The following is a 144,179-nucleotide window of genomic DNA, read 5'->3' on the forward strand; positions in this document are numbered from 1 at the left end:
ATGATATGTTGATCACAAGCTGATACCGCAAATCTACGAATCTGATGTAATTCAACATCATGTTGGTTGTCGAAGGCAACTTGTAAGGTGAGGCGGTTGACTGTTCAATTATCAAACACAGGCACAGGTGTCATCAACTTACCTAAAAAGCAGAGGCTCGCTGCTCTGCGGATCTACTTTGTTCCAGATGATTTCACATTATTGCAATGTTTCTTGTTGAATGACGGGGATTGGGGATAGGTGTATGTCGTCATCTTTTCAAGGATATTATGTATGCAATCTGTTGAGTGGTGGGCAAACACCTCAGCAAATTTCATGGAGTGGTGTACAGGCGTATGCATGGACATACACCATTATTTTCTTAAGAATGAGATAAAGTAGCTTCAACTAAAGAGGCAGCTTAATATCCTCAAATATTTGCTGTCATGTCTTTTTGGAAAATCAACCACCATTTAACTTCTTGCGTATTTAACAAAAAAAGAAAAGGAAATTTCTCATAACCTAAACCTGAACCTGATTCCATCAGTTTCAATCAAATTTAGATTCTGTCCATATGTTCTGGGTTCGAAGTGAAGACCAAAAGGATTGATGACTGGATAACCTTCCACAAGAAACTTCTTATCAATTAAAGAATTGGGTAAGATGTGTATAGTATCATCGCTGATAAGTTTACCATGTTATTCATAGAGGCAGCAAAATGAAATTTGAACCTTATAAGCAAACTCTAACTAACAATTAAAATAACTAAATAATGTCACATTGATATTGTTCCATCATTTTTTCCTGAGTATCAGGATGCAGTATTCAATTCCGACTGTAGTGAACATCTAGAGTAATATTTTCTTGCTAGTCATACTCAAGTTCATCAGGAGTAACAGGCCTTTTCATGGGAATGATAGACTTCTTTTCAACATCTCTTGGCAACGCCTTTCTCATATCTGCAAAACAAAACAATTAGTACAGGAAAGCATCCAAAAATAAAATCTTTGACCAATAAACCTCCCCAGTTTATGTTGGACTCTGTTGGTGTAATGCTCGCTGTAAATTTCCAAAACTTCAAATTGATTCTTAAGAACCCAGGAAGCCGATAGGTACTTTTAAGGCTCCAACTCAAGATTAATTCAGTATCCTTTATGGTAGCCTCAAACAAATTTTAATGGAGTCAAGAGGATATTCTCTCACACTTACAAAGAACATGTAGAGATTCTACCATTAATATTAATCCAACTCACCTAAGCCATCCTCTTCACCAGAGTAGTAGCGCAATACACGCCTATATATGACGTATCCCAACTGGATAAAACAGTTTCAAAGCAAGATGTTGAATGAATAGAAATTCCAACCTCATAAAAGTAGTAACAATCTAACTACTTATTTCAGAACAATTACTGGCAAAGCAAATTTGGCATAATAAATAAATGCTAAAAATTACAATGCCCGGTGATAAAAGTGGATATAAAGTAAAAACAATTTCGTCACAGATTCACTAAATGTAAGTCTTGAATTACCAAAACAAAAAAGAATTTGCTCTATCTGTAAACAGCATAAGACATGCAATGTTCAGGTTGGATCAGGGATGTTTGCTTTTCCTATAATTTAAAAAAAGGGTATTTCAGATTTTCAACATACCTTTTCATACATCTTAATTGCCGGTGAATTTGAAGCTCTCACAAAAAGATCAACAAAATATGCATTATACCTGTATAGAAATCGACAGTAGAATAGCAAAGGCACATTAGAGTGCTGCTGAACATTTTGAGAACATCCAACTTCTGCTATTAATAAACTAGATAATCGCAGGGTTACAAATTCAATAGCATTAAATATTTAGATATAATTTAAGTGTGAATTTCATATAAAAAATTTGACAAGAGCGTAAAATAAATCACAAATTTATTGACAAAGAGATCAAGTTATCAACTTGACAATAACTCTATAATGTTTTTCCGGTTTCTTAGAGGTTACATTTGGTTACCTGTTTTAGCTTGTTCAAAAAGTTGTGTCATTTGTAGTACACATTCTTTTTTTCAAATTTAAAATTACAAAATTTTGCAACTATAAATAATTAATAATGTAGCAAACAAAAATCTTAAAATTAATTCCCAAAATAAAAATGGATACTACAAGTAACACTCCTGCTTGTGAGGCTTAATGCCTCGACAACTTGTACCACAAAACAAAACAAAAAAAATCCTCACATCAAAAAATGGCACTAATAACAAAAATTAAAATTATAAACAGTTTGATAAAGTAAACTTGAATCATTCCATTTATGAAATTTAGTTTTGAATTTTATAAACGACAATAAGACATCAATTTTGTAAATATTTTGAACCGATACATGAAACTTTTGCTTATAGCTTTTTTAAAATAGTCCTTTTGGACCGCTAATGTACCAGATCATTTCGGCTATGAGGAACAGAGGTATTTTCCGATCAGAAGCTGAGGACAAGCTAATTTGGAAGGGGTTTGGAGGAAGATCGACTGTATATGTAAAGCATATCTATCTCCAGCTCCATCTCGCGGACCACGATCAACTGAATAACATCTTCCCATCCTCCTTCTGGAAAACAGGTTGCTCCCTCAAGATCATCATTTTTGCTTGGCTTGTTTTCCACAACAAGAACCTAACATGGGATAATCTCCAAAAAAGGAACTGGAGTGGGCCTGCCATTTGTCCCTTGTGCAAGTCAAACGTAGAAAGCAACCTTCATATCTTCCTACTCTGTCCTCAATCACAAAAGATATGGCAAAATTTGGCTGTCCATTTCGGCTTCAGCAGGATCTCTTTCCCCTCCATCATGGAAGCTTTTGAATGGTGGGGTAATATGAAAATTGACTGGAGACCTATTCCCTTGCTATCCTTATGGGCCATATGGAAATGGCAGAATAGGGCCCTCTTTCATTCAAAGATGGAAAATTATGTTTCCGTCTATGAATCCATTCTCTCTCAGTTCAATGCTCGTCTTTTCTCCAAAAATATTCTGAGAATGGGTGGAAAGAAGGCAATCTCTCTGGATCCCTCCGGCGTCCCTCGGGCCTATTTTGATGGGGCGGCCCAAAATGGTTGTTGTGCATGTGGAGTCTATATTATCCCTATGGAGGGTCAGCATATTGAAATTTTTTGGAACGGTGGTAAAGGGTCGAATAACAAAGCTGAGGTTATGGCGCTGGCAGGTCTTCTCACCATCTGTGACTTTCTCAACATTCAAGATCTGCAAATATTCAGGGATTCAAAGGTTATAATCGATCATGTTCGGTCTATACACGTCATAAAAAACCTCAACCTTTTGGGATGGTTGAACAGAATAGAATCAATAAGGAATTACAGAAAGGACTATTCTATCGACCATATTGATAGAGGAAAAAACAAAGTTGCTGATTCGCTATCAAAAAAAGGCCTTGCTTCTCAATTTGAAGTCTGGATGATGAATATAACTGTGGGGGACAAAATTCACCATATTCAGGAATTCACTATGCCGGGTACATAACTCTCTCACTCCTCTCCTCCTATCTGGTATGTATCATGCCCCCTGTTCTATGATTTCTCTATTCTGCTTGGTTCTCCAAATTTTCTGGCCCTGTTTATCTGCTGATGACTCATATATTGCCTTCTTTTGATTCTGAACATTTTGATGGGGATTTGTAGTCTTGGGCTATGATTTTGCCTACCTCTATTAAGTTTTGGTTAGTCAAAATTCGGCATAACTATGTGATTATCATAATAGTTTTATGATGTACTGTTTTTTCTCATAATAAATTAATAGCAATCTGGCTTTTTTCGTGCTGAAAAAAATATTTTATTATAGAAAATTAGTTTTTCATTTTGGAAATAAAAAAAAATAACTTCAAATAACCTTGAAAAATTAACATTGAAATCATAATGGGGTGAACTTAAAATTGCAATTAACATTGAAATCACAATGGAGTGAACTTAAAATTGCACAGAAAAAATTATTAAATAAAAAGCAAACATTTTAAATTAAAAAATAAAAATAAAAGCCATTTCTTTTTTACAACTTGAACCATCGTGACAAAAACGATAAAATAAATACTCCAAATCAAAATATGGCACTGCTAGTAGCACTCAAAATAGGACTGCTAGTAGCACTTTTTTTGGTTAAAATTATAAAAGCTTCGATAAAGTAGCCTTGCATAACATGCTATTGCAATCACAACTTTGAAATTAAAATAGTAGTGAGTTTAAAATTGCAAAACCAATTAAAAAATTGTTTAAAAAATAATTAAAATTAAAATAAAAACAAAAACAATTTTTTTTAAATAAATGAAAAAGTTGTCGGTATTATCTCAGGTGGTTAGGTGGAATAGTTGTTATCTTCTCCACTCCAATTCAAATCCTCGCTAGTGATATGATGAACTATAATGCTTTGATAAATACTATTGTAATGGCTTCATGCCTATAAATATTGATATATTGACTTTGAGCCTTGTGAATGTTTACTTGGTACCAGCAATCTCACTTATAAAAACCAAACAAATAAATAAATAAGTAAATAAAACTTATAAAAAACATTATAAGTTATAACTAAAAATAAAGAATTATATATATATATATATAAGCTTGGTAGGACTACATCTTCATCATGTCCACCTTCTCACCCTGATCGGGGGATAGCACAAGATTTGAACCCAAGATATCTAGGTTCAGTCAACTTCTCACCCTGATCAGGGGATAGCACAAGATTTGAACCCAAGACATCTAGGTTCGGTCAGACTTCATTTCCACAGCTCTTGCCATTTGAGCTATCCCAAGCAGACAAAAAAAATTAAATATTTAGAAACTATACTTATTTTAATGAAAAATTAAATATTAAAAAATAAAATCAAAACCCTATTTTACAAGAAAAAAAAACAATAATATATATATATATATATATATACACACACCTTGGGATAAGCTACTTTTGGTTAAACATTTGGTTTTAATAATGATACAATTGTGTTCGAATTCCTCATTATGCTACTTGGAAAGTCTAAGTAATACTATAGTTACAAGAGAAATTTGCAATTGAGGTGAGAGGTTCATTCTACAACCTAGTGTGAGAGTGATGTGTAATTTCATTCATGCTCAACTTGGAGTTGACTCGTGTCCATTTTAAAATAAAAATAAAATATTCTTTAAATAAAAAATAAAGTTGACAATAATCATAACAAAAAACAAATATACATATTTAACCCAAGATATCTAGGTTCAGTCAACTTCTCACCCTGATCAGGGGATAGCACAAGATTTGAACCCAAGACATCTAGGTTCGGTCAGACTTCATTTCCACAGCTCTTGCCATTTGAGCTATGCCAAGCAGACAAAAAAAATTAAATATTTAGAAACTATACTTATTTTAATGAAAAATTAAATATTAAAAAATAAAATCAAAACCCTATTTTACAAGATCAAAAAACAATAACATATATATATATATATACACACACCTTGGGATAAGCTACTTTTGGTTAAACATTTGGTTTTAATAATGATACAATTGTGTTCGAATTCCTCATTATGCTACTTGGAAAGTCTAAGTAATACTATAGTTACAAGAGAAATTTGCAATTGAGGTGAGAGGTTCATTCTACAACCTAGTGTGAGAGTGATGTGTAATTTCATTCATGCTCAACTTGGAGTTGACTCGTGTCCATTTTAAAATAAAAATAAAATATTCTTTAAATAAAAAATAAAGTTGACAATAATCATAATAAAAAACAAATATACATATTTAATTAGTTTTGCTTAGAAGTATTATAAAACATAGTTCTACTCTAACTATGCTTGCTTTATTGGTGTTATATTACAACCCAATACAAAAAGACATGTTAAAAATATTTCACTCTCACTCTCAAGTTATGAATAAAATATTTCCATGTCCATATGAAATAACATAATTTTACATCAACTTTTAAAATTCTTTTAAAGTAATTAAAAGAAATAAAGTTGATATTATTTATATTTTCATATTTCAATTGGGTACGTAAATAAACTATTTTAATATCCACTTTAACTAATTTATTTAATATCAACTTTAGTAAAAACAAAAACAAATATATATATATATATATATCAAATATTTCAATGCGCAAAAAAAAGTACTTGAAAGTAAAAGATTCAATTTCTTCTTTATAAGAGTAACTTTAGGAAGATGTGTAGTTAATTGAATTTTTAAAATAAAATAAATATCTAACATTTAAAAAATATTAATAGCAATTAAAAACTTCAATGTGTATCATAAATATAAAATCCTAATATACAAAATTAAATAATATTGAAATGTATTTAAAAATATATTAATAGACAAAAAAGCTTTAAAATATTTCAATGTCCATATTAACTAATTTATTTCCATGTCAACCATTTACATATTATATATGGTTTAAAATAATAATAATAATAAGTCTATAAACTATATAAAGAAATAATTGAAAAATTAAATTATTATTGTCATAGCATTTCAAGTATCATTATTTACTTTTTGACTCCTTTATTAAGCATTAATTTTGAAGGGAGAAAATCTTTCTTGGAATTGTTGGAAAATCAGAAAGGCAGAAAGATTTTCTTATACTTGAAAATTACTTGTGAGATTCTTGTGTTCTTATTAACTTTCTTATGTTCTTCTTTTATCTTAGTTCATCAAGCAATTACCAAAACAATAGCATGAAGATCAGGGAGAATTTTTCTTGGAATTGTTCGAAAATCGGAAAGGCAAAAAGATTTTCTTATACTTGAAAATTACTTGTGAGATTCTTATGTTCTTATTAACTTTCTTATGTTCTTCTTTTATCTTAGTTCATCAAGCAATTACCAAAACAATAGCATGAAGATCAAGGACACCAGATGTAGGCAGACAACGAGGACAAAACCCGAATTTTGGAGAAAATTAGTCAACAACTCTTCCTTCAATAATTTTCCTAAGATAATCCAAAACCCTTGACATAGACAGAGTTCCTCCACACCAAGTCAACCCTTTCCTTTTTCAGCGGATGATCACTTTCTAGTATTGTCTTCGACCTAGATGCAGCAGTAGCAGCACTTTGATACAGTAGTCTCTTTGACCTAGCAACTTCGATCTTAATGCAACAGCTTCGACCTTGAAGCAACGTTTCTACCTTGGAGCAGCACTTTGAGCTTGATGTCGTATTTCGACCTTGATGCCGTAACAGAACTTCTTGATGTTGTAACAAAACTTCAACCTTGATGTCGTAGCCAAGAAAATCACACGTTTGAGAGAGAGAGATAACCCAAAACCTTTGATCCTTCAATTCTCCTTCTTCCATTGCAACTTTGCACTTTTTCATAGCTTCTTCTAGGAGATCGAACTTGTGTGAGTGATTGTCCTCCAAATGAATCGAACTACTTCAATATATAGGCTTCTAGTGAGGTCGAATTACCTTTCTTGAGACCGACTTGGTGTGCAAGTGACAATTCATTTTTGACTCAAAAATAATTCCTTTTATATCATTCAAAAGCCCAAGAAGGGTCTCAAAAAATATACAATTACTCTAATAACTCAATATTAATCCTGGGAGTCCACAATGGGGACTTTGACTAATAAAATGATGACCCAAGCATGAAACCTATGATTTAATAAGTCATTGTAACAATAACAAAAATTCTTTTGATAAATACATTTATGAAAACCGAACCTAGTTACATTTTTTCGACAGGAATTGCATGTTCGAGCTATTTTATTTCATGTATTCAAGGGGTTTTCATGGGGTTGAATCCATTTATGCATTTATAAATGCAATTTAAAAATGAATACGAATATATAGAGAGAGAGAGATTCATCTTAACCATCATTTATCAGTCCCTAGAGGGATGAAATATTTGAATGTTCAATTTGTTATAGTTTTGCACTAAAAAAAGGGTTTGCACCTCAAGAGATTTGATCCCTCTCCGCTCTCGCTAGATCTGTGCTTAAGATGGACCGTTGTTATAAACAATTGATACTTGTAATTATAATTAGTCTAAATCCATCTTAATTCCAGATTTACTAAGTGTCGAGAAGGATCAAATCTCTCTTTAGGTGCAAACCTCTTTTCCAATGAAAAGATATTTGTTCTCTCGGCCCTTGATAGATCCAGAATTAAAATGGATCTAAGTTGGTTTGATAATTAACCTTTAAATAAGTAACATTAAAAAAATACCAAAAAAATATTAAATTAGAAAAACTATAGGAAAAACACTAAAAAAAAATATATATATATATATATGTGTTTTTTATTTTATTTTATTTATTTTAACAGAGTGACTCGAAGATTCCAACATCTCCGCGTACTAATCAGGACATCACCTCTCAGACACAACAAACAAACAAACAAGCAATTGAACAAATATGTTGTTAGATATCATTTTGGCAGAGAATTTGTAGTTAATATCAAGAAAGGTACAGGCCAAGATTGTTATAGATCTAGCCGAAGCCCAAATGGGGCCTCTGCCGCAGATCATGTTTTCCCTTTCTCAGATCCGACGTAAGCAACCTCGGTTACTTTCTCACAAATTCCACAAATCGCAAAACTGTTTTGGTGAGGCTTGCGAGGTCATCTGCATACAAAGAAGCCTTATAAGGTCATCTGCATACAAAGAAGCCTTATAACAAACTTGCACAAATAGATACCATCATCCACTTGCGAATTTAACCACTCCTCAAGCTTGTCGATATATAAACCAAAAAGGGTAGGAGACAGCGGGCAACCTTGCTTGACCCTGATATCGCTTCTAAAACTTTCAAAAATGCCCACTGAAGTTCTAATTTTGACTTTCACCTCTTCATACAGTGTATGCACAACTGCTCTCAAATGTTTAGGAACCCCAAGTTCCTCCATTCTTTGCCAAAGTTTATCCCTAGGAACCGAGTCAAACGCTTTTCTGAAATCAACAAAGCAACAAAAGACTTCTTCCTTTTTCTCCCAAACTTTTTCAATGATGTGCCTTAAAGTTATGCAATGATCAATTGTGGAATGCTTAGGTCTAAAACCTGCTTGCCCTTTAGCACGCTTATCTCTTTCTTCTGCCCACTTGCTAATTTTGTTTTCTAGCATGCTTCCAAATAGCTTTGCAAACAAAGGGTTTATCATGATGGTCCTATAATTGGATGGATTATTGACGTCGCCGCTCTCGAAAAGAGGTATTGCCAGACTAGTTGTCCAATCTGTGGGGAGCCCTTGTTGTATGATGTTGTTGAAGATTTTTGTAATGTGAGGTGCAAGAATCTTTGAGCCCCACTTTAGATATTCTGCTTGGAGTTCAGCTAAGTCTTTTGCTTTTCCAACACCCAACTTCTTGATACCCATCTCTACCTCTTGTACTGTGAAGAGTTTAGTATCAGTGTTGACCAAGGGGGAAGGGTCAACCTTGGGAACCTGCTCATAGAGTTGTCTTGCATAGTCAAACCATTTAGAAGCTGTAATATTATTTCCAATTTGTATCTTTTTCGGTTGGAGCTCCTTCCAAAATAATTTGGGATTATTTTTCCCAAGGAAGATTAGTTCTTCCCTTCTTGAAACCATGAAATCAGCCTTTTTCTTGCTTAATAAATGCTTGTAAGATTTGAGCTTTATGTTATCCTTGTTTGACTCTTTCCACATTCTCCTTGCCTTTTTGCATTCCTCGTCAAACCAAGCATTAACCGGAAAGCAATTTGTTTCAGACTTCTTAATTTTTGTTCTTTTGCACTTTGCAAGTGCGCATTGAATTAAATGTGTTAATTCATGACTATGAAGGTTGTGAATTGTAATTTTCTCCTTCTCAAAGAGCCTCTCTAGCGTCATTTTGAAGGTATTACAATTTTCTGGGGTCAAAAGAATTCTGCCCTGTGGGAGATTTTATTGGACATGTTGAATTTTTGACTCGAGGATTTTGTTGATTTTCACAGTGGCTCATTCATTCTTCCCAGTGCCCCAACTCTGAGGTTCGTTAGACCCACATGGGCTAAAACTCCTAAACCAGGGCAACTTTTATTAAAACCCCGAGGTCTGTTCGCTTGCCCTTCGTTGATGCCTCGAGGTCCTAGGAAGAGTGCATCAGGGACTTCACAAAAAGAGAATTGCAGAGGCTCGACGTAGCTTTCCCTTTCAATGCCCTAAGGTATACGTCAAATAAAGTCCATCAAGGTCTTCATAAATGAATTCCACAGAGCTAAGCACAACTACATACTTCAATCGCAGACCAGCAGTGGGGAGTGGATTAAATAAGAGAGGACCTATAGAGACTGAACTGGGTGGATGACATTCTTCAGTGGCCTATAGGGTAATACCTATCGCCCTAGAATTTGCACAAAATTTGATGAAAATATTTCCATAGTTAAATGCATTGAGGTAGAAATCACTGAGGAGTCAATGCTGAGGGTTGAGGGCTTGGCACTAGGAAAACAGTGAGTCAAAAACCGATAGAGGAACATGAAGCCATGAAAAAATTTATGCACTTTGGGGAATCAATAGAAGATACAAGAAAAGGAGTGAAACGTAGTTTACCTACACCATGGGATCAAGTAGCATTGCATGTCATGAGATATTTCACATGCAATGGAAGGCACAATGCGGTGTGGACATACCACTTTAAACTGCTAGTACATCTGTGCCACAATCCACTCACCAGCATTCCCTATTTCTTGCTCCAATCCATAAAAGAATGTATATTGAAGTTCGAAATTGTAAAGTTAGTGCCCTTGCACAAATGGGTTGATTAAATTGTTGGTAAGTGATCCTTTATTGAGGAAACATCTTGAGGTGATGGGAATAGCTTACAGGTTTGTACATACAAGTTGAGACTATGCACAATGAGAAGTAAGAGGCAAACTAAACTTGAAACACTTGCTAAGGAAGTCCCTGAATCAAGCAAATGAACTCTGGCAAACTAGTACAATGAAGCGCAGAATAACTCAGCGTGAGGAGTAAACAATGGCTGAGGTATCACGAATTGATTAAGATTGACACTCATTTTCACAAGTTGTGGAGTTTCCAATCCAAATTGTGGAGTCCTCTGATATGGTAGAACCTGAATCATTGTCAAGATTTGGTGTGCCCATAGTTGAGGAAAGATGTCGGAATGTTGCTGCAGCGGTGCCAACACCCATAAGAACACAAGCACATTCACTGAAGAGAATAAAGAGAATAAGAGGCTCTATTCCACACCCTGGAGGAGCTAGGAGAAGTACTGAGTCCATCGTTTCGAATATTGTTGCACTAGCTGGGGGACGAGTTTCCGGGATAGCTAGAGCGCACCCCCAAATTTTTAGGGGGCACGTGCAACAACTACTCTTTATTTTTATTAAAAAAAAAAATAGTAATTCAGCATAAACATGAATGATAAATTAAAATATAAAAAATAGAACTATTACTAATTTTGAAATTCAAATTAGAAAATAAAACGCTAATACTAATACTATCTATTCATCATTGTGCATCACAAAAACAAATCTCGTCATCATTGTCCATTCCCATTGTCAAGAACTTAAGAAGTACTATTAGTATGCTACAATCTACAATTTATTATTCTCTACATAATCATTATATGATGCATGATGGATCATTTTAAAATTAAATAGCATCTAAAGCCTAAAAGTAAAATTTAATAAAACTGTAAACATGAACAAGTCATTAAAATTTAATTACAAATCCGAAATTACCAGTCTAGAAAACCATGGATTATAAATTTATAAATTATAGAGTATAGTCCAAAATAGCAAAATAATAGAGTCACTAGTGTAGGGGTCAAATGGAAAAATCATAATGTCTCAAGACAACAAAAAAGGAAGTATGAGTCAAAATCCATAGTAGCATGAACGCTGAAGCCCTACTTAGAAATGCATATCTTCTGCATCAAGCCTATCTGAAAATGCTTGAGCCTCACTTTCTTCTTTCCCATCATCATCAATGCCTTGCAACTACAGCTCAATGTCATTGAATGGTACATTAACCAATCCAGTATGGATAGATGGCCCATCATCATCATCATCACCAATCTGTGAAGCATCCTTAAGATCCACATCCCACTGTGCTGCAAGTCCCTATAAATATTCTAGTGTCTTCCTTGTAATAAGGCAAAGATTGTTGTGCACATAAACTAGTTTCTCCACTCTTTTAGAGGTAAGCTTATTACTCTTAATAGAGTGGATAAAACTAAATGTAGACCAATTCCTTTCTACAGCTGAAGAACTAGCAACCTGAGATAATAAACGCATAGCAAAGAATGCGTATTTTCGATGCATTGTCCCTATACATCCTCCACCATCCACTTGGACTTTTGTGCCATACCCAACAAATCTTCCTTTGTAGCTTTAGAGAAAGTGGTGGTAATGAACAAAGCAAAATCAAAAAAAATGTTCTCAAAATATGGTTGCTTGCTCTAGTGTATACATCTTTTCTATGGGATCAATAAAGCCTTGTTTCACTTCAGGGTCATCTATTGGTGAAACTTTGTCTTTCCTCTTCACATCACTTTGGATTAAATGCATAAGCAGCCATATGAAGAGGTGTGTTTAACTTGTTCTATCTCTTTTCTATCAACTTTTGGAGTTCATTAAATAACCCCAAAGAGGGCTCCCTTGAAAAATGATGGACTTGATCTTTCCAATCATGCTATCAATTGACTCATATATTTCCCCAAGGCAAGACAAATTTGAATCTGCATACTTGATTAGCTCCACTATTAGAACAGTGAAAGAAACAATGTTTTTCACATCAACCCACCACATTCAACACCCCCTATCTTACCTTCTTTTCCTGATCTGTTTTGGATTCCTCCCATGCAGACCACTCAAAACTTATAACATTGGCCTTTAGGGAATGTTGCACCTCTAACATATAGTCAAGAAGGATATAATAGGTGGCATACCTTGTATCTGTTGGTTTCAAGAACTCCTTTTATACATAAATTCTATAAATAGCTAGAGAGGTATGGTGGTTGCAAATGAACATTTGCAGCTCTCTTGCATCCAAAATAATGTGGGTGATCCAAGAAATTTTGCCAATGTCTTTGAGTGCATTATTTAAAGCATGGACACAAGACGGAGTCCAACTTTGAATCATCAACTTTGCAGACCTACAAACTGGTGTAGCATTTGTGATAACTTGAACTACATTTGTATGACCAATCTCCTCAATTGCATCCTTTAATATCTCATATTGAAAAGCTGCATCCTTCATCTTTCCAGTACAATCAATTGCCCTTAAGAAATATGGTCCATTTGGAGAGGTGACAATGATGTTCAACAAAGGCCTTCGTTGAATATTTGTCCAACCATCCATGATGATCGAACATCCATATTCAACCCATGATTTTTTAAGGCCTTCTATCACCCTTTGCATCTTTGTGACCCCTCGATCTAACAATGTTGTCCTCAATATATTGTAACAAGGGGGTTGAAATGATGGACCAGCGGCAATGACTTTCTTCATCATCTCATTAAATGATATTCCATTGGCAAAGAAGAATTTGGCTACTGCATCCTCTGCCTCATTCTTGCATTGCACATTGAACCACTCTATCACAACAGCTTTACTTGAACTAGATTTACTAGCACCAGAACCCCCAAATAAATTAGTTGAATCTCTTTCAATGATTTCTCTTTGAGGGTACTCTTTTGTGCTTAAAACTTTTGGCTTTTTGAAGACAGTAGGATTGTCCTCCTCCATCTCTACAATGCCACCTATGGCAGCCATGTGAAGATTAGAAAGTTTAATTCTCTTTTCCAATGGACAAGTGCATGCCTTTACCCCATCTCCAAGAATAACCAAAAGTGATGGTAAACCCTAGTGTAGCTGCCCTTAAAATTATGACCACAAAGGTTGCATACCCAATCCTTTGAACCACCACTGTTTTTCTTCTTATTCTTGATGATTTTTTGACAAATTGAAGGACTTCTTTGTGTTGATTAAAACAAAATTTTATGTTGCCACTACTAATGTTTCACCCTCGGGTTGAGCAATTGTTGAAGTATTGTTGTCCATTTGATTTTTTTTAGAGATGAGGTATCAAATTAAAAAAAAAATGCATTTAAAAATTTTAAAATGCAAAAGATTGCTTTAAAATTGTAAGAAAAAAAGTAAAATTAAAAATCTGAGACAATAGACTAAAAAATCTGAATCTAAACAATAAACATCCTCAGTTGGATGAATCAATGAACTTGGTACTTGTTTCAAGTTGCTTTCCTTTCACTAAAGTGGCAGCGTTTCCCTTCCTCACTCCACTACTACACGCACTTCCTCCCTTCACCGTTAATCTAGCTGAGCTAAGCAGCTTTAGTCTTTTACCACTAGTTAAAACTTAAAACATAACTACAACTTGTGTCCTGGTTAGACCAAGCTAATTTTTAACTGGATTTCCGCCACAGGTCTCACCTGTGACTTTCGCCCACCATCTTGAATTCGCCCTATAACCTTCACTCCACTGTAACCTCACCTGTAACTTTTGTTGTTCATTGTTTGTTGTAACCTTTGTCACCGTGAATGCAGTTTAACTTCGCCACCATGTAGTATGCGATAGGTTTAGGTTAGTTTAGGTTATGTGATAGTGTTTAGGTTAATTTTTTCATTTTTTGACTTCAGATTTTAGTTTTTATTTTTTTAATTTCATTTTTTTTTTTTAATTAAATTTGCATGATATCGGGGGACGTCCTAACGTCCCCAATTTATCGAGGGACAATTGGGACATCCCCTAAAAGTCCTCACTTTTTTTAGGGATGCCTGAGGAAGGCTTGGAAGTCCCCACATCCCTGATGGCATCTCCAGTAAATTGGGGACGTTTCCGACAAGTTTCAAAGTACTTAGATTGTCGAGATGAAGGAAACACCATGAATTTTGGTGGGGACAGATCCTCGTGCAACATAGGTTTTGACTAAGGAGGTTGAGGTTGATCAAAAACTGCAAAGTGGAAGAACATTCAAGGGTCACATGACAAATGAGTCATTCCACTATAACATCATTAGGTAGTTTCCTTGTTACAAGAAAATCTACTATTTATTCACTTAAATACTTAGGGGCAAAAAAATTCAGTTTAAGAAAAGAGTTGCAGAAACAAGAAGCACTAGAAGAGATGGCCATGGTGATTTCTATTGCTAAGAGGTCCTACTGTCAGCATAGTGATCCTCTTTTCTTATTGATCTGGCAGAGAGCAAGTGGTCATTTGTATGGAATATGATGATCTGGTGGACTCTCACTTGATAAGCCTTGTTTCTGCTTCTATTTTTGTAAGTTTTCCAGAATTCCTAACTTCAAGGAGATGTAGGGGAAAGATTATCGGGAAGATCAAATGGGAGTCCGACCACTCTATGATACTAGCTTCAGACGAGGATCAGGCACTGTGCATGGTTTGGATATTAGTTTCTCTGCCCTAGACGAGGATCAAGCACTGTGCATGGGTTTGGATATTGGTTTCTCTGCCCCAATTCTGGGCTTTCCCCTGTTGAAAAATGTAACTAGGTTCAATGTTCATAATTATCATTGTACTTGTATCATTGTATTTTTCATGTAAAATCAAAAAGAAGAAAAAGAATTCATTATTATTATTTCATTAGTCAAGCATGTTCTTCATGCTTCTAGGGTTTATTGAATCAAAAGAGAATATTTGTCATGAGTCAATTCATTTTTCTAGAGTCAAGTTCCATTTGGACTTTTGAAAGAACGTGGAAAAAGAATTTTATTTGAGTCAAAATAGTCAATTTTGTTCCCACAAGATCAAGTCGACCCTACCTAGACAAATTGGCCATTGAAAGGACCCATTCGACCTCCTGGATGTGTATATATATAGTGCAGTTCGACCTCATTTGAGGACAAGTAAGCAACTTCGATTTTTGTGCCAAAAAGTGAGAAAACCAACGAAAAAGTCGAGGGAAAAGAGCTAAAGTCGAGAGAGAGAGAAAGAGAGAGAGAGCAAACTTCAAGGAGGATGAAGAATTCGCCACGTGCGAAAGTTTATGCTAGAATCTGCCACACATGCGAAATTTCAGAGAGATGAGGGGGTCAAAAATTGCAAACCTATTGCAAGGGCCGAAAATCAGAGTTTGACTAAGATTTGAAGAGGTTTGACTATCGTTGACTTCGATGGATTTGACTTGGTTGAGGAAGGTTTGAAGGAGGGCTAACTTGGGTATTGTGGGAAGTTTTGGTCTTGGATTTCTCAATTTGATCTGATTCTATTAGAAGAGGAGTTGATTGGGTTTTCCCCCTTGTGGAGTTTTTCCCTAGGCTTGGAGCCTATATCCTATGTTCATTGTCTTCTTGTGATCTTCATGTTTATGTTTTGATAATTATTTGATGAAGAGAACATAATAAAAGTAATAAGAAGCTAACATATATTCACAAGCAATTATCAAGTAAGAGAAATCAACCTTAAATGGTTGCCCTGGTGATTTCTCAACATCCCCAATGCTAAACCCTATCATCTCAGGATCAGGAATGTTCAACCTCGTAGGGTTTGTGGGGTTTCTCCCTGGTCTCTTCCCTAGTTTCAATCGACTGCATGCATGTTCCATTGGGTTTAGATTTGGTTGTCTCATCAGGGTTAGGGTTTCCTTTGTACTCAGGAGCACTTTGTACTCCCTTGGATCAAATAGAATATCATTACAACCACAAAACTCCTTGGAGGATGGGTTCTAAAAAACATCTTCAAGTTTTCTGAAGCGTTGGTAGCAAAATGTGGTTAGTGTTTGCTATTAGCTCATAGTCTCTGGTCCACTGTGGTCTATCAGAAATATATTACACCAAGCTCTATTGAAGAGTGGATCAGATTGCAGGAAAAACCTCAAGTTAATATTTGTGTTATCTGGAGAGTTGTTTTAAATTCTTTTGATCTAATTGACTCTGGCCTAGCATGGAAAGTGGGCAATCGCCATAAAGTTTGAATCAACGCAGATCCATGGCCAAGAAGCAGTGACAAACACAAGTTGTCACAACCTTTAATAGACTATCTATGGGAGAGAGAACTCTAGATTGTCTCATATAGATAACCTAGCACAATCTTCTATTTGGAGGCAAGGATGGAAATCAACGAGAGATAGCTAGATGACGGCTTCCATGAGGAATGGAACAGGTATTTGGAAGCACTGACGAAGGCCCATATAAGGCTATCTGAAAGAGAGGATGAACTAGTCTGGGCACATTCTCCCTATGGAACCTACACTCCTAAACTTGGGTACATTCACCTAAATGTAGTGGAACGAAACGCTGAACAGAAATGGTGGTGGAAAGTGGTCTGGAAATCAAAATGCTTGTCAAAGGCCCACATTTTTATGTGGTGTATCTTGGAGAAAAAAGCCCCAACCTGGGAGGTTATGCAAAAGTGCAATAAAATTGGGCCAAGATGGTATTCTTTATGCAAAATGAATGCAAAAACCACTGAGCACTTGTTTTTAGAATGTCCTTTCATTGTACAAGTATGGAATACATGTCACTCTATTCTGGGAGAGGCATGTGTTTGGATAGGTCAATTTATTGATGAGGTGTGACGGGAATAGATACAGAATATGGCAACAAAATCCTTCAGAGCAATTCCTCTCATTATATGTTGGGGAATTTGGTTAGCCAAGAATAAGGCCATTTTTCAGGACCTTTCCTCCTCCCCTGATAGGGTAGCAGTTGAGGGTCTCTCTATTCTTGTTTTTTTTCCACAATCAAAAGACTCAGAAAACCTTTGGCATATAGTAGCAGAAGAGCTAGATACTTCTATTCCGTGGGCCTATTTTCATGGTGCCTAACAAGGAGGCGACCATTCTTTGCGGTGGGGGTTTTGTTTGAAACCTTTCCTCAACGTATTATTTTCATGTTCAAATGGGTTTCGAGAGAGGGACAAACAACTATGCAAAACTTTTGGCTTGCAAGTCCCTTTTGGCTTTTGCAAGGGAAAAAGAATGTGACCAATTACAAGTTTTTGGAGATTCCATGCTAATCATTAATTGGATAAAAGAGGTTCAACCATGTAGGAACATCCTCCTTTCCTATCTAATATAGGACTTATTGAGGTTAAAGCAAACATTTTAGCTTTTTTTCTTACCTCCACATCTACAGGGGAAGGAATGTCATTGTGGATCAACTTTCTAAAGTGGGTTGTGCGTTGGATAGGGGGCTTTGGTTGATCGTTGAACACTATTAAATTTCCATGAAACTCTGCAACTTCTTAGATGAATAACTGAAAACTGAAACCTAATTTAATTTCACCAAGATACAGAGTCTCTTAACAATTTAGAAGTAGTGGAATAAAAACACCAGAGATATAAAAACACATGCACACAAATTGACACACTTGTTTTCTCAAGAAACCCAACAGGGAAAACCTGCTTCTTTGATGTGGAATTTTATTGATTGTTCTTGAGCAATTGGATCTATTACAAAGCAATATGTCTCTCTAAGAAAGAGTTTTGCTTCTTCTCACAAATCTCAATTGATACAATTGATATTGGGTTGCCTTGATCACTGATTGATCTTAGATCTCTAGCTCGCAATTGTTCCTTTGCTGCCTCCTTGACTTGCCCTGCAAAATCTGCTCTCTTCTCCTTGGTCTTTGCACACTAGAAACCTCCTAAATCCTTGCACACTAGGTCCTTATTTCCTAGCGCACATGAGGCTCCTAAATCCTAGCGCAATTCCTCCTATTTCGTTGCGCACTTCCTGCCTCCTATTTCTTAGGATACCAGCTCCTCAACCCTGCGTACAATCAATCTCCTAAATTCTAACGCATTTGTGATCGCATATTTCTTAGGACACAAGATCTGCGCTCTCCACAATCAAAGATTCTCTCACAAACTCATGAATTGTCATGTCTCACAAACCTTGTGCACAAAACTTATGATTTTTTGTGCCTTCGTCCTCCTCTTTATAGACCCAATTCGAGGATACAAGGGTCCTAGCTCAATTTAGAAACTCAAGTTTTGATTAACAAGTTGACTAAGAGTCCAAGTGATTCTCTCTCCACTCTACACGAGGTATTAACTCGTTTTTCCTTTAGTCAAGACTGAACACTAACTCACTCTAACAAAACTTGTAACCACCACTTTGTTTTGTAATCAAACTGATGGAGAATCCACTTAACTAAAGCTCTAACTCTCCACATGCCATCTTGATGATTATTCTAGTAAACTAGAAATAAACTCATCCTAACTGAATTCTAACTCATGAGCTCATACTGAGAGAAAGATAAATTGAGATCATCACTGGCTAAGGCACAAACCAAAAGACCTTTACTCACTACATTTTCAACACTCCCTCTTAACGAGGAAGGTACTTCTAGAAGAACCTCCTCCACCTGGATTCGTCTCCAACACCACCATGTTATCTGTTGTTGTAGCTGCTCCCTACAAACTAGAAAACTTCCTTGTCTCCTACTGTAAAATCTAGTCTGAAGACCTCTTCCTTCCAACTATGCTCCTATGATCCACCTTGTACACCCCATCTGAGCCTACTACTGATTTTCCCTCTAGCTTCAAGTCTATCAACTTAATCATCAGTTCCATATACCTAGTGTACCTCTATGGTTGCTTACTCTACCTGAACATAGAGCTAGGAGTCTCAACTCGCTCCTAGGCCTCCTGATTGGCCCACTTGGCTCTCCTCCTCCCTGTGTTGGGAGTCGTCGGTTGAGTCACTGCCTCCACTCATCTTGGTCTCTTCTCCTCATCATCCTACTGGTCGACCAACCTGCTAACTAGCCGAGACTCACACTGTGATATTGGTTGAGGCTCCTTCTTGGGAGCTCTAACCTACTCTCACTCTAAGGACTCCCTCAAAGCTTTGCTCTCCTCAACCCTCATGTCTCTACTTTGCGCACTTCCTGTCTTGCTGCTCAAGGTTGCGCCTGTCTCAACCTGTAGCAGGTACAGATTCTTCATCCTCACACCTATTTACTTCTTACATTCAGAAGCCAAGTGCTTGAGGTAAGCCTTACCTCTGCTAAAGATGACATCATAACCCTTGTCCTCTAGGGTAGCCATTGAAACAAGATTCTCCTTCGGCCTTGGAACATAGAGGACATCTCTAAGATGGAGAGAGCTACTTGACTCCCACTTAAAATAGACAGTGTCAACTCCCCTGGTTGCATACTCGCCATCATCTCCTAACTCAATGTCAAAATGCATGTCCTTCTCCTTCAATTGGCTGAAATATTCCTTGTTCTCAATCATATGGAAGGGATGCTCTTGAATCTATATACCATACAGTGTTGCCTGTTGAGCTTGCCATGCAAGCTATCAATGAGAAATATTTCTCGAACTGAGAAGAAAATGCATCTACCTCAACTAATGGAGCCACATCATTCTTACTGGACTCCTCCTTCGGATTAGGACACTTAATGGCATAGTGCCCAAACTCATGGCAATGGAAGCATTTGATATTGCTCAGATCCTTCTTCTTCTCACCCTTCTGACCAGACTCAACCTCTCCTTGGCCCTTCTTGCCCTTGGTTTGGCTACCTTTTCCTACCAAGGCAAAGTTCTCCTTGTCCTCTATCGAAGCTAATCTCCTAGCTCTCATCCCTCTTTGTATGTCTTCTTGAACAAAAATCTAAGCATAACCTTTCCCAACCGAGAAGATTCTCTTTGCCACTAACTGCATCTTGGAAATTCTCCCAAGACTTGTGAAGTCCCAAAAGCGCAAGACTCACAAGGTCACTATCTGCTACAATAACACCCACTCTAACTAGCTCATCATGTACCTGGGTGAACTTGGAAAGATACGTAATGATGGGCTCTCCTTTTCTCATGTGGATACTTCTTAGCTTCTCCTTCAATGCAAGCTTCCTAACATCACTGGAACCCTGATACAGAAGATGACTTTCAACATCTAATATGTTGTCTTCTTCCCATGGAGATAAGGGACAATATGGTCTTTGACACCCTCAAGAATGATCCTCCTCACCTTGGTATCATTCTTGTCGTGTTGGATCAATTGTTGGACATCTTGAGGCGGCACTATTAGCTACTTTACAAACTCGAGCAACCCATTATCTTCCAACACTACTGAGATCTATTGCTTCCATGAGCAAAAGTTCGAGACTCCCACTAAACTGTGTTTTGATCTTAGTCCTTGGAACGCCATACTGTTATCAAAAGAACTGCTCTACTCTTCAAACTCTAGCGCAAGCCTTCTGATTGATCTGTGCTCTTCATTGATTGATCAATTTGGTGTTGGTCTTTATACTGATCTCTACTCTGATACTTTGTTAGATTTCCACGAAACTCTGCAAATACTTAGATGAATAACTGAAAACAAGGCAACTAAAAAATGAAACGTAATTTACTTTCACTAAGGTATAGAGTCTCTTAACCATTTAGAAACAGCAAAATAAAAACACCTGAGAGGTAAAAACACATGCACACAAATTAACACACTTGTTTTCTCAAGAAACCCAACAGGGACAACATGCTTCCTTGATGTGTAATTTTATTGATTGTTCTTGAGCAATTGGATCTATTACAAAGCAATTTGTCCCTCTAAGAAAGCATTTAGCTTCTTCTCACAGATCTCAGTTGATACAATTGATCTCGGCTTGCCTTGATCATTGCTTGATCTCGACTCTCTAGCTCGCAATTGGTCCTTTGCTGCCTCCTTGACTTGCCCTACAAAAATTGCTCTCCTCCTTGGTCTTTGCGCACTAGGTCCCTATTTCCTAGTGCACATGAGGTTCCTAGATCCTAGCGCAATTCCTCCTATTTCATTGTGTACTTCCTACCTCCTTTTCTTAGGACACCAACTCCTCAACCCTGCGCACAATCAATCTCCTAAATTCTAGTGCACTTGTGATCTCCTATTTCTTAGGACACAAGATTTGCGCTCTCCATAATCTAAAGACTCTCTCACAAACTCATGAATTGTCTTGTCTCAGAAACCTTGTGCACAAAACTTATAATTTTTCATGCCTTCATCCTCCTCTTTATAGACCCAATTCCAGCATGCAAGGGGCCTAGCTCTATTTAGAAACTCAAGTTCTAATTGACGAGTCAACTGAGAGTCCAACTGATTCTCTCTCCACTCAACACTTAGAGTATTAACTCGTTCTCCCTTCAATCAAGACTAAAGACTAACTCGCTTTAACTGAACTTGTAACTGCCACCTTGTTCTCTAGTCAAACTGACGGAAACTCCACTTTACTGAAGCTCCAACTCTATGCATGCCATCTTGATGATTATTCCAGTAAACTGGAAATAAACTCATCCTAACTGAAGTTTAACTCATGAGCTTACACTCATACTGAAAGAGACAAATCGAGCTCTTCACTAGCTAAGGCACAAGCCAGAAGACCTTTACTTGCTACATTTTCAACAAATACAAGGATGTTGATTATTTCCAATACCATGGGCCCTATATGGAAGAATATCAACCTGTTGTAGTAAATTGATTCAGCCTCTCTATTAATAATTATTTTGATGTACAGGACAACTCTATATCTAGGGGCGTTTTTTCGCCTTTTTATGACAGAAACTCATGTATCTTTGTATAAAAATTCAGATATGTAAAAATTGAGTCCTAACGGGACAACTCTGCTCTATGAACATTTTTTGCCATGCTATGGATCTAGGCAAATCCAAGCAAATACACATCACTAGATGTGTATATACAAAATGTAATTTTGTTTCATGTTTTTGATGAAATGAAACTATGATTTTTTTTTTGAGGAAAAAAACAAGCACTAGAAGAGAAAGTTGAAGGTATCATCGTGTTGAAATACTTGAATGAGAAAATTGTAGAGTATGCAACTGAAATGTTGGATGTTCTATTATTGCTCCCTCTTGAAATATGTCGTGTATGCTCTAACTGGGCACTTGTAATGTCCCCAACCGCTTATGAGGCATAAAAAAGGGTTCTGCTAGCCTAATAATGTTCCCGTAGGCTAAGGCGGGGAAAAATTTAATAAGGGAACATGATTTGCCTAGCAAAAATATTATAAGTGTTTAAGGGGTGAAAAGGGGGACATATCCTAGGCTAATGAAAAGTCACTTTCATTTTATAAAGTGAAAATTTCCTAAAGTGACTTTATAATGTTTAAAAAGGTAAAATGGCGACAAAAGTGGCCACTAAATTATAAAAGGGGAAAAGTGAGAACCTTCTCCTCATTCTATCACTTGCATTTTGAGAAAATAAGCTTTGGAGAGCTTTCGGAGAGAAGCTTGGGTTTGGGAAACCCTAGACGCCATTGCTAGCTTCAGTGTTGAAACTATACACCCTAGTTGGTTTAGAGAGTGTAATCGCTCAGATTTCACCATTGCACTACCAAAGAGAAGAAGATTTGCATAAGATATTGAGGTAAAAGTGTCATCAGTTCACTTTATTTATAATATTGAGCTTATCATTCAGTTTGACAAACTGAAAAATCCCACAATGTTGACAAGCTTCCACGCCATAACAATGGGTCGCATTTCCCTTGAAGTGAAGTCGAGTTTCCTTCCTCAATCTTGTTGGTCGAGTTCTCTTTCAGACTGGACAATCTTTGTTAGCAGAAGGACGAATCAACTAGTGTTTTGGAGCTGAGTTGTCACTATCATTGTTGAGCTAAGTTATAGTGCTTAAAAGGACCGAATTTCTTATCAAAACAGAAGTCGAGGTTTCTTGGTTTGTTGAGCGACTTTGTGGCTGAATCTAGGGTTAAGTTGCCTCTGTCCTTGATTGCGTGTAACCATTTTTGCTATTGTGCGTGGAGTATACTATGGAGGTCAAGTTATGAAACTATTTGTGGGCAGCATATTCCTCTTCCAATCATCCCTCGGTCCTATACATTGGTTTGGCACTCTCTATAACTATATCTTGTATCTTGTGAATGGGAAGGACGAATTTCTTTATTCCAGCACTTGGTACAACTTGCTGAAGAAAAATTTGGGCGTTATATCAGACTTCTAGACCGCTGCTACAACTATACTAAAGCTTGTATCTCTAAGCATATATTGTTGGTTACATTACATCCTTGTGACTTGTATTTTTGGAGGTTAATTGTTGAACTAAGTCCCAGGTTTTTCTATTCCTATCATTCACTATGTGTTTTATATTAAATCTAAAAGGGTTGCTCATGCTTGAATTTATTATGATATTGACTTTGTATCAACAATATATATATTTCTAAGCATAATAGAAATCAGTCTATGATATTTGGATGCTTCATTATGGCATGTACGGTTTTTTGCATGATTATTTGAGAGTAAATATCTAAAAATTCACCTATAGCACTTCACATACAAATTGTTTGTTAAAATACCACAGTGAACCAAGCTTAATAAACTCAGAACTTTTGTGGGTTTTCCAAGAGATGTCAAGGTAGGTATCTTACAGTGATATAAGAGCATGTCCTTGGACAATTGTGAGGTCTAAGGGGCAGCGTATAACCACAATTAATGAGTTTTGAAGATCGCTTGTATGTCACTTACAAAAGACAATACAAGGTCAAAGAGCCTATGCCCATTTCTAAGGAAGAGGAAACTCCTTAAAGGAGAAGAGAGGAAGAAGAAACTCGTAGAAAGGGAAAGGGGATAGAAGAAACACTTGAAAGGGAAGAACCAGACATGGGGGACAAAGAAAATGAAGTATTCAACAATTTGCTCAGTGCACTAAATGATTTGGCTAAAGGCCAAATGGAGATGGTGGATCTGATGAGCAAGATAGCAAATAAAGGGACTACCACTAAGAAGGAACATGCCTATGGAGAAGGGTCTAACAGTGCAGAGGGCATCCATGCCTGCACTACCAGGTAGGGCCATTCACACTTATACAACAAAACGCTTAGACCCAACATGCATTAGTAGCCACTAAAGATAGTATCATCTAACAGCATGGAAGCAATCTTGCAGAAGGGCGACTTTGAGTGAGCAATGGAGTGCTTCATCACAGACAGCAGACAGCAAAAATAGTCGCAACAGCATTCAAACGACATTCAGGTATTGCTTCGTAAACACCAAAAGGTTTTTGCTAACATTCCTCCAAGTAGACCACCAGACAGAGGCTTTGAGCACGTTATAGAGTTGGAGGAGGGTGGGAAGGCAGTCATAAACTGCCCCTACTGACATCCTAGGGTTTACAAAGATGGAATTAATAAGACCATTTAGGAGTTGTTGAGGTTGGGTCACATTCAGCCTAGTTTGAGTCCTTTCGCTTCTTCAGTAGTGATGGCTAAGAAGAAGGACCTTGCAGATGTGTATTGACTATCGAGCCCTTAACAAGAGGACAATAAAAAACCAGTATCCTATCCCTAAGACAGAGGAATTGTTGGATGAGTTGAGGGGAGCCAAGTATCTTTTGAAGATAGATCTTCGTTCAGGCTACCATCATATTCGAGTTCAGGAGCAGGTTATCCTGAAGACAGCTTTCAGGTGCCATTATGGGCACTATGAGTTCCTGGTTATGCCATTTGGGCTAACCAACGCCCCTGCAACTTTTCAGTCATGCATGAACCACGTGTTCAACAAACAGTTGTGGAAGTACTTGTTGGTTTTCTTTGATGATATACTTGTCTACAACAAGACTTGGGAGGACCATCTGGTGCACTTGGACGAGGTATTGGGGATTCTAGAAGAACGGGAACAATATGCAAAGGAATCCAAGTCTGAATTCGGCATGACAGAGATGATCTACTTAGGTCATGTGATTGGGAATGACAAGGCTCAGGTTCATGGGGAGAAGATTAGGGCAATCATCGAATGTCCCACCCTAAAAAATGTAACTGAACTAAAAAGCTTCCTTGGCCTCTACACATACTATAGAAAGTTTTTTAAGGGGTTCTCGTAGTTGACAACACCTCTTATAGACCTCACCAAAAAGGGGGCTTTCAATTGGATCGATAAAGCACAGGAAACATTTGAGAAGATGAAGCAGGTGATGAGTTTGTGCCTTGTGCTTGCACTACCAGATTTCACCCAGCCATTCGTGCTGGAATGTGATGCTTCGAGGACAAGGATAGGAGCAGTTTTGATGCAGGATCACCACCCCATAACATTTGAGAGCCACAAACTCAGAGATTACAATCGGCATTATTCAATTTATGACAAAGAGATGTTGACCATTATGCATGCCTTGGCCAAGTTCAAACAATATCTCATAGGGAACATGTTCAAAGTAAAGACAGATCATAATAACCTGAGGTTCCTAATGGAATAGAAGGAGCTGAGTGAGAGACAACAAAAGCGGATTAGCAAATTGCAGGCCTATGATTTTGAGATCATGTATGTCAAGGGAAAAAACAATGTAGTACCAAAAGCCCTTTCGAGAATGCCACCCACTCTCTCACTCATGAAGATAAAAGATGATTGGAAGTCGTCGTTGCTTGTAGAATAATCTAAGAACAAATTCACTTGTGAAGTCCTGGAAGGATTGATATAGGATGACAGATAGTGAGTCGTGGGTGATGTCATTTACTACAAGAATCAGATCTATATGGTATCAAAATCACAGCTCACCTTTGGCAGGACACCCGGATTACTTAAAAACCTTCAGGGAAATCGGGAAGAGGTTCATTTGGAAGGGCCTCAAGATGGATGTGTTGAGATTTGTGAATGAATGCAACAAAACTGGACATACTCATCTGACAGTGTTGTTGCAGCGACTCCCTATCTCTGAGAAGAAATGGGAGAGCATCTCCATGGACTTTATCACCGGGCTACCTCAAGTGCAGGGTAAAGACGGCATATATGAAGTGGTGGATAGGCTTATGAAGTTCACACACTTCTTTTCCATACCATCCAAGTATTCAGCAGCACAAGCGGCCGAGCTATTCCTTAGGGAGGTTTTTTTATTGCATGGGTTGCCAAAGGCCATTATGTTAGAAAATCAAAAAGGCGGAAAGATTTTCTTATACTTGATAATTACTTGTGATGTTCTTGACTTCTTATTAGGTTTCTTTTATATCTTCTTTCTTTTAGTTCATCAAGCAATTACCAAAGCAATAGCACATAAACAATGGACACCAGATGTAGGCTCACAGCTAGGGCAAAACCCCTCTCTAGGGGAAAACTCAGTGAGTAATTCTTCCTTCAATAGTTTTCCAAAGATATTCCAAGACTCTTGACCTTGACACAAATTATCCTCCACACCAAATCAGCCTTCTTCCTTACTTGCAGATGATCCTTCTTGACATAGCAACACCAGTAGCACTTTCCTCGACCTAGCAACTTCGACCTTGCCTTAGAGACTTTGATCTTCACTCAGAACCTTCGATCTTGGCCCAATACAACTTCTTGAGGTGGCAACTTCCAGCACTAGCAACTTCGACCTCTACTAGTAGCAGCATCACACGGCAACTGGCTACAGCATCAACAAGAGAACTTCGATCTTCCAAACTAGGGCACGAGAGAGAGAGATAGTTGCACCAAAGGTTCAATTTTCCCTTTTTCCTTCTCCTAGACCAAACTCGCACTTCCTTCTCCTCCTTCTACTTCACACTTCTTTCGGCTTCAAGAGATATCAAACTTGCTTGTGAGAGAGTGTGTTTCAAATGGAATTCAAACTGCTCTATTTATAGTCCTTTGGTGAGGTCAAATAGCCCTCCTTGAGGCCGACTTGATGTGGAGACAACATAATTCATATTTGACTCAATACTTAACCTTTTTACATGATTCAAAAGCCCAAGAAGGGTCTCTTTAAAATTACAATGACTCTATTGACTCATAATAAATCCTAGAAGTCCTCAATGGGGACTTTGACCTAAAACATGGTGACCCAAGCATGAAACCCATGCTTTAATAAGTCACAATAATAATAATTATTGTTATTTTCTTTATTCGTTTGACAAGTATATTACAAGATTACTCAGATACATTTAAGGAAGAACGAACCTAGTTACATTTTCCAAAGCTCCCTCTTAACTAGCGAGGTATTCATCATATACAAGTACAAGGAAGATCTCAACTATATGAACCATGAAGAACTTTAGGAACCACAATGCCATGGACTAGATTCCTGACCAAGGCAATCTATCCATTGGTCTCTCAACAATTTAGGCATTGTGATGCCATGGACTAGATCCTTGACCAAGGCAATCTATCTGGGTGGGACTAAAGTTGGACTCAAGCTTTCAGCCTCTCTAGGTACCATCAGGCTTACTCGCTAACCATCAACACAAAGGTGTGTATCCAAAAACAGAGCTCTATAATCAACAACATCTTTTCCAACTTCAGGACCTAGACATCAACACAAAGTGTTGGCCAGATGTCCTCCCAGGCAATGCTTCACTCACAAAGCCTCAACACTTCTTGAACCAGCAGATCAAGGATAACCAATCTCTCCCAATCAAACTGATTGGTAACCAGCATGCTATCAAAAACCTTCGAGAGATTCACCTGTACAAACACAACCCCAATCAATAATATACTTTCATATGTACATAATCAAATACAAACCTTCGAGGTCTTTCAGACAACAGATGTTGCTTCTTATCATAGTAGGACTATCAACCGAATCTTTGACAGAAGATTCCTCAATCATACACTTTCCTTTCCTACTTTATATCCAGCAACATATCTTCCAAAATGCATTCTCCAATCAAAACTATGTTATGCCCTCCCTCTCAACCAGGGAGCTTCCCTTTATCTAGGCTCCCTCTTAATCTCAAGGAGATCTCTCTTATTCAGGCTCCCTCTTAACCCAGGGAGATCAACTTCTTTTCTTCGATATCAGAGAATCTTATGTGGCTTCCAATCATTTCATCAGAGTTATCATCATCCACATCATGCTTATCATATCAACGAACATCTTCACCATATTGAAGATTGTGTACCTGCACAACTTAAATAGAAAGTACAACCAAATCTATAGAAGCATGAAGTTAGTCATATCAAAATTACAGAAGCATTTCAACCTTATACATATCAGATATCCAAACTTAATTACAAGCAAGAGACATATACTCTTCAACATCTTGCTAGGGACTTTGTCATAAACCCTAGACTACTTCATAACAACTTTTGTAACATCTGGGGTTTCAACGTTTCTTCCAGAGGTATGACATACCCTACCACAACATGTAGCAAACCATAGAAACAATTCAAACAAATATGGATCTACAAGGCATCTAACAACTTTCAAAATTCATATGTTAGACTTTCCACTAGGATTTTATACCAATCCTAGATTTCATACAAGAGTATTAATCAATCAAAACCAATCACAGCTTAGTCATCAACATGACCAGCTTCCACAAGGGTTAGTTGCAAACCCCAAATTTTAAATCAACCATCAATCATAACTAAAACTCAGATTTCAACAATCTTGCACAAATCTTAAATTATCACATTGTCATCATACATCAGAGATTTTCACTTCTACTAAGGTTTAACTCCAAAACCCTAGAATTTCATTTTCACAATCTCAACAATCATTATATAAATAGATCTCAAATTGTTATATCACACATACTAGAGAATTTAACTACTACTAGGGTTTAGCTGCAAAACCCTAGATTTCCAAATATCATCATCCTAGAATCTCAGACAAGGACTTATATTAAATCCTAAGACTTATGACCATCAATAATTAGGTCAACACACATATCTAGGAATTCATTATCATGCATAAGCATATCATATGTCAAACAACATTAATATATTAGACATATACTAGCCTAGACCAAGCTAGGGTTTCGACCAAACGGACACATAAATATACCTAGGGTTTCATTCCTAGGATCTTGCTTTCAAATACGTAACAAAGGTTTTGCTTATAGGCCCAACCAAACCCTAAAGTTCTAGGGTTTGATAACATAGCAAAGCAAACCCCGCAATACCAAAATTTCAAAAGTTCGGGATTTTAGACATCATTTCAACCCCCTAAAAATTAGGGTTTTCATGATCATACCAAAATCCTAAACATGACATCATCAACAAGAACTTCAAATAGCATTTCACAATAACCCTAAGCAAGGTAGGGTTTCACACATTGTCAGCATACCCTTAGTTTAGGGTTTTCCAAAGAACTTGTCTAGGGTTCTATAAAATCAATTAAGAATATAAGTGGGGTAGATTTATCAATTGATGAATTACCCAAATCAAGAATCAATATGATTCAATATAGATAGACACAAGAATGTTAGTAATAAATTGTCAAGTGAATAAGCATTTACTATAAAGAAATCAATGTTTTGCAGTTTAAGGCATACCTTTGTTTCTTGACAAACCTCATCTTGGGTGGCTTTCTTCCATACACCTTAAGGATATAGCAGATGTCTTCCTAATCAAGACAATAGAGGGAGAATGGTGATTAGTATTTAATATAATCAAAATTAAATGAGTACATGAAACCAAAAACTGAAAGGAAATGAGATACTTATCTTTGCGAGTTGTTGGGGGCTCCCTCCAAAGCTTGAGGAATACCTTTAAACTTATAAAACAAAAAAAAATGACTTTTCAAAAAAAATATGTTAAAACCTATAAATTCTAAACATCAGAAATACAAAATAGAATATCTAAGACTAAAAGAAAAGGACTTAATAGTGTAAGTCCCTTATATCAGATTCTTCGGGATTGACTTTCTTTAGGTCTTCTTCTTCAGCAATGTTAGCATGATCTCTATCTCTCTTCTTATTAATTGGATTGTCGGGACAGTCACTTATGTAGTGACCCTTCTTATGACATTGATACCATTCTATCTTGGACATGTCTACTTTCTTTCTTGGTCCTTTCAATTTCTTTCCTTTGTGTTGAGCAATGTAAGCATTTGATACTCCTTCAGGATTGGCAACTAGAGAGATCCTTAATTCTTATTGACTGCAGACAGTCCATAGTTCTTCAAAAGTGGGAGCTTCCTTCCAATTGTTAAGTCTTGTAGCAAATGCACCCCAAGTAGGTGGCAATCGTAATAGAGAAGTGATCACAAGTTCTTTGTTTGGAACAATTTCATCAATGGCCAAAAGATCATCTTTGATTCTTGCTATCTTCACAAAGAAGGAGGCCACTGTATCTTCTTTAGTCATATTTTTGGTCCTTAGTTCATTCTCCAAGCTTGCCACTTGACCAATGTTTTTAATAGTGTATAACTTTGACAAGGCTTCATACATTTCCCGAGTATGATTGATGTTGGCTATGAATAGGACAGGATTGTCCTTTATTCCTTCTACCATTAGAGTCATAGCCACCAGTTTTAATTCTCTGAATTTTACTCTGTCAGCATCATTGGAGTTATCTGTTGGCTTCTTTACTTTCCTTTGACCAAGTCTAGTACCTTGTTCCTTTCAAGGGCAAGGTCAATCCTCTTCTTCCAAGACCTGTAGTTTGAGGCTCCTTCAAGCTTGTTCTCTCCCTTGATTGTGTTAGACATCTTCCTTGAATATAGTGGACTTCTTCCTTGAAATAACCCTTTTGAATGGTTCCTTGATCAAGTGCTTGAGACTGTCTTTTTCTTCTTTCTTCACCAAAGCTCTAATACCATGTTAGAAAATCAAAAAGGCAGAAAGATTTTCTTATACTTGATAATTAGTTGTGATATTATTGACTTCTTATTAGGTTTCTTTTATATCTTCTTTCTTTTAGTTCATCAAGCAATTACCAAAGCAATAGCACATAAACAATGGACACCAGATGTAGGCTCACAGCCAGGGCAAAACCCCTCTCTAGGGGAAAACTCGGTCATTCTTCCTTCAATAGTTTTCCAGAGATGTTCCAAGACTCTTGACCTTGACACAAATTATCCTCCACACCAAGTCAGCCTTCTTCCTTACTTGAAGATGATCCTTCTTGACCTAGCAACAGCATCAGCACTTTCTTCGACCCAGCAACTTTGACCTTGCCTTAGAGACTTCGATCTTCACTCAGAACCTTCAATCTTGGCCCAATATAGCTTCTTGATGTGGCAACTTCCAACACTAGTAACTTTGACCTCTACTACTAGCAGCATCACACAGCAAATGGCTACGACATCAACAAGAGAACTTTGATCTTCCAAACTGGGGCACGAGAGAGAGAGATAGTTGCACCAAAGGTTCGATTTTCCATTTTTCCTTCTCCTAAACCAAACTCGCACTTCCTTCTCCTCCTCCTACTTCGCACTTCTTCCGGCTTTAAGAGATATTGAAGTTGGAATTCGAATTGCTCTATTTATAGTCCTTTGGCGAGGTCGAATAGCTCTCCTGAGACCGACTTGATCATCTTAAGGCCGACTTGATGTGGAGACAACATAATTCATATTTGACTCAATACTTAACCTTTTTACATGATTCAAAAGCCCAAGAAGGGTCTCTTTAAAAGTACAATGACTCTATTGACTCAGAATAAATCCTAGAAGTCCTCAATGGGGATTTTGACCTAAAACATGGTGACCCAAGCATGAAACCCATGCTTTAATAAGTCACAATAATAATAATAATAATTATTTTCTTTATTCTTTTGACAAGTACATTACAACATGACTCAAATACATTTAATGAAGACTCAACCTACTTACATTTTCCAACACGTTATGAGCAATGGAGACAGTAGATCTATGGGCGGCTTTTGGAAGGAATTATTCAGACTTGTGGGTACTAAGCGAACATTGAGCACTAGTTACCACCATTGTTTTACAAAACGGCCGAATCGACTCCGACTCGGCCGAGTCGAACCGAGTCAAAGGCCTGGGGAGTGACTCGGCCAGCTACCCGGTTCGGTTGACCGAGTCATATGTGACTCGGTCAACCCGGCCGGGTAGCTGGCCGAGTCACTCCCCAAATCACAATATAAGTGTTATTACTGAAGGTGAAGATTTGCTGAAGGTGTATAGTGTTATTACTGTTGCCAAAGTTTCACGGTCATAGTCACATATCAAAGTAAAGGTTGTCTCGTTGTCAATACTAGTAGGTCACTGTCTCACAATATAGAAGTCACTGGTGTCAATAGGGTGACTGCTAGTGCTAATGCTGTCACATACCAAGGGCATTGTGATGTCATGTAGATCAATGGTATTGTCTAAAGGTAATGTAATGCATCTATATCATGTCAACTTTATTATATACTACCATACTATTGATAGTGTCATTGTCACTGTACTCAGAACTTACTCCTGTAGAGTTGTAGTGACTGTGAAACCAGGGTATTGATAGTGACTACGGTAGAGTCAATATTTAGACCTAAACCTTCACATGTGATGGATCAAAAGTTACAGAAGAGAAGGCTGCATCTTCTGTCTATCACAGTATGGACAATAATGTTTATGAAAATACTCATATCAACAATACAAACCCTTTCAGAAATTCTGATCAAGGATCCAAAGATCAATGCACATGTATGTGCTCCACCACCATACTGTTACCAAGACTTCTTCAATCACCTTAATGCTGCAAACAATAGGACTGGTTAATTGTGTAACTTTTACATGCTGCTGTAGGATGAAGAGTCACCAACAAAACTGTTAATGCAAACATTGTCATAACCTCAACAGAACTCATACTTAGCATGTGCAATGAACATGGAGATTCAAGCATTTTATGTGACTGCTCAAGATTATAGTTCCAGGTAGCTTCAATGGAGCCACAGATACTTCATAATAGTATAATACATATGTGGTCTAGAAGAAAGGGCCAAGCACCTTCAATAAATTCCAAAACTGTCTTCACCCACTGTGTGTTTGGAAACATGAATGAAAATCTTTAAAATTATGTTTAAAATATTTAAAATTATGTTTTTTAATAAAAAAATAAATATTTAATGTATTTTTTACAACGACCGAGTCATTGAAATCGAGCCGGCCGAGTCATTACCGAGTCAGAGTCGGAGTCGGAGTCGATCCTCGGCCGAGTCCGAGTCAGAGTCGGAGCCGTAAAACATTGGTTACCACCCATAAACTGATGGATAGACCAAGATAGTCAACAAATGACCGGAGGGCTGTCTCCGAAACTTTGTAGCTAGCCAACAAAAGACATTGGTAAAGTGGTTGCATTTGGGGGAGCACTGCTACAACACCACTTTCCACATGTCCATTGGTATGACACCCTTCAAAACGTTGTATGGATATGATGCCCCAACATTTGCAGATCGGATATTTGGGGATAGTCGTGCCCCTTTGGCTAAAGATTGGATTCAGGAGAGCTATCTTATGAGTCCTCAAGGACAACTTGCAGATGGCTCAGAACCAGCAAAAGGTGTATGCAGACAGGCACAGGATAGAGCACATCTTTGAAGTGGGAGACATGGTATACCTTCGTCTTCAACCCCATCAATAGTCATCACTCAGAGAAAAGGGGCAGAAAAACTGAAACCCAGGTTTTTTGGGCCATACAAGATCGTGAGACAAGATGGGGAAGTAGCCTATGAGCTTGAGCTTCCTGGAGGATGCAAAATTCACAACTTTGTCCACATTTCGTGCCTCATAAAGGCCTTGGGGAAGCATATAGTCACCTCCATTGAGCTCTCTCCATTAGATGAGGAAGGAGAGCTATTTTTGGTCCCAAAGGAGATTCTGGAGACAAGGGAGCAAAAGCTAAGGAATAGAACTATGAAGGAGTACCTAAAGTGGAAATATTTCCCTGTAGAGAATGCCACTTGGGAAGATGAACAAGTGCTAAACATCCAGAACCAAAGTTGCTTGATGGCAAGCAATCTTGGGCGGGGAGGACTGTAATGTCCCCAAGTGATTAGGAGGTATAAGACGGGGTTCCACAAGCGTAATAATGTTCCTGTACGCTAGGGGGGAGGGCGGATTTTAATAAGGAACATTATTCGCCTAGGAAAAACATTATAAGTGCTTAAGGGGTGAAAAGGGGGACATATCTTAGGCTAATGAAAAGTCACTTTCATTTTATAAAGTGAAAAGTTCCTAAAGTGATTTTATAAAATTAAAAAGTTAAAATGGAGGCAAAAGTAGCCACTAAATTATAAAAAGGGAAAAATGAGGACTTTCTACTCATTCTATCACTTGCAATTCGAGAAAGGAAGCTTTGTAGAGTTTTTGGAGAAAAACTTAGGGTTTGGAAAACCTTAACTGCCATTGCTAGCTTTGGTGTTGAAACTATACGCCTTAGTTGGTTTAGAGAGTGGAATGACTCATATTTCACCATTGCACTACCAAAGAGAAGAAGATTTGCAGTAAAGGTGTCATCAGCTGATTTTATTTCTAATATTGAGTTTATCAATCTCTTTGACAGGCTGAGAAATCCCACAAAGTTGTCAAGCTTCCAAGCCATAACAGTGGGTCAAGTTTCCCTTGAAGTGAGGCCGAGTTTCCTTCCTCAATCCTGCTGGCCGAGTTCTCTTTCAGACTGGACAATTCCTTTGCTAGCAGAAGGACAAATGAAAACTGCTGTTTTGGAGCTAAGTTGTCATTGTCATTGTTGAGCTGAGTTATAGTGCTGAAAAGGGCCGAGTTTCTTATCAGGACAGAATTCAAGGTTTCTTGGTTTGCTGAGCAAGTTTGTGGCTGAATCTAGGACAAAGCTGCCTCTGTCCCTGACTGTGTGTGACCATCTCTGCCGCTGTGCATGGAGTATACTATGGAGGCTGAGTTCTGAAACTATCTGTGGGCAGCGTATTCCTCTTCCAGTCATCCCTCAGTCCTATTCGTTGGTTTGGCATTCTCTACAACTATATCTTGTATATTGTAAATGGGAAGGACGAGTTTCTTTACTCCAGCACTTGTATGACTTGCTGAAGAAAATTCTGGGCATTGTATCAAACTTCTAGACCGCTGCTACAGCTACACTGAAGCTTGTATATCTGAGCATTTACTGCTGGTTACATTACATCCTTGTGACTGATATTTTTGGAGATTAATTGCTGAACTAAGTCCTAGGTTCTTCAACTCCTATTAGGTTCTTCTATTCCTATCATTCACTGTGTGTTTTATATTAAAGCTGAAAGGGCTGCTCGTGCTTGAATTTATTATAATAATTGACTTCGTATCGGCAATATATACATTCTGAGCATAATAGAAATCATTTTATGATATTTGGATGCTTCATTATGGTGTGTATGGCTTCTGTGCATGCTTATTTGAGAATAAATATCTAAAAAGTCACCTACAGCACTTCACACACAAACTGTTCGTTAAAATACTACAGTGAACCAGACTTGATAAACTCAGAACTTTCATGGGTTTTCCAAGAGATATCCAGGTGGGTTTCTTACAGCACTTTAGCAGTTCTCGGTTATAGATTACCCAGAGAACCATGGTAACCATCACAAAGAAACACAGGAAATGCACATAGTTTTTGGGTAGGCATTAAAGGTTCATCAATAGTAATACGACATCCATATTCTTGGTAACAACTAAGGTCTGTGAAAATGAGCACTAAAGCATTTTTCAACATGCAATGATTATGGAAAACCTCCTGCAACAAAAAAGGCAAACTCAGGGGTTGAAGCAACGTCCAATGCTGAGGAATATGGTCTGCAATCTTAATAAGGGCTCTCAATCTGCTTCTAATTTTAGAATTTCAATGAATTGTGTTCCTGATGAACCCGGAGAAGAGGAAACAGTCCATCAAATGCTAGAAGACATCGACTTGGGCAATCAATCGCAGCCTAGTAATGCTGGCCAAGATGAGGTGCATAGCAAGCATGCCTTTTACTAGTATCAGGTCTTCTTATCTTATGTACAACAGTTCTGATTTTAGGAGTCTTTTTCCTCCTGCAACAAAAAGGAAAAATTCAGGTGTTGAAGAAAAATATTCAACGAGGAACATGTTCTGCAATCTGCTTCTAATTTTACAATGTCAATGAATTCTGTTCCTGATGAACCCAAAGAAGAGGAAACAGTCCATCAAATGCTAGAAGACATGGACTTGGATAATCAGGAACCACAGCCTGCTAATGCAGATGAGATGTGCAGCAAGCATGTCTTTTATTAGTATCAGGTCTTCTTATGTTAGGTATAACAGTTCTGAATTTAGGTGTCTTCTTTCGAGTTTACACCAGTAGAAGCTTTTTGAAATCCTCTGTGAAGGATGATATAGACTTTTCTATTCCACACTACTCAATGGTTATCCTGATTTTGTTTTAAGAGACAACATCCCTTTTGTATTACCATGCTCACCAGCTCAGCTGCAGCCTATTTTTAATACAAAATACTATATGCTTCTGTTTAAAAAAAAAAGTGAGAGGAAATGAATGGCAACACCAAAGCAATCACAGCCATGTAGAAAAGCTTAACGTAGGCTCACTCAACAAGGATGATGCTCCCTGACAAACGTCCAGATCGAAGTGCTGGAGCATAGAAGATATGCTAAGTTTCTTGTTTATTTGGAGTTGTTCCAACTTCCAAACCAATTTTTCTTTGACTACAGCTCATGTTGACAGTAGTCAACAAAATGAAAGATACTAGTCAAACTCATTAGTAGTTGATGGTAGTTAGTTGGGTCAGTGATGTACATGGTTCAGTAGTTATAGGGATGGAGTTTCCATCCAATTAATAATTAGAATTTATAATAAAGTTTAAACAAATTGTTAATTTTGCAGTTCAAAAATATATTTATCTATAAACAAAATTGCCAGCTGTTATAAGAATTCTTTGAGTATTTCTTTATTGCCATACAAGCCAGAACAATGAGAAGAGTGTCCATAAAGACAGAAGAACACAAAATTCAGCCATAGTAACTGGGCAGAAAGATACAAGAGAACATCAATATAACTGTAAAATATGTAATGAGCAACCTGTAGAAAGTAGTATGAGATAAACACAATAAGCAATTATTCCTTCTTAATTCTGTTCTCATTATTGTTTTTAGATTTCTATATCTTCTTTTCATGAAGACTTTTATAAATTACAAATAAATTGGTACAATATCCTCATATCTTACCATTGCAATTATACTTATTAGTAAAGTATAAAAAGAAGCAACTGTATCACTCATTGCCGCTTATGATGTTTTCTCTTTTATTTCACTATCCACATTTCAACAAATATTTTATTGCATCTTATAATCAGAAAGAGGAAGTTCAAAGAGGAAATGTTTTAGCCACCATTCTTACGTTTTGTCACTTATTTCTTCCAATAAGTGCATGAGTTTTTTGGCTAGCTGCTGCCTCCGGTATTCAGGGGCTACAGTCACCGCTGTAACATGGCCATGCCAAGATTCACCCTGTCCTTCAACTTTTCCCATGACTGCAAACAACTCCAAAAGAATTAAATAACACCACAGATGAGACAGTGCCATTTAACATAATATACAATATGGTGATAATACAACACAATAAAATGCTGGCAACTATACAAGACAATGCATTAATATCATAAATCTCTTTACAAGTGCGTCATCATAGGGAAACGAAAGATAGCATGCTTGTTTAGAAACAATTTGTGTAATTGCAACAAAATATATAACCAAAAAGAATGTCTGTCAAACATCTGCGTTAGAGTGGTTTTGGTTTGGCTCTTCTGAAAACAGCTAATTTATAGGACCATCTATTCCAGATAATGTAAAGATGAAAATAGTCATAAGGTGTGATCATGCAGTGAAAACCATTAATTATGAAACACTGGAAAAGGTTCAACTCTTACAGGAAGATGATGCAACTGGAAACCCATATTTTAAAAATCCTAGAAACAATAGTAAGTTTCAATGTAAAATTTGCCTCTAGGTGCCAAACAAAGGTGATCAGAGCAGTGTGCCTTCACAGGTGTAAATTGAGGTGGTGGGATAAAGCAGATGGCCCTTACAGGCAGGGCTATCAGCATGTCAGTAGGCTTCAGATGATGCTCCCAGCCATTCTCAAACTTTCGCTCATCTCATCAACTCAGCAGGCCATGTTTCTGTCAATGGTGCCCCTTCCATGATTATTCATGTTCAAACCTCCTTTGCAGTCCTCAAGCAGAGACTTGAATTGAGCTGCCCATGAGGCAGAAATGTTTGGCCTTGAATGTCAGGGGCATCTGGCAATGATCAACATGCCAATGTCCTGGGTGTCATGGCTAGTTTGCACGCTGATATGACCTTCCTTCAAGAGGCCAAGGTCCTTGATTTCAAGCTCCACTTGCTCATGAATAACTAGAATGGGGAGTATGTTGCTACCAACCATGTGGAAGCTAAATATGGAGGGTTTGTGTTGTTGATTCTTGGTTAGCCCTCATATTATAACTCAAGTGGAACACATCATGGCCCACTGTCCTGTTGAGAAATCAATGCTAGTAGTAATAAGGGTTTGATTCTTCTTCTTTGATAATTGTGAATTATGTTGGCTTCTTTTACTTCTTTATTATATTATGTTTCATCAAGCAATTACCAATTTATGTGTATATGAAGATCACAAGAACAAGAGACACAAGATGTATGTGGACAGCTAGGGCAAAACCCCTATAAGGGGAAAACCCAGTCAAAACTCTTCCTTCAATAGATTCAAAGACAAGATGAGATAGTCCAAGATTTCTCTGACCTAGACACAAGCTTCCTCCGATCACCAAGTCAGTCTTTCCTTCTTCTCTAAATGATAGCTTCCCAGCAACAACTTCGACCTTGCAGCAGCAGAATTTCGGCCTCCCCAGCAACAAAACTTCAACCTGCAGTAGAGTTCAGAATTTCGGCCCCAACAAATGCCCAGTAACTTCACGTGTCTGAGGAATTGATAGCCCAAAACATCAAATATGTTTCTTCCAGCAAACTTCTTCCTTCCTTGGGAATTTCGCATTTTTCTGCCTCTCTTTCTTGACTATCGAACTTGTTGGTGGTGTAGCAAATGAATCGAACTGCCTCTTATATATAGCCTTCTTGTGGGTCGAATTGCCCTAATGTAGGCCGACTTCATCAAGATAGGGCTGACTTGGTGTGGAGGTGTCAAATGACTTATTTGACTCAAAAATAATTCTTTTTACATGATACAAAAGCCCAAGAAGGGTCTAATAAAATTGACAATGACTCTATTGACTCAATATAAAACCTAGAAGCCTACAATGGAGGCTTTGACCTATAAACATGATGACCCAAGCATGAAACCCATGCTTTAATAAGTCATTATAAAATTTCTTTTGACAAATAAATTATATTATACAATTATGAAGACCAAACCTAGTTACATTCTTCAACACTCCCTCTTAACTAGGGAGGTATTCATATATGCATATATAAGTGCATGGAAGATCTCAAAAACACATGAACTACGAAGAGTTCAGGCACACTCAATGCCATGGACTAGATACCTGACCAGGGTTATCTATCCGGGTGGGACTAAGATTGACTAAAGTTTTCAACCACTCTAGGTACCATCAGGCTAACTAAGTAACCATCAACCTAGGGATCTAGGTGTGTATCCAAGGTCGAAGCTCCAAGACCAACGCCACCCTCCCTCTTCAGGATCAAGACAGCAAACACACATAAGTCGGCCAAATATCCTCCCAAGCATCCACCATTAGATGCTACATCCCTCTTTATCAACCAAACCTGCAATGTCAACCAAACCAGGCATGCTTCTAAAATACTCAAACTAGATATATCCATTTGTCCAAGCATGCTTCCAGAGTGTTCAATCTTCTTGTGGAGAGATTTTACCTGTACAAACACAAACCCCAATCAATAATAAACTTTCAAATATACAAGTAAGCACAAACCTTCGGGGTCCTCAATTATTCAGATGTTGCTAATATCATCATCAAATTATCCATATTCAATTTGTCGAAAGATTTCTTCTTCTTTCATTTCTTCAGTAGCACCAATTCATTCTCCAATTTCTTCTTCAAGGTATCTATCATGACTATCATAATATGCCCTCCCTCTCAACTGGGGAGATGTACTCTTTCTTCTATCCAGGCTCCCTCTTAACTTAGGGAGATCAACAACTTCCTTCTTTTATAACATCGAAGAACCTTTCATGGCTTCATTCCTTGATCATCATCATTCATATGCTTCCTTCATCATGCTTATATGAACATCTTTATTATCTTGAAGATTATGTACCTGCAAAACTTTAATAGCAGGTACAACAAAAAACAAATATACAGAAGCATGAAGTTAGCTATATCAAAATCATGTCAATGGAAGCATGAAGCTTTGGATATTAAACAGCTAAGCCTAGTTAGGTTCATGAGATGCATCTTTTTATATGCTAGACATCAACTTCTTGCTAGGGTTTTGTCATAAACCCTAGACTTTATCATCAAGACTTCGAGCAACTCAACCAAGATATCAGTCTCATTATATCTAGGGCCTCAATATTACTTTTGGAGATATATGACAGATTCTACCATGACTTAATGTAAATCAAGGATAGAAGCCATGTACTCTTTCTTCTATCCAGCCTCCCTCTTAAGTTAGGGAGATCAACAACTTCTTTCTTTTATAACATCGAAGAACCTTTCATGGCTTCATTCCTTGATCATCATCATTCATATGCTTCCTTCATCATGCTTATATGAACATCTTTATTATGTGTCCCTGCAAAACTTTAATAGCATGTACAACAAAAAACAAATATACAGAAGCATGAAGTTAGCTATATCAAAATCATGTCAATGGAAGCATTAGACTTTGGATATTAAACAGCTAAACCTAGTTAGGTTCATGAGATACATCTTTTTATATGCTAGACATCAACTTCTTGCTAGGGTTTTGTCATAAACCCTAGACTTTATCATCAAGACTTCGAGCAACTCAACCAAGATATCAGTCTCATTATATCTAGGGCCTCAATATTACTTTTAGAGATATATGACAGATTCTACCATGACTTAATGTAAACCCTAGATTCCATCTTCGAGACACAAAGCCTTAGATCTCAGTGATCCAATAACAATCCAATCATAGTACTATCTAAGGTTTCAACAATATGCTTTTACATGACAGACTTTTACTAGGGTTTGTTGCAAACCCTAGGCTAAATCATATTGAAAACAATATCATATCCTAGAATATCAATCTCTAATAGGGCTTTGTTATAAACCCTAGAATTTACATGAGCAACAACAATTAGGTTAGCATACTCGAATATACATATCTAGGATGCATTTCTCATCAATATTTACTAGGTAAACCTAGGATACAAATGTCAATACATCAAAGTTAGATATACAACAATTTATTCAAACTAGGGTTTTTGGTCATACAAACAAATATACACTTAGGATTTTATCCTGAATTCTTACTATTATAAAGATTTTGGTCATAAACCCTAATTTACCAAACCCTAAAGGTCTAGGGCTTCATTTTAAACATTAACAGCAAACCCTAAAGGACTAGGGTTTTTATTATAACAATACCAAGACTCTAAACAAGAGAATAGGATTTCTAGACTTCATCATTAACCCTAAGTAGACTAGGGTTTCATAACTATAGACATACCCTTAGGTTAGGGTTTTATAGAGAACCTTTTAGGGTTCCATACGAATGATCAAAATATAATGAGGGTAGATTCAATCTAATGATTAATCACCCAAACAAGAATCTCTTACGATTCAAAACCCTAGACATAACAATGTTAGTAATGTAGAGCAAAATTTAAAAGAAGAATGATCGTACTTTTATATAAAGAGATCTTTGTAACAAAGCTTATAGGCTAAGACATACCTTGGGTTGTTTCTTAACAAACCTTGTAGGACATTAATGCTTGAAGGGTTTCAATAGAACTTCTTTCATACTTCAAGTCTATCCTTTGAAGTCTTCTCCATGACCCTTGAGTATTCAACAAGATTTCCTAACACAGAAAATATAAAAGGTTATTAGCATATAATTCAAACAAGTCTTGATATAAGAGGGAAACCAAACATAACAAAGAAAACAAGGAACAAGATACTTATCTTTTGATAAAATGGTGGAGGTTCCCTCCTTATGCATTCTTCAATGGTTCTATTCTTCCTTTTTGCAACTCCATTCTGCTCGGGGTTGTAGGGAACAATGAGCTCCCTCTTACTACCTGCTTCTTTACAATATGCAATCAATTCTTTTGAAGTGTATTCTCTTCCATTGTCGGATCTCAAAGTTTTTATCTTTCTTTCGGTTAAGGTCTCCACTTCGGATCTAAATTCCTTGAACTTTTTAAATACTTCATCCTTTGTCTTGAGAAGATAGAGCCATGTTTTCTAGAGTGATCATCAATGAAGGTCACATAAAGATGGCCTCCAAGAGATTTGATAGACATTGACCCACACATTGGAATGAATGAGGTCTAATATTTCTTTAGACCTTGTGTCACTGCTTGTAAAAGGCTTCCTTGTAATCTTTCCCAGAGCACATCCCTTACATACTCCTTCACGATCTTCTTTGATATTTACCATTTGACTAAGTGAGGGAATTATCTTGTAGTGTATATGCCCATAACTTCTATGCCATAATTCGATAGGATTGATCTCCATGTGAACTAGGGCTTGAGGAGATGGTGTTATAACTCTATATAGTCTTCCTTCACGAACTCCAATAACTTTTGCCTTATTAATGCTTGAATCTTTTCCCCAAACCAAAACTTTACCATCTACAAAGGCAACCATACCCCCTTTATCTTAAAAGTAAATGCGTTTTCAAACCTGGAACATAGAGTATATTGTTGAGGTGTAGCTTTGCTCCATTTTCCAGTTTCAATGATGTAGATACGAGGCCCTTGATTGCATAATTGTTGTTGTCTCCTAGCTCCACTGCATGAGATGATTTGTTCCTTTGATAGAGTATGGAATTGTCCACTTTCAACTGTCATATGTCTTGATGTTCCACTATCAATGATCCATGCATTGTTATCATCAAGAGTACCTGTAAGTACAGCCAAGAATTCTTCGCTTTTGATTTTCTTAGGTAAGATGTAGATGATCATTCCAATCCAGCTTCCTGCAATTCTTATGATATTCAATCCCATCTTCAAGTAACTTGTCATAGAGGGAGTAACCTTTTCTTTCAAGCCAACGAAGTGATCTACAACCTTCTTCGTCCTTAGCTTTGAAACCATGTTGAGAAATCAATGCTAGTAGTAATAAGGATTTGATCTCTCTTCTTTGATAATTACTTGTGAACTATGTAGGCTTCTTTTACTTCTTTATTATATTATGTTTCATCAAGCAATTACCAATTTATGTGTATATGAAGATCACAAGAACAAGAGACACAAGATGTAGGCAGACAGCCAGGGCAAAACCCCTATAAGGGGAAAACCCAGTCAAAATTCTTCCTTCAGTAAATTCAAAGACAAGATGAGATAGTCCAAGACTTCTTTGACCTAGACACAGACTTCCTCCAATCACCAAGTCAACCCTTCCTTCTTCTCCAAATGATAGCTTCCCAGCAACAACTTCGACCTAGAACTTTGACCTTGCAGCAGCAGAACTTCAACCTGCAGTAGAGTTCAGAATTTCAGCCCCAGCAAATGCCCAATAACTTCGCACGTGTGAGGAATTGATAGCCCAAAACATCAAATATGTTCCTTCCAACAAACTTCTTCCTTCCTTAGGAATTTCGCACTTTTTCTGCCTCTCTTTCTTGACTATCAAACTTGTTGGTGGTGTAGAAAATGAATCGAAATGCCTCTTATATATAGCCTTCTTGTGGGTCGAATTGCCCTAATGTAGGTCGAATTCATCAAGATAGGGTCGACTTGGTGTGGAGGTGTCAAATGACTTATTTGACTCAAAAATAATTCTTTTTATGTGATACAAAAGCCCAAGAAGGGTCTAATAAAATTAGCAATGACTCTATTGACTCGATATAAAACCTATAAGCCTACAATGGAGGCTTTGACCTATAAACATGATGACCCAAGCATGAAACACATGCTTTAATAAGTCATTATAAAATTTATTTTGACGGATAAATTATATTATACAATTATGAAGACAGAACCTAGTTACATTCTTCAACATGTCCTACTAGCCAGCAAGGACCAGCGTTTTATTTGTTTGTGTATGCTCCCAGTGATTATATTGGCCATAAGCGACTTTGGCATTGGTTGGCCAATGCACTACCCATTGCGAAATGGGTCATCAAAGGAGATTTTGACATGGCTATGTGGGATGGAGATCATGTTGGAGGGTGGAAAACCATGCTCCTATTTGATGAGAGACAAGCCTAGAATGACTGCAATTGGCTACTTGGCATGTCAAACATTGTGCAGGGCCGGAAACTAGACTTGACCAATTTTATGCAAATTCCCATGTGAATAAATTCTCTTCTATTGGGGAGTGCTCTATTCATGCAAATTTGCATATTACTGGTTCTAAATCATTCCCTTATATCCATTTGTGTTCTCATAGACATCAATAGTCAGTTTGAGGCCTCCCCTCCCTTCACATTGAATACCTCCGTACTTGAATCTACAAATTGACAAAGCATTGTTACAAGGGTGTGGAATTTGGCAACCCTCATACAAGATAGTTGATGCCTTCTTTGACCACCAAGTTCCTTTAGGGATGGAACAAAATGGTTATGAGAGGTTAGGAATATCAACATTGAACGACATGTCAATTTTGTTGCAATTTCCGCTTTATGACTTTTATTGGATATTTAGAAATTTCATCACACCATAGGTTTCCTGAACCTAATCCCTATGAAGTTCAATATTTGGGTTGATTTGAAATATTAATTTTCACTAGCAAACAACAGAAAAATATTTCATCTCACTGTTGAAATTTGGCAGCTAAGGGATGAATTTCCTTGAATAAAAATCTCATTTCTAACTATTCTAGAGTGACTTTTTAAAAATAGAAAGTCATGTCTATCATTCCAAGCATGACTTTCAAAAAATAGTAAATCACCTTGTTTCATTTGGTAATCAAGTATAGATGATGGAAAATCACTTAACTTAATCTCAATTGTTCAATTTTTATTTAATCATCAATATTATCATTACTATTATTATTATCCTTATGATACTATAATCTTATTATTAAAATAGAAATACATGTCACCTCTCCTACTTGGCACTCAATCATGCCACTTCGTACCTCTCTCTCTCCTTGATGGCACGCGTACTCCTCTCTCTCTCTCACTTAATGGATTCGTTGCACTCCTCTTACACTCTCTTACGCGCATTAAAGACTCGACATAGCTCTCCTCTTACACGCATTAAAGTCTTGTCATAAAAGATTCCTCTTATGCACTCTTCAATGCATAAGTTACACTCTGTCCTTCAAGGCACGCGTACTATTGGAAAATCCATAAAGATGGCAGTTAAAACGATTTTCCATTATTATGACATTAACTTGTGATGTTTTTCATTATTAGAATTAGATCTCTTAATTATCTTTTCTTATCATAAAGATTAATGCCAAGCAACAAAAGAAGAGAATGCAAGATATAGGTACACTGCCAGGGCAAAACCCCCCTTGAGGGGAAAACCCAGTCACAAATTCTTTCTTCAGTAGATTCAAGATGAGATGACCAAGACCCTTACAAACTAGACTCGAGACTACCTCCATCAAGTCATCCTTCTTCCTTTCATTTGTCACTGCATTATCACCGAATTCTTGTCACTATAATATCACTGAGACTTTCTCATTGTAAGAGCATAGAGACCTTCTCACTATGAGAATATCGAACCCTTCTTACTGTGAAGACATCAAATCCACATCACTATAGTTATATTAAACCTTTCTCTATGGAGGTATAAAGACCTTCTCACTGTGATAATTGTGGTAACGAAACTGTTAGACCTCCAATCCCTCCTCGCTGTGGTAGCTCTGTGGTAACATCAAGTCTGAAGCAGTACCAAACTGAGAGAGCAACGAGTCTGTAATAAAACCGAACTGTGATCACTGAAAACCTATCTGTAATGCAAGCTCTGTTATAGCACCGAAATTTCTTGTCTAAAGTCCGAACTTTCTGAGTTGATGAAATGTGAAGAACTCAACTTGGTATATATAGTGGTTTGCCATCTTGAAATGAGCCGACATAAGAATATGAAGAGGTGTGTCGCTATAATTAGGCCGACATGATATTCATTTGATAATTATTCCTTTGAGGCCGACTAGAAGAGAATTCTTTCAACAGTAAGGAGACTTGACTTGATGGAGGAGTCTTCAACTTAACTTTGACAATAACCTAAAGCCTACAATGGAGGCTTGACCTATGGATTTGACCCAAGCATGAAACCCGTGCTTTAACAAATCAAATAAAATAATATTAAAATTCTTTTCACTTTCTTTTAACAAATATATTACATTTTGACTTCAAGTACAATAATTAAGACCGAACCTAGTTACATTTTCCAACACATGCTCTGCTTTATCGTATCAGTTACAAAGGCAAATGTACCTCCTTTATGGCATGAGTTATAAAGGCAAGCGTACCTCTTTAATGGCATGAGTTACAAAGGCATGTATTCCTCCCTAAATGGCATATGTAACTCCCCCTCAAGGCATGCAAGTTACTCCTCTCCTTCATGGCTCGAACTCCTTGCTCTTATATGTGTCTATCATCTTACTCTTACTCACTTGCGCATTGTGAAAGGAGATTTTGAACTTTGTTGGAGAGACTAGCGAAGGATTGAGAGAGTGAGAGATAGACTTGGAGAGTAGGAGCAGATCTTGGTGACACAACGTGATTCAGTGTTTGCATCAGCTACAGTTATCAAAGATCTTCAAATTTGGGTGAACATCTTTATTCTCTCATTGTATTATGTTTCTCTGCTAAACAATTGATTTCTAATAGAAGAAGAATCTAGTTGGGTTTTGCCTTGGTCATTGGACCTAAATTTTTGTCTCTCTTTGTGTTCTTGGTTGTCTTCTATCTTGTATATGGTTTATATGGTGTATATTCTATTACAATTGTTTAACTGAATTTGTAGTTGGAAGAAGCTTTAAATTAAGTAATTGTTTCAGCATAGAACAATCAGTTTTCAACATGGTATCAGAGCTTTGGTGAAGACAAGTCCAAGAAGTTAAGAACTTCTCCCAGCTCATTTTCTGCTGAAATATTTCTTGTTGTCCCTTCTATCTTTCCTCATTTTCTGCTGAAATATTACTTCTTGTCCCTCCCTATTTGTTGCTGAAATATCTCTTCTCATTTGCTGCTGAAATATCTCTTGTTGTCCCTTCCTATTTCCTGTTGAAATATCTCTTGTTGTCCCTTCCTATTTCCTGCTGAAATATTACCTGTTGCTCCTACTTGTTGCTGAAATTTGTTGAGCGGATCAGGATGTCTTCCTCTTACTTTAAGAATGAAGAGAAGTTGGTTGATGCTTTGAATTTCTTCTCTTGGAAGGCCAGATTGGATATCACTCTTGAGGACCATGATGTACTGGAGTATGTTAAAGGAGAAGTGGCAGAACCTGTAGATAACTCTAATGTTGTAAAGGCCAGATACAAGAAAGGAGAAGTCAAGGCTAAAAAAATTATCCTTGACTCTTGGAGACCATCTCATCGCCTATGTCTCCAACTTGAAGAAATCCAAAGAAATGTATGATAAGTTGATTGGAATGTATCAAGTTAATAACTTGAGCCAAATTCTTGCTTTGAAGAATCAACTCAAGGATATGAAGATGAACAGAGGAGAGACCATTCAAGCATACTTTCTAAGGATCTTTAAAATTAAAGATCAGTTGTCTACAGTTGGTGAAAATATATCTAATAAGAAGCTTGTGTTGATTACACTTGGAGGAGAACTTTGAGGAATCAGCTCAAGGATATGAAGATGAACAGAGGAGAGACCATTCAAGCAGACTTTCTGCGGATCTCTAAAATTAAAGATCAGTTTTCTACAGTTGGTGAAATTGTGTTTGATAAGAAGTTTGTGTTGATTACACTTGGAAGTCTTTCTCCATCTTGGGAAACTTTTATTACCACCATCGACGACAATGACAAGTTTCCTACATTTGATGAGCTCTTGGGAAAGTGTAGTCAAGAAGAGGCCAGAATGATTTCCAAAGGAAGAATCCCCAAGCATGAGGAGGGAGAACCTACTGCTTTTGTTGTCCAAGGCAAGAAGCATAAAGGAAGAAGAAACCTTCACTGTTCAAGAAAGCCTGCTCCCAGATCCAATAGTTCCTTCAAATGGAACAAAGACTTGTCAAAAGTCCAAGGCTACAATTGCCATAAGCATGGTCACTACGCCTGTGACTGTCCAGAAAGCAGAAGAACACCAAGATTTAACTACAACAATCGTACCAACAAATTTGATTATAGAAGAAAGCTATCGTTTTTCAAGGAACCCAAGGTATGACAACAATGTCGTTGAAACACAATCTGATACTTTCTTGTTTATGCTCTTTCTAGTTCTTCTCCTGCAGATTATTGTGAACGTTGGTTGGTTGATAGTGGTGCCTCAAGGCACTTTACTGGTTATAAAGTACTCTCAAATCTTATTGAGAGGGAGACAGATTTGAAAATCATTATTGGTGATAATTCTACATATCCTATAAAGGGATCTAGTTTTGTTTCTTTCCATCTAGATCAAGGTAAAACTATGACACTTCAAGAAGTTTTATATGTACCTGGTTTGATAAAGAATCGTGTATTCATATATGTTTTAGAAGATAAAGGAATAAAAGTTGTTGTTATAAATGGTAAAGTTCTCAATTGGTCTATGAGATCTAACATAAGAGATGCCTTCACTCTGGAATCAAGATGTGAAGGTTTGTATAAAGTCAATGGAAGACCAATTTATGCACTGATCCATGATAGCAATCATCAAGGTGAACTTTGGCACTGAAGGTTAGTTCATATGCACTATAAAGCATTACCTCATGTGAGAAAGATGGTTTCCAGAATGCCAGGGATTAGAGCAGATAATGATGGAGTTTGCCAAGGATCAATTTAAGAGATGCCTTCACTCTGGAATCAAGATGTGAAGATCTATATAAAGTCAATGGAAGACCAATTCATGCACTGATCCATGACAGCAATCATCAAAGTTAACTTTGGCACCGAAGGTTCATTCATCTGCACTATAAAGCATTACCTCGTGTGAGAAAGATGGTTTCTAAAATGTTAGGTCCCTATAGTACTAGTGTAGCCCCCTTATTGTTATTATTAGTGTAGCCTTCCTATTGTTATTGTTCTGTCCATGTAGCCCCCATATTGTTATTGTTGTGTCCCATAGAAGCCCGTTATTACTATTGTTGTGCCCTTACATTATTATTGTTATGTAGGGTCTGATTATATTGTGACCCCTTAGACTCTTATATATACAAAGGAGGCCTTGTCATTTGCATCATCCAAGAATTGTTCATTTATGTGATGTAAAAGAGGTTGCCGCCTCGAAGAGGCTATTTTTCAAGTTGTTGATCCATCTTCTCTTCTGTTTTGTGAACAGGTTGCATAACATTTGGTATTAGAACTTTGGATTCTAGGGTTTCTCTGCTTCAAGTAGGTCATCTTGGCATTTTTGCTATAACTATTTTTCTACGAAGCTTCAGAAGCTGAAATTTCGACCACACGGAGTTGATATCGTGGTTAACGTCGTGTAGAAATTTCAAATTTTGGTTGCCATATTTTTGAGATGTGATCTGAAGAAGTTAGGGTTTCTACATGCTCTAGAATTCAGTCTCAAACAGGTGACCTAGTGAAATCCGCCATAACTTTCATTTCAAGAATCGGATTTGAATTTCGTAAGAAGTGACTAAAAGTGCACGGACTGTAGTTTCTTTGGTATGAATTTCAAGGTCGAAGGTTGAAACAGTGACACGTAGCTTCCTGTAGAAGTTCGCTCTATGAACCAGTCCATAATCAGGCCATCATGGGAGATTTGGCATAACTTTATATTGAAGAATCCAATCTTGGTCTGACTTGTAGCGTTGGAAATAAGACTTCGAGTGCTACTACAAAATCGAATTTCGGACCTTGGGAGGCCAAAATTTCAGAGATACAACAATTTTAATATCAAGCTCCAAAAAGCAAGAAGAAAATGTGTGTATTTTTTTAAATTTGCATAAGTTTTGTTTGAAAAATCAGTCTGAAGTAATTCAAAGGGCATAGTAAAGCATAGATATCATTATTTGGTTCCAATATGACTCGAAACAAAAAATGGATATTCCCAGTAAGCAATTAGAAAGCTCTATTATGACACATGAAGAAGAGGAAGAAATGTAATATGATATATCAAAATTACGTGACCAAGTGCAACAAATTTCGCCCTCGTAAAGAGTAACCAAAAATGAAATGGAAGTTACGATGGATGGTTTGAAGAATGGTTTAAAAGTAGACATGGAAGGTTTAAAGGATGGACTAAAAGCAGACATGGAAGCTAAGATGGATGGTTTGAAAGAAAACATGGAAGGTTTGAAAGAAGGTTTGACAAAGTTGCTACAAGTTATGCTTCCTAATGGTGAAAAGTTATTCCATGAAACAAATGATGAGAACAAAAAGAATGTTAATCATGATTTTAGAGACTCTAACTTTGGATTGAAGACTAACCACACTCCAAATATCGATATGAGGAAGTTTGATGGCAAGGATATGATAACATGGATACTACAGATCAAGCAATATTTTGATCTACATGATGTGCAACACACACAAAAGGTACGCATTGCATCTTTATATTTAGAACCCAATCAGTTTGTAAGCTATAAATGGTTTTATTCTCATAAACCACTTGTCACTTGGTCAATTTTTACAGAAGAAATGATAGCACATTATGAGGATAAAAAGAGCAACACCTTCTTTAGCCAATTGATAAATCTCAAACAAAAGGGTTCAATGGTGGAGCACATTGAGGACTTCCAAAAATTGAATACTAGGGTAACTGATATTCCAAAGGAACATAAGATTGATTTCTTCATAGGGACTTTGAAGGATAACATCCAACATGAGGTTCGCCTTTGGGAACCTGATTCATTGGAGAAGGCATTCAAGGTGGCAAGAAAAGTTGAAAGCAAAATTATGGCAACAAGGAAGTCTACCACTCACAATTATAAAGATGGAAGTGTTGTTGCTCCTAGCCTTCCACAACCTACAAGGTTGACACCACAACAATTGGAGGAAAAAAGAGCAAAAGGGCTTTGTTACAGTTGTGATAGAAAATACACTAAAGGTCATAAGTGTGCTGAGAATAAATTATTTTATATAGATTGTGAAGAGGAGGAAGAAAATGAACAAGAGACATCAAAAGAAGAGGATATACACCAAGAACCAACCCCAAAGAAAGAATAAATGAATCCGACCATATCTTGTAATGCATTGGTGAGAATTACAATATAGAAGGATATATCAATAATAAAAAGGTAATAGTGCTTATTGATTCTAGTAGTAACCATAATTTTATTCATTATAAAATAGCCAAGGAATTGAATTGCTTTCTATATCCAGCACCAGAGTGTCAAGCGATGGTTGTGAATGGAGGAACTATAAATTGCTCTGGAAAGTGCCATAATATCAAGCTAACCATGGGGGAATATGTATTGAATAGTCCGATGCTTTCCATTCCAAAGGGTGGTGTTTGTTAGTCCTGAGGGTCAGTACTATAGTTTTAAGGCAGGGCCTTCAGCAGTGGTAGCAGTGAGTGCATCTGGGTTGTTGCAGCTGGCTGATCAACGGCCTAGATCCAAAGGCCAAGCCATATGCTACAGTACCTGAACCCGACGGGATTTGTGACGAAAGCTGCATAACTTTTGGAATCTGGCGAGAGCCTTTTTCCCGCGGCAACGTGCACAATCGCCCTCAACCGTTGATCCGCCCCACCCAGATCGACGGCGATCATACATATCAGGCGAGCAAAAAGTACAAGGAATACCCGCCCAATGAGGGCGGTTTCCTCTCTCTCCTCCGCCGCTACGTGTCAATCGTTGAGTGGCATCGGGGGGTTCTGACAGTTCTCGCTTACCGCCTGATCCCCGCCCGATGGAAACCGCTTCCGCCTCCAAAACCACCCACGGCTGTTAACCACCACGTATCTCCTCTGCCCGATGACCGTCCGATCTGCCCATAGGCGATCCAATGGCCCTGATCTAGTCCGCCCCTCGCCACAACTTCATGCCTCCGGAGATCAATCGCCACCATTGATTCCACCAATCCGATGACCCTCGTCCATAGCCACCCTAACTTGTCCTCCGCCACCCTGCCATTACTTTTTTCGTCCGATTTGGTACACCCAACGACCCATACACCCCTGCTCGCCACTTCCCATCAGCCACTCCCTGTTAGTTGCTCGAGCAGGAGAGCCATTGTATTTGCCAGCCTTTATGACAGTGGGACAGTTAAGCCAAATAAAGGAATGCAGGGCCGAGAAGAGGAAAAGACACCAGCACGAGGCCGCCAACTACTAGAAACAGTTATAGACATTATCCACACGAGCCAGCAACCTGACAGTGCAGCGCAGTACCAGAAATGGTTACTGTTTTGGTTATGAAAGGAGACCTGTGTCCTCATTGTCTGTTGAGATATGTAATCAGGCAGTTAAAGCCAGAGGTGATAGGTTAGGACAGCTGGAGGTCTCAGAAAGCCCCAGAGCATTGTAAATGGCCTATAAATGACCCAAACTAGGAAAAAACAAGGGTTCAACTTCTATAGACTGTAGATATTTTGTTCTTTGCAAGTGTCTCATCTTCATTCTCAGTAATACAAGCTTCTTTTGCTGTTACATGTTCAATGTCCATTCCCCTCCTGTTCTAAACTTGCACCTGGATAAGTTTATTCATATTTTCTCCTATATGTAATGCTAGATAACTGTCATCTTATCTCTGCATTGGTAAATTGGATTTGCTATTGAATGGGTCATCCATGTTTCTTCTGTATCTAACACTAGATAACTGTCATCTTATCTCTGCGTTGATAGATTAGATTTGCAAGCTTCATTTACTGGCTGCAGTCGGCCATCATATGTCATGTATGTATTTGTTGGTGTGGTTAGTATTCTCCATTCATTCACTTAATCTGCAAACTATTGAACATTAGTGGTCTAAAGCCTTGTAGGTTGAGGGTGTTCATGCATGTCTGGAGTGAAAACAGAGTTGAAGTGGTTATCTGGCTTGAACCAAACTATCATCCATTCCAATAGTTCCTAGAACAATATTGAAGATTATATGTTACCAAGCATCTCCGAGCTACAACCTAGGAGAGTTTCCTGGAGTGTTAACATAATTGGCGCCATTTCCGAGGAGAAGAGACTGAAGCTCAGCTTCCTTGGGAGACGACACAGACCCAGCTTTGATGATAGACAAAGTCTAGACACTATTTTGGTTGTAATCATCTATCTGGCGACTCTACTGGAGGCCGAACCTCTTGGCGACTCCACTTCATAGTTCTGGCTCAGTTTGGGAGGCATACTCGGAGAAATCCTCAGAAGCCACAAGCTGATCCAGTGCCTGACCCTAAAAAAATCATCAAAGAAAGAAAGGTATTGCAGAAAGGAGCATCAGGTTCAGGTAAATCTAAACAATCTTCTATATCTCTTCAAGAAAGGCCTGTAATAGAACAAATACATGTTGAGAGTATAGCATCTAACACTAGCAGTGAAGAAAAAATCTCAAAGATTCATAAAGCTCCTTATTCCTTAGGTTCTCCTTTTGTTGTAAGCCCAAAGGAAACCTCACCCCTTATCCATCACACCCATTTAGTCCTATCAGTCACTCCTCAGCCTTCTGTCATTCAGACTTCCAATACTCCTATAGCCACCACAGTTATGGCAAGCCCACAAGCACCTACCAAATTGGAAAGAATCATAGCTGCTAGGTACAGACCTTTAGTACTGCCCACCCCTTTGAATGCCATGCCTACTGGAGAATATCATAAGTATATGCCTAAGTTCACTGGGACTGAAGATGTTACAGTTGAAGAACATCTTGAGTCATTCTATAGCTATGCTGATAACCTGGACATTAGTGAAGATGACGTCTGGATGAGAGTCTTTGTCCAAAGCCTAGATGGAGAGGCTAGAAAATGGTTCAGAGAACTGACCCCAAGGTCTATGGCAGATATTGATGCTTTAAATGATGCATTTATAAAGCATTGAGGGGATACGAAGGATCTACTCTATTACCACACTGAGTTTGGTAACTTAAAGAGGGAAAATGGTGAGTTGTCTGATTTTAATAAGAAATTTAACTGAATGTACAGAGAGATACCAGCTGAAGTAAAACCCACCACTACCTCTGCTAAACTCACCTATGCCAATGCTTTTGACTCTGACTTCTACCTACTATTGAGGGAGAGGCGATGTGCTACTTTGGCTGATATGTAGGATGCAACCTTGGAAGTAGAATCAAACATCATGGCTGCAGAGAAGCTCAGAGGTAGTGTTGATAGAAGGAGACATAGGGGTGAATCTTCATCATCTTCAGAGCCCAAGATAGATAAAATGACCAAGATGATAGAGTCACTAGCCTATGAAATCTCAAAATGAAAGGTTGAGCAGCACCCTAGGAAAGGAAGAGTCCCTGATATACCTTTGCTCCTAGAAATCCAAATCCATATAGAAGGGCTAATGAGCAATTGCAGATTCTACAAAGAAGCAAAGATGCCAATGAAGACCAAAGGGTGAAAACCCCTTTCCAGAATGTAGTCATGGAAGACGAGCAGTTTGAAGAAGATGATGAGATGCATTGTATGGAAGACAAAGGCGGCGCCTCCTTTTTGACCTTAGCAGCCTATGAAAAGTCATTAGTCAATGACCAAATCAGCCAAGAGTGGGATGGTGAGGCCGTTCTACAAACTGAAGATCAGCAAAGATATAACCTGAGGTCGAAGATGAATAACGCGAAGGAAACCCCTTGTGCAAAGAGATGTTGTCCCTGCAGAACAACAAGCTAATAAGCAGAAAGGAGCATCAGGTTCAGGGAAATCTAAACAATCTTCTATATCTCTTCAAGAAAGGCCTGTAATAGAACAAATACATGTTGAGAGTATAGCATCTAACACTAGCAGTGAAGAAAAAATCTCAGAGATTCATAAAGCTCCTTATTCCTTAGGTTCTCCTTTTGTTGTAAGCCCAAAGGAAACCTCACCCCTTATCCATCACACCCCTTTAGTCCTATCAGTCACTCCTCAGCCTTCTGTCATTCAGACTTCCAGTACTCCTATAGCCACCACAGCTATGGCAAGCCCACAAGCACCTACCAAAATGGAAAGAATCATAGCTGCTAGGTATGGACCTTTAGTACTGCCCACCCCTTTGAATGCCATGCCTATTGGAGAATATCATAAGTATATGCCTAAGTTCACTGGGACTGAAGGTGTTACAGTTGAAGAACATCTTGAGTCATTCTATAGCTATGCTGATAACCTGGACATTAGTGAAGATGACGTCTGGATGAGAGTCTTTGTCCAAAGCCTAGATGGAGAGGCTAGAAAATGGTTCAGAGAACTGACCCCAAGGTCTATGGCAGATATTGATGCTTTAGATGATGCATTTATAAAGCATTGAGGGGATACGAAGGATCTACTCTATTACCACACTGAGTTTGGTAACTTAAAGAGGGAAAATGGTGAGTTGTCTGATTTTAATAAGAAATTTAACTGAATGTACAGAGAGATACCAGCTGAAGTAAAACCCACCACTACCTCTGCTAAACTCACCTATGCCAATGCTTTTGACTCTGACTTCTACCTACTATTGAGGGAGAGGCGATGTGCTAGTTTGGCTGATATGTAGGATGCAACCTTGGAAGTAGAATCAAACATCATGGCTGCAGAGAAGCTCAGAGGTAGTGTTGATAGAAGGAGACATAGGGGTGAATCTTCATCATCTTCAGAGCCCAAGATAGATAAAATGACCAAGATGATAGAGTCACTAGCCTCTGAAATCTCAAAATGAAAGGTTGAGCAGCACCCTAGGAAAGGAAGAGTCCCTGATATACCTTTGCTCCTAGAAATCCAAATCCATATAGAAGGGCCAATGAGCAATTGCAGATTCTACAAAGAAGCAAAGATGCCAATGAAGACCAAAGGGTGAAAACCCCTTTCCAGAATGTAGTCATAGAAGACGCGCAGTTTGAAGAAGATGATGAGATCCATTGTATGGAAGACAAAGGCGGCGCCTCCTTTTTTACCTTAGCAGCCTATGAAAAGTCATTAGTCAATGACCAAATCAGCCAAGAGTGGGATGGTGAGGTTGTTCTACAAACTGAAGATCAGCAAAGATATAACCTGAGGTCGAAGATGAATAATGCCAAGGAAACCCCTGTGCAAAGAGTTGTTGTCCCTGCAGAACAACAAGCTAATAAGCAGAAGCGACCAGCAGCTGATCCTATCATCCTAAAAGCTCCAGCTCACGAGGTAAGAGGCCTTGACAAGTCTCCTTCTCCTTTCAGTTTTCAATCAGAAATTCAGAAGCTAAGGATACCTATACCTCTGGTTGAACTAGTGAAGAATGAGTCCTTCAAGAGATCTATCCTAGAGGCCCTTAAGCCCAATGCCATCCAAGCCTCCACTGACTACGTAAACCTGCAAGATGACAAAACCATTGTTGTTCTCTGCCCAATGATTGAAAATTATGATGATAGCTCCCCATCATTCTATGTCTCTTTAACTATTCATGACAAAATCCTTCACAAATGCCTTCTGGACACAAGAGCGAGCCACAATCTAATGCCCAAGGCTATCATGGATGAGTTGGGTCTTGATAGTACCAAGCCTTATCATGACCTGTTTTCTTTTGACTCTAGAAAAGTGAAATGTTTGGAATTAATCGAAGACCTAGCCATCACCTTGTTTCAGTTGCCTATGAAGAGCATGATGATGGATATTGTGGTAGCAGATGTGCCCCCCAAGTTTGGCATGTTGCTTTCCAGAGGTTGGATCAAGAGATTAGGTGGAACATTGCAAAATGATCTGTGCTATGCTACTGTCCCAGTTTTTGGAGGTGAGAGCAGGAGATTATACAGAGAAGCTCAATTGGCTTATATCATCAGTGACAAGAAGAATCCCACTAATCATCCTATCTATGTTGTTGACACTGATTTTGGAGCCTATATTCTTCAAATTGAAGAATCCCAGTTGACCTCCATGCAACTTAGGGAACCAGTTTGTCGGATCACAGAAGAAGAAGGCCCACAAATTTGGGACATGTTCTTTGATGGAGCTTGCTCTAAGGAAACCGCAGGGGCAGGCGTAGTCCTTGTATCCCCCACACAAGAACGCATTCATTTATCTTTCAAGTTAACTTTTCAGGGCACCAATAACATAGCAGAGTACGAGGCTTTGATATTGAGCTTAAACGTTGCTAAAGAAAAGGGTATCAAAGGTCTAAAGGTGTTTGGAGATGCAAACCTTATCATTTAGCAGGTGAACAAGACTTTCCAAGCAAAGCATACAGAGACGAGGTATGGAAGCTCAAGTGTTCTTTTAGTAGTTTCAGTATTTCTTACATCCCTAGAATGAAGAACCAACTTGTTGATTCCCTTGTTGTGTCTGCTAGCACGTTTATCCCTCTTTTGCCTCCTAAATTGACTTATGAAGTTCAGGTGAAATATAGACCATTTCTGCCTGACAATGTCAAATACTGGAAAGTTTTTGAAGATGATGATGAGATCAATAAGTTTTTACAAGTCATTGATGAATTTTCTAAAATGCACATTGACCAAGAAAATGAAACCATTGAAGAATGCAACCAGTCCGAGCTAAAGAACAAGATTGGCCAGGATAACATTGTCCAGTTACCTAGTAACCATATACCCAAAGGATTGGTGCCCCTAGAAAAGTTGTTTGATCATAATGATGTACCTTATAAGCCTGCCAAAAAAGAAAATGAGTCTGCAGTTCACAGACATAATATAGGGAGCCCAGATCATCCAAAATACATAAATCTGTCCACCCACTTGTCTACTGCCCAAAGTTCTGAGTATTGCACCCTGATGAAGCAATTTGTTGATGTCTTTGCTTGGGAGTACAGTGATCTTAAGACCTATGACACAAACATCATTCAGCATAAGATCCCACTGGAGAAGGACACTATCCCTTTTAAGCAGAAGTTAAGACCTATCAGCCCTCTCTTACTGCCTTTGATTGAAAAGGAAATTAAGAAACTGTTGGATGCCAAGATCATAGTTCCCCTAAGGTATTCAAAGTTAATAGCTAATCTAGTGGTAGTCAAAAAAAAGAATGGGGAAATCAGGTTGTGCATTGACTTCAAGAATCTGAACAAATGCTCTAGAAAGACAACTACCCCCTGCCTAAGATGGAACACTTGCTGCAAAAAGTTTCAGGGGCTAGAGTCATGTCTTTCTTAGATGGATTTTCAGGTTACAATCAGATTGTTGTACACCTAGAAGATCAGGAAAAGACCGCCTTCACTACTCCTTGGGGCACTTTCATGTACTCCAAGATGCCTTTTGGACTGATGAATGTTGGGGCTACTTTTCAGAGGGCCAAGGACATAGCCTTTGTGGAAGAGAAGGACAAGTTTGTCCTTATTTACCTTGACAACATAAGAGTTTTTTCCAACGGTCACAAAGACCATTTGCAGCACTTGAAGAAAGTGTTTCTAAAGTGCAAACAGTTTGGAATTTCTGTGAACCCAAAGAAATCACAGTTTGCTCTAGAAGAAGGCAAACTTCTGGGACATATTGTTTCTACTGAAGGCGTGAAGATTGATCCAGCCAGAGTTCAAGCAATTCAGACATTGTCCATCCCAAGGTCAAAAAAGGATATTCAATCTTTCCTAGGTAAGATTAACTTTGTCAGAAAGTTCATTCCAAACTTTGCAGAGTTAGTGAAGCACATCACTTCCATGCTGAAGAAAGGATCAAAAATAAAATGGACAGATGTTGCAAGAAGCTCTTTTGAGGCCATTAAGCAAGCTATCATGGAAGCTCCCACTCTAATCAGTCCAAATTACACCAAGGAGTTTTATATCTTCTCTTTTGCCTCTTATGATACACTTGCAGCAATTCTATTGCAGAAAAATGATGAAGGTATAGAGCACCCTGTGGCATTTTTTAGCAAAACTCTAAGGGATGTTGAACTAAGGTACGACCTTATTGAAAAACAAGCTTATGCTCTCATAAAATCTTTGAAGGCCTTCAAAATTTATATTCTACATTCCAAGGTGATTGCATATGTGCCTTCAGCCTCAATAAAAGATGTCCTAACTCAGCCAGATGTTGATGGAAAGAGAGCTAAATGGATTGCAAAGTTCATAGAGTTTAACATAGAGGTGAAGCCCACCAAGCTGGTCAAAGGCCAAGGCTTGGCTAAGCTCATGGCTAAGGAAAATTGCAGTTTGCTGGACATAAATTGCATGGGTTCAATTTCAGATGGTGAGCAGACAGAGGAAGCAGCAGAAGAGCAAGAGCAGAACCAGTCTTTGGCTGAAAATCTAGCCACCTATGAATGGTATTCCAGCATAGTTTATTTTTTGCAGAAGCTAGAGGTCCCTCCAGGGCTTAGCTTAAGTCAAGCCCAAGCCATTAAGCTCAGATCAGCCAAATTCTGCATTAATAAAAATATGCTTTATTGGAAAGACCCATCAAGAATCCTCTTGAGATGTCTAGATAAGGGACAATCTGTGGAAGTCATGCACCAGTTCCATTCTAGCATCTGTGGAGGGCATCATTATTGGAAAACCACAGCCCACAAGATCCTGAGGGCTGGGTATTATTGGCCCACTCTGTTCTCTGATGTGCTTTCTTTCGTGAGGTCTTGTGACAAATGTCAAAAGTTTGCAAGAAGACAACAGCTAAAATCTTTGCCCTTGAAGCCAGTACATGTCAATGGTCCCTTCCAGCAGTGGGGCTTGGACTTCATAGGTGAGATTAATCCACATTCCAGTGGTCAGCATAAATGGATCTTGGTAGCCACTGATTATTTCACCAAATGGATTGAGGCTATACCCACTAAGAATGCTAATCACCAGGTTGTCATAAAGTTTTTGAATGAGAATATTTTCACTAGATTTGGTTGCCCAACCAAACTAGTCACCGATAATGCAGCAGCTTTCAGGGCAAAAGAATTGGTGGACATGTGTGAATTCATGGGCATTCAGTTGGTGCATTCTACCTCATATTATCCTCAAGGCAATGGCCTAGCAGAATCATCTAACAAGAGTCTTGTGAGGATAATCAAAAAGCTATTGGAAGACAACAAAAAGAGTTGGGATTCCAAGTTGAAGTTTGCACTATGGGCTGACAGGGTTACCAACAAGAAGTCCATAGGAAATTCTCCATTCAAGCTGGTTTATGGCACTGATGCTATTTTTCCTATCCAGCTGATTCTCCTTGTGGCCAAATTCCTGCAAGAAGACCAAGATGAAGAGAATGACATGGTAAGGAGGATGAATAACCTGGTTGAACTATAGCAGATCAGAGAGCAGCTGGGTGAGAAGTCAAAAGCTCATTAGAAGAAAATCAAAGAAACCTTTGACAGAAACGCAAAAGTGGACAATTTCCAGGTTGGTGACTGGGTTCTCAAATGGGATGCATTTAAGGAAAAGAAAGGTAATCATGGTAAGTTTGACTCCTTATGGACAGGTCCGTTTATCATTGCTCAGGACCAGAGGAACAATACTTTCATTCTGCACAATCTGGAGGGGGAAGATGTGTTTGGTAGCCCAGTCAATGGGCGGTTTTTGAAACTTTATTTCATTTAAGGCTTTAAAGCCCGAGTATTGTAAATATGTTTTTTCAGTTTTTATTTTTGCAAACTAGATTCCATGCCCAATGGAACACTAGGAGGAAGATTTGATTTTGGTTTTACAGGAAAGGCATTGTTCTGTAGTTCTTGAAACCTCACAGGGAGGCTTTCATCCCCAGAAGGAGCCAGTGTTAGTCCTGAGGGTCAGTGCTATAGTTTTAAGGCAGGGCCTTCAGCGGTGGTAACAGTGAGTGCATCTGAGCCGTTGCAATTGGCTGATCAACAGCCCAGATCCATAGGCCAAGCCATATGCTACAGTACCCGGACCCGACGGGATTTGTGACGAAAGCTGCATAACTTTTGAAATCCGGCGGGAGCCTTTTTCCCGCGGCAACGTGCACGATTGCCCTCAACCGTTGATCCGCCCCACCCAGATCGACGGTTATCATACATATCGGGCGAGCAAAAAGTACGAGGAATACCCGCCCGATGAGGGCGGTTTCCTCTCTCTCCTCCGCCACTACGTGTTAATCGTTGAGTGGCATCGGGGGGGTTCTGACAATTCCCGCTTACCGCCTGATCCCCGCCCGATGGAAACCACTTCCGCCTCCAAAACCGCCCACGGCTGTTAACCACCACGTATCTCCTCCGCCCGATGACCGTCTGATCTGCCCATAGGCGATCCAACGGCCCTGATCTGGTCCACCCCTCGCCACAACTCCATGCCTCCGGTGATCAATCGCCACTGTTGATTCCACCAATCCGACGACCCTCGTCCACAGCCACCCTAACTTGTCCTCCGCCACCCTGCCATTACTCTGTTCGTCCGATTTGGTACACCCAACGGCCCATACACCCCTGCTCGCCACTTCCCATCAGCCACTCCCTGTCAGTTGCCCGAGGAGGAGAGCCATTGTATCTGCCAGCCTTTATGACAGTGGGACAGTTAAGCCAAATAAAGGAATGCAGGGCCGAGAAGAGGAAAAGACACCAGCACGAGGCCGCCAACTACCAGAAACAGTTATAGACATTATCCACACGAGCCAACAACCTGACAGTGCAGCGCGGTACCAGAAATGGTTACTGTTTTGGTTATGAAAGGAGACCTATGTCCTCATTGTCTGTTGAGATATGTAATCAGGCAGTTAAAGCTAGAGGTGATAGGTTAGGACAGTTGGAGGTCTCAGAAAGCCCCAGAGCATTATAAATGGCATATAAATGACCCAAACTAGGAAAAAACAAGGGTTCAACTTCTGGAGACTGTAGATATTTTGTTCCTTGCAAGTGTCTCATCTTCATTCTCAGTAATACAAGATTCTTTTGCTGTTACATCTTCAATGTCCATTCCACTCCTGTTCTAAACTTGCACCTGGATAAGTTTATTCATGTTTTCTCCTATATCTAATGCTAGATAACTGTCATCTTATCTCTGCATTGGTAAATTGGATTTGCTATTGAATGGGTCATCCATGTTTCTTCTGTATCTAACACTAGATAATTGTCATCTTATCTCTGCGTTGATAGATTAGATTTGCAAGTTTCATTTACTGGCTGCAGCCGGCCATCATATGTCATGTATGTATCTGCTGGTGTGGTTAGTATTCTCCATTCATTTACTTAATCTGCAAACTATTGAGCATTAGTGGTCTAAAGCCTTGTAGGCTGAGGGTGTTCATGCATGTCTGGAGTGAAAACAGAGTTGAAGTGGTTATCTGGCTTGAACCAAACCATCATCCATTCCAATAGTTCCTAGAACAATATTGAAGATTATATGTTACCAGGCATCTCCGAGCTACAACTTAAGAGAGTTTCCTAGAGTGTTAACAGTGTTGATGTTGTACTAGGAGTCCAATGGTTCCAGTCTTTGGGTACGATAGCTTTTAATTTTCAAGAACTCTTCTTCAAATTTTTTTGGGAAGGAAATGAAATTGAATTAAGGGGTATCGCAGGAAAACCAAGGAAGATAATCAGTTCTAATGACATGGCAAAGCTTTTGAAAAACGAACAATGAAGTATAATTGCACAATTATGCTCACTAGAGATTCAAACATCGAAATCATCTATTTCTCCAGATCTCCAAAAAGTCTTGGACAATCATTCCAAGGTATTTGAAACTCCCAAAGGCCTCCACCTATTGGTGATTATGATCATGCCATTCACTTGATTCCAAGAAGTATTCCTCCAAATATCAGGCCCTACATCCCTATGCCCGAAAGAGTGAAATTGAATGTATGGTTGCAGAAATGCGAGAGGTTGGTATAATTCAACCTAGTCAAATTTCTTTCTCTACTCCGGTAGTATTGGTGCATACGAAGGATGGATCATGGCATATGTGTCTAAATTATAGGAAGCTCAACAAAATCACTATTAAAGATAAATTTCTCATTCTTGTCATTGATGAATTGTTGGATGAATTACATGGAGCAATTTACTTCACCAAGTTGGATCTTCGTTCAGGATATCATCAAATTAGAATGAAGACTGAAGACATTCTGAAAACAACATTCAGAACTCATGAAGGTCATTATGAATTTTTGGTCATGCCTTTTGGCCTTACTAATGCACCTTCCACATTTCAAGGTTTGATGAATTCCATTTTCAAACCCTTCCTTAGAAAATTTGTGTTAGTATTTTTTGATGATATACTAATCTACAGCAAGTCTTGGAAGGATTATGTTCAACATGTTGACAGGGTGCTCGAACTATTGGAGGAGAAACAATTATATGCAAAAACTTCCAAATGTTTCTTTAGAGTAAAGGAGATGGAATATTTGAGTCATATTGTATCTCATGAGGGTATTAAGGTAGACCCTAACAAATTATAGCCATTAAGGAATGGAAAATCCCCACAACCCTAAAGCGTCTTCAAGGATTTCTCGAGTTGACAAAGTATTATCGCAAGAAAGATGCATTTTTTTTGGACTCAAGAAGCAACTAAGGCCTTTGGACATCTTAAAGAGGTGATGTGCCAAGCACCGATCGTACCTACATCAGACTTCACAAAAACCTTTATTGTGGAATGTGATGCCTCAAGAAATGGAATTAATGTTGCTTTAATGCAAGAAGGAAGACCAAATGCTTTTAAAAGCCGCCCAATCAAGGAAAGGTATTTACACAAACCTATTTATGAGAAGGAAATACATGCACTACAGCAATTGCGACCTTACCTAATGGGAAGACACTTCAAGGTAAAAAGTTAAAACAGATCATGATAGTCTTAAATACTTTTTGGAACAAAGATTATGCTTAGAGAGCAACAAAAATGGGTCACAAAGATGTTGGGTTATGACTTTGAAATCATCTACAAAAAAGGGAAGCAAATTGTTGTTGCATATGCACTCTCAAGAAAGGATGATGATGTGGAAGCATTGATTTGTGTCATTTGAATTTCTATTATCCAACCTGATTGGATAACTGAAGCAAGGGGTGAATGGAAGAATGACGAAAAGGTGTCAACACTCATTCAAAAGTTGCAGCAAAATCCCAGTACATGTGATACATTTATTTGGAAAAAAAGATTCATTATGGTAAAAAGATCACTTATATCTTTGTAAGAATTCCCAACTCAAACAAAAGATTCTTTTGGTAATGCACAGCTCCCCCTTAGGTGGGCACTCAGGATTTTTAAAAAATTACCACAGGATCAAAAATGAATTTTTTTGGGATGGCCTTAAATCTGATATTCAAAAGTTTGTGGCAGAATGTTTGGTTTGCCAACAAAATAAAGTTGAAACAATTAAGACCCCAGGGTTGTTGCAACCTTTAGCTATTCCAAGTTAGCATTGGGGGGAGGTATCAATGGATTTTATCACAAGTTTACCAAATTCTGAAGGAAAGAGTGTCATCATGGTGGTAGTTGATAGACTTACCAAGTATGCACACTTTTGTGCATTATCTCATCCTTTTAAAGCCAGTACAATTGCTACTACATTTATGGAAACAATTCAAAAGCTACATGGGAACCCAAAAATTATTGTAAGTGATAGAGATCCTATTTTCACTGGAGATTTTTGGATGGAATTATTTTCTTGTCTTGGTACTCAATTACCTCAAAGCTCATCTTATCATCCTCATTCTGAGAGGAAAACTGAGATGGTGAATAAATGTTTGGAACGATAGATTCATTGCTTTGTATCAGATAAACAAACACAATGGGTCAAGTGGTTACCTCTGGCTTAATGGTGGTATAACACTTACTTCGACAAAAATGACCCCATTTATGGCACTTTATGGATATCATCCACCGTCCATCACATCATCTTTAAGAGAAAATTCCAAGGTTCAAGTTGTGGCAGATCACGTCGAGCATTAACAAGAAGTTTTCCAACTCTTAAAGGATAACCTCACTCTGGCGCAAAATCGAATGAAACAACAAGTAGATCAACACCGCAGTGAAAGAACTTTTGATGTATGCAACTGGGTATTTTTAAGGCTACAACCATACAAACAACTATCCCTCAAGCAAGCTAAGAAGGATAACAAATTATCACCCAAGTATTATGTCCTTACAAAGTATTACAAAAGATTGGTACTATGGCATACAAATTGGAGCTTCCTGCATCTTCCCAAGTACACCCAATTTTCCATGTTTCATGCTTAAAGAAGGTTATAGGTGACAAGCTCTCGATTCAAACCGTATTGTCAGAACTTGACGAAGAAGGAAACTCATATTGGAGCCTGAAGCAGTCACGGAAACAAGAACCCGACAGCTACGAAATTGATCAATTTCAAAGTATCTCTTAAGTGGAAGAACTTACCCGTTGAAAATTCCACATGGGAGAATGAGAATTTTATAAAGAAGCATCTAGAACTACTCAAGCGTTGAGAACAACACTTTTTTTATGGAGAGGGGCATGTTAGGTCCCTATAGGACTAGTGTAGCCCCCTTATTGTTATTATTAGTGTAGCCCTCCTATTGTTATTGTTGTGCCCATGTAGCCCTCATATTGTTATTGTTGTGCCCATAGAAGCCCACTATTGTTATTGTTGTGCCCTTACATTATTATTGTTATGTAGGCTCTGATTATATTATGACCCCTTAGGCTCTTATATATGCAAAGGAGGTCTTCTCATTTGTATCATCCAAGAATTGTTCATTTATGTGATGTAAAGGAGGTGGCCACTCAAAGAGGCTATTTTTCAAGTCGTTGATCTATCTTTCCTTTCGTTTTGTGAGTTGGTTACATAACAGATGTGAAGGTTTGTATAATGTCAACAGAAGACCAATTTATGCACTGATCCATGACAACAATCATCAAAGTGAGCTTTGGCACCAAAGGTTCGTTCATTTGCACTATAAAGCATTACCTCATGTGACAAAGATGGTTTCCGGAATGCCAAAGATTAGAGCAGATCATGATGGAGTTTGCCAATGATGTGCTAGTCAAAAGCAAGTCAAAGGACCATTTTCTCCAAGCAAAAGCAGAGCCTGTCACGTACTTCATCTTGTACATTACGATTCATGTGAACCTATGCCTATAACTTCTTTTGGTGGCTACTTGTATTATATAATCTTTGTGGATGATTTTTCCCGCAAGACATGGATTTATTTTTTGAAAAATAAAAGTCAAGCATTTAACATGTTTAAAGACTACAAAGCTCTGGCAGAAAAACAAACTAGAAAGCAGCTCAAAATCTTCAGATTTGACAAGGAGGAGAGTTCACTTCCAATGACTTCATTGACTTCTGCAAAGAAGTTGGAATCAGGAAAGAGACCACCTTGCCATATAACCCATAACAAAATGGTGTGGTCGAAAGGAAGAATAGAATTATCATAGAAGCAGTCAAAGCTATGTTAAATGATCAGAAATTACCAAAGTTCCTATGGGGAGAAGTTGTTAACATAGTTGTCTATGTCCAAAATAGATCCCCTCATCGTGCCCTAAACAACAAGACTCCTGAAGAAGTCTTTGTTGAAGAATCTAGGGCAATTAGGTGTAGTGTGATTCTTCGTTACTTGATAACAATTTGTGGAGTCTTTTTACTATTCCTTGTTAGCTTAATCTTCTTCTTTTTCCTATTAATGGATGTGTGTGTACTTCACAAACTGCTACCAAAAGCATAAGAACACGAACACAAGATGTTGGCTCTCTGCCAGGGCCAAAACCTCTCTTCTCTTGAGAGGAAAAACCTTTGATAAGTTTTCTTTTATTGAAGCTTCTTTCTTGATCAATGTTAAACCCTAGACCTTTGACTAGAAGATCCTCCAAGCACAAGTCAATTCCTTCCTTTTCTCTGCACTGTTTTTTCCAGGTACTTTGTTCACCTCCTTTCAGCACTTTGTTCCTCGACACTTCATCCTTCTTCCGGCACTTCATTCTTCCTTAGTGTGACAACACTGCAGCCCTAATTCTTGCACGTGTGAGAGGTACCCTAGAGAATTAAGGTCCTTTTCCTTCACTAGAGAGATATGCTTCTTTGGTTGTCTTGGGAGGCCTTGTAGGCCTAATTTCAAACCCAATCAATACTAATTTATGGATTGTTTGTCCCTGCTGTCATATCCACAAACTTAACCACCCTTTCTTCACACGTGAGACTATTTCTAGCCCTAGAAACAGTCATCTTCACTTCGGCTTTTCTCCTCCTTCCTTCGTTGCCCAAGGAGACCTCTTCTTCGTCCTTCGTTACCCTTTCTCTAGCCTCTTCTCTTTGCAGATTTCATAACACCTTGTTTGACGTTGTAATGGAGTGGACAGCCTCTATTTATAGAGGATTGTCCCTCCTTTTAGGCCGACTTGTAGACAGTTTGCAAGCTGACTTGTTATGCTTACTTTGGATGGTTTCTTTGGTGGTGTCACATGCTTGAAGGAGACTCTTTGATGGTGCCTTTGCATAGGAGGGGACTTGACTTTGCTTGGAGGTTACTTCTTTGACTCTTATACAATGTAACATACCCTTAAGGTCTTTAACATAATTCTTTTGACCTTTTGATTTACCTATAGCACTTTAACATGTGTTAGACCTACTTCAATGAGCAAGAAACTCATTGACATATATTATAAAAATAATATTTCTTTTCTTGAATAAATACAAATATCAAAAGTACATTTATGAAGACCGAACCTAGTTACATTTCCTTCAACAGTCTTCACTGGTGAAAAGCCCGAGGTGGGGCACTTGAGGATCTTTGGTTGTCCTGTCTACTTCCATGTGCCAAAAGAAAAGAGGAGCAAGTTGGACACTTCATGTAATAAAGGTTTGTTTGTTGGTTATTGTGAAAATTTTGAAGTTTACAAAATATACATACCTAGTCAAAGAAATATAGAGTTGCATGGCTTCCTCAAGGAAGAAGTATTTACGGAGTAACCACAAGGCTTTGAAGTACATGGCCAGAAAACTCATGTGTGTAATCTAAAGAAAGCCCTCTATGGTTTGAAGCAAGCTCCAAGAGCTTGGTATGCTTGCATTGATAGCTTCTTGATGAAGCTTGGCTTTACTAGAAGCAATGTTGATCCCAATATTTACTTCAAAACAATCCAAGGTATGCCTTTGACTTTGGTATTATATGTTGATGATTTATTTTTGACTGGCGGTGAACCTCTTATCCTCCAATGTAAGAGGGAGTTAGATTCTAAATTTGAAATGATAGATCTTCATTTGATGCACTACTTTCTGGGTCTATAAGTATGGCAAAGACCTAGTGAGATTTTCCTTTCTCAAAGAAAATATGTTGTTAAACTACTAGAAAGATTTGGCATGACAGAATGTAAGTCCATGAATACTCCAATAGAGATGAATGTTAATAAGCTATGAGGTGAAGTTGCAGGACTTGATTTTGCTAATCTGTATTGTCAACTAATTGGAGCACGGATGTTCTTAATGAACACTAGACCAGACATATGATTTGCAGTCAATACTCTGAGCCAATATATGATTAAGCCATCACATGCACACTGGATTGTTGCAAAGCATGTGCTGAGATACTTGCATGGGACCATCAATCTTGGATTGAAATATATTGTCGGAGATGTAAGACTACATGGGTACTCTAATGTTGATTGGGCTAGTAACTCTACTGATAGAAAAAGCACATATGGGTGTTGCTTCAGCTTGGGATCTACTAGGATATCTTGGATTAGCAGAAAGCAAAAGTATATAGCCCTTAGCATGGCTGAAGTCGAGTACATTGTTGCTAGCATGGCTAGCAATGAGGCAGTATGGCTAACAAAGCTCTTTGGAGAGTGGTTTGAGCATGCATTGGATACGACAGTAATTTACTGTGACAATAAGAGTGGGATTTGACTTGCTGAAAATCTTGTGTTCCATGACAAGTCCAGGCACATTGAGATCAAATACCATTATATCCAGGATGTGTTGCAAAGAGGAGCAGTGAGACTCCATCATTTTGCAACTGATGATCAAACAGTTGACATACTTACCAAGCCTTTTCCTAAAGGAAAGTTCTTGGTTTTTAGAGAGCGGCTTGGATTGAAGGATGTGACTCTTCCTAGAGGAGGTGGTCATGGATGACAAAGATATGACTTGGTTGTGCGTGATCCTTGTCAAGTGGTAATCCCCCCAAGCAAAGACTTGGTTGTGTGTGATCGTTGACAAGTGGTAACCCCCCTAAGCAAAGATAAGACTTGGATGTGTGTGCTTCTTGTCAAGTGGGAATCCCCCCAAGCAGAGACTTGGGTGTGTGATCCTTGTCAAGTGGTAATCCCCCCAAGCAAAGACTTGGTTGTGTGTGATCCTTGACAAGTAGTAATCCTCCCAAGCAGAGATAAGACTTGGCTATGTGTGATCCTTGTCATGTGGGAATCCCCCCAAGCAGAAACTTGGTTGTGTATGATCCTTGTCAAGTGGTAATCCCCCTGAGTAGAGATAAGACTTGGTTGTGCGTGATCCTTGTCAAGTGGTAATCCCCCCAAGCAGAGACTTGGTTGAGCAGATCCTTGACAAGTGGTAATCCCCCCAAGTAAAGATCAAACTTGGTTGTGCAAGATCCTTACCGTGTGTTGGAAAGTGGTAATCCCCCCAAGTGAATATAGGGTAATGGATGAATCTCCCCTATGATGATTCTTCTTCATTAGATTGTAACATCATTGTTGCAAAGCAAAGTTCCTTGCTTCAGAAAGAAATTCCTCCCTAGATGAGAGGGAGTGTTGAAATTTGGCAGCTAAGGGATGAATTTCCTTGAATAAAATCTCATTTTTGACTATTCTAAAGTGACTTTCTAAAAATAGAAAGGCATCTCTATCATTCTAGGCATGACTTTCCAAAATTAGTAAGTCACCTTCCTTCAATTTGTAATCAAGTATAGATGATGGAAAATCACTTAACTTATCCTTAATCAATCTCAATTGTTCAATTTTTATTTAATCATCAATATTATCATTAATATTATTATTATCCTTATGATACTATAATATTATTATTAAAATAGAAATACGTGTCACCTCTCCTACTTGGCACTCAATCATGCCACTTCGTACCTTTCTCTCTCCTTGATGGCAGTCATACTCCTCTCTCTCTCTCACTTAATGGATTCATTGCACTCCTCTTACACTCTCTTATGTGCATTAGAGACTTGTCATAGCACTACTCTTACATGCATTAAAGTCTCGTCCTAAAAGATTCCTCTTAAGTACTCTTCAATGCATAAGTTACACTCTCTCCAAGGCATGTGTGCCCTCTTTATGGCCTGAGTTACAAAGGCAAACATACCTCCTTTATGGCATGAGTTACAAAGGCAAGCATACCTCCTTAATAGCGTGTGTTCCTCCCTAAATGGCATATGCAACTCCCCCTCAAGGCATGCGAGTTACTCCTCTCCTTCATGGCTCAAACTCCTTGCTCCTCCTATATATATGTGCCTCTCATCTTCACTCTTACTCACTTTTGCATTGAGAAATAAAGAGTTGGAGAGACTAGCAAAGGATTGAGAGAGTGAGAGAGAGACTTAGAGTAAAAGCAGATCAAGCCAAAGTGATTCAGTGTTTGCATGAACTGCAGTTATCAAAGATCTTCTTCAAATTTGGGTGAACTTCATCATTCCCTCATTGTATTTTGTTTCTCTGCTGAATAATTGATTTCTAATAGAAGCAGAATCTAGTTAGGTTTTACCATTGTGGATTTTCCCTTGGTCATTGGACCTAAATTTCTGTCTCTCTTTGTGTTCTTGGTTGCCTTCTATCTTGTATATTGCTTATATGGTGTATATTTTATCTACAATTGCTTAACTGAATTTGCAACTAGAAGAAGTTTTATTTTTAAGTAATTGTTTCAGCATAGAACATCCAATTTTCAACACTCACTTCAACCAAAATATTAGGTCGTCGGCTGTAGCTAGGGTTTGGGGCTACAACTTTGAGTACGGCAAGAATCCATTAGAGCATCCGTCAGAATGGCAAGCATACATGGAGGGTGGTATGTCTTACCTTTGTTTCTAAGCAGCAAATCTCCTTCACCGCATCGTCTTCCTTGAACTATTCAGACGAAGAAAACATTTTTCATAGAGACCGGAGAGGGAAAGGTGGAGAACAGTGTAAAAACGGGCTTTTTTACAATAGTGGAAAGTTTTTACTGAAGAGTAATGGTAAAAGAAGAAGGGCGAGTCGAGTTGGAGCCAGATCCACTGGACATTCTAGCAGTTTGGGGGTTGGAAGTTGGAACCCAATAAACAAAACCTAGCAAATATCCCTCCTCCAGCTAAGCCTCCAATTGTTCCAATGGTCAGCTTTATGCATTTTACAGCGTCAGGAGACTGTATGGTGAAGGAAGTAGTCAGAAAAGGGGTAGGGGAAGAACTGGAACAAAGGAGGGAGAACCCTGCCAGGAAAGTCGATGTCTTGTCATCGAATCTCGGAAGCGGCTAACTCTTCAGCCCGACAGAAACAGTGGTAAGTAGGCCCTTCCCTAAATCACAAGCCTTAAATGTTTCGTATGCACAAACTTTTGTTTTCACGGGGAGCTTAGAGGACCTTGTAAAAAGCTGCAGGTTGAGAATTACAAGGGGACTTTAGATCCTAGATTCTCGGAGGAGGGGTTATGGCCAACCAAAAGAGAAAGGGGTTATGGGTAAGGAAGGGAATGCTCATGCAGTTCATAAGCCTAACAAAGAGTTGACAAGACCCTCAAGTCAGAAAGGAACCCACACCGCCAGAAAAGGTCTGGGGGATTTCTCTGAAGGCACCCTTGGAGAAAAAACCTTAGTGCACCCTGCGATTTCTGGACTGGTAGTGGAATCAGAAAAGATCACTCCAGAGGCTCTACCCTCCATTGGCAATGGGAGTGGTCAAAAAGCAGGAAATGAGACCATCCCACAGCCAGGGTTTGGGGTTTCTGGTATCTAAGGACTCGCTACTCTTGAGCCATGCAAGCAAGGATCTTTTCAAGGTGTTTTTCAAGAACCAGTAAGAGCGGGCCCAAAAGGGAATGCTTTAACCAGAAATGTAATCAATGGAAAGGACCAAGGCAAGGGTGGTCTTCCCAGTGGCTAGATCTAAGTAGAGGTAGAATCTGGATTGGAGAGAGAGGATAACCGTAGGAGTGGGTCAAAAAGAAAAAGACCAAAGGTATTCACAGAAGAGAAGAAGATAATAACCTCATCCTCGGTAAGGAAGTCCAATTTGATTCAGCCATGATGGCGTCCAAGCACATTTTGGTGGGCAAGGCGAAAGTGATGTACTTCACGACAAAAGAAAATGGAGAATGGGTAAAGCATACATGGAAGGACTCTCCAGTGGAGGAGGCAGAGGTAACAATGTTGGTGAGGGGTCGGTTTATGTTGCAATTCAAAAAAGAGGAAGATGCGGCATGGGTGCTTGGAAAAAACTGGAGCATAGGATCATCTTTGGTTCTATTGAAGAAGTGGAGTCCTCTGTTTGACTCAGACAGGGAAAAACTAGAAGTATCCATGAGGGTTAGATTGTCAGCGTTACCACCTCAAATGTGGACAAATGATGTCTTCAAGGTTGTTGGCAACAAATTGGTGAATTTCTGGAAACAGACATGTCCTTTATTACTTTGAGGACCAGAAGGGTGGCCAAGATCCTTGTCAAGCTTGATCCTTGTGAAGGGTTGTTTGAAAATCTCAAATTGTCTTACGAAGGGGGCTCTCATCTCCAACAGTTGGACTATGAAGAAATGTCGTTTAGGTGCAACCGGTGTCACCAACGCGGGCACATGACAAGGGATTGCCCATTGGGTTTCAAAGGGAAGAGAAGGCAGAATTTGGGCATGACAAGCTACAAAGGCTTGTGGGGTTCGCAGGACAAAGACAACCCGCAGGAGGGAGGCATGGGTATAAGCCCCTCTCCTCTAGGGCCAATACATCCATTGCCAGGTCAATTTAGTGGAATGGATATGAACGAGGGGAGGCGGTAGGAGATCAACCCAGATCACGCAGCCACTGGAGACTCAAGACCAATCGTCACCCCTCAGCAGACTCTCTTCCCCTCAGGTACTATTCCTTTTCTTCCTACCAGCTCTATTTCAAATGTTGATGCCTCTATTTCAACTTGGATGGAGCTTGGAACTTCCAAGCCCTTTTTGAATACTATTAATTCTGATTTGAGTAGACCCTGTGAACCATTGGACAGTATTGTAACTGCCATTCCCCCTCTGCAACACCCTCTTGAGTCTCGATCAACATCTGACTCCTCGCAGAAAACCTCTAATCCATATAATCTTTGACTAGAGGGCCGAAAGAATTTTCCTCAGGGCAGTCGGGGGGCGTGGGGAACTCCTTTCACAACTAATGGCAGCCAAATCCCAAGGTAGGAAATTCAATATCTCAAAGGCCTAGTTGAAAGCTAGACTTGACATTGCAAATGGAAAACAAAGATCTTTGGAAGGGGCGCTTAGAGCAGCGCAAGTCCCAAGCTTGGTTCCCCAATGATTGCTCTCTCTTTTAACTGTAGGGGTTTAGCTAGCACCTGCAAGAAACTAGCATTGAAGAGACTTGTTTCGTCCTCATGTCTTGATATCATCATGCTCCAAGAAACCCTAGGCTCGGGGGAAAATATCTCTAAAATTCTCTGTAAGATGTTTCCTGGATGGTCTTTTCTCTCCCTAAATGCGAGAAGGCGCTCAAGAGGCTTATCGACGGGATTCAATTTGAGCAAGATTAGAGTTCTAAATACATGGAGTTATGAGCAAGTTCTTGGTGCAGTAATCTACTCTGTTGATCTTTGTATGGAATCTAGCTTTCATAAATATCAATGGTCCATGCCAAGAGAGAGATCAATTTTGGCTTTCCCTTTTTGCAAAATCATTTATGAAGACAAATAATTTGGTGGTAGGAAGAGACCTGAATTTCTCCCTCGGTGCCTCTGAGACCTAGGGCCCTCATGCTCAAGAAGATCCTATGGCAGTGTTTTTAACAAGAAAATTGACTGAGCACAGGTTTATTGATCCAAATTTAATCCAATTCAAACCCACTTGGAGGAACAGGCGTAACAGAAGCGCAATGGTGACAAAAAGGCTAGATCGATTCTTGATGGTCGAGGACCTGGTGAACAAAGTACAACTTTTTTGGTAGTGGGTCGGGTCTGGAGGAAACTCAGATCACCGCCCAATCTTCCTTGAAATTAAGAATAGCAATCCAAAGCCAAGAAGCCCCTTCAAGTTTAACTCCTCATGGCTACAAGAAGAGAGTTACATTCAGCTAGTACATGAGACTTGGATCCCTTACAGAAATGATGAGCCTCGAACAGCAGCTCAGCAATTCATGGACAACCTCAAAAGAGTCAAACAGGCCATGATACAATGGGCAAAGCTCAAGAGATTAAGGGACGAGGAGGACCTCAAGTCAATTGAGGCAGAACTTGAAAGAATGGAGGACGTGGCAGAAGGTGGATACGAGTCAGAAGAAGCCAAGAATAGGCTTATAGAGCTAGAAAAAAGAAAAAGAAGGATTCTTCTGGACCGGGAAGAACAGTGGAGACTTAAGAACGGGGATGTTTGGTTAAAAAGTGGAGATGAAAATTCTAAATTTTTCCACAATTATGCCAGGGCAAGAAAAAATATAAATACGATTTGGGAAATGAAGAAAACAGATGGGAATACAGCAAAATCTTTTGAGGAAATTGCTTCCCTAGGCAAGAATTTTTTCAAAAGCCTCTATCGAGCTTCGGAAGAAGCTTCCCTAGCAGAAGTAATTAGAGTCGCCCAACTCTTTCCTCGGTTCACAGAGGAAGAAGATAACCAGATGTTGATGGCTCTAATCACAAGAAGGGAGTGTCTTCAAAGACACTTTTAAGTCCATGCAGAGGGACAAGAGTCCAGGCCTGAATCGCTGGAGTGTGGAATTCTTCCAGGGATTAATTGATTTGATAGGAGATGAATTATTAAGGGTTGCTGAAGACTCCAAGATTAATGGAAGGATCCATGAACCATTCAACTCCACCTTCCTAGCCTTAATTCTGAAGGTAGATAACCCTTTGTCCTTTGAAGATTATAGGCCAATTTCCTTATGTAACTGCTTATATAAGATTATTGCTAAGATCATTGAAGTTTGCCTTAAACCCATTTTCTCGAAGAACATCTCAAGAGAACAGTTTGGTTTTTGGATGGGAGACAAATACATGAAGCCATTGGAGTGGCCCAAGAAGGCTTACACAGCATCAAAACTAGGAAGCTGAAAGGAGTCATAGCAAAAATTGATCTCTCCAAAGCCTATGACAGAATAAGTTGGATCTATTTAAGAATGTTGTTGACTCAATTAGGATTTGACATTCTGCTTATAAACTGGATCATGGGGTGTATAACAAATGTATCCTTTGTGTTCCTAATCAATGGGCCAACTTCCCCTTTCTTTCACTCTCAAAGAGGTCTTAGACAAGGGTGCCATTTGGCATTTATCCCCCCTTCTTTTCATTTTGGCAGACGAAGGGCTTAGCAGAATTCTCTTAGATGACAAACGAAGGGGGGTTTTGCATGAAATCGAAGTGGCACCTAATATGTTCATCACCCATCTTCTTTTTGTCGATGATATCTTATTGTTCACTAATGGTTCCATACAGGATATTGATTTTTTAAAACAGGCCTTGGTGTTATTTCAGAAAGCTACAGGAATGGTTCTCAATCACAGAAAATCAGTTATGTCATACTCGGGCTTGTCTTAGCCAGAAATTCTAGAAGTCCAATGTGTACTTCCATTTGAGGAAAAGCCAATCAGGGAAAGTTTCAAATATTTGGGGTTTCACCTAAAAGCAAATGACTACAAGAACGAGGACTGGAGGTGGTTAGTGGCAAAGGTTGAAAAAAGAATAAATCACTAGAGCCTCAAATGGTTGTCGAGAGTAGGGTGCCTAGTGATGATAAAGTCAGTTCTGGAAGATATTCTGGTATATTGGACAGCTCTGACGTGGGTACCAAAGGAATTTTGCATACCATTAGAAGGAGATGTGGCAGATTTCTATGGGTAGGAAATAAAGAAGAAAATACCCTCCCATGGGTGGCATGAAAAGATTGCAATGCCAAAAGCTTGGGGTTGTTGGGGACTGAAAGACATCCCATCCTTTGCCAAATCGCTATCAGCAAAATCTAGTTGGAGGCTAACTGTTGTTGAAAATCTCTGGACACCTGTTGTGCATAGGAAATATATCTTCTCCCAAACAATAGAATATTGGATACGAAACCTCGTCAAATGTACCCCCAATTGCTCTGTCATTTGGAAGGCAACTATAGCAGCGTTTAACATTGTGGGTTCCTATCTGGCCTAGGAGGTAAGAAACGAGGAAAAGCTCTGGATTGGTCTGGACCCCTGGATTTGAGGCTTGGACAATTACAGGTTGCCACATGAAATGGTGCAAAGCCTGATCAGCCAAGGAATAACTTTTCTAAGTCAGGTGGTGGACGATCAAAGAACTACTCTCTGGGGCCAAGGGTAAGGGCGGATCAGTTACAGTTGAACGAGGATTATGCTCCTATCTGGCAGGAGTATGTAAATGAGCTAAAAAGATCACATGTCAAAATCAGAAATAGAGAGATGATGAAATAAAATGGATCTATGCACCTTCAGGCTCCTATGCTCCTAAATATGGGTATCTTTGTCAATTTGAGAGACAGCTCCAGAATGCTCAAGTGTGGTGGTGGAAATGTATATGGAAATTATCTTGTCACGCCAAAGCATGGCTATTTATTTGTTGTGTTCTTCGGAATAGAGTACCAACATGGAACAATTAACAACGAAGAGGCAAAGAGGGACCAATGTAGTCAATTGGTTCAATGTTGTCTAGAAATGCCACAATATAACTCTGTTGCCTATTTATGAAGAAATTGTTCAGTTAAAATCATCATTTGATATTGTTACTTGTTGTCATATATACAGGGAGCGAAATGTAGAAGCAGACATGCTATCTAAAGCAGGTGTTGGACAGGATCAAGGCATATGGCAGGTCAGCAACTCAGCAGAGGGGTCGGACCTCTTCCATCAGCACCAGTTCTTCCTGGCACTCTAAAACCCTTCCTTCTATGCTCCTTGTCCTTTTTTGATGGATCACAATGTATAGTTTTTAGTTGATGGCGGATCTTGCAGTCCCCTGTACTATAGGAGTAGACATATGACTATTTTGCAAGAACTGTTTGATGTCTTTTTTTGTTATGGGATGATCACTTTTTATACTATGGGCTGAACTGTTCCTATAAAGCCCAGTTTTTTATTATTCTCATGCTATATAACAAACTTATGCTGAATGCCTCAGGCATGTACTTATGTAACTTTTTATAAATCTTAATAAAAGGTTACATTTTTTCTATGGACAAAGAAAAAAAACATACTAGGCAGCCCAAGAGAAAAAAATACCAAACATATGCCAACAAGTTCCAACCCTTAAGGCACACTTTTCCAAGCATAAACCAGATCTCAAATCACTGCAGATTGCTGTATATCTGCACTCTATTACCTTCAAGATATGTGTTAAATCACTTAACATTTTCATCCCTATAATATGTCAAATTGGCATGAATATCAAGTGCTTTAAATTACCCAATCAAGAAGACAATTGCAAGCTAAAAATCAAATCTGCAATTACATAATCATTGGACTGTTGAAACATCATATATATATATATATATGAGGCTTGTCGGTGTTGATGCTAGCTTATTGTGGATCTTTGTTGGATGACAGAGAAGTACATGTTCATATTCACAGCGTATCACAAGCCAATAGAGTTCTTCAAGCTCTCCAAAACCCTACCTACAGAAAATAGTCACCAATAAAGATTCCAAATAAGAGCATCGACACAAATAACTCCTCCTTGGCTTCAACAGGAAACTTGCATCTCATAAGCTCTCCCCACTAGAATAGGTGTCTTCCTTCAGGTCTGCAAACCCTAGCAATGTTGCATCACATGAGTACATGGCCGAACAACGCTATTGCTAGCCACCAAATTTATAGATCCATCCTAGGGTTTGAGTTCTCAAACACTAGGTCTTCAACTTTTGTATCAACACAAGCACCAAGACCTCCATGTAGCATCAAGAATACAAAAACCAAATCTCCTTCCAAGCAATGCTTCACACCAAGCACAAGATTCATCAAGGTTATCTCTCCATGATCTTGCCCTACATCAAAAAAGGGCAAGGCTCCAAAATCATGCAAGGGAATTAGATCTACTATCCATGTCTTCTACTAGGGTAGAAACCTTAGTGCTACAATAAGAGCCATGAGAACCATCATCACCTCTAATGTGATGTTCTTCTCTAGGGTTTGTACGCATAGCTCAAACTCTAAAATCCAAGAGCAAGCCCTAGCATATCACAAGATTGATCTCCTCACGAACATCGAAGATCTCTCTCTCTCTCCTCATCTTCTCTTAGGGTTTCCTCATGAACCCTAACCATAACCCAAAAACCTTCTACTAAAATGATAGTTGCTTCATATATTCAGTAGGAGAAACACAGTCTAATCTCTTGTAATGAAGTAAAATTACCCATTTAAAGTAGCCCTTAAAGCAGACTTTGTAAGCAATTTCCTGCAATAGTATTTAGCAATATGTAAAAGTAAAATACAACTCATACTACAAGATGGAACCCTGAATTTCCTTGCCTCCAAAGATCTTCAATAATATCCCAGTATGAGTTCCTTAAACTTCCAACGACCCTTACAAATGAGGGAGCTTCCCATTATATACAAAACTAGCTCAAAACCTTCAACTATAAAATAACACTAAACAAGTTCTAGATCTGTGCTCTCTCTTAGAAATAATAAAAATAGAGTACCTCCTAACTAACTCTAAGATAAGTCAAAGTACATAACAATAAAATATACAACAAAATAGTGGGGGTGCCACTTGCTCTCTCCTCATGCAAAATGCCTCCCTAGAATGTACTTGTTTGGCCAAGTAAAACAACTCATAATATCATATGTATCCTCCTCCAAAAGTGCACTCGTAAAGAAAGCCTCAAAATATATGACAAGGTGTCAATGTTAAGGGAGTGCACCACTAAGTAGGGGGGTCAACCATCATAATATGCCAACAAACATGCCAAAAATAGTAAAACAAGTTAGAACACCCTCTCCAATGAAACAACAAACTCCCCCAAAAGATGGATCTCATGGATAGGCATGCAACAAAGGCCCATTAGTTGTTATAACAACTTCCTCAAAGGTAGACGAACTCAAGATATGTGCCATGACCATACATCCATGTGCATAGCCACCATATCTCCTATAAACAAGCCAATGAAAGTTGAGCACTCCAGGTAAAAGTGCCATCAAAGTGGAACACTCCTCAAGAAATAAAAACTCCACACATGCCAAACCAAACCTTAGAACCTCTTCAAGCAATAACATTCCTCTAGAATAATGTGCTAAGGCATGTGTGAGAGTAACAATAGCTCCAAACAACCCTTTGAATGTAGAGAGTTACTCCAAAAAAGCATGAGTGGTGATCAAAGGGAGGTAATCACCCCTAGCACTCCTCAAATCTAAAATCTCAAAATATGTGAAGTGACAAAGTTGTAACCAACCCCCACCTTACCCCAAGGTGAGAGTGTTCACTTGCTAAATCCCTCTTGCATTGTTAAAGAGATGGGATAAATAACTAACAAAAAATTGAATTCAAAACTTGAAACAACTGTCACCGTTGTGTTCGTCTCAACGAGACAATTCCGGTGATATAAAATTTCACCCCAATCCATCCCCTGGATCAAGAATTATGGCTCTTCAAAGTTTCCCACAACTTCATCATCCTTCTGCCACGTGGCAACCTAGTCAACCCTCACCACCACCTGGCATGGAGATCCTAGCTGCCAACCCGTTCATTTTGGGGTTCCTCAATCCCCGTAATAAGTATTTACAGCGTTGTTTAATAAACATTGACGAATTGACATCCAAGTTGACAAGTCATCAACAGCTACCAAATTCCCTGTTGCCCGGGTACTGTAACTCGATGGTTTGTCTTTATGCACTCTAAGTTTGCTCCAGACAACAGTCACCTGTCGGAACGTGTATTGACAGAAACCTTTTCGTCTTTCGGGCTTTATTACCCATCCACTCCTCCTCGGTGCTCTTGTAAACGTTCTAGGGTCAACCCGCTAGGATGAGGTGTACTATTGGGCCACTCCATGCGACAACTCTTACGACTGGCCCACGGTTTCCTCTTCATCCCACGGCTCCAACAGCTCCACTCCACGTGTCGCCTTGCAAGGGGATGGAACAACTGCACCCCAAGCCCACTCCTGCCACGCTTTCCCGATGGTAAGTTGGCCCGGTCCTTATGCTTTACCTCTCTTGAGAGTTACTCCAACGAGTCTCTTTCGGGCAGACTTGTCAACTGGACAATAGACGAATCGTTTGTTTAAGGGAACCTTTTCATCTCCTGGCTCTGTTACCCCGCCTTTCCTCTTACGCACACTTGTGAATGCTCCACAATCTAATTACCGGTGTAACATGTTTCGTAGGCCTGCCCTAAGCTAATACAATAGCAATCGGGTCCACATTGAGGCCACCATGTCCCCGCACCCCTTCTCAATGTGCGCACAACTTTGTCCTTCTGAGAAACGGCCTCCAAGCTTTCGTCATCCTAGTGGGACCATACCTCCACGCTAACCATCTACACCACCACCCCAGCAACACTCCATGGGGTTTTTCTTCCGCCATGTCATCCCAGCATTGAGTCAACCCAGCCTAACCTTCGGCAAAGCAAAACACCACCTCCGGGAGACAAACTCTGGGACAAAGATTTCTTCAATAATGGTTGTGACACTTTCCGTTTAGGCGGCCCGTCACAACCAATGCAGGATACGACAACCTTTCACATATATGTTCGACCTTTCGTGGCCAAATGTGTAAACTCCCACTGACCCTGACCTTCTCCACGCTATCGGGCAGGCCACGCTAGCCCTGTCCTCATTATCTCGGGCATCCCTTCTACACAACCCTTATAAATTTCTGGGTTTATACCTCAGGGACACATCATCCCTCCATCAACCTTATTGCGATAAGGCATGATCAAAACATTCAATCTGCCACTTCCACAACAAGGCTCTTGTCAAGCCCCATGCAAATAAGGTCTAACCGATTGAGGCAATAAGGTTAAGTCTATGCCTAAATTTGCAACAACACCACTCATAGCAGCATTTCACCCATAGCCCATCTAAGAAGTTTTTGGCTGGAACTTAGGCCATGAGTACTACGTTCACTCTTGAATCTGGTGGTTTCCATAGGGGATTTCTCCCTTCCTGCACTCTACACCATTCACAAGGGAGCTTTAACATGGCCCAACTGCGGTGGTTCTACAAACATCTGGACATGTACAGAGTCCAGCCATGGCCACTAAGGTTTACTAAGGCACTCGTTGGTGCTATCCCTCTTCAGCTTACAATAGGTTTCCTCTTCTCAGACCCGTAGCCCGTCTAAGAAGTTTTTGACTGAAACTTGGGCCATGAGTAATACGTTCACTCTTGAATCTGGTGGTTTCCATAGGGGGATTTCTCCCTTCCTACACTCTACACCATTCACAAGGGAGCTTTAACATGGCCCGACTGCGGTGGTTCTACAAACGTTTGGACATGTACCAGAGTCCAACCATGGCCACTCAGGTTTACTAAGGCACTCGTTGGTGCTATAACTCTTCAGCTTACAACAGGTTTCCTCTTCTCAGGGCCATAGTGTTTGCAATTGAGAACACTGGTCACAGACCTGTCCATTCAGGCCAGAGACTTATCAATCCACTCCCTCAAGGATCCACGATCCCTATGGTCTTCAATGCCTTACCAGAATCAGTCAGATCTCAGCTTAGAGATCTACGGGTCTCATCCAAGGACCAAAAAATCACCACGAGCATACAAGAGTCGCCATGAGGCATATGGTGCCAAAAGGACTGCAAGGAGAGCAGCACTCCTCAAAGAAACATGGTTTTCTTCCCTTTAGTCTAATTACAAACAAGAACCTTATGGATAAGCACATAATGGATAAGATCACAGACCTACAAGCATTTCCCTTTTAGGGACAGGGTATTCCAAGCATGGCTGCACAAATCGCTGTCAGTTGCCCTCTGCTAAAGGCTCGATGACTCCTGAAGGGCTTCCAATGCTCACACCACAATGCTAACTCAGTGCGTATCACAACCACACGATGGTTATCTACACATATATAAACATTCTCCTACATAACAAGCAAGAACACAACAACTTATGGAAGGTTTCTAGGCAACTCACTAATAGAGTTGACCAGTATATAAATAACCATTGGCAAGGTACCAAACAAGATGAGTATCATGGTTGTAGCCAACCTTCCAAGCCAGGATTTACCACATTATCACAACACTAGGACAACAAACAGAATATGGCTCCTTGCCTTGGGAGATTCAACTTCAATGCATATATAACAGAAATACATCTTGCAAGAAGTGCAAGGGTATAAAATCAAGTCAACCCAACTCATGAAGTCGTGTCATACACAATAGAGCACATAGATCTTTTGGACAAAGTCCTGGGTAAAATGGATGTGTAGACCCATCACTAGGGTACACATCATTGAAGGCTTGAAGAAGCCCCTCATATAAAATCACAGGTCAATAAGAATGAGAGAGAAGGAAATCCTCAACATTATCACATTGCACATAAACCATGTCAATGTAGGTTGTCTTCAATGTAATCATCATATTGTAATAAGAAGAAATTCTCATGCTAAATATTGTTGCAATAAAATCGAGATTCTTGTAGGCTATTCCAATGCCTTGAAACATTGCATTGTATGTTAGTCAATTGTGTAATAATAGTAACACAGTCATGTATTTTGCACAGCAACACCATTTCAAACCAGAAATGTATCACACATTCATTATCAAGAAATATACATAAGGAACACTTATCTTGCAAGTCCTTGGGCAAATTCTGGGACTATGACTCTCCACTGAACCGTAGATAGTTGCAGCCAATTCTCTCTTGCAGCTATCACCCCCAAGCCAGATTCCAGAGACTGAGCTGGCTTGCTCAAGGGGTTGTATACCAACTGCTGGCTAAAACAGGGACTCTAAAGGTCCTCTCGCCTCCACCCACCAACAGAATAGCAGTCAAGAAGTCTTCAAGGAATCGAGAGGACTACTACCTCCACCCTCCAGTTGTTCAATAATTAATGAGCTCTAGGGGATCGAGAGGCTTCACCTCCACCCTGAACTTGTCACATAGTGATTCCACCCACTAAGGGGACTCGAGAATACATTGCCAAACTGAATGAAACAAGCAAAGGAGACTCCAAAACTTCCTGCCAGGACTCCAAGGGCTAAACCTCTACCCCAGGATGTCAAGGGACTCTAGAGAAAACCCATCTCCACCCTCCAACCCCAAGGGTGTCCTACCATTTACCCTCACTTGGAGAAGTTCCTCTTGTACCCCTATTGCTAAACCAGAAATAAAACAGCTCCTATAAGAGCCCTGGAACAAAGCAGAAGTGCTTCCATTGTTACACTGCATTGTCAATAAGTTCTTTCTTTGTCTGCCAATGTACAAGCATTCTTCCACTGCCCAGCCCACGCTCAGTTGTGTCTCGTTGGTCATTTGCTTCAGTGATGCCAATTATCCTGATCATTCTCAATTGCTCTACATTTTTCGTCCTTTCTGTCCAGAGTGTCCAAACAACACAATTGAAGCTTTGTGTCTCCTGGTTGTGTGTGATCCCCTATGTGTTGTCGTCCACGGTGGTTCTTCTCTATGAGTTCTCCCCCAATCTGCTACCACATAATTCTTCGTGTAATCCCTCTCTCTATGCATTTGTTTTGTTCCTTCTCCTTTCATTACCTGCACGCTTCCCTATGTGTGATTGTTGACTTCCACGTGTCCTTTCTCCTCTCCTCCACGCAATCAAGACCACCGTTAACTTCCTCGTCTAGCCAATGCCCAGCGCTGCCTATGTTTCTCATTAAAGTTTTGTCCCTTTGCTATATTGTTCTTTGACCCAAGCAACATGGATCTATGTACTCTTTTGCAACCCATAAATTAAGAACATCAGTGCTATTAAAAACACAACAACCAACCTTCAATGATTGTCCCAAAACAGTCCAATTTCTCTTGTAGTAAGTAACCACCCAGTCTCTGGAATCCGTGTCCCTCATTCAACCCCATTTTTAATTTGAAAATCAAAATACATAAGAGGTTGTTCATGGAGTTCATAAGCAAAATACAACCGAGGCTATCACAAAAGCAATCTCCAAAATGAACCAAATATGCAAGGCAATCTTTGTCCTAATGATGTGGCATCTCTCCAAATATGTGAATGCACCTAGGAATATATGAGAAATCCCCTAAAGTGAACAATCATGCACAAAGTTGTGTCAAAGAAGGCTCCACGGGTGCTACATATGTGATCATGTCTCCAAAAATTTGATGACACCTCAAAAGGTGATGCTTAATGAAAAATAGACATCAAAAGTTATAACGAATGGCCATCAAGCCAAACATCCCCCGCAATGCAAGTTACTAAATAGGGTCTTTGACATGGTACAACTCCAGAAATCATGAGTGACAATAGACTCAACACCCCTGCTCAAGGATGGTGCACACTTCAACAAGTTGATATACTAACAATCCCTCTTCTACAATGGCTAGTTGTCAATGTGTCCTCACGAAAGGCACTCCTATTCTAACTATGTGCCACGTGCCCTCTCATATGCCCAATGCTACTCTCATGTGTGCCAACATGGTCAAAAGACTCCAATGCTCCTCCTCAATATATGTGTCTGAGTCTATCACTAACCTCCATGAAGTATGCTCCTCAAACAATGCTTCCTCAAGACAAGTGTCCAAGGCATGTATCACATGGTCTCAAGCTCTAAGACCTAAGCGCTCTCCTCCAAGTGGCCAATGATCGTCCTATGTAGGTACCTCCCCTAATCAAGCAAACAACTCCCCCAATGTGTGCACCCAATGGGTTAGTCAACACGCCAATCAGTGTAACAATCTCCTAAGTAAGGGTGTCATGCCAACACACTAACCAAGGTCAAGCGTCCCCCCAAACTAAGCCATCCATATGTCCATGAAGCATTACCAAGGGGCTAGGAAACAAAGCTATCCTAGCAAGATGAAAACACTTTTGGAGTAATCTCAAAGGCTAACACACTTTTTATGAAAAACTTGGTTCTTGTAACACCAATGAACTCCCTATCAATTTATAAATTATAATTTTAGTACCTCCACAAAGCTAAAATAATCCTCCTCCATAATCTAACATCGTACCTACTTTGCAGGATCCACACACAAAAGTACAAGATCACACACCTCAACATCCAAGCAATTACTACCCAACAAGGTGTGTCTCTCTCTACGCAATCAACTGTGCAACTTAGCCTCTAAATGGTGAGCATGAAGAAGAATACAACAAGGCAACTTGTTTTATACCACCAAACAAAGCTAGTTCCTCTTCCCCTCAGCTAGGGACTTCAAAAGAACAATAACCATTTGTGAAAATAAAGGGAGATAACCCTAGATCACTACTTCCTGTTGAACTCTATAATCACTTGAAAGCAAGGAAGACATCAACTGTAACTTGTCAAAACTCCAACATCCCTAAAGTTATCATCGTGAGCCAAAATATTCTAGCACCACATGATGTGTTGTTCAAGATATTCTATAATGATAATCACATCTTGAACACGACCAAGACAAGTGAATCAAATTTATTAAAGGACTAGATATATATTTCGCATACATTTCAACTCATCAATCCTAATATACCAAGTTCACGATAAAGATATCAACAACCCATAGAAGGTTATCATCAAACTATGAACATGGCAATCCCTCTCAAACCCTTCAAAACCTTTAGCAAATGAAATAACAATATCAACAAAGGCACCTCCCTTTGATTGAGAGAATCCTAAAGCAAGTGTATCATCATAGTCAACTCCCTCTACCTAAGAAAATCCAACAACCATGTCATTATTACTTACTACTACTCCCATCATTTGCAAGGTTGGAATCAGTCACTAATTCCATCACCATAGATTTTGAACCTATCTCCAACATTGTTTTAAGATCCGGCCGGCTCGGAACCGACTCGGCCGAGTTGGTCCGAGCCGGAAAACAACAAAAAAAAAAAAAAAAATCAACACGGTAGAAAAAAAGTTTTGGTCGGCCGAGTTATGACTGACCCGGCCGAGTTATAGCATGACTCGGCCGAGTCAGTGATAACTCGGCCAACTCGGCCGGATCCGTAACTACTCGGCAGGGTCAGTTCATGCAGCCAGTAAACCCCAAAAACAGAGTTTTTTTATATTTTTAAGATTTTGCTGAGTGTTGGGGACTCCAAGTTGTTTTAAAAATTGGTTAAGTGCTATTTGGGGTCCATTCCCCTCTCCCAAACCCTATTTAACCCACTCTGATCCCTAGTATTGATATGCTATTCATGGTAATGTTAAATTCTTAAAGTAAAAGTGACATTCTCCTTAATCTTCATTTTCATCCTTTTACTTAAATTTTTAACATTACCATGAAATAACTCAGGATGTTTGAGAGTGGTTCCGGCCTCATTGGATTTCATATGGATAAAGTAGAATTTTAGATTTCATTCAAAATCCAGCCGACTTATCAATTTTTCAGGATTTCAGGATGGGGGGATTGCAACGTTTCCATTGAATTTTGTCATGTATTAGGGTATGGAACTCGTATTTAATCAAGAGCACCAATCCCTCTATGTACCTTGATGTTAGTGACACTGGTTGTCGAACTCCTCAAGGATTCGCTCCCAAACCGGGAGCTTCTGAAAATGTCACTCCCAATCCCGTTTTCGCTCTCGCTCCCCGTTTTCGCTCCCGCTCCCAAGTAACACTGAGCCAGATGATGTTGGCAACTCTAGCAGTAGTCAATAGTACTAGTCACAGACTTTTGTTGTAGAGGCCATTTCTAGCCTCCTTGGTTATGTGTTTTTGTTTTGATCTCTATATCATCATCGTGTATGTATTGGACAATGCACTGGGTGCCATTTTGATATAATGGATATATTCATGAGCCTACTTTGATCATATGTTGTCTTCCATCTATATTATAATGTTGTGTGTTTGGAAACATGAATGAAAATCTTTAAAATTATGTTTTTTTATAAATAAAAAAAAATTATTTAATGTATTTTTTACAACAACCGAGTCATTGAAATCGAGCCGGCCGAGTCGATACCGAGTCGGAGTCGGAGTCGACCCTAGGCCGAGTCGAAGTTCGAGTTAGAGTTTTAAAACATTGATCTCCAAGTAAGGTCTTCCACACCCTTCTTCAATGCCAATGTTCCTTTACCAATAACTAAACCTCACACTAGTTATCATATCCATGATCAATCTCTCCACAAATGTACAAGATGGACAATCAATACTATCTTTCAAGGGATAACAATAAAAGATGTCTCCATCTGTAACAATCATTAAACTAAGCAAATTTGCCATCCTATAGACCCTTGAGTCACAACTCAACAAAAATGGATCAACGATCATCAATCTATCACAAAATGAATTAGTGCATCCCAAGTCGAAAGATCAACAAACAATCAAATGGTCAATATGCCTATCATAGGCATCAATCCACTCTAAACACCATCGTCCACTGAAACATATTAGCCACCCAACAAGTCCTCCTGAGCATCACACACAGCTGAAAACACATCGACATCCACTAGAATGAACCGACCACCTATCACAGCTGAAAACACGTCGACATCCACTAGAATGAACCAACCACCTATCACATGTCCTCCTGAGCATTTCAGCCACTGAAAATAGATCCACACCAGCCAACAATCACAGAGATACATGACCTCTCACAGGTGAGAACATATTGGCATCCACTTGAACAACTCAGCCACATATCACAGATCCTCCTAGGAATCACACTTGCTGAAAATAAATCCACAATAGTCATCATGTAGTAGATTTACCACCAATCGCAAATGAAAACCTACTCTCATCACAAGAGCAACTAGGGCTTCACCCATCAAAACCTTCAGGAGTGCAAGTGCCCATCTCAAACACACTAGGGTTCGACCATCCAATCAACCTCAACAAGGTCAATTTACCCTCCCAAGTACAATGCAGATGAAATACGAACTCCCTCCTCACTAAAAAGGCAATTTCAGCAAAATAGCTCTCATACAATGTTGAAATTTCTATATTATGACTTTCCATTTCAAACTCAGAAATGTCACCTCACACGAGAGGTTTCACAGATCTAGTCCCTGTGAATTTCAACCTTACTGTTGATCTGAAATATTAATTTACAGCAGCAAAGAGCAGATCTTATTTCATCTCATTTCAACCAAACACACTATGCAACCCAAGAGAAAAGATATCAAACATATGCCAACAAGTTCCAACCCTTAGGGCACACTTTTCCAAGAAAAAACCAAATATGGAATCACTTTAATTGCTGCAAATTTACAGCAGCAAAACTACTCTATTATCTTCTAAACATGCCAATCACTTAAAATTTTCTTCCCTATAATATGTCAAATCAACAAAAACATCAAGTGTTGGAAATGCAAGCTGAAAATCAACAAGTATTGAACAGCTGAAACTATATATATATATATATATATATATCTGTTTGTGTATGATAGAAACGAAGTACATTACTGAAAGCTTATCACAAGCTTGCATGTTTCTTCAAGCTCGCCAAAACTCTCGCTACAAAAAACCAAGAAACCCTAGCTGCCACCAAAATTGCACAACAAGTTAGCATCAACATCGACAGGTCCTCAACGGCTTCAACAACAAGCTTGTATCGCACAAGCTCTCCAGACTTGAGGAAGACAACCATGGCAGTGTGAAGTGTAGGTTTTAACCCTGTACAGAAATTACCTGCATACGAATTCTTAAACAAAGAAAATAAACAATGCGAGAGCATAACCCATAAAACACATATGCACAGAGATTTTTCCCTGGATCCCAAAACCGGGACTACCAGCTTGATTTTTCATTATGTTCCTTTCAATGTTACAATACATATTTATACATGCCAAAGCATCCAATACCTGGACCGAAAACCATCGCGTCCAATACCATGGACCGAAAACCATCGCGTCCAAAAAACATGTGCGAAAATCATGCACAAAACCATAGGTGGGTCCGCCCAACCTAACATATGGTCCAAAAACAAAATTTTCCGGGGCACTGCCCCAGACCCCATAAAGTGGGGTTACAGGTGCCCTTCAAACCCCCTATTAACTACGTGGAAAGAATATAACACAACCCAACAATCTCCCACTTGTTGTTTTCTTTCCACAGGAGAGCTGAGTCATTTTTTCAGCCCTGAGATTCCATTGCTTCTCTACACCAAGAGAACTTCTCAGAGCTCACAGATTTTGTCAATGCATCTGCAGTATTCTTCAAAGTGTCCACCTTTACCAGCAACACCTTTCTGTCTTCTATCATATCCCTCACAAAGTGATACTAAACATCAATGTCCTTTGTCTTTGAATGATAAGCAGGGTTCTTTACCAAGAAAATTGCACTTTGGTTGTCACAGTCTATTCTTATAGCTCCCTGTACTAACCCCATACTTGAACACAATCTCTGCAACCAAACTGCTTCCTTGCTTGCATGAGTGGCTGCCATGTATTCTGCCTCTGTAGTTGATAGTGCCACTACAGATTGTTTCTTACTCATCCAACTGACTGCACCTCCAAATAGGTTAAACACATACCCGCTTGTAGATCTTCTCTCATCCAGATCTCCAGCCCAGTCTGCATCAACAAAGCCATGAATATCCAACACTCTGTCCAATCCTGGTCTTCCTTGGTAGCACAAACCATAATCACTAGTGCCACGCAAATACCTGAAAACCCGTTTCACTGCTGTCCAGTGCTCCTTCCCAGGTTTTGACATAAACCTGCTCAATACTCCCACTGCATGTGCAATGTCTGGTCTAGTACAGACCATTGCATACATCAGGCTACCCACTGCACTTGCATATGGAACAAGGGACATGTCCTCTTCCTCTTCTTGTGTCTTGGGACACTGTTCAGCAGATAACCTCACTCCTACAGGAATAGGAACCTTCACCGGTTTACTATCCTGCATATTAAACCTCTGGAGTATTGTCTCGACATACTTCCTCTGGTTTAACCAGAGCTTCCTCTTTGACCGATCTCTTTTAATTTCCATGCCCAAAATATAGTTTGCAGCACCAAGATCTTTCATGTCGAATTTGGAGGACAATTGGGTCTTCAAATCCTGGATAATTTCTTTGTCATTTCCAACCAGCAACATATCATCCACATACAAGACCAGATAAATAATACGGTCACCAATTAATTTAAAATACACACAATGATCTGCTTTGCTTCTGGTGAAGCCAAGTCCCCGTATAAATGTATCAAATTTCTGATACCACATCCTTGGTGACTGTTTTAACCCATACAGAGACTTCTTTATCTTGCATACCAGTTCTTTCTTACCCTTCACCGCAAAGCCTTCAGGTTGCTTCATGTAGATTTCCTCTTCCAAATCCCCGTGAAGAAATGTTGTCTTCACATCCATCTGTTCTACCTCAAAATCAAAAGCAGCAGCAACAAATAAAAGTAATCTAATAGAAGTTACCTTGGCAACAGGAGAAAAAATATCACCAAAATCAATTCCCGGCACCTGGGAATAACCTTTTGCTACCAACCGAGCTTTGTATTTCTCCACCTTTCCTTCTGCATTTGTCTTCTTCTTGAACACCCATTTGCTGCCAATGGGTTTCCTTCCAGCCGACAACTCCACCAGATCCCAAGCCTCATTTTTGTGCAAAGATGCCATTTCATCGCCCATGGCCTCTTTCCAGAGTTTTCCATCCTCTGAATCCACTGCTTCCTTCACAGTTCTGGGATCATTTTCAGTAACAGACAAAGCAAAATTTGAACTGAAAGCAGATGGACTATACCTTTCTGGCTGCCTTCTTTCTCGAACTGATCTTCTCACAGTCGGAGCTTGTGGCTCTTCATCTTCTGATTCCTCCTCTGCTGCAGAGTCTGATTCTTCCTCCTTTGGCTCAAACTCTATCTTCTCAGGTTCCTTTGGTTGGACTTCATGTTGAATAACATCTTTTACCTCTCTGAACAACACATCTCGGCTGTACACAACCTTCCGTGTGACTGGGTTCCAAAGCTTATAACCCTTTAAACCATCCTTATACCCAATAAAGATGCACTTTTCAGATTTACTATCCAACTTGGTTCGTTTCTCCTTTCGAACATGTACATATGCATCACATCCAAATACCCTTAGATGTGAAAGAGAGGGTTTCTTACCAGTCCATACTTCTTGTGGAGTCTTATCCTCCAACGCTGATGAAGGTGATTTGTTGATCAGGTAACATGCAGTATCCACCGCCTCTGCCCAGAATTCCTGTCCTAACCCGGCACCACTGAGCATGCTTCTTGCCCTTTCCATCAACGTCTTGTTCATTCTTTCTGCGACTCCATTTTGCTGAGGTGTATATGGAGTAGTCTTCTGCCGTGCCATACCACACTTCTTACAAATTCTTCAAATTCCTTGCTGCAAAATTCTCCACCATTATCTGTCCTCAACACCTTTATCTTCTTCTCTGTCTGATTTTCCACCAGAGCCTTAAATTCTTTAAACCTGTCAAAGACTTCAGATTTCTTCTTAAGAAAATATATCCATGTATTCCTTGAGAAGTCATCTATGAATGATACATAGTACACAGACTTACCCAGTGATGGAACCTTCACAGGTCCAAACACATCACTGTGCACAAGCTCTAATATCTATTTCGTCCTCTTACCACCAGAGGGGAAACTCACCCGATTCTGCTTCCCATATACACAATTTTCACAGAAATCAAAATCCAGAGAGCTATTATTCATACCTTCTACCATACCTTTACCATGAAGTATTTGAAGGCCCTTCTCTCCAATATGTCCAAGCCTTTGATGCCACAACATGGTCTTCTCTCCAGAAACCACTAGATTCTCTACTCCATTTTCAGGAACCATAGAACTATTGCACCCATCAACAACAGTGCTACCTTGCAGCTTGTACAGAGTTCCAATCCGAACTCCCCGCATTAATATCAGTGCTCCTCGAACCATCTTGCAGGTATCTTTCTCGAACACCGTCTTTACACCTGCATCATCCAACTTGCTTACAGAGATCAGATTTCTGGCCAAGGCAGGAATATGTAGAACACCCGGAAGTGTTCTAACCCTTCCACCTTGCAACTTCAACTTTATTTTTCCCCCACCAATGATTCTAGCCTTCCTATCATCTCCTAAGAAGACATCACCACCATCGTATTTCTCATACTCGCAGAACCACTCTCTATGGGGAGTGAAGTGAAAGGATGCACCTGAGTCAATCAACCATGCCTCATGATCTACATGTGTACTTGAAGAAGCCAGGTACACATCCCCACCTTCATCTGAGGTGGTTTTCGCCTCTGCAGAAGGAGCATCATCAGATCCCTTTCCTTTATCAGGAGCTTTAGATTTACAATCCCTTCTAAAGTGTCCTTCCTTTCCGCATTTCCAGCACACCACCTTTGTAGGTTTTCCTGGAGATTTAGATCTCCCACTCGATGACTTATTTTTGTTTCTGTTCTGGGACCGTCCTCGTACAGACAAGCCATCACCATTCTGGTTGTCCATATTTTTCCGTCTCATCTCCTCCGTCAGCAAGGCTGAGACTATTTCATCAAACTGCAAAGCAGTTGCATTGCTACCTATTGCAATAACCAGACTATCCCACGAATCTGGTAGAGAACACAACAGACTGATGCACTTATCTTCATCTGAAATTTTAATATCAACAGATAATAACTGACTTACCACAGTATTAAACGCATTCAGATGCTCTGTCACCGAGTCTCCATCTTTCATCCTCAGGTTATACAGCTTTTTCCGCAGGAACAGTTTATTCACCAGAGACTTAGATTGGTACAAAGTCCCTAACTTGACCCACAAAGCCTTTGCCGTAGCTTCCCCTGATACATTCAGCAATACTGAATCCGAGACACACAATCGTATTGTGCTCTTTGCCTTCCGATCCAACTTCTTCCATTCTTCATCGGTCACTCCCGATGGTTTAGTACCCGGATCTACCACGATCCACTGATCTTTATCCACCAACAGATCCTCCATCTTGAGTTTCCGCAACTCAAAATTCTGACCATTGAACTTCTCAATCTCTATCTTTCCACTGCTCGCCATCTTCTTTCACCGATCTCCCACTGAACAGGGTCTACCACAGGCCCAAGCGAAACCCTTCAGCAACAAAGGCGTCCCCTTGAAGCCAAAACAGCTCTGATACCAAATGTAGGTTTTAACCCTGTACAGAAATTACCTGCATACGAATTCTTAAACAAAGAAAATAAACAATGCGAGAGCATAACCCATAAAACACATATGCACAGAGATTTTTCCCTGGATCCCAAAACCGGGACTACCAGCTTGATTTTTCATTATGTTCCTTTCAATGTTACAATACATATTTATACATGCCAAAGCATCCAATACCATGGACCGAAAACCATCGCGTCCAAAAAACATGTGCGAAAATCATGCACAAAACCATAGGTGGGTCCGCCCAACCTAACATATGGTCCAAAAACAAAATTTCATAAAGTGGGGTTACGGGTGCCCTTCAAACCCCCTATTAACTACGTGGAAAGAATATAACACAACCCAACAAACTAAGCCATCTATATGTCCATGAAGCATCGCCAAGGGGCTAGGAGACATAGTACTCTCCTAGCAAGGTGAAAACACTTTTGGAGTAATCCCAAAAGCTTACAAACTTGCTCAACAAAGGCTGAATTTGATCCCTCTAATGCACAAATTCATCAAGATGTTAGTGAAATAGAAACACAGTTGCAAGACTTTGAAGATTATAAGTCAGGAGAGGTCATGATTACGGGTCGCCTAGAATGACGTTTGATGGGGATGCACCTTCTAAGTTTTCCTTTCTACAGTTAAAGTGCAAGCATAAATCCAAGCGGAGTATTTCCCTTCTACCTCCTAGTGGCACTTTTACAAAGGATGAGTTGGTCATCCAACAAACATCCCATGAGAACTTTGAAAAGCTCTTCAAGTCAATGGGATCAGAACCTCTATGGGATGCTTTTATGGACCTTGTTAAGCAAGTAGTTCCCTAGAAAGTGTTATTCCTAGTGAGAGGTTGTTTCTCAGTAAAGAACTTGAGTTGGATGAGTTGGAGGTGGCCATAATAAATAAATCTACTAGTCTTGATGCTCTCTTTGTGGAATTCTGCAAGATAATGCAGCATGTGGTAGGCCATGCATATTTGAAAATATGCCAAGAAGCAATCTGATGTTGATGTATAGGGGAATTAGTTAATTTTGGTCTTGTCAAACTCATCCCTAAATGAGTCAAAAGGGATTTGGTAGGACTCGAGGAGGCACTTCTTAATCTCTTACAAAATTCTTACCAAAGGATCGGCAAGGATAGTAGGACCATTAGTTGCACAAATAGTTTATAAGGAACAAATTGGTTTTTAAGCATCAATTTATACTTGATAATCTCATCACTAGCTGGGTTGGGTTAAGATGGGCATGGGAGTCTAGTCAAAAGGCATTTTTTTAAAGATTGACTTGAAGAAGCATATAACACAATTGAATGGAACTTCATCTTTTGGATGTTGGACTAGTAGGCATTCGGCTTCTTTTATCAAAAGGTAGTGGCATACCTTTTTTCGTAAACTTCAACTAGAGTTATTGTGAAGTGTGTTTTTAAACTCTATTCAATTGTAATGCTCTACTCAACAAGGATGCCTTCTTGCTCCCTATCTATATGTAATTGCAAAAAATGCTACAATGTAAAATCCAAGGCATTTGTTATCTTAATTCTAACCAACATCTTAATGTCCACTTCATTGATGACTTGACCTCAGTGCTTGAATTGACTCAACAATCCATGAGGGGAACTCTTTTCTAGACATTTTACATAAGTGGCAAGACTAGTTGTTAGTGAAGAGAAAACAAAGGCCCCTTTTGTGGGTCAAGATGAAAGCCTCTATTGGTTGAATCATAAGTGGAAGATAATTAAACCTAGCAAGATCATTGGGTAGTTGGGATATCATTGGGTGTGCAAATATCTCTTGCAGATAATTGGAGGTGGATTATAGTTGAGTTTGAGAAGCAACTTCACCCTTATAATTGTTAGGCAAATCTTGACTCTATCAAAGAGTGGTTTGGTTAACCTTAACCCCAACAATAATGAGTTTACAATAGGTAGTTTATGGGCCCATGGTATTTGTGTGATGAAGCCAATTAAAAGGTTTGGTATACTCCATTATGAGATACCACAAGTTGTTGGTGTCAACCAAATTGGTGAGGGGATTAATGTAAATATCTTTGTAGTTGGTTTTCCCAATAAAGGGTCTCTACGATAAATCTCTTATACATGTGAATGTTGAGATTTATGTGTTTGTTTTCCTCCTCTCATTATGCTCAGTTTTTAAATGATGCTAGAGCACAGTAGACCCAGACTCTCTCACAAGAGTGGTCCAAGAATGGAAGACAAGGAGAGATTATGAGCAATTATTGCTCGAGAGAAGCATGTGTGTAGAAAAAAAACAAAAAAATGCATGTTGGTTTAAAATATTGCAAGCAACATTATAAAGAATCCATCTGAATGGTCATTGAAGACATTGGGATTCAGGGTTTCAATCCAAATTTGTAGAGGATGTGCTAAAATGTTCAATGTACACAACATGGAGGCTTTGAATTATTTTTTTTGGGGTGATTGGAAGCTTTATAATAAGTGTAGCCCCTTCTTGTGGAATTTGCTCATGGATTTTCAAGGGAAAGAGAAATCCTTTGACACGATGTGGAACTACATTAAGTTAACGAAGATTGCAGGCATCATGTTCATGGAAACCATTTCCTTGGTATTTGGGAATTATGGGCAGGCCAATAAGGCTAACAATGTGAGGTTGACATTCAAATGCCAATAGGATGTTGTCGCACTAAATTTTCCTCTTAGTGCATTGTGCAAGTACAATCAGGTGAAAACAAACCTGAAATTCTTCAATAGGATGAAGGAGAGGATCATGTTGAAAATTGGCAGCTCAAGGATGAATTTCCTTAATAAATTTTCATTTCTGACAATTTTGGAGTGACTTTCTAAAAATAGAAATCCATGTCTAGCATCTCAAGTATGACTTTCCAAAAATAGGAAATCACCTTGTATCAATTGGTAATCAAGTATAGTTGATGGAAAATCACTCAACTTATCATTGATCAATCCTAATAGTTCAATTTTGACTAAATTATCAATATTATCATTACTATTATCTTTATCCTTATGATACTATGATATTATTATCAAAAATAAATTCAAGTCACCTTACCTTCATACTTCGCACCCCCTCTCTCCTTAATGTCTCACATGACTCTATGTTACACTCTTTCTTACTCTCTCATTAAAGACTTGGCATATTCCTCTTACACACTCATTGTCAGCATGTCATAAAAGATTCCTCTTACGCACTCTTTAAAGCATATGTTACACTCTCTCTTAAATACACAAGTTACCAAGGCATGCATACCTCTCCTTAAATGGCATTCATTACCCTCTCTCCTTAATGGCATGAGTTACACTTCCTAAAAGGGCATGAGTTGCACTCCCCAAGGCATGCGAGGTTTCTCCTTTGAAGGCATGTGTTGCCTCTCTCCATAATGGCTTAATTTACTCTTCCCTATTTGGCATAAAAGTTACTCTAAGGCATGCTCCTCCTTTATGGCATGAATTTGTTGCTCCTCCTATACATATGTGCCTCATATCTTCTCCCCTAACTACTTGTGCATTGTGAAAGAAGGATTTGAAATTGAAAGAGAGAGAGTTGGAGAGACTTGAAGAAGATTGTGAGGAAGAGAGACTTGGAGAGTAAGAGCAGAACTTGAAGGTTGATTCAGTGTTTGCATTAGTTGTTGCTATCAATGATCTTCATGCTACAACTTGTTCAGATTTGGGTGAACTTACTCATTCTCTTGATCTCTCATTGTACTTTGTATCTTTGTTGAACAATTGATATCTAATAGAAGAAGAATCTGGTTGGATTTTCCCCTTGTGGGTTTTGCCCTGGTCATTGGACCTAAATTCTTTGTGTCTCATTCTATTCTTGGTTGTCTTCCATTGTGCATTTGGTTTATGTTCTATCTACAATTGTTTAACTAATATTGCAGCATAAAGAAGTTTTGTAATAAGTGATTGTTACAGCATAGAACATCAGATTTTAACATGGTATCAGAGCTTTGGTGAAGACAAGCCCAAGAAGATAAAGAGTTGTCACTTCTTATTTGTTGTTGAAATAGGGAGTCCTTACTTCCTGCTCCTTCCTTGTTGTCGAAATCTTCCTTCTTGTTGATATCTTACTCGTTGCTAAAATCTTCCTTGTTGCCCCTTTCAAGATCTTATTTGTTATTGAAATAAGGAGATCTTATTTGTTGTCTCAATCTATTTTTTTTGCCTCATTCTATTCTTGGTTGTCTTCCATTGGGCATTTGGTTTATGTTCTATCTACAATTGTTTAACTAATATTGCAGCATAAAGAAGTTTTGTAATAAGTGATTGTTACAGCATAGAACATCAGATTTTAACATGGTATCAAAGCTTTGGTGAAGACAAGCCCAAGAAGATAAAGAGTTGTCACTTCTTATTTGTTGTTGAAATAGGGAGTCCTTACTTCCTGCTCCTTCCTTGTTGTCGAAATCTTCCTTGTTGTTGATATCTTCCTCATTGCTAAAATCTTCCTTGTTGCCCCTTTGAAGATCTTATTTGTTATTGAAATAAGGAGATCTTATTTGTTGTCCTATTTGCTACTGAAATAAGGAGATCTTATTTGTTGTCCTATTTGTTGTTGAAATAAGGAGATCTTATTTGTTATCCTATTTGTTGCTGAAATTTATTTTACTTGATCAAGATGTCTTCTTCTTACTTCAAGAATGAAGAGAAGTTGAATGATGCTTCAAATTTTGGTCCATGGAAGGCAAGATTGGATATTACTCTTGAGGAGCATGATGTATTGGAATATGTTGAAGGTGAGGTAGCAAATCTACCAAAAAATTCGAATGCTGCTATCAAGGCTAGATACAAGAAAGGAGAAGTCAAGGCTAAAAAGATTATACTTGATTCTCTTGGAGACCATCTCATCACCTATGTCTCAAACTTGAAGAAATCTAAGGAAATGTATGACAAACTAATTGGAATGTATCAAGTAAACAACTTGAATCAAATCCTTGTTTCAAAGAATCAACTCAAGGACATTAATATGAACAGAAGAAAGACCATTAAAGCATACTTCATGAGGATATCAAAAATCGAGAATCAGAGATCAACAGTTGGTGAAATTGTATCTGATAAAGAGTTGGTGTTGATTACGCTAGGAGGGATTTCTAGAACTTGAGAAACTTGTATTACTACCATCAACATCACTGATAAGTTTCCCACATTTGATGAGCTCCTAGGGAAGTGCAGTAAAGAAGAGGCCAGAATGATTTCCAGAGGAAGAATCCCCAAGCATGAAGAGGGAGAACCTATTGCCTTTATTGTCCAAGACAAAAAGGAGAAAGGAAGAAAAGGTCATCATTTTTCGAGAAAGCCTACTCCATATCCAACAACTCCTATAAATAAAGCAGGTACTTATCAAAACTTCAATGCTACAACTGCTACAAGCATAACCACTATGCTCATGATTCGTGACCATCCAGAAAACAGAAGAGCACCAAGATCCAACTACAACAATCATAGCAACAACTTCAGATCTAATTATAGAAGAAGAAGAGAAGCACATGTTGCTCGTAAAGAAAACTATCGTTCTTCCAAGACTTCAAGGAACCCAAGGTATGATAATAATGCAGCTGAGACACAATCAGAGTACTTTCTCATTTATGCTCTTTCTAGTTCCTCTCCTGCAAATTCTTGTGATAGTTGGTTGGTTGATAGTGGTGCTTTAAGACAATTTATTGGTTATAAAGAAGTTCTCTCAAATCTGGTTGAGAGGGAGACAGATCTAAAAGTTATACTTAGAGATAACTCTACATATCCTATAAAGGGATCAGGTTATGTTGCTTTTCATTTGGATCAAGGTAAAACTATATCTCTTCAAGAAGTTTTATATGTACCTTCTTTGAAAAATAATCTTGTATATTTGCCTTAGAAAATAAAGGCATGGAAGTTGCTTTCATAAATGGAAAATTTCTCAACTAGCCAATGAGATCTAGCATGAGAGATACCTTCACTATGCGATCGAGATTTGAAGGTCTTTATAAATTGAATGGAAGACCAATCCATGCATTGATTCATGACAACAATCATCAATGTGAACTTTGGCACTGAAGGTTCGCTCATCTGCACCATAAAGCATTGCCTCATGTGAGAAAGATGGTCTATGGAATGTCAAAGATTAGAGTGGATCGTGATGGGGTCTGCCAACAGTGCACAAGTGGAAAGCATGTAAAGGGACCATTCCCTTCAAGCAAAAGCAAAACCAGTCAAATGTTATACATTCTGATTTATGTGACATATGCTTGTAACTTCTCTTGGTGCCTATTTGAATTATATAATCTTTGTGGATGATTTTTCTCGCAAAACATGGATTTTATTTTTGAAAAACAAAAGTCAAGCATTTAACATGTTCAAAGACTTTAAAGCTCTGGTAGAAAAACAAACTAGAAAGCAGATCAAAATCTTCAGATCTAACAATGGAGGAGAGTTCACTTCAAATGATTTCATTGACTTCTGCAAAGAAGTTGGAATCAGGAAAGAGACCATTGTACCATATAACCCAGAACAAAATGGTGTGGCCAAAAGAAAGAACAGAACTATCATGGAAGCAATCAAGGCTATGTTGCATGATCAAAAGCTACCAAAGTTTTTTTGGGGAGAAGTTGTTAACAATGTTGTCTATGTCCAAAATACATCTCCACATGGAGCCTTAAACAACAAGACTCCTGAAGAAGTCTTCACTAGTGAAAAGCATGAGGTTGGGCACTTGAGGATCTTTGGCTGCCCTGTCTACTTTCATGTGCCAAAAGAAAAGAGGAACGAGCTGGAAGCTTCAGGTAAGAAAGTTACATTTGTCAGTTATTGTGAAAATTCTAAAGGTTACAAAATTTATGTGTCTCGTCAAAGAACTATAGAGTTTAGCAGGGATGTAACATTTGATGATAATGCAGCTCTTGGAAGGGCAAGAGACACTCCCCTCCTGTTAATGTTGAAAGTCAAGATGATGCCTTAGATTCTCAAGAAGATCCTAAGCCTGAGCCTGATCTTGCTAATGAACCCATGGAGCCCATGGACCCCTTGGATCCTCCTCCATGTGATCCTCCTGCTAGAAAGAGACCATTATGGTTTCATACACTCTACAAGATGTTGATAGACATGCTGCCCCTAAAGGAACCTTCAGAGAAAGCAAAAAGCCACGTTGGTTCTAGGGATACATTGTAGCCATGAGCAACATTATTCAGGCTAAATCATGCACTTTTGAAAAAGAGTGCAAAATCAAGTATGGAAAGATATAATGGCTGAAGAATGTGAGTCCATCATACATAATGATGTATGCTAAGTAGTTCCAAGACCCCAACGTAAGTCTGTTGTGACTTCTAAATGGTTGTTCAAAATTAAACATGTTGCAGATGGAAGTATTGTAAAATATAAAGCAAGATTTGTAGCTAGAGGTTTTTCTCAGAAAGAGGGAATAGACTATGATGGGATTTTTGCATTTGTTGCTCGATATACTAACATTCAATATATTGTAGCTTTAGCTGCTAGCTAGGGATGGACTCTTCAGCAAATGGATGTGAAAACTATTTTTCTGCATGGCTTCCTCAAGGAAGAAATATGAGAAGGCTTTAAAGTACATGACAGGAAAACTCAAGTGTGTAGACTGAAGAAAGTTATCTATGGATTGAAGCAAGCCCCAAGAGCCTGGTATGCTCACATTGATAGCTTCTTGATGAAGCTTGATTTTACCAGAAGCAATGTTGATCCAAATCTCTACTTCAAAACAGTCCAATGTATGCCTTTGATTTTGGTATTATATGTTGATGACTTATTCTTGACAGGTGGAGAACCTCTTATCCTCTAGTGTAAGAGGGAGTTAGCTTCTAAATTTGAAATGAAAGATCTTCATTTGATGCAATACATTATGGGCCTAGAGGTTGTTGAGAAATCTAGGGGCAACTAGAGTAGAGGATTTCTCTTAACTTGATAACTACTTGTATTTTTACTTTGCTTGATTAACTTCTACTTTCACTTGATTATTATTAGTGTTCTTTATCATCAAACAACAACCAAACAATAAAATCAATGAGACAATAGGACACAAGATGTAGGCGATCAATCAGGGCCAAAACCTCTTCAACTCAAAGGAAAACCCACAAGAATTCCTTTCTTCTTATACAACTTCAATTGACAAATTCCAGGACCTATGACCCTTGACCAAGACCCTCCAAGACCAAGTCAAACCATGCTTCCAGCAACTACTGCAATTTCGACTTACCAAGCAGATTCTTCTGGAACTTCGACCCGCCCAACAAATTCTTTTGCAACTTCAATCTACCCAGCAAATTCTTCTGCAACTTTGACCTGCCCAGCGAATTCAATTCTTTTACCCAACAAATTCTTCTACCCAGCAAATGTAGAAACCCTAACACGAGAGAGAGAGAGAGGCCCAAAAACTTCAATCTAGTTCTTCTCCTTCTTTTTCATCCTTTTCCAGCTTCTATCTTGAGAAGATTGAACTTGCTTGAGTGAGTCTCCAAATGAGGTCGAGTTCCTTCTTATTTATAGGCTTGTGAGGGGTACGAATTGCTATCTTTAGGCCAACTTGATCTTAGCACTATGACGGGGTCTTAGAGGATCTTTTGACTCTATTTGGATTCAAATAAATTTTCTTTACAATATGTAACATGCTCAATTGGGTCTCCAGTACATGACAATGACTCAATTGACTTTATGACAAACCTAGAAGCACTCAATGGGTGTTTGACCTAAAAATAAATTTCCCTCGAGCATGAAACCCATGCCTCAAAAATAACAATAATAAATTTATTTTTCTTTATTCATTAAATACATAAAATCATGATTAGATATGTCATTATGAAGACTGAACCTAGTTACATATTTCAACAAAGGTATGGCAAAGACCTAGTGAGATTTTCCTTTCTTAAGGAAAATATATTGTCAAGCTTCTAGAAAGATTTGGTATGACAGAATGTAAGTCCAAAAATACACCAATGGAAATGAATTTCAAAAAGTTATGTGGCGAAGCTACAAGACCTAATTTGGCTAATCTTTCTGAGTATCGACAATTGATTGTGGCAGTGATGTTCTTAGTGAACACTAGACCAGACATATGTTTTGCAGTCAATAATCTAAGCCATCACATGCACAACATAGTTTTAAAAACCTAAACCAGTGACCTGACCGGTCCACCTAATAAATCGGGTTTCAAACCAGCACTGGTCAGGTCTAAATGAACCAGTCTTTAAAAAAATACATTAAATAACTATTTTTTAATGAAAAAAACTATTTTTAAGATTTAAAACCATGATTTCAAACCAATAGACACAAAATATGCAAAGTTTGCTCATATATATACCATGTAAAGATGAATATATCAAAATGGCACCAAGTGCAATACATATCAGCAACAAAATATATAGTCAATGAGGCTCTAAATGGCCTCTAGAGTTCAAAAACAAAGCCTACAAACTATGGGGCCACTGGCCCAATGTTGCACAAAGTGGAAGCGAAGCCGCAGCGTTTTTTGGAAGCGGGGACGCCGAAGCGTCATTTTCCAAAAATCTAGAAAGCGAAGCATCCGCGGAAGCGTCTGCTATATATATATATATATAATTTTGCATTTATACTCAAAACAAACATCCCAAATACCAAATTAATTGTAGAAGACATGAAAACATGCATATTTTTGCATAAATCAAGATAGATATAACATCCATTGTACATTAATGATCTGGAATCTAGAGTCTTCTCCTCTTGTCTAGCCTTTGCCTCTACCTCGATTGTCTAGGGATATTAGTCAACATTGCCCAATTTTGATCAAACTACCTAATTCAAAACTTAAAATATGATAGAAAAAGCTTAACATGTTTGATCGATGATTTTGACTTGATTGAAAGGTAATTTTTTGCTAAGGGCGTGCCGCGTGACAAAGGAGTTCAACAATTAACACCACCAACACTAGGGTACATATAGGGCTTGGTGCTCTTGATTAAATGCTAATCGCATACCTTCATACTTGATATAATCTAATGAAATGCCACAATCCCATTGATCCTGAATTCCTGAAAACTGTTAAGTCTGCTGAATTTTGAATAGGATATGAAATTCTATTTTCTCCATATGAAGTCCAATGAGGCTGGAACCACTCTCAAACATCCTGAGTCATTTCATGGTAATGTTAAAAATTTAAGTAAAGGATGAAAATGAAAAAAAAACGATTTTCTAAACGCTTTTCCGGAAGCTTTTCTGGAAGCGTACGCTTCCTCCTCCGAAGCGCCACGCTTCCGATGCCTGAAGCGCCGTACGAAGCGCGCTTCGGCGCTTCCGTACAGCGCTTCCAAATTTCCAGGAAGCAGCTAAAACAGCCGAAGCAACGCTTCCGAATTCGAAAGCGCCACTTCCGGCCAAGCTTCCTAGGCGCTTCCGTACGGGACGCGCTTCGTAGCTTGGAACCGTGGGGGGGGGCGCTTCGTGCAACACTGCACTGGCCTACTACAAGTCTACATATATGATAATAGTGATCAGCATTATCACTTGAAACTTCTCATGAGTCATCATGATCAAACTCAGTTGGTTGAGTCTCGACTCCCAAACTTTGCAACTGCTTGAGTCACAAACTTCTCTATTGGTTCAGTGACTTGAGTCTCAAACTTCTGAAGGTATTCTGCCCTAATATGCCCTATTACTTCATTTGGTGCTTCACATGGCTTTACATGGCCTCCTATCCCAGCCAAGTGTTGCTTGAACCTGTTAATACCCCCTCCAATAGATTTTTGGCAATATTTGCAGATCATTTTGCCATCAATCATATCACAATGAGCCCATGCAGTATCCTTGGCTTTTGGAGGCATGATGACTACTACTTAGCTCAAACTCTCTGTTGTTCCACTACTCCAGCAAAAACTCAACACTCTCCAAGCTCCCAATCAAACTCACAAAAACTCCAAATGAGATGTGTGAGGCAAATGAGGGAGTGAGCTCCTTTTAAAGGCTTAGAGAGGGTTTTTTGGAGGGAAACAACCCTTATTTTCCCTCCAAAACACCATGGAACCTTCCTAAACTGCGTTGTGTGGGTCCTCTGCGGCCTTGGTAGTGAACCAGTCGGTTTAGGACGGAACTAGCCGGTTTGACCATAAATTTCCACGTTAGGACCAGTTTATGTGATTTTTGGCCAAGAGGTGGGTTAAACCCGTTTTTTCTACTAGTTTGACCCGGTCAACTAATGAACCGACCGGTTTGACCAGTTATGGTTCAAACCAGACAGTTTTTAAAACACTGATGCACACTAGATTGTTGCAAAGCATGTGCTGAGATACCTGCATGGGACCATCAATCTTGGACTGAGATATACTAACAGAGATGTGAGACTACATGGGTACTTTGATGTTGATTAGGTTGGTAACTCGCTAACAAAAAGAGCACATTTGGATGTTGCTTTAGCTTGGGATCTGCAATGAAATCTTGGATGAGCAGAAAACAAAAGTCTATAACCCTTAGCACGGCTGAAGCCGAGTACATTGTTGCTAGCATAGCTAGCTGTGAGGCAATATGGCTAAAGGAGCTCTTTGGAGAGTTCTAGCTGTGAGGCAGTATGGCTGAGGGAGCTCTTTGGAGAGTTTTTTGAGCATGTACTAGATACGACAATAATATACTATGACAATATGAGTGGGATTCAACTTGCAGAAAATCTTGTGTTCAATGACAAGTCCAAGCACATTGAGATTAAATATCACTATATCCAAGATATGGTGCAGCGAGGAGCAGTGAGGCTCCAACATTTTGCAATTGATGATCAGATAGTTGACATACTTACCAAGCCTTTACCGAAAGGGAAGTTCTTGGTATTCAAAGAGCAGCTTGGACTGACGAATGTGACCCTTCCTAGTGGGGGTAGTCATGGATGATCAAGAACATGGAGCTATGTTCTTCCCTCCTGTTTGAGCTCACAAGTTGGGAATGGAGCCAAGAGAGTTCCCAGGGTTGAGGGAACTCTTGACTCTAGGATGTGTGCGATCCTTGTCATGTGTTGACAAGTAGTAATCCCCTACCATCAAGTTTGGGACTTGCCAAGAGTATACCTTAGTATGCATCCTACCCACAAGCTAGGCTTATTGGGATTATCACCCATCTAGCCAATGGGTGTAGTTTGGTTGTGCGTGATCCTTGTTGTGTGTTGACAAGTGGTAATCCACCCATGCGGAGATGAGACTTAGTTATGCAATATCCTTGTCATGTGTTGACAAGTGGTAATTCCCCAAATTATGTGGATGCAGGTGTTCTACCACTTAATCTTATGGTAAAGCTTGGTTGAGTGTGATCCTTGTCAAGTGTTGACAAACGGTAATCCCCCCAACTAGAGGTGAGACTTGGTTGTGCACGATCCTTTTCATGTGTTGACAAGTGGTAATCCCCCCCAAGCCTGTGTCAAGATGGGAAAATTAGTGGATATAGGGTGATAGATGAATCTTCCCTCTGATGATTGTTCTCCATTAGATTGAGACATCATTGTTCCAAAGCAGAGATGAGAAAAGAAAGCAAAGATATTTGTTGCGCATAGAAATTCCTCCTAAGCTGAGAGAGAGTGTTGAAAATTGGCAACTCGAGGATAAATTTCCTTAAATAAAATTTCATTTCTGGCAATTTTGGAGTGACTTTCTAAAAATAGAAATTCATGTCTAGCATCTCAAGTATGACTTTCCAAAAATAGTAAATCACCTTGTATCAATTGGTAATCAAGTATAGTTGATGGAAAATCACTCAACTTATCATTAATCAATCCTAATAGTTCAATTTTGACTTAATTATCAATATTATCATTATCCTTATGATACTATGATATTATTATCAAAAATAAATTCAAGTCACCTTACCTTCATACTTCGCACCCACTCTCCTTAATGTCTCACGTGACTCTACATTACACTCTCTCTTACTCTCTCATTAAAGACTTGGCATATTCCTCTTACACACTCATTGAAGGCATGTCATAAAAGATTCCTCTTACGCACTCTTTAAAGCATATGTTACACTCTCTCTTAAATACATAAGTTACAAAGGCATGCATACCTCTCCTTAAATGGCATTCGTTACCCTCTCTCCTTAATGGCATGAGTTACACTTCCTAAAAGGGCATGAGTTACACTCCTCAAGGCATGCGAGATTCCTCCTTTGAAGGCATGCGTTGCCTCTCTCCATAATGGCTTAAGTTACTCTTCCCTATTTGGCATACGAGTTACTCTAAGGCATGCTCCTCCTTTATGGCATGAATTCGTTGCTCCTCCTATATATATGTGCCTCATATCTTCTCCCCTCACTACTTGTGCATTGTGAAAGAAGGATTCGAAATTGAGAGAGAGAGTTGGAGAGACTTGAAGAAGATTGTGAGGAAGAGAGACTTGGAGAGTAAGAGCAGAACTTGAAGGTTGATTCAGTGTTTGCATCAGTTGTTGCTATTAGTGATCTTCATGTTACAGCTTGTTCAGATTTGGGTGAACTTACTCATCCACTTGATCTCTCATTGTACTTTGTATCTTCGTTGAACAATTGATATCTAATAGAAGAAGAACCTGGTTAAGTTTTCCCATTGTGGGTTTTGCCCTGGTCATTGGACCTAAATTCTCTGTGTCTCATTTTGTTCTTGGTTGTCTTCCATTGTGCATTTGGTTTATGTTCTATCTAAAATAGCTTAACTAATATTGCAGCATAAAGAAGTTTTGTAATAAGTGATTATTACAACATAGAACATCAGATTTTAACAGATCGCCCCTAATACCAATGCATACGCATTGCTCCTAAAGGGAGGGGAGAGTGAAGGGAATGTGGTTAAAGCTAGGAACACCTTTGGGACAATGATCATCCACATTGGATGGTTGTTGAACAGAACATTAGCTTATACGGCCTTCTTAGCACTCTCATCAACATCTTTCAAGTGGAAGTGGCATTTAAGTTTCCAGCCATGATGAAGACTAGGAAGTGTTTGCCTAAGTTGGGCTTCTTTTGAAATAAACTTCAAATCCTTTATTGACACAAGAACGCTAAGGCTGCTTATGGCCTTTGGGAGTTAATAAAGCAAAGTAGTACCATTCCTAGTATGTTTTGTAGTGCAAACCCTAGCCAACTCTTATCCATGCTTACAAGGTGCAGGAGGCTTTCAAACATTTTTTGGAAAATGACTAAAAAAGAAGGTTGTCCTCTCTCTGCCAACTATGCATATGGCTTGTCAAAACATAACCTTAGTATCAAGTTTCAACACACAGAAGTCTTTGATGATGTCAGGTCACATGTTTCAGCAAGTGCTCTCAAAGGAGGAAGGTAAAAAGGTTTCTTACAATTGTAGTACTTATACTGTTGTTAGAATTTGGTCTGATTCAAATTGAGTTGTTTCAACTCAGATAAATACTCATACAGAATTTGAATCATCCTTAGATCTTCTAAAAAGTTGTCAATGTGCAACAATTTATGTCTGTGATCAAATATGTATGTGTGTGTGTTCATTTTTTGAGCATTTGTAAAATATAATTTGTGTTAGTTTGTATATTGCTCAAATAAATTCCTATAGTCCGACTGGTGGTGAAGACCAAAGTCTAACTCTAGTTGGTGCATTATTGTGGAAGGTTTACATATCACATGTAAATGGGCATATTGTTGTAAAACTGATTTAGATGTGCATACTACTGATCTGATGGTTCACCAGTCTAAAGTCTTGACATAGATCTAGGTGACAAAATTAGAAGGGGCTGACATGTTGTAAACCCAAATACCTGATTATAAACTTTGGGGGGGTTAGATATTTATCCCAAGTCAAGTTTAAAGGGGGGAATCTTAGGTTAATCTTGCATCTGTCAAAAATTAGTAAAGTTAACCTTAATTCAATCAATAGTGGGTTTACCATAGGTAGTTTATGGGCCCGTGGTATACACAGTCCAAGGTATTTGCCCATGATATTTAATGTGATGAAGCCTACTTAAAGGTTTGGTATTTCCCATTGTAAAATGCCTCAAGTGGCCAGTGTTGGCCGAATTGGCCATGGCTTAGTTAGATTGACCAAGAGATTAACAAGGATATATTTGTAGTCAAATTCCCTACTAAAGGGCTTCCAAGGTAAATATCTTGTCCATGTGATTGTTCAGATCTCCATGTTTATTTTGCTTCTTTTTTAATAGGAATCACCTTGTTCTTCCTCTTGTGGGGAAGGTAACTGTTGTTGACATGATTTTGGTAGCTAGGCACATATATTATTTCTCTTTTTTGTTTCCTTCGCAAGCAACAAACGAACAATTGGACCACATTCTCACAAGTTTTCCTTGGGGCAACAAGTTGGGGGTGCAGGAGGGGAATGTAAGACCCCTTGGTGGCATGGGATGTTTGTACATTACCAAGGGGACCAACAAGGTTTGGGCCCCTCCAAAATAATAACACAAGTGGTGATTCTTCGAAGCAAATGGAGGGAGATGCCCAGTGACAAGACTTAGTTTAGCACCAAATTTTGCAAAACAATACATTCAAGGTATTAAAGGCCCTTTTTTATTATGCAACACAATTGGGAATGCTTGAGCCTTCAAGATTGCTGGTTCTACCCCACTTAAAAGGGTGTGGATAACTTGGCAAGTTCTGTCCGGTATTCTTGCCAGGCAATTTGAGGGTCCCCCAGCTGCTTGGGATTTTGCAACACGTCTAATTTGGACATTCCCATCCCCCAATGGACAGTTGAAAATGCCATCTAGGTTTGCTGACAAAACATCAGTAGGGGAAAGGCCACCTTTTTTTTGTGGGGGGGGTGGGGGGCAGCGGTGGGTGGGGGTGAGGGAAGAGGGATTGTTGGAGAGCACCAACAGTGGTATAACTAACATGCTCCTAACCATTCCCAAAAGCTCACTGGTTCAAACAAATTTGGTTTAGATAGTCTTTGTACATGATCCCTGTTGAGTGTCTTTTTAAAATGCATTTGCATGGGTTGGGGCCTTCTTGGAGGAAGTGGCAATCACAAAATGGAAGGCCATTCTACATTTATGTGACCAAGGACCTTTAGGATATGGATAGACACTCAAATGACATTGTCACTAGTTTAAACTTTATGCCAGCAATGGTGGGTTGAGAACCCCTATGGCACTTTGGTTGCATAGGAACCAATCCATCTGCAAATTACATTCCTCTTTTTAAACATGAGGTTTGGAGTGGGTTCTGCTGTAGCAAGGGTTGGTTGTCAAACATAGACTTCATTAAATTGGTGTCATAAATGTTGCTTGTGTTCAATGTGGCGAGGACGTAACAGTGGAACATGTTATTTTGGTGTCATACTGCCAAGACGTTTTGGTCATGGTTTCAAGCTAACTATCAATTCTTCACTGCCCTGCTCTCATGGAAAGGTCTCCTTCTGGGAGACACTTAGATGATCAGGGACAGTTGCAAGTCCTTGTGGCACTCAGTATCGTTGCTTGCTACCACTTTTATTTGGAAACATCCATGTAAAACTACCTTTCAAGAGGAACCTGCCCCTCTACGTTTAGGGCAATTGAGGGGTTTTAAGCAGGAGTTGGCTCTGTCTTTGAGAAACAACCTTAGAATCTTTTGTCACGATGTTGTGTCCTATCTCTTGATGCAGGGGTACAAATTCTTGCCTATTCAGCTTTTAAGGGAAGGAAATTCCCAATACCCCTATTGTTTGATGTACCTCTCTGACTTGTGATGTACCTTTTTAAGTCCATGAAATGATATAAGCAGCATTACAAGAACAAAAATAATTACCATAATTGAGGAAACCATAAAATGTATGTGAGCCTGGGGCTTCACACAGAGGTAATATCATTAATGCAGGTATCAAATTTAGCAGAAATGGATAACAAATAAACACCAATGAGTTGGAGAGAACCGTAGTTTGAAATCAAATATATATTTAAAACCAGAAAGAAAATGGCAGATACTTGGAAAAATCCCCAACATAGGCTGATGCGAAGGTCAAAAGGACATTTTCTAGAGAAGAGAAAGATTTGAAATCTGAAATGACGAGATGCCCTTTTCAGCAACCTCGTTTAAGAATCGAAGATCATATTCAGTGCAACCACTGATGTCAGATTGTTTCACTATGACCTGACTAAACTTTATTCATGTCCATATATGGATTACGTGGAGGGTTTGCATGTTAGCAATATGCAAAGTTTGTCCAATATGCACCCCCCCCGGCCTCGACAATAAGAATCATTATCATATTTCCTCTTCAAGTCTGCTATTTCCGTACCATTCATAAACCTATTTTCTTATTTCTGAAAAGAAAGCCAAGAGAATCCTTCTAAAAAGAAAAACTACGTATGCCCTGAATCATCTCAAGGATGAACCTAATGATGTCACTGAAATATCTTCAAAGTTCTAGCATAAAGCCCACGCTCAATTCTAAAACTGTATTGATTATAATATTGTATACAAAGCTATTTCAGGACTGATCATATTCCTAAAATTACAAAGAATTTTCTCCAAAGAAATTCATAAAAAGTTTAAAATGCAATTAAGTCACAGCAAATGGAATCGGTGCATATCACGACACTTCAAACGCTCAAGTCCCTAAAGTCATGAATAAGTATTTGGTGTCGAGTGCAAGCCTTGGGTGATTTTGACCCAAGAGTACACCTTCTCATAGCCAAACAAAGTGTTTGTGTTCGGAAGGTTTTTCTTTAAGGCAAGCAGGCTACTTGTGAATCGTGATCCACATCTTCATGCCAGTCGTAATGCTTCTCTGTGTGCAAAAGGAACAGTTTTGGAAAAATAAAACTGCAATTAAGAAAAGAAAATAAATAGATTTGTGCCAAAGGGGCTATTTCAGGTCAGCTAAGTATTCAGCTGTCCGGCAGGGTTTCATTCTCACTCCAGTCCCTGGTCCCCCGACTCCTAAAAAACTGTTTCAGAGGGATGAGGTAGCAAGTCCCAAGGGGATTCGGTGGATAGGAGTCCCTCGATATGGTGGACCCTAGTAGCATGTTTCTAAATAGATATAAATTGATAGAGAACCCACATTAAAACAGAGTCGGACTCTTTCTGTTCGATGTCAATTGAGTAAATTACGGCAATGCACTCGCAATGGGAATAACACAGAATAACTATAGGTGAAATGTCGAAGAGGGTAACGTACTGTATCCCATTATTCGCTTTCCCGGGCCTTCTGCGACATGGAAATAATCGGGCCACCTCGCCAAGTACGTAAGATAGAATGACATGTTGAACTGCCATGGAATTTACACAGAAACCAGAGTGGAACTCATTGAAGCATACCCCATTTAACTCTAAAATTGCTAGAGAAGTGCACATATGAACCAAAACGTGGGTTCTGCTCAGAAGAACTTACAGTTTCGGTTAGGTGATCCAAATTGACAGGACTGAATCGAAGAAGATCATCACAGCAAAACCTACGGATCGTCGTCATTCTTTCCTCCTAGTGAACTTTTGCAAGGCCGAATGCTGCTGAAAACCAATTAATTCAAAATAACGAATGAGCCCGTGAAAAATATGATGCGTCGATGGAAAGTTAGCGATGGTTATTACACTCTAATGTAGCATCTTTGGTAATGGTAAAACTCGTCAGATCAACACGGGTGACTTGTGATTTAGCAAAAGCTCACACGTCCCAAACCCACCACAAGGGAGGATTGGGAAGCAATATCCGCAAGGAAGGAAGCTCTATTTCAGGTAGCTTAGCTTTCTTATAGTCTTATGAAATGAAATAATATTTTAAAGTCTATAAGACAAAAAATAGTCTATGAGACCATTAGTTCCTTGTTTTTCGCTCTTTGCAATTCAGTGTTTTTTATTCAAATTGATGATGAGCTGCCCCAACCTTCCAACAATCTCCTCGCTAAAAAGACAATGCTAAGAAATTGATGTTAACATGTTCTCGTAACTTTCTCTTATGTCTTTGAATGCATCACATTCCAAAATGAAATGTTTTTCCAATTCCACAGCCCAAACGTGCAAAATGTGCACACCCTTTCTTCCCAAGCTTCTTTAGGCCTTTTCCACCGTCCTGTTTCACATTGAAGTTGATGTGAGTTGGTCCTTAATTGAGCAATAAGAACCTTTGCCCTCCACAAAATGCTAGCTCCAATGAACTCTTTTTGTTGTAAATCACATGTAGGGTTGAATTCCTCAATGTAATATTTCTTCTTTCTACCCAACTCTTTTCCCCATACCTTTTTAAGAAACTTCTCCATAACAAAATCCTTTAGCTCCTTGCTATTTGTAGGACAGGCATTGAGGTACATATCCCATTTTTGCATCCATGTGTAATTTTGTTTCATCCATGTTTTCTTTCTTTCATTGATGCCTTCATTGAAGATAACATTAGGGCATCTACCTACTCTTATTTGTTCAATTCTTTTTAGGTATCTTATGAGCCACACCATAGTGACTGCTTCAATGGAAGTTGCTCATGTTTCACTCAACATTATCTCATAAGGTACTGAACTTTTTATTTTGAACTTGCTCATGATCAAGCGTTTTTGGATTTTCTCAATTTGTTTCCATTTTGAGACAGGAGTGCTACTAGCCCACAATTCACACCCATATAGCATCACTAGACAAACTAGGAGTCCAAAAAGCACTTTAATCATTTTCCAATCTCATAACTCTACCTCTCTACATCTGTTTTGAAGAGCATATAATGCTTTCCACCCTCCTAAAATTCTCTTCTTTCTGCAGTCCTCCCAATTGAGTTTGTTGTTGAAATCAATCCCAAGGTACTTGTACTCCTTTACTTCTTCAAGAATGTTGTCTTCAAAGAAGAAAGTATGTTGGCTATGCTTCCTTTTATTAGAAAAAATCATTATTTTGGTCTTGCTAGTATTGACTTGCATCCCCACTGCTCTACAAAAATGCTCAAGGGCATATAAGTGTATTTGCAATCCATGGGCTGATTTAGAAATCAATACAATATCATCAACATATAAAAGAAGCTTTATCACAAACTCCTCCAACCGAACACCATCTCCCCCTTGCAGATTTAGCCACTCTTCCAATTTATCAATATATAGACCAAAAAGAGTGGGGGATAGAGGGCAACCTTGCTTGACTCCAATGTCACTTCTAAAGCTTTCTGAAATACTTGCTGAGGTTCTAATTTTGACTTTCACTTCTTCATAAAGTCTATGGACAACGACTCTATAATGCACATGAATTTCAAGTTCTTCCATTCTACGCCACAACTTATCCCTAGGGACTGTGTCAAATGCTTTTTTGAAGTCAACAAAGCAGCAAAATACTTCTTCTTTGTCCTCCCAAACCTTTTCAACAATGTGTCTCAATGTGATGCCATGATCCACTGTAGAATGTTTCGGCCTAAAACCCACTTGTCCTCTTGCCCTCTTTTCTTTTACTTCTGCCCACTTGCTAATTTTGTCTTCTACCATGCTACTGAAAAGCTTTGCAAACAAAGGATTGATCATAATTGTTCTATAGTTGGATGGAGTATTAATGTCTCCACTTTTAAAAACGGGTATTGCTAGGCTAGTTGTCCAGTGCCTTGGGAATCCTTGATGAATGATGATGTTGAATATTTTCATGATGTGTGATGCAAGAGCGTTCATTTCCCATTTTAGATACCTTGCTTGAAGTTCAACCAAGTCCTTTGCCTTTCCTGTTTTCAGCGTCTTAATTCCATTCTCCACCTCCTGTAATGTGAAGAGCTTTGAATTTGTGTTGATCCTGGGGGGGAATTCCGCCTCATATTCTTTCTTATAAAGTTGCCTTGCATAATTAAACCATTGATTGGTTGTAATATTATTTTCAATTTGCTTCTTCCTTGGTTGCAGTTCCTGCCAGAAAAACTTTGGATTATTCTTGCTTAAATATATTAACTCTTCTCTCCTTGTTTGCATGAACTCATCTTTTTTCCTTTTTAGTATTTGCTTATATAACTTTACATTCATCTTCTCTTTTCCTACCTTTTTCAAGGTTCTCCTTGCCATTTTGCATTCCTCATCAAACCAAGCATTTATAATAAAGCAATTTGATTTTGATTTCCTATTTTTTGCTCTTTTGCACTTCTCAAGTGCACTTTGGATTATATTTGTTAACTCATGGCTGCTGAAGCGTTTGAAACCAGTTTTCTCTCTGAATTAATCTCTCTAACATTGTCTTGAAGATAGTACCATTTTCTTGTGTTAGAAGAATTTTGCCCCTTGATAGTGATTGTCGAGAGCATTGGGTTTTCCTCTTATGTTGCCTTTCTTCTAACCATGATAACCTTATAAAAATTGGGTTATGGTCTGATTTTAAGTCCCAAATATGCTCTCCAATACTAACTTCATCTATCTTTTCTATTAAGCTTTGTGAACACATCACATAGTCAACGACACTTGCCCCATTGTATGTGTTGCAAGTGAAGTTCCCAGACCTTTTCCATCTATCTAGACCATTGCAAATAATTAGGTTGAAAGCCCCACATAGTGTAAGCAACTCATCTCCAAAATGATTGCTAACTTTGTCATCTTCTGAACACCTCACCCATTGGGGATTCTCCTCTTCAGTGAGCCAAATAGGATTGTTATCCTCTTTGCAACAAAGGATGCTAGCTTGATTATTTGTTATTCTAGCATTGAAATCTCCCACTAAAAGAACTTCTCCTTGCTGAAAGTACACGGCAATATCTTGTTTTGAAGCTTCATATGGATCCTTGTTGTCAAGCCCCTTATGTTTGTAAGTTTTTGAGTCTTGAGGGCCAAATAGCATGCTGCAATTCTTATGTGATTCTCATTCTCTGATATTTTCAACATAAATATTGTTTATTTGCATCTTTTTTAATTAACTGAATGTGACGACCTTCTTTTTCTTTCACTAAAACTAGTATTCCCCCATACCCTTTGTCATTTTTTGCTAACTTGTTCCAAAATGCCAACTTCAAATAACCGTCAAACACGGGAGTTTTGCAACCATCATGCTCATGAGTTTCTGTGAGACAAATTATGTCTCTACCTTCCGCAATAGGTCCTAACCTAGGTCCCCTCCTCCAAGGGTAACCTCTACAATTCCAACAAACTAAACTTAGGTAGACCTGGGTAGGATTTGACTATTACGCAGTTTGGCACATAAAACTCAAATTTGAGTTTTCACCCCTTTTTGTCCATGCTGCTCTTGTTGTTTTCGTCTCTATTATTGAATTCTTTGTTTTTTCTTTATTGTCAGCTTGCTGCCCTGATTTCCCTAGAGGCCCAAACACTACAATAACGGCTTTCCCATTGTACAACCATGCCCTTTTCCCTTCATTTCTTGTTGTTCTAATTTTCTCCACTTCATCCCTTCTCTCCTCTTGTTTTTTGGTTAAATCTTCATCGAGGAAGAAGTATGAGCCTTTCAAGAGTTTCTTTTTGCCCAAAAGCTGTCATTTTTCTTGTACGCTTGTCATGGTGACTTTTATGGGTCAAGGCCTTGTTATCTCACATTACAAGTCAATCCGGGAGCGTTTTGTTATTGTAAGGGACATCTTAATTTGAGGCTATTTGTCAGGATAATGCTTCGTAGTATAGATCTAAAGAATACAAGAGTAAACGGATGCTAATGCTAAATTACTTTTGCATAAAGAAATCACACACGCAGCAACTTCGTCGGTCGAGGGTATGGAATTAATAACCTATCCCCCTAGAAACTGATGAAGGAGTATGGATCATGATCTGGGAGCATTATAGCGTCTGCTGTATCTCACAACAGTCTTGAACCTCCTCTCATGCCACTTCAATAAACGCAAGCGAAAGGAACAGCAATAAAACAGAATGAAACAGCAACTTCAGGATTGGAACAGCAATAAAAGGAACAGCAGTAAATGGAACGGCAGTAAATGGAACAGCAGTAAAGAAACTAAGTCTCGCGAGGTCAACACTTCCAATCCTTGGCACACACTTACATACAAAAGGAAAACAATCATTTATACAGGTTTGCAGCTTAATCAAATGGAACAGCAAATTATTAAAGACAGGAAACGTCAATCATATATATACGATCTGCAATAGTCACCAACAATCCATTAACCCCAATCACCTGTAGCTGAAATATTCTACTTATGAATTCTGTAATTGATGCAAACAATTCGGATCAACAGTATGCGAAGAATCCTGAAAGTATGATATGAACTTGTTACAGAGATTTATAACAGGAAAGCTACAGATGAATAAATATGAAACGACATGGAACCATGACAGATTAGGAGAAACAAACCACACAAAGCAGAATTGTAATGGTACAATCAGCCAGTGTCCGTTGGAGCCGGGCCCAAAGCTTCCAATGGCGCACTGCCGTAAACTACTTCAGACGCACGGAGAAATTAACACCAAGATATTATATTAACGCATCAATGAGATTACAAAACTAAGTCTCAGAGAGACTCAATAGTCTGAGTTCAACTGACAATAAAATTCATGACAGAAAGTTAAGGATACCCAAAAGTCATCCCCTAGTTTTCAATGCTACCCTCCTTTTATACAATTAACGGCGGAGTTCACCGGTCGACAAAACGATTGATCGTAGCGATCCCTCAAAACGATTGATCGTAGCGATCCCTCAGGATCGAAGATCCTGAGGGATCCGCTAAACTGTTAACGCTTTCTTTTACTCGGCCTGCATTTCCGAACTGGCAGTCCTTCATCTCGTTCCGGACTGATCTTCTTTGATTTACTCGACCTGGTCTGAACCTTATTTAGAGTTGGAGGGACAGCCGTTATCTTCTCATCAAATCCTCGTTTTGCATTGCGCCTTTCTGCTTTTACCTTTTCCTGCGTAGGGAAGACAACTGTTAGTGATTGGATCATTTTAGACTCATTCTCGTTGCATTTTCCCTACTTTATAATAAAGAAAAGATTACAACTATTGCTTAAAACATCACTAAATCATTTATTAAAACATACCTTCCCAATGTTCTACACACCCCCCGACTTACTCTGTTTCATGGCCTCATGAAACCGTTATAATTAACATGGAGAGCAGTAAGAGAATAGGCTGGAGAGGGTACTTCATGAGGGGGTCTGCAACCATGATAGGCAACCAGATTATCAAAGAAATAATGCAACTGATCTGCAGGCATATCATACAAGGCCTGGTACCCCGGTGCAGGGTGCCAGATAATTGGGCTACGGAACCGATATCCTAACCATGATGGTCCGGCTTGCAGAATGCACTGGCCATAAAAAGGCAGTCGCTCAGCAGCCAGCTCAAAGTTCTCATATCTGAAGGGCTCCCTGAGCTGGATGCTTGGGGTGGAAATCCGATAACGGAATTTGGCAGCCTCCAAGGCGGAATCTTTAATAACCAGGAAGTATTCTAAGCTATTTCGGATCAACTCCTCATGCATGGGTCCTAGTAGTTTTATAACGCCAGGGTTTCTCATAAGGCTTTTGTGTGATTGCCATAGGCGAACTGGATCTTGAGGCTCAGCCCTGACCCATAGATCTAGGCTGTACTCCTGCCTCTGAAAGGCATTGTAAGCCCTGAGCCATTTTCACTGGTTGACCCCGAATGAAACAAAGGCTTGCAGCTGTATATCCCCCACAAAGGGGCCAGGGTTTAGATCAGTTTCCTGCTCAAGCACCATATTGTGCAAATAAAATTCGCATAATAATCATTGGACCTTAACCCCATAATGTTTGCAACAATCAATAAAATCATTAACAGTGTTAATCTGAATGGGGGCACCTGCCCTGACAGCTTTTATTTTCAATCTTAAGTATCTTTCAAGGAGGAATAAAGCATAATTCTTCGCGGGGGCCCTGCAAGTCAAAACATCATCATACAACGAACATACAGTGTCCAATTGTTTAATAACAGCATCTAGTCGATGTGTTACCTTAGCAACCTTTTCCTGTTCCTTCTGCCATCCTTCAAAAGCCTGACTCTCCGATTCACTCATGTTTCGCAGCTGCTGTTGCAGTTCTTCATGTTTTTCCAGAGGGATCCTTTGTTCCTCTAACTGCTCAGCCCTCTGCTGCAATTCTTCGTATTTTTCTCGAGGAATCCTCTGCTCAACCTCCTGTTGCAGCTCCTCATATTTCTCTCGAGGGATCATTTGTTCCTGTAGTTGTTCAGCCTCTTGTTGGGCCTGTCTTATCTCGCGGCGCAAGGCCTTGGTTTTTGGATCCCTTTCCCATAATTCCCTAGAGGCAGGAAGATTCGCCTGGACCTTTACATTTCGTCGCTTAATTTTCCCTGAAGGTGGTGTCTCAGTGTGAACTGCTCTATTTTCTCCTTCCTTCTTGACATGTATAAAGGGGTACGGTGGTCCCTCTGTAACTGGGATGTCGGCTTGTGGCTCAACTTTAATTGGAACGGCAGTCGGTTCTAATGGGCCGTTTGGAATATCAGCCTGCTCCTTTATGTCAATAGGAACGGCAGTCTGGTGCCCTGCTCCAGATGGAACAGCATTTTGTTCCTCAGTATTAATTGGAACAGCTGCAGGTTTGCGAGCAGAGTATCGACCTACTAGATGTCTATAGGTGCTCTGTCTTCCTCTCTGAGATGTCCCAGCTGTATTTGTCCTTCTTTTTCTTCTCACAGTCCTCTTTATTCTCAAACTGGCTTTCAGACTCCGAATTTTCTGCCGAAGCTGGGCTATAATATTCAGCAATTTCTGCTGTTTTCTTCTCAACTTCTTAATTTCTTTTGCCTCGGCTGTGGGCACATGGGCAGCCCTCAGTTCTGCTCCTCTTTCATCGAGGGTTTCTTCTATCATTCGGGGAACGTCCTGTTCCCGACAGTCATTTTCATCCCCCCCGCCATCAGCGGGTGGATTTCCTTCTGGTGTTTTGGGAACGGCTTGTTCCTGATTGGTATTCAGATTTTCTTTGTCAATGACAGGGGGGTTTTCTTCCCCTGCCATCCCATCATGCAATTCGTCACGCGCCTCTTCCTCAGAAGGTACTTCGGGAGGCTCTGCCGGACTAGAGGGTGAAGGATAACCTCTAAGGCTGGCCAAGATGGTGGCCAGCTCTTCTTCCTCCACAGGGTTTTGTGGATGGCTACCCCCCAATTGTTCCATCTCCTTCTCCCGAATTGGCTGCTCAGTAGCTGCCTCTGGATAGCTGGTCTCGGCCACAGAGTCGTCATCCCTATCTCCTTCTTCAGCTCCTACTTCATTCTCTGTTTGTTCCAGGTTTTCCCCAGGTATTTGTTCTGGCGCTGGAGGGTCTTCTGTTATTTCAATCGGCTGGCCTATGTTTGGCTGGATTTTTTCCAGCCTACCTCTTATCTTTGCCAACCGAACTGACTTTCTAGGCCTCCTGGGCTGTTCGGGTGTGCTGACCACCTGTTCTTCCGCCTCCACCTTTCTGCGTTTTTCAACCTGTTCTTCTGTGCCAGAGGAATGCCTTCGCTTTAAGGTAGCAGGTCTTTCTGCGGCCAATTCCTTACGTTTTTCTGCATGTCTAGTTGCTTCAGGGGTGCATTTTTGTTTCCCTAGCTTTATGCGTTTCTTTGCTTGCTCGGTTGTGCCCGAGGGTTGCTTCGGTTTTGGCGATTCTCTGGGTTTTTTAGGTGTTTCGGCGGTGCTAGCGGGGTGCTTCGTCTTTGGGGATGGTGATTCTACTCCCCCTTCAATTGCTGTAAGAAGTTCCCGCCAACTGGTCTGCTGCCGAGCGAGACTGTATGTCACTATCAGGCGGATCAGTCCGTGGTGGCTAACCACTGCGTCTTCATGGTGTGCCTTTTTCAGGCTCCGAGAGGTATCATGCAACAATGAATTTAACAATGCAGGGAGATTCACAGCACATTTTCCTTTTAACACAGCTAAGAGCTTAAGGTGACGCGGCCTTACCACATCTTTTCGTCCTTCGCAGGTGATGTAGCTCTGTACTACCTTTGCCAGTTCGCTCCAAGGTTCTCCCAGTGTTGCCGACAGCACTCCTTTTCCCTTCACTGTCAGCTCCTGCCCTTCATCTTGGAAGAGTTCTACGATCTTTTGCAGTCTTTCTTTCTTTGTCGTCCATATTGGACCTAAGTCTGGTAATCCGGTTACTTCCGCGATTATTTCCTTCGTGACTGCTATCTGCTTCCCACCTACCACTGAGTGTTCTTCCTGCAAATTCTGCAGGAATTCCATGGCCACTATTTCGTTTGATTTGCGTAGGCGGCCAAAATAAGTTAACCACCCTGCTTTTTCTAAGATCTTCCGAGCGGCTTCGGAGATTATGAGCTCGCTCGGCTCGCTTCTGATAGATTTTCCCCCCATGGTTCTGTTTCAGGGTCTAGATGGAATAGCAATGCAAAGAACGTAATTGCGGCAAAAAGAAAAGACACAGAGCATGCATGAATAATTGATCATAAATAACAACTTTTTCGAAAAATAGCATTGTCATGCCGTTAACGCATATCGAACCTCCGTATCATATCATTTCCGAATGATGTGTTAACACGTGGCCGGCGGAGTAATGAAGTCACCTCCCCCCCGCGCGAAATGATAGGCTGCCTCAGCCGTCAAATAGAAGAAGGCGGTCATCCCATCACCGAGTCATAATGGAGCAGCTTATAAAGTTTTGCCATGTTGCAGATTAGACAGAGAAATATCGAGATCGATGCGACGGATAGATCGCGTTTAACATAAGCCTTCGTGATGTGATGCAGAACATAAGGATAGGACGTCTAGCACTCATGGAAAGTCTGAGATAGTCATAGTCAATGCCTTTGCCATAATTGGTAATGATAAATATTCATGTGACGTATCCATTAAGGTGTAAGATATAATTATTATGAGGATAGAAAGAAATATTTAATAAGATCCAAATTGGTGTATATGTTTTGACTCCGATACCATTAACAGAGCTCTGCTGCCGACCAGTGTTTATAACCGTGGCAGAGTTGTTTATTTCACCCTGGAACCATAGTCCTTTGTGTAGTTTTGAAGAGCAATTCTTGTCAACATGCAGGCCATCATGCTGGCTTGGTAACCAGATAACCATGACGCCATTCACCAGAGAGGCGCGAAACGTGGACAGGCTGGCTCGTGATGAGACCCCCTGTTCCAAGGTTTGTTTATATAATGAACCTGTTGGACCATATCCCTGGTGTGGTGGCCATAATGGGAATGCCACTTCGCTTCCAATCTTATGATCATAGTAGGCTGGTTCTTAATGAAACCCCCTATCCTGCATTTGACAAATAATTTCTTTTGGTTCTGCTGCTTTTTCTTTTGAGATAGACTTTTGCTCTTGTATAGTTACACATAAGGGTGGTTCAGCCCTCCTTAAGAGTGGGAATGGCGGAAGAAGTCTTGTTATCCCAATAGGAAAATATAAATTTTCTATTCTGATTTCCAAGTAATAATAAAGAAAATTGTAGGAACGTAACATGATGAAATTTTCCAACAGGGCAGAGGAGGTGAGACTTATGGCTGAAAGAATGATGAGTGTATGGTTCCCTCCTTTGTTGTATCAATACTAGGGCTGTTATAGATAGAGATCTATGATGTGCTGATCTTGATATATCATGCCTTTTATATTTGTTGCATAAATGTATAGCTGCTACTTATGGCCTCGGGACAATGTTTTCTTCTTATAGAAAGGACGAGGGCAGACTATTTCTTTCTTGCAAGGGAGGGTGGGAGGGTTCTTTTGATGTAATGTCCTAAGATAACAAAAACACTTAAATGCTGCTTGCTAAAAAAAAGAATTGAAAAAAAAACACACAAATGTTGCTCCTTCTAAAAAGGGATAAAAAAAAATTCAAAAGTGCTGTTCCTTTTGAAAAGGAACAGCAAAAATTCAAAAGTGCTGTTCCTTTTGGAAAGGAACAGCAAAAAATTCAAAAAGTGTTGTTCCTTTTTGGAAAGGAACAGCAAAACTCAAGAGTGCCATTCCTTTTTGAAAAGGAACAGCAAAACACACAAGTGCTGTTCCTTTTGAAAAGGAACAGCAAAACACGCAAGTGTTGTTCCTTTTGAAAAGGAACAGCAAAACACGCAAGTGCTGTTCCTTTTGAAAAGGAACAGCAAAACACACAGTTGAAACATATATACAAAATTTACAATTTTATATACAAAATGTGGTAATAAAGAATGAACTTCTTACCAATCTATAGGGGAGGAAGTTTTTGCTTCCTCTTCCATAATCTTGATGTTAGTATCTTGGCGTAACTGCTGGCAAAATGATTCCCGAGTGAGCGGTTTGCGATACAGACGAACTCGGTGGCCGTTTACCTTAAATGTATATCCAGATCCATCAATTGTAATCAAAGTAAGGGTCCCATTGTCATGGACTTTTTGAATCTCGTATGGTCCCAACCATCGAGTCTGAAGCTTCCCCGGGAAATCCTGAAATCTAGAATCGTATAACAGAGCCCAGTCTCCTTCGTGAAATATCTTGTTTTTGATGAGCGCATCATGCCATTTGGCTCGCTGCTGCTGGATGAGTGTTGTATTCTGTAATGCAGCGAGCCTTGTTTCGTCCAACTCATTAATTTGCTGTAATCGATTTTTCTGTGCTTCACTTAAATCTAATCCGACTTCTTGGGCAGTTCGCAGGGTTTGGATCTCAAATTCGATAGGAAAAATGGGTTGCTTTCCAAACACTAAGTGATATGGTGAATAGCCAGTGGTACTTCTCCATGTGGTTCGATAAGCCCACAGTGCCTCCGGTAGTCGGGCGGCCCAATCGCGGCGGTGTGAGGCAACAGTTTTTGTCAAAATTGACTCTATTATCTTATTACTGTTTTCAACTTGCCCATTTGCCTGCGGATGGTATGGGGTAGTAATTTTGTGATGGATGTGATGGTTACTGAGTGTTGCAGCTAATTTATGTCCCACAAATTGTGGTCCTCCATCTGTAACCACTTCCCTTGGAAGACCATAACGTACAAACAAATGGAACAAGAACTGAATTACCGACTCCTCTGTAGCTCTGGGTAATGCCTCCGCCTCAACCCATTTGGTAACATATTCAGTTGCCACCAAAATGTAGGTTTTTTGGTTTGATGGGGGGGTGATGGGTCCGACAAAGTCCAGAGCCCAGCGTTCGAAAGGTTCGATCACCAATTGAGGCCGCAAAGGCATTTCGTCTGCTGGGCCAGGTCGTCCTACACGCTGACAACTATCACAGGCCTGGACAAATTTTTTGGCATCTTTGAAGATTGTAGGCCAGTAATATCCCGTTTGTAATACTTTGTGTGCTGTCCTTCGTTCAGCGAAATGTCCTCCACATGGCCCGTCATGGCAGGCTTTCAAGATATCAAAGATTTCGTCTTCTCGAATACATCTTCTGATTTCCATATCTGCGCCTGTGTGAAACAGATAGCCCCCAACCCACGAAAATCGATTGCTTTTCGCTACGATTTGTTTCCGTTCATTGGGAGTTAAATGTTTTGGAAGCTTACCTACTGCAAGATAATTAGCCACATCAGCGTACCAGGGAGTCTGAACAGCGACTACAAATAAGTGTTCATCTGGGAATTGGTCCTCAACTGCTGCTGTTTCAACTGATTTTGGTATTCGTGAAAGAAAATCAGCTACAGGGTTCTCCTTCCCTGGTCGATCTCTGATTGTAATGTCGAATTCCTGCAACAAGATCAACCACCTGGTTATTCTTCCATTTGTAACAGGCTTATTTGCTAAATACCTAATAGCAGAATGGTCTGTATACAAAATAACGGGATAGCCTGTAATATAGTGTCTAAATTTATTAATAGCATGTATCACAGCTAAAAATTCTTTTTCGGTGACAGTGTAATTTAATTCAGCCGGAGCCAAATTTTTGCTGATGTAATAGATAGCGTATGGTCTTTTCTCTTCTTCTTGGCCCAACACTGCACCAATTGCTGTGTCTGAGGCGTCGGTTGAAATTTGGAATGGTAAGTTCCAATTAGGTCCTCTGAGAACTGGAGCTGTAGATAGCAACTTTTTTAATTCTGTGAAGGCTCGATCACATTTTTCTGTCCACAAAAAATCAACATTTCCAGTTAATGCATGTAGAGGTGCGGCAATATGTGAGTAATGTTGTATAAATCATCTATAATACCCAGAAAAACCAAGAAAACTGCGTACCTCTGTTTGATTAGTGGGGGTTGGGATAAGCATGAGTATTTGAATTTTAGCCGGGTCTACCTGAATGCCAGCTGCTGAGATGTAATGTCCCAGAATGAGTCCTTCTGTCATCATCATGTAACATTTTTCGTGACTCAAGCAAAGCCTGGTAGCGATGCAACGCTCTAGGACTTTTTCGAGAGTGTCCAGGGCTGGATCAAAGTCATCTCCATATGGTGTGAAATCATCCATATAGACTTCCAATCCATCATTAATTAAATCTGCGAAGATGCTAAGAACAGCCCGTTGGAATGTGGCCGGAGCATTACATAATCCAAAGGGTAAGACTCGGTAGGCGAACGTTCCCCAGGGGCAAGTAAAGGTAGTCTTGTCCTGGTCTTCAGGGGCAATCTGAATCTGGTTATATCCGCTGAAGCCATCCAAAAAAGAAAAAAATTTCTTGCCTGCTAAGGTGTCCAATACCTGATCTATGAAAGGGAGAGGGAAGTGATCTTTTTGTGTAGCTTTGTTTAATTCTCTGTAATCAACGCAGATCCTCCATTTCCCGTTCTTTTTAGGTACGACCACAAGTGGGGAGACCCATTTGCTGTCAGAAATAGGATAAATAAAATTAACGTCTAATAATTTCTGCAGCTCATCTTTTACAACATCTTTTAAATGGGGATTGAGTCTTCTCTGTGGTTGGCGAACCGGTCTTGCATCTTTCTCGATATAGATACGATGTGTACATAGCTGGGGATCAATCCCCTTCATATCGGGATAGTCCCAAGCAAATGCCTCTTGATACTTTCGTAGGAGCTGGATGAGTTTGGTCTCTTGCTCAGGTGTCAGATTAGCGTTAATGTTTAAAGTTTTGCCCGGTTCAATTTGTATTACTTTGCTGTTAGCAACAGAGGTTACAGGTATATTTGGGTCATTGTCATCTTTTAGAGGATCTTCCTCTAATTCGTTATCAAATGCCGCTTTTATCATAAAGCATTGTGTATACGATGTGGATTCTGTTTGATTAATGAATTTATTGATGGCATCATCTTCCGTTTGATCTTTAAAATCTAGCGCTTCCTGAACTGTTAATGGTGGTCTAATATTATCAGTAATATATGAGGCAGGGCGCAGATTGGTCAGCGATGTATGAGGTGTGATGCTTGGCTGGGCTGGCGGGTACAAGATTAAATTTTTGATATCCGGTCCTCTGGTTATGGTCATTTTTCCCTGCCGGCATCCAATGTAGGCGTCAGCAGTAGCGAGCCATGGTCTACCTAGAATTAGCGGATGTCCATCTAGTCGGGTTTTTGGATTAATCACCAGAAAATCGGTCGGGTATTCCCAAGAGTCCACTGAAACCATGACATCATACAAGGTGCCTTCTGGTCTTATTACTGATCGGTCAGCTAGCTCTAGTAAAGTGGAAGTAGGCTCTACCGATGTGATTCCAAGCTTCCGGCAGGTTGATGTTGTCAGGATGTTAATCGCAGCCCCTAGATCTACTAAAACGTTGGTCAGGGTCTGCCCACAGACTTGAACAGTGACAATTGGGTTTCCAGGATCCTCATATTTAATTGGTGTTTCTTTCCCTGATAAGAGGTCGGATAAGGTGCCGACTACCTGGACTCTAGGGTTAGGGGTTATATTTCTTTTTGTTTTTCTGCTACACAGGTCTTTTATGGTTTTTGCATATATGGGGATATCCTGTATAGCCTGAAGGAATGGAATTCTTATATACAAGTTTTGAAGTTCTCCCAGAATATCAAAATTCGGATATTGCATTTGTCTTGGAATGGCCAGTCGTTCTGGGAACGGTGGAGAAGATGTAATTACTTGCTGATGAACCTAATCTTTACTTACTTCTTCTTGTTGTGACGGTTGTTCTATCGGTAACTGGTTTTCAATATGAGCGGTTCTATGTCCCTCAGTTTCTATTATTCGCCCAGATCTCAACTGAAGATCATTGCACTCCTACAGAGCAGATTCAATCTCGGAAGATTCTATAATTTGAAGAGATTGAACTGGTCGATTATTTGGGTTCGGGTTGGGTTGGGCTGGGAGCTGCGGTCTTAGGTTGGGCTGGGGATTTTGTTGCAAGGCTGGCAAAGTTGGTTGAGGGAGCGGAATTGATCCTGGTGTTTGATATGTCGATCTTGGCCAGTTGCTCTGCCAGGGTGAACTTTGCGAAGTGGAAGGGGTCCACTGCGGAGGATATGAATTATTTGGCCAATATGGCGGAGGATAAGGACAATTTGGCCAACCAGCTTGGTTCATCCAAGGGTTCGGAGTAGGAAACATTTGAGGCGGCCAATTTGAAAACGGTTGCTGAGACTGATTTTGCCACATATTCTGTTGCTGAGCATTAAATTGCGGAGATTGAAAAGAAGAGGAGGGATCTTGAAACATACCAGGTTGCCTAGGTTGCCATTGACGACGCTGGTTGATAAAGTATGCTGATTATGGTTCCTCTTCTGCTTCTTTGTACACCGCCTTTAAACCAGGGAGCGAGGGACAGCTTTCAGTCGGATGGTCCTTGGTACAAATAGCACATATTTGAACTGTATCGAGCGGGCATTCTTTCTGGCTATGTTTCTTCCTACATCGTGGGCAGAAAATTGCCAGATTCTGTTCTGCTTCTGCTTGCTTCTGTTTAGCCTGCACAATATCAAGCTGTGTTGTTAATGTCCCCATGATATCAGTTTTACAATTCTCTAACAGATTTCCAAGTTCCACTCGTGATACTCCTTCTGTTGATGTTCGATTGTCTCTAATGAAGCGATCATATTTTGCTGGTTTTATCCGTGTGCTGCCTCTTGAGCTCCTGATACACAGATCAATGATGTCAGCAAAATTTTCCTGATAAATGTCCCCTTTTCCCATAATATTCAACGTTTCAATCCATTGCTCCTTCATACCTCTAATCAATGCAGTTTTCAACACGTTATCGGGCAGAGGTAACGATGCATATGGAGATCTCTGCAAGTTATATTGGAAACGTTCTACATATTCTTCTAAAGTTTCATTTGGTCTGGCTGACATTTGAAAGATTTCATCCTTTAGTTCTCTTGATCTACAATAATCCTGATATTTTTTTAAGAAGGCCGCTTTCATTTCTTCCCAATTGTTTATGACTCCACCACCTAAACCCATGAACCATCTCAGAGCTGCTCCCTTCAAAGTAGAGGGAAACAGTTTTAGCTTCTGGGGATCAGTGGTGTAATCGTATCCCCTGCATAACACATCAAATTCGAATAGAAACGCATCAGGGTCTTCTGATGTGAGTCCATGAAACGTCGGGATATGCTGAAGCGGAATTGCCTTCATTGGTGCATTCGCAGCGGAATCTACTATGGGATATTGCAAAGTAGAGGTTTGGGTATTTGGCTGATTTTGCGCCATGGAATCAAATATATGCCAGTAATCTTCGGGAATTTCCAATAGAGTATTCCTTGGTTGCGGAGGGGTAATCTTAGCAGGAACTGTTTTTACAGCACTCCCTTTATCAGGGATAATGATGGCCCCTACTGTCTGAGGTGAATGGATTCCCTCAACGAGGATTTTTGCAGCGCTTCCTTTATCTGGACTATTTAAAGGCTGGTTTGGTTCAATAGGAGATCTAGGTTCCTCGATTTCCCCTGTTTCTCCTTCTCCTTCGCAAAGGTTGCTAAAATTTCCTTCGTGCACTGGTCTAGGAGTCGAATTGTCAAATTCTTGAAAGTCCTGCTCCTCTGTCTGACTGTGCACCTCCGCAAAGGCTTCAGATGGTGATTCTGAGGCCTGAAGGGAACTAGCAGGTTGTTTAAAGTTTACTTTCCTATAACCTACTGATGGCGGAGATCCGGCTTTCTTGTAAATTTCGTCTATAAAGGTCTTTCGTCCAAGGGTCGCCGACCCCTTGGCTTTTTCGGTTTTGGATGGAGGCTTTTGATTCTTTTCTGGCTTTTTCTGCTTAGTCATGCACTCCAATTAAATTACTAAATCAATTCTGCTAGGAAAGCGGACGGTGGAGCAGGGCTTTTACATGCTCCGCACGCAGGTTCTTACCTTCCGTTTTTAAAATCCAGTTCCCCCCTAACAGATTCACACACTACCCTGTTAAAAAAAACAAATGGCTATGCCCCTTCCCCGGCAAATGCGCCAAAATGTGGAGCTGTAACAAGGGTCTGTTTCACCTCTAGTTATCTCACATTACAAGTCAATCCGGGAGCGTTTTGTTATTGTAAGGGACATCTTAATTTGAGGCTATTTGTCAGGATAATGCTTCGTAGTATAGATCTAAAGAATACAAGAGTAAACGGATGCTAATGCTAAATTACTTTTGCATAAAGAAATCACACACGCAGCAACTTCGTCGGTCGAGGGTATGGAATTAATAACCTATCCCCCTAGAAACTGATGAAGGAGTATGGATCATGATCTGGGAGCATTATAGCGTCTGCTGTATCTCACAACAGTCTTGAACCTCCTCTCATGCCACTTCAATAAACGCAAGCGAAAGGAACATCAATAAAACAGAATGAAACAGCAACTTCAGAAATGGAACAGCAATAAAAGGAACAGCAGTAAATGGAACGGCAGTAAATGGAACAACAGTAAAGAAACTAAGTCTCGCGAGGTCAACACTTCCAATCCTTGGCACACACTTACATACAAAAGGAAAACAATCATTTATACAGGTTTGCAGCTTAATCAAATGGAACAGCAAATTATTAAAGACAGGAAACGTCAATCATATATATACGATCTGCAATAGTCACCAACAATCCATTAACCCCAATCACCTGTAGCTGAAATATTCTACTTATGAATTCTGTAATTGATGCAAACAATTCGGATCAACAGTATGCGAAGAATCCTGAAAGTATGATATGAACTTGTTACAGAGATTTATAACAGGAAAGCTACAGATGAATAAATATGAAACGACATGGAACCATGACAGATTAGGAGAAACAAACCACACAAAGCAGAATTGTAATGGTACAATCAGCCAGTGTCCGTTGGAGCCGGGCCCAAAGCTTCCAATGGCGCACTGCCGTAAACTACTTCAGACGCACGGAGAAATTAACACCAAGATATTATATTAACGCATCAATGAGATTACAAAACTAAGTCTCAGAGAGACTCAATAGTCTGAGTTCAACTGACAATAAAATTCATGACAGAAAGTTAAGGATACCCAAAAGTCATCCCCTAGTTTTCAATGCTACCCTCCTTTTATACAATTAACGGCGGAGTTCACCGGTCGACAAAACGATTGATCGTAGCGATCCCTCAAAACGATTGATCGTAGCGATCCCTCAGGATCGAAGATCCTGAGGGATCCGCTAAACTGTTAACGCTTTCTTTTACTCGGCCTGCATTTCCGAACTGGCAGTCCTTCATCTCGTTCCGGACTGATCTTCCTTGATTTACTCGACCTGGTCTGAACCTTATTTAGAGTTGGAGGGACAGCCGTTATCTTCTCATCAAATCCTCGTTTTGCATTGCGCCTTTCTGCTTTTACCTTTTCCTGCGTAGGGAAGACAACTGTTAGTGATTGGATCATTTTAGACTCATTCTCGTTGCATTTTCCCTACTTTATAATAAAGAAAAGATTACAACTATTGCTTAAAACATCACTAAATCATTTATTAAAACATACCTTCCCAATGCTCTACACACCCCCCGACTTACTCTGTTTCATGGCCTCATGAAACCGTTATAATTAACATGGAGAGCAGTAAGAGAATAGGCTGGAGAGGGTACTTCATGAGGGGGTCTGCAACCATGATAGGCAACCAGATTATCAAAGAAATAATGCAACTGATCTGCAGGCATATCATACAAGGCCTGGTACCCCGGTGCAGGGTGCCAGATAATTGGGCTACGGAACCGATATCCTAACCATGATGGTCCGGCTTGCAGAATGCACTGGCCATAAAAAGGCAGTCGCTCAGCAGCCAGCTCAAAGTTCTCATATCTGAAGGGCTCCCTGAGCTGGATGCTTGGGGTGGAAATCCGATAACGGAATTTGGCAGCCTCCAAGGCGGAATCTTTAATAACCAGGAAGTATTCTAAGCTATTTCGGATCAACTCCTCATGCATGGGTCCTAGTAGTTTTATAACGCCAGGGTTTCTCATAAGGCTTTTGTGTGATTGCCATAGGCGAACTGGATCTTGAGGCTCAGCCCTGACCCATAGATCTAGGCTGTACTCCTGCCTCTGAAAGGCATTGTAAGCCCTGAGCCATTTTCACTGGTTGACCCCGAATGAAACAAAGGCTTGCAGCTGTATATCCCCCACAAAGGGGCCAGGGTTTAGATCAGTTTCCTGCTCAAGCACCATATTGTGCAAATAAAATTCGCATAATAATCATTGGACCTTAACCCCATAATGTTTGCAACAATCAATAAAATCATTAACAGTGTTAATCTGAATGGGGGCACCTGCCCTGACAGCTTTTATTTTCAATCTTAAGTATCTTTCAAGGAGGAATAAAGCATAATTCTTCGCGGGGGCCCTGCAAGTCAAAACATCATCATACAACGAACATACAGTGTCCAATTGTTTAATAACAGCATCTAGTCGATGTGTTACCTTAGCAACCTTTTCCTGTTCCTTCTGCCATCCTTCAAAAGCCTGACTCTCCGATTCACTCATGTTTCGCAGCTGCTGTTGCAGTTCTTCATGTTTTTCCAGAGGGATCCTTTGTTCCTCTAACTGCTCAGCCCTCTGCTGCAATTCTTCGTATTTTTCTCGAGGAATCCTCTGCTCAACCTCCTGTTGCAGCTCCTCATATTTCTCTCGAGGGATCATTTGTTCCTGTAGTTGTTCAGCCTCTTGTTGGGCCTGCCTTATCTCGCGGCGCAAGGCCTTGGTTTTTGGATCCCTTTCCCATAATTCCCTAGAGGCAGGAAGATTCGCCTGGACCTTTACATTTCGTCGCTTAATTTTCCCTGAAGGTGGTGTCTCAGTGTGAACTGCTCTATTTTCTCCTTCCTTCTTGACATGTATAAAGGGGTACGGTGGTCCCTCTGTAACTGGGATGTCGGCTTGTGGCTCAACTTTAATTGGAACGGCAGTCGGTTCTAATGGGCCGTTTGGAATATCAGCCTGCTCCTTTATGTCAATAGGAACGGCAGTCTGGTGCCCTGCTCCAGATGGAACAGCATTTTGTTCCTCAGTATTAATTGGAACAGCTGCAGGTTTGCGAGCAGAGTATCGACCTACTAGATGTCTATAGGTGCTCTGTCTTCCTCTCTGAGATGTCCCAGCTGTATTTGTCCTTCTTTTTCTTCTCACAGTCCTCTTTATTCTCAAACTGGCTTTCAGACTCCGAATTTTCTGCCGAAGCTGGGCTATAATATTCAGCAATTTCTGCTGTTTTCTTCTCAACTTCTTAATTTCTTTTGCCTCGGCTGTGGGCACATGGGCAGCCCTCAGTTCTGCTCCTCTTTCATCGAGGGTTTCTTCTATCATTCGGGGAACGTCCTGTTCCCGACAGTCATTTTCATCCCCCCCGCCATCAGCGGGTGGATTTCCTTCTGGTGTTTTGGGAACGGCTTGTTCCTGATTGGTATTCAGATTTTCTTTGTCAATGACAGGGGGGTTTTCTTCCCCTGCCATCCCATCATGCAATTCGTCACGCGCCTCTTCCTCAGAAGGTACTTCGGGAGGCTCTGCCGGACTAGAGGGTGAAGGATAACCTCTAAGGCTGGCCAAGATGGTGGCCAGCTCTTCTTCCTCCACAGGGTTTTGTGGATGGCTACCCCCCAATTGTTCCATCTCCTTCTCCCGAATTGGCTGCTCAGTAGCTGCCTCTGGATAGCTGGTCTCGGCCACAGAGTCGTCATCCCTATCTCCTTCTTCAGCTCCTACTTCATTCTCTGTTTGTTCCAGGTTTTCCCCAGGTATTTGTTCTGGCGCTGGAGGGTCTTCTGTTATTTCAATCGGCTGGCCTATGTTTGGCTGGATTTTTTCCAGCCTACCTCTTATCTTTGCCAACCGAACTGACTTTCTAGGCCTCCTGGGCTGTTCGGGTGTGCTGACCACCTGTTCTTCCGCCTCCACCTTTCTGCGTTTTTCAACCTGTTCTTCTGTGCCAGAGGAATGCCTTCGCTTTAAGGTAGCAGGTCTTTCTGCGGCCAATTCCTTACGTTTTTCTGCATGTCTAGTTGCTTCAGGGGTGCATTTTTGTTTCCCTAGCTTTATGCGTTTCTTTGCTTGCTCGGTTGTGCCCGAGGGTTGCTTCGGTTTTGGCGATTCTCTGGGTTTTTTAGGTGTTTCGGCGGTGCTAGCGGGGTGCTTCGTCTTTGGGGATGGTGATTCTACTCCCCCTTCAATTGCTGTAAGAAGTTCCCGCCAACTGGTCTGCTGCCGAGCGAGACTGTATGTCACTATCAGGCGGATCAGTCCGTGGTGGCTAACCACTGCGTCTTCATGGTGTGCCTTTTTCAGGCTCCGAGAGGTATCATGCAACAATGAATTTAACAATGCAGGGAGATTCACAGCACATTTTCCTTTTAACACAGCTAAGAGCTTAAGGTGACGCGGCCTTACCACATCTTTTCGTCCTTCGCAGGTGATGTAGCTCTGTACTACCTTTGCCAGTTCGCTCCAAGGTTCTCCCAGTGTTGCCGACAGCACTCCTTTTCCCTTCACTGTCAGCTCCTGCCCTTCATCTTGGAAGAGTTCTACGATCTTTTGCAGTCTTTCTTTCTTTGTCGTCCATATTGGACCTAAGTCTGGTAATCCGGTTACTTCCGCGATTATTTCCTTCGTGACTGCTATCTGCTTCCCACCTACCACTGAGTGTTCTTCCTGCAAATTCTGCAGGAATTCCATGGCCACTATTTCGTTTGATTTGCGTAGGCGGCCAAAATAAGTTAACCACCCTGCTTTTTCTAAGATCTTCCGAGCGGCTTCGGAGATTATGAGCTCGCTCGGCTCGCTTCTGATAGATTTTCCCCCCATGGTTCTGTTTCAGGGTCTAGATGGAATAGCAATGCAAAGAACGTAATTGCGGCAAAAAGAAAAGACACAGAGCATGCATGAATAATTGATCATAAATAACAACTTTTTCGAAAAATAGCATTGTCATGCCGTTAACGCATATCGAACCTCCGTATCATATCATTTCCGAATGATGTGTTAACACGTGGCCGGCGGAGTAATGAAGTCACCTCCCCCCCGCGCGAAATGATAGGCTGCCTCAGCCGTCAAATAGAAGAAGGCGGTCATCCCATCACCGAGTCATAATGGAGCAGCTTATAAAGTTTTGCCATGTTGCAGATTAGACAGAGAAATATCGAGATCGATGCGACGGATAGATCGCGTTTAACATAAGCCTTCGTGATGTGATGCAGAACATAAGGATAGGACGTCTAGCACTCATGGAAAGTCTGAGATAGTCATAGTCAATGCCTTTGCCATAATTGGTAATGATAAATATTCATGTGACGTATCCATTAAGGTGTAAGATATAATTATTATGAGGATAGAAAGAAATATTTAATAAGATCCAAATTGGTGTATATGTTTTGACTCCGATACCATTAACAGAGCTCTGCTGCCGACCAGTGTTTATAACCGTGGCAGAGTTGTTTATTTCACCCTGGAACCATAGTCCTTTGTGTAGTTTTGAAGAGCAATTCTTGTCAACATGCAGGCCATCATGCTGGCTTGGTAACCAGATAACCATGACGCCATTCACCAGAGAGGCGCGAAACGTGGACAGGCTGGCTCGTGATGAGACCCCCTGTTCCAAGGTTTGTTTATATAATGAACCTGTTGGACCATATCCCTGGTGTGGTGGCCATAATGGGAATGCCACTTCGCTTCCAATCTTATGATCATAGTAGGCTGGTTCTTAATGAAACCCCCTATCCTGCATTTGACAAATAATTTCTTTTGGTTCTGCTGCTTTTTCTTTTGAGATAGACTTTTGCTCTTGTATAGTTACACATAAGGGTGGTTCAGCCCTCCTTAAGAGTGGGAATGGCGGAAGAAGTCTTGTTATCCCAATAGGAAAATATAAATTTTCTATTCTGATTTCCAAGTAATAATAAAGAAAATTGTAGGAACGTAACATGATGAAATTTTCCAACAGGGCAGAGGAGGTGAGACTTATGGCTGAAAGAATGATGAGTGTATGGTTCCCTCCTTTGTTGTATCAATACTAGGGCTGTTATAGATAGAGATCTATGATGTGCTGATCTTGATATATCATGCCTTTTATATTTGTTGCATAAATGTATAGCTGCTACTTATGGCCTCGGGACAATGTTTTCTTCTTATAGAAAGGACGAGGGCAGACTATTTCTTTCTTGCAAGGGAGGGTGGGAGGGTTCTTTTGATGTAATGTCCTAAGATAACAAAAACACTTAAATGCTGCTTGCTAAAAAAAAGAATTGAAAAAAAAACACACAAATGTTGCTCCTTCTAAAAAGGGATAAAAAAAAATTCAAAAGTGCTGTTCCTTTTGAAAAGGAACAGCAAAAATTCAAAAGTGCTGTTCCTTTTGGAAAGGAACAGCAAAAAATTCAAAAAGTGTTGTTCCTTTTTGGAAAGGAACAGCAAAACTCAAGAGTGCCATTCCTTTTTGAAAAGGAACAGCAAAACACACAAGTGCTGTTCCTTTTGAAAAGGAACAGCAAAACACGCAAGTGTTGTTCCTTTTGAAAAGGAACAGCAAAACACGCAAGTGCTGTTCCTTTTGAAAAGGAACAGCAAAACACACAGTTGAAACATATATACAAAATTTACAATTTTATATACAAAATGTGGTAATAAAGAATGAACTTCTTACCAATCTATAGGGGAGGAAGTTTTTGCTTCCTCTTCCATAATCTTGATGTTAGTATCTTGGCGTAACTGCTGGCAAAATGATTCCCGAGTGAGCGGTTTGCGATACAGACGAACTCGGTGGCCGTTTACCTTAAATGTATATCCAGATCCATCAATTGTAATCAAAGTAAGGGTCCCATTGTCATGGACTTTTTGAATCTCGTATGGTCCCAACCATCGAGTCTGAAGCTTCCCCGGGAAATCCTGAAATCTAGAATCGTATAACAGAGCCCAGTCTCCTTCGTGAAATATCTTGTTTTTGATGAGCGCATCATGCCATTTGGCTCGCTGCTGCTGGATGAGTGTTGTATTCTGTAATGCAGCGAGCCTTGTTTCGTCCAACTCATTAATTTGCTGTAATCGATTTTTCTGTGCTTCACTTAAATCTAATCCGACTTCTTGGGCAGTTCGCAGGGTTTGGATCTCAAATTCGATAGGAAAAATGGGTTGCTTTCCAAACACTAAGTGATATGGTGAATAGCCAGTGGTACTTCTCCATGTGGTTCGATAAGCCCACAGTGCCTCCGGTAGTCGGGCGGCCCAATCGCGGCGGTGTGAGGCAACAGTTTTTGTCAAAATTGACTCTATTATCTTATTACTGTTTTCAACTTGCCCATTTGCCTGCGGATGGTATGGGGTAGTAATTTTGTGATGGATGTGATGGTTACTGAGTGTTGCAGCTAATTTATGTCCCACAAATTGTGGTCCTCCATCTGTAACCACTTCCCTTGGAAGACCATAACGTACAAACAAATGGAACAAGAACTGAATTACCGACTCCTCTGTAGCTCTGGGTAATGCCTCCGCCTCAACCCATTTGGTAACATATTCAGTTGCCACCAAAATGTAGGTTTTTTGGTTTGATGGGGGGGTGATGGGTCCGACAAAGTCCAGAGCCCAGCGTTCGAAAGGTTCGATCACCAATTGAGGCCGCAAAGGCATTTCGTCTGCTGGGCCAGGTCGTCCTACACGCTGACAACTATCACAGGCCTGGACAAATTTTTTGGCATCTTTGAAGATTGTAGGCCAGTAATATCCCGTTTGTAATACTTTGTGTGCTGTCCTTCGTTCAGCGAAATGTCCTCCACATGGCCCGTCATGGCAGGCTTTCAAGATATCAAAGATTTCGTCTTCTCGAATACATCTTCTGATTTCCATATCTGCGCCTGTGTGAAACAGATAGCCCCCAACCCACGAAAATCGATTGCTTTTCGCTACGATTTGTTTCCGTTCATTGGGAGTTAAATGTTTTGGAAGCTTACCTACTGCAAGATAATTAGCCACATCAGCGTACCAGGGAGTCTGAACAGCGACTACAAATAAGTGTTCATCTGGGAATTGGTCCTCAACTGCTGCTGTTTCAACTGATTTTGGTATTCGTGAAAGAAAATCAGCTACAGGGTTCTCCTTCCCTGGTCGATCTCTGATTGTAATGTCGAATTCCTGCAACAAGATCAACCACCTGGTTATTCTTCCATTTGTAACAGGCTTATTTGCTAAATACCTAATAGCAGAATGGTCTGTATACAAAATAACGGGATAGCCTGTAATATAGTGTCTAAATTTATTAATAGCATGTATCACAGCTAAAAATTCTTTTTCGGTGACAGTGTAATTTAATTCAGCCGGAGCCAAATTTTTGCTGATGTAATAGATAGCGTATGGTCTTTTCTCTTCTTCTTGGCCCAACACTGCACCAATTGCTGTGTCTGAGGCGTCGGTTGAAATTTGGAATGGTAAGTTCCAATTAGGTCCTCTGAGAACTGGAGCTGTAGATAGCAACTTTTTTAATTCTGTGAAGGCTCGATCACATTTTTCTGTCCACAAAAAATCAACATTTCCAGTTAATGCATGTAGAGGTGCGGCAATATGTGAGTAATGTTGTATAAATCATCTATAATACCCAGAAAAACCAAGAAAACTGCGTACCTCTGTTTGATTAGTGGGGGTTGGGATAAGCATGAGTATTTGAATTTTAGCCGGGTCTACCTGAATGCCAGCTGCTGAGATGTAATGTCCCAGAATGAGTCCTTCTGTCATCATCATGTAACATTTTTCGTGACTCAAGCAAAGCCTGGTAGCGATGCAACGCTCTAGGACTTTTTCGAGAGTGTCCAGGGCTGGATCAAAGTCATCTCCATATGGTGTGAAATCATCCATATAGACTTCCAATCCATCATTAATTAAATCTGCGAAGATGCTAAGAACAGCCCGTTGGAATGTGGCCGGAGCATTACATAATCCAAAGGGTAAGACTCGGTAGGCGAACGTTCCCCAGGGGCAAGTAAAGGTAGTCTTGTCCTGGTCTTCAGGGGCAATCTGAATCTGGTTATATCCGCTGAAGCCATCCAAAAAAGAAAAAAATTTCTTGCCTGCTAAGGTGTCCAATACCTGATCTATGAAAGGGAGAGGGAAGTGATCTTTTTGTGTAGCTTTGTTTAATTCTCTGTAATCAACGCAGATCCTCCATTTCCCGTTCTTTTTAGGTACGACCACAAGTGGGGAGACCCATTTGCTGTCAGAAATAGGATAAATAAAATTAACGTCTAATAATTTCTGCAGCTCATCTTTTACAACATCTTTTAAATGGGGATTGAGTCTTCTCTGTGGTTGGCGAACCGGTCTTGCATCTTTCTCGATATAGATACGATGTGTACATAGCTGGGGATCAATCCCCTTCATATCGGGATAGTCCCAAGCAAATGCCTCTTGATACTTTCGTAGGAGCTGGATGAGTTTGGTCTCTTGCTCAGGTGTCAGATTAGCGTTAATGTTTAAAGTTTTGCCCGGTTCAATTTGTATTACTTTGCTGTTAGCAACAGAGGTTACAGGTATATTTGGGTCATTGTCATCTTTTAGAGGATCTTCCTCTAATTCGTTATCAAATGCCGCTTTTATCATAAAGCATTGTGTATACGATGTGGATTCTGTTTGATTAATGAATTTATTGATGGCATCATCTTCCGTTTGATCTTTAAAATCTAGCGCTTCCTGAACTGTTAATGGTGGTCTAATATTATCAGTAATATATGAGGCAGGGCGCAGATTGGTCAGCGATGTATGAGGTGTGATGCTTGGCTGGGCTGGCGGGTACAAGATTAAATTTTTGATATCCGGTCCTCTGGTTATGGTCATTTTTCCCTGCCGGCATCCAATGTAGGCGTCAGCAGTAGCGAGCCATGGTCTACCTAGAATTAGCGGATGTCCATCTAGTCGGGTTTTTGGATTAATCACCAGAAAATCGGTCGGGTATTCCCAAGAGTCCACTGAAACCATGACATCATACAAGGTGCCTTCTGGTCTTATTACTGATCGGTCAGCTAGCTCTAGTAAAGTGGAAGTAGGCTCTACCGATGTGATTCCAAGCTTCCGGCAGGTTGATGTTGTCAGGATGTTAATCGCAGCCCCTAGATCTACTAAAACGTTGGTCAGGGTCTGCCCACAGACTTGAACAGTGACAATTGGGTTTCCAGGATCCTCATATTTAATTGGTGTTTCTTTCCCTGATAAGAGGTCGGATAAGGTGCCGACTACCTGGACTCTAGGGTTAGGGGTTATATTTCTTTTTGTTTTTCTGCTACACAGGTCTTTTATGGTTTTTGCATATATGGGGATATCCTGTATAGCCTGAAGGAATGGAATTCTTATATACAAGTTTTGAAGTTCTCCCAGAATATCAAAATTCGGATATTGCATTTGTCTTGGAATGGCCAGTCGTTCTGGGAACGGTGGAGAAGATGTAATTACTTGCTGATGAACCTAATCTTTACTTACTTCTTCTTGTTGTGACGGTTGTTCTATCGGTAACTGGTTTTCAATATGAGCGGTTCTATGTCCCTCAGTTTCTATTATTCGCCCAGATCTCAACTGAAGATCATTGCACTCCTACAGAGTAGATTCAATCTCGGAAGATTCTATAATTTGAAGAGATTGAACTGGTCGATTATTTGGGTTCGGGTTGGGTTGGGCTGGGAGCTGCGGTCTTAGGTTGGGCTGGGGATTTTGTTGCAAGGCTGGCAGAGTTGGTTGAGGGAGCGGAATTGATCCTGGTGTTTGATATGTCGATCTTGGCCAGTTGCTCTGCCAGGGTGAACTTTGCGAAGTGGAAGGGGTCCACTGCGGAGGATATGAATTATTTGGCCAATATGGCGGAGGATAAGGACAATTTGGCCAACCAGCTTGGTTCATCCAAGGGTTCGGAGTAGGAAACATTTGAGGCGGCCAATTTGAAAACGGTTGCTGAGACTGATTTTGCCACATATTCTGTTGCTGAGCATTAAATTGCGGAGATTGAAAAGAAGAGGAGGGATCTTGAAACATACCAGGTTGCCTAGGTTGCCATTGACGACGCTGGTTGATAAAGTATGCTGATTCTGGTTCCTCTTCTGCTTCTTTGTACACCGCCTTTAAACCAGGGAGCGAGGGACAGCTTTCAGTCGGATGGTCCTTGGTACAAATAGCACATATTTGAACTGTATCGAGCGGGCATTCTTTCTGGCTATGTTTCTTCCTACATCGTGGGCAGAAAATTGCCAGATTCTGTTCTGCTTCTGCTTGCTTCTGTTTAGCCTGCACAATATCAAGCTGTGTTGTTAATGTCCCCATGATATCAGTTTTACAATTCTCTAACAGATTTCCAAGTTCCACTCGTGATACTCCTTCTGTTGATGTTCGATTGTCTCTAATGAAGCGATCATATTTTGCTGGTTTTATCCGTGTGCTGCCTCTTGAGCTCCTGATACACAGATCAATGATGTCAGCAAAATTTTCCTGATAAATGTCCCCTTTTCCCATAATATTCAACGTTTCAATCCATTGCTCCTTCATACCTCTAATCAATGCAGTTTTCAACACGTTATCGGGCAGAGGTAACGATGCATATGGAGATCTCTGCAAGTTATATTGGAAACGTTCTACATATTCTTCTAAAGTTTCATTTGGTCTGGCTGACATTTGAAAGATTTCATCCTTTAGTTCTCTTGATCTACAATAATCCTGATATTTTTTTAAGAAGGCCGCTTTCATTTCTTCCCAATTGTTTATGACTCCACCACCTAAACCCATGAACCATCTCAGAGCTGCTCCCTTCAAAGTAGAGGGAAACAGTTTTAGCTTCTGGGGATCAGTGGTGTAATCGTATCCCCTGCATAACACATCAAATTCGAATAGAAACGCATCAGGGTCTTCTGATGTGAGTCCATGAAACGTCGGGATATGCTGAAGCGGAATTGCCTTCATTGGTGCATTCGCAGCGGAATCTACTATGGGATATTGCAAAGTAGAGGTTTGGGTATTTGGCTGATTTTGCGCCATGGAATCAAATATATGCCAGTAATCTTCGGGAATTTCCAATAGAGTATTCCTTGGTTGCGGAGGGGTAATCTTAGCAGGAACTGTTTTTACAGCACTCCCTTTATCAGGGATAATGATGGCCCCTACTGTCTGAGGTGAATGGATTCCCTCAACGAGGATTTTTGCAGCGCTTCCTTTATCTGGACTATTTAAAGGCTGGTTTGGTTCAATAGGAGATCTAGGTTCCTCGATTTCCCCTGTTTCTCCTTCTCCTTCGCAAAGGTTGCTAAAATTTCCTTCGTGCACTGGTCTAGGAGTCGAATTGTCAAATTCTTGAAAGTCCTGCTCCTCTGTCTGACTGTGCACCTCCGCAAAGGCTTCAGATGGTGATTCTGAGGCCTGAAGGGAACTAGCAGGTTGTTTAAAGTTTACTTTCCTATAACCTACTGATGGCGGAGATCCGGCTTTCTTGTAAATTTCGTCTATAAAGGTCTTTCGTCCAAGGGTCGCCGACCCCTTGGCTTTTTCGGTTTTGGATGGAGGCTTTTGATTCTTTTCTGGCTTTTTCTGCTTAGTCATGCACTCCAATTAAATTACTAAATCAATTCTGCTAGGAAAGCGGACGGTGGAGCAGGGCTTTTACATGCTCCGCACGCAGGTTCTTACCTTCCGTTTTTAAAATCCAGTTCCCCCCTAACAGATTCACACACTACCCTGTTAAAAAAAACAAATGGCTATGCCCCTTCCCCGGCAACGGCGCCAAAATGTGGAGCTGTAACAAGGGTCTGTTTCACCTCTAGTTATCTCACATTACAAGTCAATCCGGGAGCGTTTTGTTATTGTAAGGGACATCTTAATTTGAGGCTATTTGTCAGGATAATGCTTCGTAGTATAGATCTAAAGAATACAAGAGTAAACGGATGCTAATGCTAAATTACTTTTGCATAAAGAAATCACACACGCAGCAACTTCGTCGGTCGAGGGTATGGAATTAATAACCTATCCCCCTAGAAACTGATGAAGGAGTATGGATCATGATCTGGGAGCATTATAGCGTCTGCTGTATCTCACAACAGTCTTGAACCTCCTCTCATGCCACTTCAATAAACGCAAGCGAAAGGAACATCAATAAAACAGAATGAAACAGCAACTTCAGAAATGGAACAGCAATAAAAGGAACAGCAGTAAATGGAACGGCAGTAAATGGAACAACAGTAAAGAAACTAAGTCTCACGAGGTCAACACTTCCAATCCTTGGCACACACTTACATACAAAAGGAAAACAATCATTTATACAGGTTTGCAGCTTAATCAAATGGAACAACAAATTATTAAAGACAGGAAACGTCAATCATATATATACGATCTGCAATAGTCACCAACAATCCATTAACCCCAATCACCTGTAGCTGAAATATTCTACTTATGAATTCTGTAATTGATGCAAACAATTCGGATCAACAGTATGCGAAGAATCCTGAAAGTATGATATGAACTTGTTACAGAGATTTATAACAGGAAAGCTACAGATGAATAAATATGAAACGACATGGAACCATGACAGATTAGGAGAAACAAACCACACAAAGCAGAATTGTAATGGTACAATCAGCCAGTGTCCGTTGGAGCCGGGCCCAAAGCTTCCAATGGCGCACTGCCGTAAACTACTTCAGACGCACGGAGAAATTAACACCAAGATATTATATTAACGCATCAATGAGATTACAAAACTAAGTCTCAGAGAGACTCAATAGTCTGAGTTCAACTGACAATAAAATTCATGACAGAAAGTTAAGGATACCCAAAAGTCATCCCCTAGTTTTCAATGCTACCCTCCTTTTATACAATTAACGGCGGAGTTCACCGGTCGACAAAACGATTGATCGTAGCGATCCCTCAGGATCGAAGATCCTGAGGGATCCGCTAAACTGTTAACGCTTTCTTTTACTCGGCCTGCATTTCCGAACTGGCAGTCCTTCATCTCGTTCCGGACTGATCTTCCTTGATTTACTCGACCTGGTCTGAACCTTATTTAGAGTTGGAGGGACAGCCGTTATCTTCTCATCAAATCCTCGTTTTGCATTGCGCCTTTCTGCTTTTACCTTTTCCTGCGTAGGGAAGACAACTGTTAGTGATTGGATCATTTTAGACTCATTCTCGTTGCATTTTCCCTACTTTATAATAAAGAAAAGATTACAACTATTGCTTAAAACATCACTAAATCATTTATTAAAACATACCTTCCCAATGCTCTACAGGCCTCTCTTCACATATCCTCCCAACCCTTCTTGCTTGGCAAATTTGTCCGTTCTAATGTAGGTTCTCTTTCAGAAAGTCTCTTGTCAAATTGAGAGTATTTTCATTCTTCCCATAATCTTTTATTCCCCTGATAATAAAGTTTGTTTTTTTGTCCTATCTTTCTTTTTGTTCTATTTCATGTACTCTGCGATCACTTGCATCTTCTTCTTCCTCTGTCCTTATGTAACCATTAGCGTCTTCAGCTCTAGCTTTGATTTCTTTTGGACTATCTTTCCCACTGTTCATTTTTGCCTTCTTTTCGGAAATGTCTGTTTGCTTAGATACCTATGTATCTACCTGAGTTTGTTTAGAAATTATCATATCTTTGTTTGTTGTTATTACTTCTTTCATGTTTTGCCATTATTACAACTGACCTAACATGTTGAAACATAGGCGAGGAGGATTACAAATTTTTTCCCTCACCACTCAAACTAAAGTCAAGGGACATGAAGGGCTTATATCTTAGCTAGAGCAAAGGCATCTCACCTAGAGACGTCTCTACCTTGTTGGCTTTATTACAACGAGACAACATGTTAGTTTTTAGGTATGGAACCCAATTGGAAAACATCACAAAGTTTTCCAACCACGTGAGAAACCTACATGAGCATTGGCACATACATGTTACAAAATGATGTAGAGGAGTTTCATTTGGCATTTAAACCAATTTTAAGGATAATTTAATTTAATTAATTATTTAATGTTTTAATTTTTTTATTTACAATTTGGTAATTCAATTGTTTTTGTGATTATAACTTGTTATTGTTTAAATTGTATTTTTGAATGTAAAAATAGATTTAATGTTTTGAAACACTCTTGACATTAGAATTATGTAGACTATATAACTTAAACCTGTAAATTTCACAAATCCTTATTAGGATTCGGGTAAATTTGACTGGACCTATTAGGTTTCAGGTAAATTTGACCGAAAAATACACCGAGAAAAAGACC

The 144,179-nt window shown here is 39.7% G+C and overlaps 1 protein-coding gene across 1 annotated transcript; it reads right to left on the reverse strand.

Moving 5' to 3' along the window:
- Nucleotides 1-585: 585 nt before the first annotated feature.
- On the reverse strand, nucleotides 586-112,485 carry LOC149153722 (Acyl-CoA N-acyltransferases (NAT) superfamily protein). Its single transcript, XM_089440755.1, has 6 exons — nucleotides 112,176-112,485; nucleotides 111,963-112,053; nucleotides 37,842-37,974; nucleotides 1,630-1,699; nucleotides 1,233-1,293; nucleotides 586-938 (listed from the first exon to the last, which is right to left on the reverse strand). The coding sequence occupies exons 1-6, from the start codon at nucleotides 112,251-112,253 to the stop codon at nucleotides 847-849; spliced, it is 525 nt and encodes a 174-aa protein (XP_089296881.1). The 5' UTR covers nucleotides 112,254-112,485; the 3' UTR covers nucleotides 586-846.
- Nucleotides 112,486-144,179: the final 31,694 nt, after the last annotated feature.

Source organism: Pinus tabuliformis, chromosome 9, assembly GCF_031772625.1.
Source record: "Pinus tabuliformis cultivar Carrire ecotype Pingquan chromosome 9, CPIR1, whole genome shotgun sequence".
Lineage (NCBI taxonomy): Eukaryota > Viridiplantae > Streptophyta > Pinopsida > Pinales > Pinaceae > Pinus > Pinus tabuliformis.

Bases quoted from the DNA above. Each gene is read 5' to 3' on its own strand.
- LOC149153722 (XM_089440755.1), bottom strand. From the start codon at position 112,253: ATGACGACGATCCGTAGGTTTTGCTGTGATGATCTTCTTCGATTCAGT. The intron at 1,294-1,629 runs GTATGTTGAAAA...TGTTTTATCCAG, and splicing joins CAATTAAGATGTATGAAAAG to TTGGGATACGTCATATATAG. The intron at 939-1,232 runs GTGAGTTGGATT...TTTGTTTTGCAG, and splicing joins TGGTGAAGAGGATGGCTTAG to ATATGAGAAAGGCGTTGCCA.